This window comes from Chanos chanos, chromosome 9, assembly GCF_902362185.1.
Source record: "Chanos chanos chromosome 9, fChaCha1.1, whole genome shotgun sequence".
Taxonomy (NCBI): Eukaryota; Metazoa; Chordata; class Actinopteri; order Gonorynchiformes; family Chanidae; genus Chanos; species Chanos chanos.
The window spans coordinates 23,102,532-23,246,710 of record NC_044503.1 but is presented as its reverse complement, the minus strand read 5'-3'; the positions used below and the strand labels follow the sequence as shown (position 1 = coordinate 23,246,710).

The 144,179-nt window shown below is 39.8% G+C and overlaps 4 protein-coding genes across 5 annotated transcripts; 3 read left to right on the top strand and 1 right to left on the bottom strand.

Annotated features, from left to right (window-relative positions):
• The first annotated feature begins 400 nt into the window (after positions 1-400).
• LOC115821487 (retinol dehydrogenase 12) lies at positions 401-3,263 on the top strand. The gene is made up of 7 exons (XM_030785309.1): positions 401-467; positions 952-1,125; positions 1,205-1,396; positions 1,585-1,746; positions 2,398-2,517; positions 2,757-2,961; positions 3,158-3,263. The coding sequence occupies exons 1-7, from the start codon at positions 401-403 to the stop codon at positions 3,261-3,263; spliced, it is 1,026 nt and encodes a 341-aa protein (XP_030641169.1).
• Positions 3,264-24,216: 20,953 nt separating this feature from the next.
• Positions 24,217-41,734, top strand: plekho1b (pleckstrin homology domain containing, family O member 1b). Its single transcript, XM_030784995.1, has 6 exons — positions 24,217-24,265; positions 24,978-25,124; positions 37,353-37,493; positions 40,358-40,462; positions 40,695-40,796; positions 41,021-41,734. The coding sequence occupies exons 1-6, from the start codon at positions 24,239-24,241 to the stop codon at positions 41,732-41,734; spliced, it is 1,236 nt and encodes a 411-aa protein (XP_030640855.1). The 5' UTR covers positions 24,217-24,238.
• A 16,122-nt stretch (positions 41,735-57,856) lies between these two features.
• Positions 57,857-98,139, bottom strand: aplp1 (amyloid beta (A4) precursor-like protein 1). Of its 2 annotated transcripts, none has more exons than XM_030783725.1 (17): positions 97,773-98,139; positions 76,317-76,502; positions 75,241-75,370; positions 73,885-73,997; positions 73,396-73,592; positions 72,673-73,019; positions 70,394-70,518; positions 69,693-69,767; positions 64,615-64,773; positions 64,209-64,337; positions 63,501-63,600; positions 63,092-63,265; positions 61,695-61,718; positions 60,776-60,843; positions 59,327-59,392; positions 59,036-59,179; positions 57,857-57,998 (listed from the first exon to the last, which is right to left on the bottom strand). In XM_030783725.1, exons 1-17 carry the CDS (start codon positions 97,836-97,838, stop codon positions 57,897-57,899), a joined length of 2,205 nt encoding a protein of 734 aa, XP_030639585.1. In that variant the 5' UTR covers positions 97,839-98,139; the 3' UTR covers positions 57,857-57,896. The 2 variants fall into 2 exon arrangements, with proteins under 2 accessions (XP_030639585.1, XP_030639586.1); XM_030783726.1 differs by having other exon boundaries at positions 57,857-57,995.
• An 11,675-nt stretch (positions 98,140-109,814) lies between these two features.
• On the top strand, positions 109,815-141,846 carry st14 (ST14 transmembrane serine protease matriptase). The gene is made up of 20 exons (XM_030785308.1): positions 109,815-109,822; positions 111,602-111,623; positions 111,974-112,124; positions 114,122-114,279; positions 115,249-115,319; positions 116,189-116,358; positions 117,179-117,214; positions 118,240-118,468; positions 122,704-122,843; positions 123,805-123,908; positions 124,300-124,409; positions 124,660-124,790; positions 126,025-126,129; positions 126,713-126,820; positions 127,015-127,128; positions 127,886-128,002; positions 128,470-128,650; positions 130,676-130,944; positions 139,822-139,958; positions 141,422-141,846. Exons 1-20 carry the CDS (start codon positions 109,815-109,817, stop codon positions 141,584-141,586), a joined length of 2,526 nt encoding a protein of 841 aa, XP_030641168.1. The 3' UTR covers positions 141,587-141,846.
• Positions 141,847-144,179: the final 2,333 nt, after the last annotated feature.

Genomic DNA, 144,179 nt, shown 5'->3' with positions numbered 1-144,179 from the left:
ATGGCGTGCAGATCTACATAGCCTGCAGGTGCAGTTGTGGGTTGACACAAGCAAGGAGAATGAAGTGCGTTCAGTGCAGGTTTAAGATGGGTTTTTTTTTTTTTTTTTTTAAAGAATTAAGTTTATTTGAGTAAGCGGAGTAAACGAAAAGCGTGCCTGGATTTGACTGTACTCATCGCACCAGACTGTTTTGTCTTATTCTTTTGAAATACAAGTATTATCACCCGACAAGCGATAATCCGATGGTTAAGTTGCTTAACCCTATTCATAGCCTCATTGCCACAGTCTGACAGCGACGTGAGCGGTAAAACCTTGAGCAGTAATCCGACGACCAGAATCAAACCTAAGGAAGGCAGCGACCTGATCTTGAGGTCATCCAGTCCAGCGCCATTGTCCAGAGATGTGGGGAGAAGTTCGATCATCAGCTCTTGCCAATTATGGTGCTATCGCCACGGTGATAGCAATGTGTAAGTAAGGCTCCTTTTCCCTTTGTATTCGCATTGATTTCTGTCGCTTTTGTAGCGTCGTTTTCCGTGCACCCCGCTTTTTTAAGGCTAAGGAAGCCACATAAAACGAGAAAATGTAAAGTTAATTTCGAATGTAAAGTGTGTTATATTGAAGGCTATTGTATTTTTTCATTTAATCAGTTCATATGATAAAACAGATATCTGTTATTGCATACACACATAACGTTTACTGTCTCTTTGTTCGCTATAACACACAACGCGGACGATGTATTACGTGCTTTTCTGATATGCACAAGTGAAACAATTTACCACAATACCCTCCTTCTTAAAAAGAGTTACATTTATTATCATTTACCTCATTAATCATATATAACCAGTTAATCATTCACGTATGTAAATGTTTGTGCATGAATGTGTACTGTTTTACATAAAATATAATACAGAATCTCCTGAGTCATGTACACACACGCACACGTTTGTACAGCCAAGTTGCACCACGTCCCCCGTGTTTGCTCCCTTGCAGGCTGTTTTCTTGCTCGAAAGTGGATAGCCGGTGGCAAATGTTACAGTAAGGTTCGTCTGGATGGAAAGACAGTGGTAATTACTGGTGCTAATACTGGTATTGGAAAAGAGACGGCACGTGACATGGCTCGTAGAGGTATGGTTCCTTGTGTGTGGTATTCATTGGGTGAGCCTCTTGCTGAAACTTTATCGTTGAAGTGTGTGATGTGTTACAGGGGCTCGGGTTGTGATGGCGTGCAGGGACTTGACGCGGGCAGAGACGGCAGCCGAACAGATACGCCGTTCGACCGGAAATGGAAACGTTGTCATTAGGCATCTAAATTTGGCTTCTCTATATTCCGTCCGTGAATTTGCCAAAGAGTTTTTGGCCACAGAGGAGCGACTTGACATCCTTATTAACAATGCAGGTAGGTCGAGGACTGTCACCGACACAAGCGCCGTCGCTCGTTGTAAGAAAAGGAATTTAAATGTGCATTTGGTCGAAGAGAGGATTAAACTTCCTGTGCTTTTTTGTTCTCTGAGTGAGTTTTGTTTCCGAACGAAGCAGTAACGCTATGAGAAGAGAGAGACCCTGAAGAAGTCTTGTCCCCATTAGGTGTCATGATGTGCCCAAAATGGATCACGGAGGATGGTTTGGAAACACAGCTGGCTGTCAATCATTTGGGACACTTTCTTCTGACAAATCTCCTCTTGGGCATTCTCGTGAAATCAGCCCCAAGTCGGGTGGTGAATGTGTCCAGCATTGCCCACGTTGGAGGTAACCCTCTATAAACTACTGATCAGCAGGAGAAAGTCACAAAGCTGTTTTCTGTGTATGTTACAGAAAACATTATGAGTTTTAATTGTGGAGAAACACTCCTCGGATTCATCATTTTATGTTTGTAGGTTCCGTTCAAATCAGACATTAAAACATGACTCTGATTGGATCTGGTGTGAGACCTAATCTTCCGGACTAGTGTAAACACCTAAAAGTCACATTTAAATTGGATTGAGATCATATCCGTAAAACCAGCACCAGAGGTGGACATGGAGACATTGTCTATCTCAGACAAGTGATCAAAACAAGTTCAAGTTCTCCTCCTGCCAAGTATTGCTCTGTGTAGCCGCAGGTAGTCAGCTAATGTTTCACACAGTTTGGGGAACACTCAGCAAAACAAAAATCAATAAAAGTAAACCTCACTGTACATTTGAGTGTCTGTCTCAGTAGCTATTGAAATTTGGCCATTTATAAAGGCAACAGGATGATTGGCCTGTCATAGCTGTTTGGATCCAGATTACAGCGTCTAACTCCTGGTGTAAACGAGGCCTTTTAAACTTTTATTAAAACGTATTTAAGCAACTATCACACAGATACTCTGATATGGTTAAGTGTTTGTTAAATTATACTCTCTCTGCTGGTGTCTTACAGGCAAGATTGATTTTGACGATCTGTTTTTTGATGAAAGACCATACAGCGCACTAGTCAGCTACAGACAGAGCAAGCTGGCCAACGTTCTGTTCTCCAGAGAGCTCGCCAGGAGGATGAAAGGTACCGAGTTCTTTGCTGCTCTTGAAACAACTGATTCAAACTTTCACTTTTCTGTTTTATATCAAAATCTCCTTTGTGTATCAAACTGGAGACCTACTGAGTTTTTTAAAAAAATCTATTAATGGCCGCGTTGTGAGTAATGGACACAATTCACGTTTATTCTGTACAATGTGATATTTTCAATATTGTAAATAGGAAGTCGTGACCAGTGATAAGTGGCTTTAAATTTGATTGTGCAGGTAAAGGAGTCACGTCCTATAGCCTCCACCCGGGGGTCATACGCACGGAGCTCAGTAGACATGTGGAGTCATCATACCCATTTCTTAAAATGTTACTGTCTCTACCCTCCTTTCTGTTAATGAAGACCCCATGGGAGGGGTCTCAGACTACCATCTACTGCGCGGTGACCGAGGGTCTTGAGAGCAAGTCAGGATGCTATTTCAGGTAACACGGCAAGGGCTGTGATCATATGCACAAGACAATGCAGTATGTGTCTGATAAGTTACATTAAGAAATTTATTTTGATATGGTAATATTGTGTTACATCATTAAACTGTGGTGTAATTGTGTGCATATGGTGTGTGTGTGTCTGTATGTGTGTGTCTGTATGTGTGTTTGTCTGTGTGTGTATGTACCACAGTGACTGTGCTGAGAAGCAGGCAGCTCCTGAGGGCAGAGATGATGAGGCAGCCAGGAGGCTGTGGGAGGAGAGTGCTCGTCTAGTTGGGCTCACAGAGAAGAAATGAAGTGTTCTTGGCCTTAGTCTGCTGTTTCTCCTTCTCTCTCTCTCTCTCTCTCTCTCTCGCTCTCTCTCTCTCTCTTCGCTCTGAGCTCTGCAATTCCTTGTGGTCTTGCTTCTCACCCTAACTCTGACTGCGTGTGCCATAACAGACCGGGCGGGAGGGAGAAAGATTCTGCCTCCTGGAGCGTTGTCATGGGAATTGTGATGTCACCCCGACAACTGAGGCTACGTGCAAACGTTCTTGCCCAAACTGAGAAAATGTGTTGTGAAAATTGGGCATAAGTGAAGACTGCTGGAAACTATTAGGATGACACAGAGTTGTCGCTTCCCCTCCACTTGTAAACAAATAAAACGTACTCTGTTCATGATGCAGGGGAGAATTTTCTCATTTTCTCCAAATTAAAATCTTATGTACTTTTGTCATGCTACATTAAACTTTAATCTAAAAGATATTGAGTTCAGACGAATTTTGGGACTTGAGTGTTTAGGGAAAATGTCTAGCCAGACCTGTTAGAGAGCACCATTAACCTTGAAATGTGAAAACTCTTATCGAAACTGTATCAACGGTGGACTTTAATTTAACTAAAAATGTAAAAATAAGTTTGTTTTAATACTGGAAATTTCTGTGCAGATTTTAGTCTGTCAGATGACAGATAAATGTACTTTCAGAGATGCTAAACATATAAACATAACATAAACATAAACACTACTGCTTTTCCTATATTGTGTGAACATTGACTACTTATGTATGTGTATTACAGATACTAAAAACCTGTAAGAAACCGATGTTAAAAAACTGTATTTAGTGAGTGCATGTGCTCTCTTTGACCACTAGAGGACAGACTAGAGAAGTGCAATAGTAAGTATTGCAAAATGCATGCTTGGTCATTTCCTCTAGGGTGTACAGTACTCAAAAGCTGAACAGATATAGAACTAAAGCCTCATGACTGAGTGTGTTCTGTGTGTCCAGTGCATTTGTAGAAATGTACTGTCTGAATATACAGTCAACATATAATATTATTTTAGGAGCTGTACCATTTTGAATGATCAATTCATTGAGGGCTTATTCTATGTCTGTATACTGTACCAACGATTTGTCAGTATCCTTGAGTGTAAGAAGTAGATTATTTTGGCTGATTTACTTTTAAATTTATATTAAGTCGCTATTTTTTGTACAGCATTTTACTTGCCTACAAAGTTATTTTGAGTGAATAGCTATAGTATGCATAAATCCCCAGTGATTGAAAGGTTAAATGTTAAACGTTCCATGAGAACTGTGCTAGCTCCATTTGCATGAAATCTGTCTGTGGGAATTTTTTTTCCCCAGCATTCTTTATTGCAAACGAAAGCTTTTGACCTTTGACTTCCCTCATGCGACAAACCCAGGTGAGCTGTCAAAGGCGCTTAGCGAGCGGATGTTTACCGAGGGGTCATAGGTGGATTTTGAGCATCCCTGTCAGAGATCTATTCATGACACAGTGATTACTGGGTAATGCCCTTCGAATATAGGCTCTGTGTTTAAAAATAGAGGCGACATCGGAAAATATAATCGAGCGAGAGTTCACTTACATAATATCTGTTTCCAAAACACAATCAGATGGCGTTGTCCGCGCATTTGGCTTATGGCTCGAAGTTGTCGAAGCAATGGGATCTGTTTTTGGGTCAGCCAGACAAATACTTTGTATTGTTGAAAAAGGATTGTCTTGCATACGAATAATTAATATACTTTGCTTCGACTTAATTGCCAAACCAGTAGATTATAGGGACATTTATATAAGCCAGTTATGGCTTATGTTTCAGGCTGACAGTTTCGGATAATGAAAAAAAAGCTGTTCATGAATTATAATGTTGCTTCCCAGGAGAAAAAAGAAATTTTGACATGTTTGGCATCTTTTTCAATACAGATTTTTCTCATAAGAGAAACAGTTTATAGAAGGAGAGCGACATTTTAATTACTCAAAATATCTCAATACATAGTACGTAACCTTTTACACACACTAGTTTTATGCCTACCTCTAAATCTTAAACCCATTCAAGACCATTAAGACATTGTTGACTGACACATGGTCCCTATCATGTAACCTTGTTCTCGGACAGCCGCCTCTGTTCAGGACCCTGGACAGCTGCCTGGTTCGTGCCAACTCGTCCAATCAATGAACAGTCTGGTTTGAACGGAGTCCCTAGGTGAGGCTCCACGCCTGTCTGTCTCTGGCTTAATGGAGCGTGGTGGTGAAAGTGCATTGATTCTACGTGTTAGAGAGAGAGAGAGAGAGAGCTAATAGTCAGCCCTTGTCTGTCTTGCACCGTTAGGGAAGTAGGGCATGTTTTTGACTACATAAGTCTGGGTTGCACACTGCAGTACATGTGAGTGTGCGTGTGTTTTTTTAAGGTATATATATATATATATAAATTCACCATTGTGATTGTTCTCAAATGTGTTGAACATTAGTTTACTTTTTTTTTTTTTTTTTTTTTTTAGATATCTGTTCTCTCACGCTATATGAAACAATTTTTGTTTGATTTCATATGGAATTTTATTACCAACTGAAAAGCTGGTAGAGGTTTCTCGATGTTCTCTCAATAGCGGAACAAAAGCTATTAGAAAACCTGCTTTGCTTGTGTTTAACTTGAACAAGTCAGTCATGACATGCTTGTCCACTAATGTGGGATAGCAGAGAATGAAGTGGGCTTAAAGACATTACCCTGGGAGAGTTCCTGTGACCAACTGTTGGCCTTCCTGAAAGTGTTATATACACACACAGACCATTCGCAGGAACGAATAAAATGGACCTAAGCAAGCACACAGCATTTTACAGATCAGTAGCATTTAGATTGTTCAGAACCTGAATCCAAATTCAGTATTAGCTTATTAACTGCTGAGTACAGAAATAGTACTGAATGGGGAGATGAGACAGTAAGGCTTCAGTAAAACTCTACAGAGAAACTGAACGGAGATAGTCTGTTCTGTCTTTAGACTGTGGAATGCGAGATCTGAGACTTACAGGAAATTAACAATCGGTTTTGACGCACTTTCGGCGCTCAGTGGAGGCCAGTGAATCAGTGAAGGCTTTGAATAGGAAATGTCACTGTGGTCGCCCAAGCCCTCGTCTGACGACCCCTGAAGGTCACCGCTGGGTTGGTTCCTCTAACCCATCCCAACCCCCAACAACTCCTCTGCCCCCCCCACCACCCCACCCCTCCCTCCTCTGTTAGCCATTTAGCTGAAGCATTGGAGAAAGTTTGTGGGAAAACAGAGGGCTATAGTAAGGCCTCACAGGGGAGCTGGTTGAAAGCTGAAATGAATACAAGCGTCGTGCTGCCTTGTGCTTTATTTGCATTCAGCTCTGACGTCCCAGGATTCAAGGCTATCAAGAGAGAGGCCCACAGAGGTCAGATTAAATGCTAACCTCTTGAGTTGATTCGGTTTTTAGTGGTAGACCATTAAAGTCACTTTTCATTGCCTCAGCAGAGACTGTGATTGTGCTAAATGGCCAGTTTTTTTTGAGTGGCACTGAATCAGAACTGGAATGCTACTTGCTTAACAATAGTGGTGCATGGAGACTTTCACTGCGGTGGATGACTGTGTGTGTGTTTGTGTGTGTGTGCTGGATCTACACAGACAGGTCTGTGATTTAACAGTCCCTGTGAGGTCATTCCCTGGGCCTACGTAATTTATGAGAGCCCCCCCCCCCCCTCAAAAAAAACACAGGCACACACACCACACGCACACGCGCGCACACACACACACACACACCCAGCCCCCCACCTTCAGGCCATAAGGCTATAGGAGCAATGGGGAGTCAGCACAAAGGGAATGGGTAAAAACAGCCAGGGGGACAAAAAGAAGGAGGAGGAGCTAATTCTCTCTCTCTCAGACACGCTCACACACGCACACATACACACACACACACACACACACACACACACACACACACACACACAAAGGAGCCTTTGGGCAGAAGAGGTACTCTTTTCATTGCGATATGAAAAGTTATGGTGGATCTTACAGCGACAATTACAAATACACAGTTTGTAATTGTAATTATTAAGTCAGATGTAGCTAAAAATTGGAAGATAGCATTTGAGAATGAGTGCATCTGTTAATCTGTTTTACGTTAATTTACAGTGTTCCTTAACAAGCTACAAAAAGTTCCTCTCCTTCAGATTTCACAAATATATCACAGAGAATCACTTTAACTGCATAACAACAAGCAACTGAATCTCTCATCACTAACTGTAACTTAGAGACTGAACCTCTGACTGGAGGATGATACACACAGACCAAAAATATCCGCAATTTAATCTAATCTAAAATTAAATAATCTGACCTAGCAATCAACAAGGAAGAGTTTAACTCTTATCTGAACAAGTAGAAACAGATTATCCCTTGAAACTCGAGAGACTTTCTCTCACGAGTCTCGAGAATATTGGTTAGGTGAGTAATGTCAGTGCTGTCATGATCATATTACTTGATGTGTAATGTGAATGAATCGATCTCTTCTTCTTTAAATCCTCTCGTGTTGTTTTCTTTCTCCTTCTCCACCCTGAACTCCAGGAGTAGACGGCTGTGATTCACCGCCTGCAGCAGTCTGTGAGATGGTGAGTGTGATAGAGAGTCTGAGAGAGAGAGAGAGAGAGCGAGAGAGAGAAAAGTCTAAACTCTGACAGAAAATGAGCTTCCCAGCAGGAGACATGGCTAATCAGTGAAAACACAGAGATTTGTCTACTGAAGGACCTTTGTGTGTGTGTGTGTGTGTGTGTGTGTGTGTGCATGTTTGTTTGTGTGTGTGTGTGTGTGTGTGTGTGTTTTATGTATAGTTCTGCTAAGCTGTATACTCAACTGTATTTCAAACAGTAAAGAGTGTTTTACTAGATATTGCATAGCATGCAGTTGCCTTCATTTTCAAACACTGACTATATATCTAGAAAAAAAGTTGATATTTCAGTACAGCATGTCTCTGAGTTTACGGCATATGTGACATTCCCTAAATACATACATACATTTCCACTGATTACAAAAAAAGAAAGAAGAAAAAAAAAGAAAATCATGAATATAATGAATACAAGTACTTACTAATATTTACTAACATGGGAATGTCTCACTCAGTCATATACTAGTAAATGCCAGTCTCATAGGGCAATAGCTGTGTATCTGACTGTGTGGTCATGTTTCAGCATGGTCCTCTGAGTGTTTTAACAACATAAAGTTTCCCCTGACTCCACCACAACTGTGTCTAACAGTGGCCCAGTTCTGGAGTCCGTGTACGGGGGGGCGGGGGGGGGGGGGGGGGCTGAAAGTGAGCTCTGGGTGCTAAGCTGTGAGAGAGAGAGAGAGAGAGAGAGAGAGAGAGAGAGAGAGAGAAACAGGCTGGTAAAGAAAGAGAAAGAGGAGGCAGATCATGGTTGCTCTGTGATTAAAGCTGATCTCTGATCTCAGCTTATTGTTCAGGTCACCACTGTAATCTCTCTCTCTTCCACACATTACTCCAGTGAATGTGTGTAGAGTGAGAACTACAAAAAGAGCCTTAATAGGAACTGTACTGAGACAGCTGGCACACTTTACAGCGGCTGAGGCTTTTAATTCAGCATTGACACACATAGGGTATATTCATACAAGGTCAACACACATACACACACAAACACACACACACACACACACACACTCATGCATGCAGGCACGCACACACCCACACACGCACATGCACATGCACACATGCACACACAAATGCACACGCAAATACACACACACATATGTACATAAACACACACACTCTCACACTCAAACACATATCCACATGGCCTCAAACAAATACACTCTCTCTCTCTCTCTCTCTCTCTCTCTCTCTCTCTTTCTATCTCTCTCACACACACAATACACAGACGGAAACCACTGTCACTTGGCATTTTGGTCTCTGAATGAACTCATGGCTGTCATGAGTCCTGCGGTGTGACACAGATGGGTGAGCTCGTAGGACAGGCCCTGTGTAAAGACCTGTCCCAGTATGGACTCATCATGTGTATTTATGAGACTGTGCTATTAAAAAAGGTAATGGGGGGGGGGGGGGGGGGGGGATGGCCTCCAGATGGTACGATCCTGAATGGGTTAATGCTCAATGGAAGGGGGATTTCACTGGAGTCCATATGGGTGAAGGCATTACATTAGCTGCTATGTAGCACTGCTACGTTTCTATTGTGATGCATTAGGATTACTGTATAATGTACAGACCTGACCACGCCCACATATCCACAGTCTCGTTTCAGGTCTGGTAAGTATCTTACCCGTAACAAAGGTGAACCTTTTAAAGGGTGTGCTGTTTATGCCGTTCTGAAGACATGCATCAGATCACTCTCAGTAAAACATGCAGTTGTGTCTGCACACAGACACACACACACACACACACACACACACACACGTCCATCCCTGCTCACATAAGCTGAGGTTTATCCTGCTACCCCAGGGCACTCAGTGTCCAGATACAAACTGAAGGTAGACATGACATCAGGCAAGAGGTCTAAACTCTGTTCTCCTGTCCCCTGTATCAAGCGTTTCATTCTTCCTCTCTCTCTCTCTCTCTCTCTCTCTCTCTCTCTCTCTCTCTGTCTCTGTAATGAGGAGGGAACGGAGTGGGAGCAGTCTGTGTAGTTGTATTGATTCTTTACTTGTCTGGACCTGGGCTCTTTGTTCTCTCAGTCCCCACTCACTTCACAAGGCCCACAGGATGCGCAATGAACATCACAGCACTTTCTTTTTCCTTTAATTACTGTCCTGAATTTTCCTGAGACTACTGATGCAGTTCTTCTCAAAGAACTGTCTAGCAGCATTTTTCTGCTGACTTGGTGGCATCATTTTGATGACAGTTCAGATCACAAATATCTTATAAATTTGGATTCATGATTTAGAATCAAAGCCTTGATAGAATATCATTAAGACTTTGGTTTTACACTGGAAACAACAAACATACAAGCATCTTTGGTAAATTATGAGTATGTAAGTAAGTAGAAAGTAAGTAGACATAGCTGTACAAAAAAACAAGGAGAAAAATGTGATTTAATTACATTCATTATTCAGTCATATGAGTGAGTCCATTTACATGCATATGACTGGAACTCCTCCATTATTCAAAAATCTTTCACTCCCCAAGAGTTTAAAAATAATCCCAAATACAACTGATTCAGTTTATGGTTCTGAACGGATGAGATGGAAAGTCACAGGGCAGGAATACATGCCCCTACGGATGTTGTCCTATGTGAGCAGTTTCCACGGGATACAGAGGACAACACATGGCCGAACACACAGCACAGAACGAAACAACTAGTGTGGAATTTTTATTTTCATCAGGTGATGCAGATAATGCATATCCTGTGCTATTTCTATGGAACATAAGTTAATGCAATTTGGCATGATTTTGACTTCTTTTTAACACACCATTTAGATTAGAATGCCATAAATCAGAACTCAGCATCCTCTGGGGGGAGCATCAATGGTTTATTTAAATTAAGACAGGACTAAAAAAAATAGGGAAAAGGATAGAGCCCTGTGCAGTTGTTTTTAATGTTGGGCAAATACCAAAGTCAGGGCGCCATCCACCCCCTACAGATTACAGAAGTAAATTAGATTATGTAACTGCTGTTGTGATATGGTGTCTCAAATAAGTCCACTGAAAGTCACTGCATCGCTCGTGTAGTCTATCTGTTGGGAGCCTTTGTGAAAGTGACATCCACTGAGAGTAAAGCGATGAAAAATGAAAAATTTGAAATTTAAAATACACTCATACAGGGACATTAAGGAGCACTTTGGTCTTCCAATTCAAATTCAGCAGAGTGTCCTTTATTGTACTCCCTTGTTTGTGGCATTACATAAGTTCACTTTGTCATTCTTATCAGTGTAAGAGAGCGAGTGAGAGAGAGAGAGAGAGAAAGAGAGAGAGAGAGAGAGAGAGAGAGAGAGAGAGAGAGAGAGAGAGCGTGCAAGAGACAGCGAGAGAGCGTGCAAGAGAGTTCCATTGATTTAAAAGGGGTTTGATTTTGTTATCTAACCAAATATAGCTGACAGACATCAGCAGCTACGTTTGAACAAACACACTTTCTCCCGATGGAAAAAAAGCACAATCAATCTGTCTGTGAAAGGAGGACGAGTAATCACGCGGACGTACTTGGCTAACTCCGACTGCAGACGACAGAGCAGAGTCCACGTCGCATTCAGCTCTGCTCCTCCGTTCGCCTCTCACAACGCCAAACAACACACTCCTGTTTCAGTTTACAGTGACTTCAGCCATCACCACAAATGACCAAACAGCTGGACATTTATGGAGAAATCATTGATGCTTAGCCTGTGTGACAACACTGGTGGCAGTGAAACCATTTTGCCACTCTTTTTTTTATTATTATTATTATTATTACATTTTCAAAATGTTATTCACTTTGCTCTTTTTGTCGTCCCTTTTTGGTGGCATGTGAAAATATGTTTGTATGTAGAGCCTTCTAACGTTGGTAGTAATTGGTTTGTAATGTGTCCTGATGGAGTGAATTCACTAAAGGGTCAGAGAGAGAGAGAGAGAGAGAGAGAGAGAGAGAGAGAGACAGACAGACAGACAGACAGACAGACAGACAGACAGAAAGAAAGAGAGATAGAAAGAGAGAGAGAGCAAGATAGAGGGAGAGAGAGAGAGAGAGAGAGACAGAGAGAGAGACAGAGAGAGAGATGGAACTGCTCTCTTATCAGAGCCTATCAACAATGAGAGGAGCAATAAGAGATGTTTTAATAATAGATGAATTGTGCACAGATCACAGACACACAGAGATGTTTGTTACCTGCATTACCATGTGATCAATACACTGTATTCAGTATGAGTCAGAGCCAACGGCAAAGTCCTTTTTTTCTCTCCTATCCCCAACCGCCACTCATTTGCTTTCTCTCTCTATCACATAATCAATAATGCTTTTGTGCACTTACATTTAAAAAGAAAAAAGACACCAAACAAAACAGAACACAATCTAACATCAAAAGCTATCTTTATTCTAAATGAAAAAAAGAGAAAAAATTCAACTTTTGATTTGTTTTATACTGACAGGTTGCCATTGCCTGACCTTGAACAGTTCTGAAAGGGGAAACCAGCAGTGGCCACACAGTTAAAGCCCGTTTAAGCTGGAAAGGAGAAGAGTAAGAGGAGAGTAGATCACATCTTGAGTGAGTCTCCGGCGGAACCTCTTATGCAATCCTGTGAAACTTGGCCACTTGGTGACTTCATACATGCGAATGCATTCCTGAGAGTTTTATACAATCTCTCACCCACGGACCTAAAAAAACAAACAAACAAACTAGTGGACCCATGTTGTGGGCTGAATTAGAACAGTGTAAGTCTGCGTTTGCCAGAGGGCGTTTAGGTTTAAGATTAAGGCCATGGAGGCGTCTCTGAGAATGGGGGTCAAAGCAGAGTATGTTGGAATGTACTGGGTGTTCCCATTGATGGTCTTATTTATAATTGATGGGTGTTTAGCTTAGGGTTACGAGGCTAGTGTTACTGACTGGCTGAGAACTGCCAAAATAAAAGAAACACTTTAGTAAATGAGGAAGACAAAGTGCACGGAAGTGAGCATCCATCCTTACTGATGCCATTAACATCCCAGCATGCTCTGGGGATCATATAAAAACACTGTCCTGACAGTGTTGCGCATTATTTTGGACTCTGCGGCTAGACAAGGAGACCTTAATCTTAGCAACTTGTTTGGCAGGAGGCTACAGAGATGAACACTTCTCGGTCGACTTCTTGATGTTAATGAGGATCTGAGAAAAGAACATCATTGTTTAAACTCAGCTTTGGAAAGCACATAGCCCATGACCACGACACGCGTGTGTATTGTATTGAGACACAAAGCAAATCAGAAAAGGAGCTCTGAAACTGTCCAGAACTTTACTACTGTTGAATTGCAGAGTATTAACCACTTATCATACAAAATACAAAATCCATATTTGTGAGTGAAATGTACGCAAAGAACAAAGGCAGAGGTCGACTGAGCATTGATGGAAAAAAAAGTCACACGGACAAATGTGCCTGTTCTCGCGTTCTTCTCAACTAGAGAATGAGTGCAGAAGAGGTACATGACAAAAGAAACTAGTGGATGAGCGCATACGTGACACGTGGCAAAAGGAGCTCAGAGGTCCAGGCGTGCATATGCCACAGTGAGGGGTTCTGGTGGCTTTGCTGTTGTGTGGGCCTCTGGTGCAAATTGTTGCTGTGGTTTAGATTGATTCCGATCGATTCCGGGCTATTGCTTTCGTCATATGGTGAAACATTTTTCTGTCGACATGACAGGACACGCACCGGAACCTAAGTGGTCATGGAATAGTTTGATGATCATGAAAATTATATAAACCGTTGGCCACAGCCATCTCCAGATTTCAGCCCTGTTAAACTCTCATGGGAGATTCCACAGCAGTGCCTGACCCAGCGTTTTCCACCGCTGTCGACCAAACACCAAACTGTGCAGTTTTTCATGGTAGAATACCTAACCCTCCCAGTTGCCAAGTGTGGCCCTAAAAAGACACTTTTGTACGGGTGTTTTCCTCTCTTTTATCAGTTACATGCATGTTTTTATTGATTCACACTATGCATGAACCACCAGTACCAGTGTGGGAATCAAAGTATTGACTCACACTTGGAATTACTGTTACTCTTGCATGACCCCGTAATGTCCAAACGAAACATTATTGACGGAGGGAAAGACTGACTTGGCAAGCCATGCAAATACACGCACTAAATCAAGTCCATGTTTTCAAAGTATAAAATCAGAGTCTGTAGCTTTCACTTTTTGCATGAAAAAGGTCCAGTTTTCACCTGGACTTGGACAGTAAAAGACTACTACACCAACACCACGGGGATGTTTTAAAACTGGGCAGAAGTGACGGCAGACAGAGGACTTAAGATTTTCATTAGCAGATGAATAAAAGAGAGAGACAGACTGATTGGTTTTGTCTGTTTGGATAAACGGTGAGCTGCTGCTTTAATGTCCTTCATTTGCATTGCTAACGACGCTAGTGATCAAGCCTGAGGGACTTTTCACACGTCCCTGTTTGTTTCGCTGTGAACCAGTCTGCTACCGGAGGACAGGAAAAGGTCAGAATTACACCACTGTTCAGTCACATAGCCCTGTGTATTACTGTTAAAGTAACAATTAAGCAAAACAAATCTTTTTGTAAATGGGTGTTTTTAGCCCTATTAAAGGCCAGAACTGGTGAAAAGCAAATAAAAGCATGAGTGTGTAAATCATCAAAGGATGTGTCTTGCAAAAAGCCACAAACTTTTGTCTATCGTCCCTTCTAATATATTAAGAGAAGTGTATCTGTAGGCCAGTATGAAAAATATTGTATTAGATTTTTAAATGAGAAGGTTCTGCAGCTATAACTGCTGAAATTCCATGTTAACTTCAGATGTATTACATGACCACATATGCCAGTTTGAGGTAACATATTCCAATTATATAAGTAACATAATTAGTCAATTAGTTAATTCAGATTCCGTTACCATGAGCTGCTTCCAGATGATTCTGGTACACTCTGACAATTCACTTTCACCTCATAGTGAAGCATTGACTGTTATGTCTAATGTTTAATGGGGTTTTGCTCTAACAGTCACTTTATTGAGCACTTTGGTTATTAACATGCCTTAAAAGTCCTTGTAGCGTTTTGTAAGGTAAAATGTCTGATTATCAGTTATTTTGCTGCTACCATACATTCATTCTGCTTACATATTTGTACAATACACAGAACACATATTTATATTTGTACAATTTGTAGAGCTGATAGAGTTCTCTATCTCTAAGTTAACTGAAGCAATTGTAACGACATGTGTTCTCCTATGGGAGAAGGGTACAGTAATAATGAGTGATTAATTCACAGCAAGAGAAGTTTTAGCATGTCAATCAGTAGTAATTACAAAATGAAAAATGTCTCAGCCACTTTTTTAATATCTCAAGAGGGAAAATCTATGCAGTGTTAAACTCTCTCAGAATTCGCCAGAGTTTTGGTTCCAATGGCAAAGCCTTGGTACTCATTCAGGATACTGAACAACACCTAACACATTCATCAGTGTTAAGCGGGCTTCTGTCTGGAGTGGGAGTGACTTGTTCTCACTAAATGTATACATTCTATATTTCATTTGTGGAATATTGAAGGTTTGCTCACTTTTCTGTTCTTAAGTGCATACAGACTTGCTGGACTTAAACTTGAAGACCATAAAGATACATAAAGATACACAGAGAGTGGCAGAATTGAGTCTGGATCTCATTAAAATGCTCCCAGTGCGCATTTTGACTTTGACCTGAGTTAATTTAACAGTGCGCTGACCACTGCTGAGTCAACACCTCCCCTCCCTTAGTGTTTCCTGCCTGTAATGACTGTCTCCAGAAGCGTGCTGGGATAGAGTTTTAAGACAGGTTTAAGGTTTAGAAGACGCTCATACATCAACCCGCCTTTGCAGAGCGCTTGACATGCGAGTAGATTACGCATTTACATCAACAAGATGTCCCCACTTGAAACAAATTAAAACCCGATTTGGTTGGAGATGTAAACAAACCCAAATTACATTGCACTTGCTGTGTGCGTTCCCATCCCGGCCCAGCAACAGGCCAGCAGACTAACACGTTCAGGAGGATGAGATTTCACTGAATGTTTCATTGGGCAGTGTTCTGTGACAGGGCAACACAGGCCAGGTCTGCTCTGATGTAACACACAGAAGCCTGTGGAACGCCTGGAATTCTGTCACATTACCTATTCCACCTCAGTCTCACACACACACACACACACCCACACACACACACACACACACAGCTTTTTCTTTCATGAATAAGGGATAAAAATAGCATATTTAAAACGTATTAGGTCTATAAATGTCACAGCAAATGAGTTTTTATGTATGTATGTATGTATGTATGTATCTATCTCTGTTAATTTTTTCACTCCTCTATTGTATGAGGACCAATGGAAAGATACATCTCCCTTTTACACTGGAGTATTCCTCTGCAACAGGACTAATGGGATCCATGATCTGAAATACATGCACTACCTCTCCCTGTTGTAATACAAGCTCTTTCTCACTGGTCTCTCAGATACAATATAGCCTTAAGCTTACAGCCGTCATCCACTTTTTATTCAGGAATAAAGAACTACTGCACCTAATACTGTCATAATCCTTAAGTAAGTTTACATAAATGACTATGAAACATGACCCAGTTCAGGTTTCCCACATCATTATTTCTCAGTGAATTCAAGTCATAACTTTCGGAAGTGTGCAGACGCGTATCGGTCTCTCGGTCGAATTTTGGGATCATTTTCATGTCAAGAGGTGCAAATTTGCATGGAAGCATAATAAATGTGAAAAGTTATGTTATTTCTGAGCTGACGTGAGTGGCGCTACAGATGGCATTAATGCTGTTGTACTGCACTGAAGTCACGGCGGAGTTAATTCGGCTGACATACTGATACCAGATTAACCTTCTTTCTCCGTTACAAACCCTCAGCCCCAGACGGTCGAGAACGCATCAGACAAAGCGAGCCAACAGCGCACTGTCATAAACTCTTCACGCATTTTCAATGCTTCGACACATCCCACTTGAAAATAATGCAGTTTGATGAGTTTGTCCGAAAATGTTTATTTGAAAAGTGTTTGTGACACCGCAGAAAGCCGGAGATATAGGCTACATAAATTCAGAGCACCAATGTTCGTCTTTAGAACTACAGCAAATCTTGGCTTCTTTAAAGATTGAAGTGTCAGAGTTTTCAAACTGAGTGCGAGTAGAATGTAGTGACGCTTCGAATATCAGGGTCTTGGCGTGAGGTGTAATAGGTGTATATACAGCGGCAGAAGAGCGCACCCCCCACTCAAACCCCCCCCCCCCCCCCCCACAGTTCTCAGAGGAGGAGGTGAGGAGAGGAGGCAGGAGGACGAAAATAGTTTCAAAAACAGGCAGAGACAGACAAGACAATGACTCATCCACATCTGCACTCCAGCTCAAACACTTCGGTGTACATTCAGTTTCATTCAATTTATCTTCGTTTTTTGAGGCAGTAAATACGCTATGACATAAAACATACAAGTACTTACATAACAAATGTAAACTTTTCAACATTGCTTCATCAGCTGCATATTTTTGTGTCTTGTGTGCTTTTAATTTCCTGTGTTACTAAAAAAATCGGTACCATCCAGATGTCCTGTGTTTGTTCCTTTGACTCTGATTGGCTCCTTTCTTGCTGCCTCCTTCACTCTGCCTTTCAGCTCTCTCTGTGTGTCCTGTCCTCTCCCTTACCATCTAACCATAGCAGCATGTCTGGGGCTTGTGGCATTCTTCTTGGTTCTGTCTTGCAGCTGTGCTGCTCTGTCCTCCTCCATCAGTATAGTAAAGTTCATTATAGTCTTGAGGGAAAGCAATATTTTTGGTCTCTAAAGTGGTACAGCTAGTTTATGATAACTAAGATAGCCAAGTAACTGTTACTCAGTTGTCTTGTCCCATACAATACATCTTTTCCCTCCTTGGACATTTCCTTCTACTTTCCACAAAACTGTAGGTAATGTTTACAGCAAAGAAGTAGCTAACTAGCTGGTTAGCCATTTCTTTGCGAAAGCGTTGTGAGGAAAGTCATACTAGGTCACTATCAAGGAGTCTCACAAAATTAAATAACAAGTTGCTTGTTTTCAAACAAATAGGAGGCATCATGTTGAGATCTGTCAAACTTCGAGTATATGCATAAGAAAAGTTGTCTCGCTTGATAAAAGGGTTGTTTATGGTATCAAATGTCGCGTTTCAGTAATATTTTTGCATTTAATTTATTTCTATGTCTTTATTTTGTGTGAACTGGGCTCTATCTATGGACGAACTCCTTGTGAAAATTTCTGTAAAAATACTGATGTACTGGAAACTTCAATGCTTGCAACACATGAAAAAAAAAATGTAATTTAGAACAATTAACACAACGAGAAATAAAGTAATAATGAAGTAAGTGTAATGACAGAATCATAACATTTGATGGAAAAGGCAAGATACAGTTAGAAAGCAATCAGAACTGTTTTTATTTGGGTCCCTTAATCTGACTCAAATTAAATGGGGCTCTATGGGAACTGTTTCTCTTTTTCTTTTCTTCTTCAGGGGTTTGAGTCACTTCCTGATCAGTGAAAACCTGGCTCCCTTGAAAATGAATGAAGGCAGCACATTAGTGAAAATAACGTAATCATATAGAAGAGAAGATGACAGACTCAAATGAAGAACCACCATCACCAAAAATAAGCAAAGGTCAGCGCCAATGCAAAAGACTTATGTGCCGGCACTGATGAATGTGATGGGCAAGAATGTGTAAGAATCATGTGAAAACTCTGTTCTTGACCTTTTGTGTCTAATTCCGTTCATCTGCAAACCAAAAGCATGTTGTGACAGTCATGTGGTCACACGTGTGATAAATTCAAATGCCGATGTAGCTATATTTGCGAGCATATGATACCACCAGAACGTCCGCTAAACTGGCAAAGAGGAACTTCACTGACGTCATGTCTAAGGTCTTCAGGTTTGTCAACACTTTTAACCTCTTCTTCTTTCCTCAAAAAGGTGCATTTGAAAAAAGCAGTGTTGTGCAAGTTGAACTATTTTTGAACTATACAACAAAAGTGTCATCACTTTGGTCTTGTGAATATTCTGGTATTTTTGGGTAAGCCTAATTTGACAATCTCTGTTTCAGTAAATTGCAACAATATTTTGAGTCTTGGTTCCTCTCAAGGTCGCCTCATTTTTTCCTAGACTAAGGGAGTGTTTCTTTGTCACTGGTGCCTTAGCCTCCCCCTTCACATTGCTCTTCCCCCTCAAAGACGTGGTTATTCTGTAAGAGCTGCGCTGTGATGAAAACGGCTGTTGTGAAAAATTCTGCACAATAAAAACTGACGCGAATTAAATTGAATTATCTGCCGTCACAACTTCCATGTCAGTGTACTGGACATTTCCTTAAAGATACCAGTTTGCATACCTTTGATCGGCCACCATACTGTAGGTCTAGGCTTAAATGAGTAATATAGCCATCAAAACAAACTTTTCCTGGTCTAACAATAGGAACAATTCCATCAGTTACTTTACAGCTCGCTGACTGTGGAGTTACCAGTCACCGGCATAAATCTGGTTATGTGTTGTGAATGTGGAATCAGTGATTTCATAGACTTATTGATGGCTAAGTACCCTGCCTCAGAGTACTAATGTTTATGTGAATTGAGTTACCTGTTGGTCTTATTCACTTAGCAGTTCACTACTTCAAAAAAAAAGTCACCTTGTATTACTCTCAGAGCTAACTGAGTTCGAGTTGACAGTTGGTTTAAAAGCAAAGCAGTAGAATCTATTCATAGGTTTAAAAAGCACATGAACTTAAGTTCCTGGTGAACTCAAAGAGGAGGAATTCTCTTTTCAGCTGTTACCTTTGTTTCTTGAATTTGTATCCTAATCTGGTTTTGTACCTCATTGCATAATGTTACAAACACGTTGCTTTGCGGCCCTTCGAATCAAACTGAGAATGCAAACAAGGAATGTCTGAGACACGACAATCCGATTTCAAATCAGGGACCTCATCCATCCATACATGTCAAACGGTTTTCCGGGGAGGATGTTCCCTGCTTACGACTGTAAGACTATAAGAAGAAGAAGACGATCAAGTATAGAGGTGAAAGGTCTGTGATCTAATCTTATAATCTTTACATATCAGTAGTACTCTGGTTTTCTGCGTAACCATGGCGCTCCAACTCCTTCAAATCCAGCCCGAATCGGTCTGCTCGTGCCTCACTGGCCCACATTGGTTAATAAACCTTGGCCATCTGCCTCCGTGGCTCCAAAAAAAAAAAAACCCGTCCCCAGTCTGGAGCCTAATCTCCTCCTTAATCCACCAAACTGGATCCAGTAGTGGTGTGGTGGGGGCTGGAACTGGTCCCATCATGCAACATCAGTCAGCACTTGAAAGCACCAACAGCGGTAGGAACTTTTCTTAAAGGTCAACTTCAACCAAAAACGTCTCTCACATCTGAGAGAGCACACCAAACAGGGGAAGGTCTTTTTAGTTATGTAAGTTTATGTGTGTGAAAACTATGCATAGTTGTACAGATTGTGTGTGAAAGCTCAAAATACCATTTAGGGGAATCCATTCCTCATATTTGTTCCTGCTGAGAAATCAACATGTGTTTCAATCCTCTTAGCTTTTTTTTCCAGATTTTGAGCAGGATACAGTGAGGACTTGGATTGAAATCATCCTAGTTGTTTTACATAACTATGTCACTTGATATTGCAAACATAATCCAGCGGGGGGCTCTGGGTTAAAAAAAAAACAAAAAAAACAACCATAATCTCACGATGCTCTTGGTTTGCTATTGGCCTCTTGAAATCACTCAGACCTTAAGTTTAATTCCACCTCACAACAACAGCAGGCCAACGATATAATCACAAACATGAGTGAGTGTGAACCTTAAGGGCCGAAACAGAAAAGATAAGAAGCTCATACAGCTGTCTTAACCCCCACCCAACCACACGCACGCACACACACACGCACACACACACACACACACACACAAACAGACACACATGCACGTACACACGAACACACACACACGGCTCCTCCGCTCTTCCGTTCCCTTACATGTTAAATTTTTTGCTCTTTCTGTGTCCCCTGTATTTGATTAAAACTAATGAGCAATCAGCGCTGAGGAGCCAAGTTAATGGGCTGAGGATGGCACGTACTAAGCTGCGTGAGTGCTTACCCTACTGAGCGACTTGACTGCTGATAACACAACGGTCTTGTCTGAAGTGTTGCTCCGGCTCTATTTATAGGTGACGACCTTTTCAGTGACGACAAAAGAGCATGAAGAGAGCAAGCAATTCATGCAACTGAGGTCTGATCTTATCTGCCTCTGAATGGTCTAGAGTGAGTCCCTGTGAGTGAGTGACATTGCTAAGAAGCAAATGAAAGGAGAGAGAGAGATAGAGATAGATAGATAGATAGATAGAGAGAGAGAGAGAGAGAGAGAGAGAGAGAGAGAGGGAGAGAGAGAGAGAAAGAAAGAGAGATGAATTTGATGGGAGTGTTTGGAAAGGTTGTTCTCAAAAAAAGAAAGAAAGAAAGAAAGAAAGAAAGGAAGAAAGAAAGAAAGAAAGAAAGAAAGAAAGAAAGAAAGAAAGAAAAGGCAAAGGAAGTGGAGACATGACACAAGCATTTAATCTCAGCTCTGCTCGTTTCTTTGAGAAACTAAGTTGCTCTCCTTTTGCATCTGGGAGATGGTAGAAAACATCTGTAACTGGTTGTATGGGCAGATGGTTCCAGGAGGTGGTAACATTTCCGCCCTCTTTACTAAGCACATCACATCAGCAGCGTATCTGAGCGCGAGCTTGATTACACAGTCATTAGCATTACAGCGTGTCATTACAATTACCCATTGATTCACTTAAGGTACGAGAGATGGCCTTGTTTTATGAGCAGAACAATTCATTTGTCGAGAATAATTATGAGCACGAATTTCATGGCCTGCAATAACGAGTTATTTGACAGAATACTAATAACCTTTCGTCTGCTCATAATCTTACAAGCACAACTGAGGAGAGGGAGTCTGAATTAGAGACATTCAGTCACTGTAAACGCTTGGGTATTCATAGACTCATATGTTGTCTTAAACTCATTAAGACCATTGAGTCAAAAAAAAGAAAAAAAAAAAGAAACACGGGTGTTGCTTGTTATTCTTGGTAGTGATGGTGAGGAGGTACCTGTAAGGTAAGTTCCCACGCAGGTCTTAAACAACCACTAAGTGGATCTTCAGTCCCTAAGGAAAGTGTTTTCTGGGCCCGTAGTTTTCTCAGTACTGCTCTGGGGCATGTGTGAAATTGACTTCTTTAAGCTGATTTCTGCGTCTGTTGCACAAGAGTCCAGTCTACACTGGGACAGTGTCACGTAGCTGTGGCTACTGGGATAGATTAAGAGGTGTCATGCCACTGTTGCTACTTTCCTGATGATGCACCTTAAGAACTATGGGGCAGCCTGCTTGTCAAAATTAAATGGAAAGAAGATATAAATACGCATCTCAATGCTCTTGTTTTTAAGCTTTTGATAAAGAGCTCTGCTTTCTTTTTCATAGTTTATCATTTTATAGTTTTTTCCTCTTTTTTGTTCTTTCTGTTTATTGTGTGTTTGTGTTTTGTAGTAACACACACACACACACACACACACACACATATATATATGTGTGTGTGTGTGTGTATATATATATATGTATATATTAAGGGTGCAGACCCAATAAATATATTTTATGTTAAAATATATTTATGGTAAAAGATATATTTGTTTATGTAAATATATATTTGCTCTGTTTATAATTTTTGGAGTCTGATTACCAGAGGTTAAGACTTGGTTAAGACCAAGATATGTTTTAAAGTGACAACAGTTTAGTGCAATGCAGTTTAATTCAGGACCAACTATAATCCTCAATTGATAATTCTTTTCTGTGTGTTTTCATTAATGTTTGCTAGTGTATGTATGTATGTATGTATGTATGTATTGTTTGTTTGTTTCCTTCTGTTGTGAGAAAAGCACTGCAAATTGAAAAAACAAAACAAAACAAAAAAACACTTCAAAACTGTAGTTGTAAAAGGAAGCAAAGCATAATATCTATGCTTCAAAGCTTTTGACCACCTGCACCCTGCTGTGTGTTTATCTATTGGCTTACTGTTAGGTTATATTAAAGGCACACGTGGACACACGAGAAAGCGGTATTCTAGACTTCACATTCACACACTGATTCAGAGTTGACCTCTGTGCTCACTTAGAGATTTGCAAATTCAAGAGTTCCACTCATAGTCTCAGCCAATCAGTGTTAGCCTCTTAAGACCCCTCCTCTCCTAGACCTGGCACTAATCTCCCTCAATAACAACCATCAACAAAAGCGAGTAAAATCCTCAGGTTTTACAAGGCTTTCCAATATTTCTCAAGTGCTCGTCGCCCATCTTGTTGCACAGTGTGCACACTCGCCAGAATGCCAAAATATTAGTTTGTGTAATCAAAATTCACTCAAAGTAGTAAGAGGCAGAATTAAAAATGTCTGTTCTTTATTTAAGAAACGGATTTTAAAATGATCTCTCAATCAATGTTACCTAAGAATATGGCTGGCGTCAAGTGTGACTCAGAAACGTTGAAACGTCGCTAGAGTGTTGTTTTAATGAAAGGGCTATTTATAATTCAGTTGCTTATGACGCTGCCCCACGAGACAATTCTTTTTGCAGTAAAGAAAATTAGACTGGAGATGCATTTTAATTCAGGAAACGACAAATTGCAATATTCCTACTCTCTGCGAACATGTAACTAAGTGATAATATTACACAAAAATCTGTGGTTATGGGAGTGCTTTGATTTGTGGGATAACCCCTGTTAATACGATGGCAATTTCAAATGTTGCTTCAAAGTAAATGAAAAAAGGCCTTATTTCATATTCAAATGAGCGTGAGATAATTGTGCCTCTGTTCCTAGCGATCTCAGGATGCTTTGTGGATGCTACGAATGACATCATCCAACGTCGGCGAGTCCATAGGTGGAGCTGTCGGGTGACAAAGCGGGGGCTCACATTTCTAAGTTCTCCAGTTCAATAGAAGTCTTCGGAACGAGGGCATGAAGAGGACGCTCATAGCCGGAGTTGCGATGGCACACTGACTCACTCATGTAACCAGAAATCACCACTTCCGTCCGATCTTACTGTTTCAGCGATAAAAAAGGCGTTTGGATCATGACAGTTTAGGATCTGAAAAGCATTGTGGGCGAAAGAAGCACGAGAGGATACGGTTGGAGGTGGCAACGTATAGAGACAGTGAAACCTACAGTGTAGTTTTCGAGGAGTACATTGTTTCTTGTAAACTGGATTTCTGTATTCGAAAGCAAGAACAACGAAGCAGGTCGAAGTCGGGGTTAAACAAATAGCCCATAATTCCTTCACAATGAAGAAGAACAACTCTGCAAAACGGGTATGTTATCGATTCGGCTATGTTCTATTATTGGTGTGGCGATCCACAAACAAGTATCCGTATGTACTGAAAAGCAACATGTCTCAGACAATGTGTCAGTAACCGCTTTTTCGGTTTTCGTACGCCGTTAGTGCATACCGCTTAGCAGGGTTGCATGTGCTATCACTTGTATCCAACAATATGATTTGTTAACGAAGACGCACCTTGGTTATTGTCGTTCTTTCTTCTCAGCTAGGCTCCTGAATAATTGTATCAGTTAGCTCTTGTCACAGTGAAAGAAAATTTGGCCAACAGCAGATTCTGCTTTTTTACCTCTAAATTGTACCCCGTGCATCCTGGCGTCCAGAAATCATTTAAAATGCTCTTAAAAATCTACAGTGGCGATCAGTAAAGTTTACGTTCGTTTTCACATTTTTCACTTAACATTGTTTCGACAACATACACTTTGGAGTAGCCCCTGCTCTGAGACGTAACAGAAAAGGAAAAAAAAAACCAAAAAAAAAAAAACAAGCGCTGACGAAAAGCGGTGCATAGTGTGCGCCAGGAATGTGACACAATCTACATGACAAAGAAAATGACAGAGCATGAGTAGCTCTCACAGAAGTCTTCCCCCTATCCTTAGTTCTAGTAGTAGTACTCTTTTGAATCTCAATGAGGGCACTGTTGCAATTATATGCCTAACCGCTAACTATTTATCATTCCCAAAATGCAGAGCACGCAGGATGCGAACCAGCACTCCACGCAGCCAGACAAAATTGGCTGGATTCGTAAGTTTTGTGGCAAAGGGATGTTCAGGGAAATCTGGAAGAACAGATTTGTAGTGCTCAAAGGGGACCAACTGTACATCTCCGAAAAAGAGGTGAGTTGAAGGCGACTAGTTTTTTTCTTCCTCTCTTTTGCTGTATCAACATTTTCAATAATCTAACGGTAACAGTAAAGTTGTCTTGAAATAATATGTGGGTGTGCATGTTAAACAGTCACGTAGCACAGAATTTTAGTTCACATGAATTCTGCATAAGGCATGTGGGTTTATCAATTTTATTGACTGGAATACAAACAGAGAGAGAGAGAGAGAGAGAGAGTACAGGGAAAGATTGAGAGTCTGGGAGAGAGTAGACATATATATCTTATCAAAATGAATATTGAAAGGACATTTGAATAAGGACTGCTGACAGTATCTAGAAAGAGGCAGTTATGCCAAGATGATGATTTTTTGCTATCTTATGATGATGGACCCCCTGCACTGTGTCATAGATATGGCATTATAGTCATTTCATATATTATATTTATTACTGAAGTCAATAAACATGAGCTGTAATTAAGTATCAAAACTGAGATTGTGATAAAAACTTTTATGCAGGTCCAAGGGTAGCCTTTCATAATCTATATTTTATAGATTATGTTTATAGAAATAACATTTTAATACATTTTGTGCAGAAAACATACATTAAAATGGTTAATGAAAGCAATATAGTGTTTTTTTTTTTTTTTTGGATACATACACTGTGTCTAGTTAAGCTCACGTCGTCCACTCCGCTGAAGTCTAATGTCCGCTGACATTTTGAAAGTGTTTTATTGAGGGAGAGTCCCTGCTCTCCAGACAACCTCCAAGTTTCAGCCTGATTGACCTTGTAGGGCTAACTCTGGATAGACAGTGATCTGATTAGCTGTGGAGCTGTGTGACTTCACTTTAGAATGCTTACCATCTCCTCTGCATTGCCTGGTATCCCGAAGGGCTTTTTAAAATTTTATTTATTTATTTTTTAACTGGTCTCTCTCAGCACTAGTGCCTTACTCTGCCTACATGACTCGACAGAGGGAGAGCATAATTTATGGATTCTGTCAGGCTACACTGAATTTCTTTTTTCTTTTTTTTTGTGTGTGTGTGTGTGTGTGGGCGTGTGTGTGTCTGCCTGCATTTTTTTTTTATCAGTGTCATGGCAGGTCAGTGTGTGGAGGGAGTTTTTGTTTTTCGTTCACAAGTCTTAGTCATCGGTCAGGTGTCTGAAAACCCCCCAGCCCTGTCCATTTTAAAGCCGTGTTTGAACCAAGTTCATCTAATAGGCTAAAGACAGACAGTACAGACACATGTTTGTATTCAGGTCACTGAGTGACAGGTGTAACAGTGAACTGCATCACCATATCACTTTATGAACCTTATTGTTATAACACATTACATTCTTCAGAAACTCCATTGTATAGTTGTTGTTCCTGTGTAATAGGTTCTATCAGATTATACCAAATTCCTGTGACTGACACATGACTCTATTTAACTAAGTTTAACTCTGGTTAATTTCAGTTAACTACTATATTACTATGTAGCCAACTTGCTAATTTACTAACTACCTACTCAGCCAGCTACCTATTCGAATAACAAGTAAACTGACTAAGTGACTAATGGACTGTACCATCCTGATGAAACTACAATAAGAGGAGGAGCAGACGGTGTATTGTCAAAAGTCAGCCCTGGGCTTGTGACTGACTGTAAATTGTGAAATGAATCTGGAGATTAATGGACACGCATGCATCTTGTCTAGACTGTTGTGACTCTCATCAGCCTTGGGAGTTGCCACGGGGTGAAAGTAAGAGTCCATCCTGTAATTTGTGACTATGTTTCTGTGGAACTCTTTTAATAATCTGCCAGATTAAGATGAAGCTAATACAGAGACTGCTGGTTAAGAAGTAGCCAAACACCTCTCAATCTGTCTATGAAAGTCTCTTAGTAAAAAACGACACGCCATAAAGAAAAAAACAGCACTGCCTAGGATGGCATCCGTCACATTTCCTCATCCTGAGCAACAGCTTTGTGGAGGATACTCTTTACTTCTGCTTTGTGTTTTTGTCTGTAACCCCTTAAAATGCACTCATCAGAAATGAATACCGCAAATGGATCATTACTCAGCAAATACTTTGTTCTATTTTTTAAAACAGAAAGAGGGGATGAGAGTGAATCATTGTCGGTCAGTCAGGAGGCACTTTGAAAATGACACACACACACACACACACACAGAGATGGCATATGGACCTCAGTGTGCAGTTGCACAGAGAACTGACCCTTAGCCAGACTTGAGTTTCTTGCCAGCTGTCCCGGCCCAGTGTTCTCAATCAGTGTTCATCTACTTCAGCAGGTTTAGTGTGTCATCTGTCTGTTTGAATGTTGACAGTGATACATGATAGTTAATGTGTGTTTTTTTTTATCATACAATGTCCCTCTCACATTCATGTTTAGTTGCTTTACTGATAATTTCATCTTCCATTTACAACAAGGTTTTTGGTAGAGATCCTGATAATGTGGTTTTATGGACTTTCAGCATTGTTCTTCAGTTTAGAGATGATGGAAAATGTTGGCTGTGTCCTTACATGTATCTAGACAACAGATATGAGGTTAGAATGAGGATTGTTGACTGATGTCGATGTTGATTGATATAGCCTTTTGTACCATTCCTTTTTGCGGATATACACAATGAAATGAAACTTTGCATTCATAAATGACAAGGCTTAGCCGATCATGACTCAGAGCTCTGGTCGACGGTTAAACGCTGTAGTAAACAAAAGAAAGCTCTCTCTCTCCCTCTTCCTTTCTCTCTCTCTCTCTCTTTCTCTCTGGAGCTCTCTCTGCAGTGTACACTGTGGTGTGGTGTGTGTGTCTTGACAGGAGGGCTCAGGTTTCCGGGTGATCTGAGCAGCTCTCCTCTGCCCGGGGACAGCTGTAGGGAGTGTGTGTGTGTATGTGTGTGTGTGGACCTGTGGGAGAGGTAGCGTTTCACTTTGATGAGTTTTTGCCGCCTGACACCGTCACCCTCCTCTCTCTCTCTCTCACTCCCAATCGCTGTGTCACTCTGAGTGCCTCTTAATGAAACCTGCCCCACACTGCAGGGTCATCAGAATGGGCCAGTTCTCTTTTCACATGGCCCTCATATGTAAAAGAGTGAGATTCACACAAAAAAAGAGAAAAGAAATGGATGAGTCTGTAGCTTGGTTCTTTGTGCACCAGCAGCTGAAGTTTTGATCTCAGGCTGCATGGAGGTTGTCATGAAATGTGGTTCCCATTGCTTTCTTTTTCTTTTTCTTTTTTTGTCATGTGTGTGGGAGGTTTAGTGGTCATCACAGAATGTCACTGGTTCTTCTTTACAAGTATGCGCTCTTCCCACTTTCAGAAATAACACAGCAAGAGAAAATGTTTCAAACACATATTTTAAACAGTTACCGCCACTTTAAGTCTATCACAGCACTGTTTACGTGCCCCTCAAGCACACAGTCAGCCCGGGAGAGCTTGTTTATCAAACTATTGATCACTTCTAAAAGCTTGATTAGCACCCTGCAGGCAGATGAAGTTGCCTGTCTGGACCGAATGTCCCTTCAAAGACTTTGTTTGTCTGTGACAGTGTCAGTTAGTTCTGCTAAGATGTTAATAAAGAACTTACAAAACCCCAAACTCTTTCCAAAGATGGCATTGCTTCATCTTTATTGTTGCTGGGTTTTTTTTTTGTGTTTTTGTAATGGCTCTCTCAAGGCAAAACGAGAGTATGGTGTGAACATCGTTTCTTCAGAAGTTCTGGTTAAACTCTCTCCTAATGTCTGAGCCAGAGACTAAATGAAGAAAACACACAGCTCAGAGCTGAAGTTCAGTCAGTTGTTCGATCTATAACGTTACTATAGTGTTAGTATTGCATTATAATGCACACTCCATTGTAGAGTCCAGTCATGTTGGTCTCAGGAGATGTGGGGAGACAAAAAAGTCTGGATCAAAATTGTTGTATATTCAGAGACACTTTCAAAATCGATTCAGTTTTGTTGAGTAGACGTTGAATGGAGCAAGTCAGTGGTAAGGTTGGCAAAGGGTATGCAATGATTAATCTCAAATGTGACTTTTGAAAATTAAAATATTATACATTATTATATTATCTATTATTTATAATAATAATATATTATTATATTATATCAAAATGTATATTTAACATAACCCTTGCACTGATTTTTTAATTACTTATCTTTTTTTTAACCATCTTTTGATGTCCCTGTAGTATAGCGATGTGATTTTTTATAGCAAGTGATATTTTCAACTGAAACATATCACAGCCTTAAAATTTGACCCTTATTATATCCACCTCAACTGACAAGTTTAGATATGGTCCAATTTTAAACATTGTAATCTTCAGTTAGGCTTATGAGCGAGAAACGTTAGGCATGAGGGTGAAAGACTTGGAGGGCGTTGTTTAGGTTCCTCTTGGCTTTGGGTTCAGTGGCGTGTGCCAAATAGACTCACTTGCCAGGTTAAGACAGAAAAAAAAAGTGTGTCACTGATAACTACCGTAGCCCAAACACTAAGTCTGTGTGTTTGAGGGAACCGTTCTCTGTGTCCAAATAAGGTAAAGCTACCAGCATTGTTAGAAGAAGGTAATTACAAATTGAAAAAAGGAACAGAAAATAAAAGTGCGCTGGCCTATGTTTGACCTCGGTGACCACATTACCACCTTGTTACGGATGACCTTCTATTAATTTGAGAGGGAAAGCGGCCACGGCTACGCTCCAGTTTTCTCTAAAGCGCTAGCAAGCTTAGCAACACGGTCACTTTGGGGTTGTCAGAAATGTGAATTCTGCCTCGACGCAAAAGTATGTTGCTTTGGGCTGAGGTTGGAGTCTGTGCGTAACCACAACAATGTTGTTTGTTGTTATTCACTCACAGTCCAGACTCCGTGACATAAAAGATCGTTATGGAACGCCTGACATCATAAAATTACCACAGTATATTGTCAATTCACCGAATTAAACATGCATACAGGACATAGTGTACACAACAAATATAGGATTTGTCTTTATTTGGGAACTAGATATTCAGTATTTTACAGAATTTTAAATCGAAAGTTGTGAGTGTTTCAGGTATACAGCTGTCTGGGCTGACCCTTGCATGGCCACTTTTCTTTCTCACAACCCCTGACCCAGCTGGTAGAAATGCTGACATTCAAACCCATGACAACAGTGATGTGACACTGTGTAATTTACTGCTGTATCACTGATATGCCCTGGGTGAGAGAAGAGAAGAGAAAGAACGGAGAAGAGAGAGAACCTTAAAGAGGACGAGAGTAGCTGAGCTGTGTTCCAGTGTATTTGAATGGAAAATAGACTGTACACTGTGCATTAAGCCTTTACATTGTCATTTGTCACCTGAGATGTTGAAGACATTAGAATTAGGTCATAGTTAGTTATTCAGGGAAATATAAAGCATAGTTTTCAGTTTTGTTCTATGGAAAGTCCCTCTGAACGTGCACATTTACGTGTTTCAAAGGTGTTCACAAGCGGAGAAAAAAAACCAAACAAACAATTTTGTCTGTCTGTTTTGGCTTGATAATGTGTGCGGTATGGTTTTCTATTTAAACCATAAACCATGACACACAGAGGAAGAGGAAGTCAAATGTCTGTGGTGGATTTTATGCTCCTTCCTTTGGTATCACTTTTTTAAGTATGTTTAATCGAGCTTCTGACACCAGAAGAGTTTCTGAAATGAACTACATGACTTGACAGCTATGTGTTTTAAGGTTTGTGAGCAGAAAGTATATGTTTAGAGAACGGTGATTCAAATGCAACCAGATCAAATTAAGAAAAAAAATCAATCTGTTGAAGAAATTCTTAATTACAATTCATTAGAAGATTTTTTTTCATTGTGTTTTTGTCATTACAAAAGTACAAATTTCACTTTGTTTCACTCTAGCTGCATTCAGTAATCTTATCACTAATCCCATCTACAACATGTTACAGTGTTCTGTGTGTAGCGCCGTTTTGCATCTGGCTTTGGCAGCTAGCGATCAGTGAAAACTGAATACGCATACACCAGGGCATGCTAACTCTGTCAAAACGTAAACCATCGAGGTTTTCCATTTTAAGGCTAATCTTGGCACCTCCTCTGTTTTTATCTGAGAACGAGTATCTGAAAGGAAACAGTTACAAACTTTCTTTGCCTGGTAGACCTGCCATCTGACACTGAAAACCAAGAAATGATTTATAATCAGGATCTGACGCTGATCCTAAAAGAAAGACACGGACAGCATTTCAGATTAGCATTGAATAATTCATATTATAAAACAAGTCAAGGATAATGAATTGTGTATAGGGATATGGGGATCAAATGCCAAATTTCAAATAAGACCTACACCGGAAGGTAGTCCAGTTCCAAATGATATACAGAAACACTCTTGTGATTCCAGATAGGCTTTCACTTGTTAATCATTTTTAATTGGCATCTGTTGATGTTTTTGGTGCTCAGTATTGCATCCTTCACACTACGCTGGAATTCAAAGTCTTAAGTCTTAAATCTTGACGTCAAAGTTTGAAAGACTTGCGTTTTGAATTGCTGTTTTAGCGCTTGTGGTGCATCTTTTGCTTGGTGGCCATTACTTTTACGATGTCTGGAAGCTGTCTTTTGACAATGTGTTTGGGAAATGTTTAAAAACCTTTCTATAACCGTTTTGCTGAGTTGACATGTCGGTGGTTTTTATAACTGCATGAATGTCTCATTGCGGCCAACGTGTCTTTTTGACGGAGCACGCTTCACTTTTCAGTCTTTGTACGTGTTCGTGTTTTCCCTCAAGTGATGTTAGTGACTAATCAAACCTTTACAAAATGCCACACGAATAGCTCCTGTTTGTGGGTGTGTGGTTATTTATTTATCTATTTTTATACAAACATAGCTGGCATGCTGAGGGTGATTTTTCATAGAATATAAAAGAGGAAATATGTTAATTGTGGCTGATGTATTTCACTCCTCTGGCCCCTGTACAATGTGTCTGCTTTGACTCAGTCTCAGGTTGATTTATTGCAGGTTGCTTTGGCCCATTAAAGAGAGCTGAGCGTGTTTGCCTGTCTGGAGGACTCTCGCCCCACTCTCACTGAGCTCAGCCCATAAATAAAAGAGCTGCTGTATGAATACAGTGGTGTGGGTCAGGTGATCCCAAAGTCGTGCCATTCAAACGCTTTAGAAAGCTTAGGAGCATTATCCCAATTTAAAACCAAGCCAGGCAGAATAGCAGAGGTAAAATAACAACAACAATAATAACAACAACAACAACAAAAACAACAGCAATAATACTAATAATAGTAATAATGTTTCTTGTATGGATGCAGAATGAGTAAAGGGACTGAAATGAGAAACAAATTTCTCTCCTCTTTGCATTTTCCTGCATACGCCACTTTATTTGCATAGACTGTTCTGATTAAGGCATTAGAACAACTCAAAAACATCCTTTGTGAAACAAGTTGTCAGAATATTCATGTTCAAGCTGATATTTTATTATAGGAAATGTGTGTATAAACTTTTATTTCAGTTATTCTTAGTAAAGGACACATTTATCATTTAAATATTCCCAAAAGAAAAAAGTCAGGGTAACTGCATATTAAAATCGATCAGAAATATTGATTATGTGTCAGATTTCGATGATTTCTAACATGAGGAAATATTGTGGGGAAGATCGTAACCATAAAATTGAAATTTGTTTCCAGAACCGTTTTTATTACAAAAATGTTGTAAATGTGAAATATGTTTCCAGATTTGACACACTCATGTCCAGTTCAGGGCATAATACATTTTTTTATTTCTGTTTGTTCATCTTTAGTTTGGTTTCAAATCATCACTCCAGGCGAAACCATTCAGTATATACCAGAGGGGAAACTGAGAGAGCTTCAGAAAGGCAAGGGAAAACTTGTCCTAAGCAGTAAGCTGTTAACAACAGTGCACACAACAACAACTCTGTCCCAGGCTGTTGTAGAAATCGGTTACTACTCTCCATTTTTGCATAGATCGTTTGCATATGACAAAGGTGTCCACATCAAGTCCTGGAAGGTCAAAGTCATGTTGCTTTTTGTTTTAAGCTCTTGTTTAGACTTTTACCTGGAAACAGGTGTGTGCATACTCCAGCCAATCAGAGGCCATATGTGGTCAGTTGACAAAAAAGCAGCTGGACTTTGGTCCAACAAGACTGGATTTTGGCCTCTCTGGGCATGTAATATATGCTGAGTTTACAGGAAACACTGTTGTTCTAACACTGAAATTGGATGGTAGAAGACAACTTGTTTCACTCAGTGAGAGGCAAAGTGTAAGTAAAAGACATACACTTTTGTGGATTGAAGTTGGCTCAAAAATAAACATCTCTGTCGGCACAGCAGTTTAATGATTTGATCGTTTTAGCACAGTAGTTTCGTTCCCTTTTTGTTCCACGTTGGTGTTGTCAGTTGGTGTTGTCAGTGAATGTAAATTGAAAAACAGTTCCCAGATAGTTTTACGTGTTTCCACTCTGCGGTTTTCAGTGAATGAAAGATACCGGCGGGGGTCTTTAAAACATTCTGAGTTCTCTGTTGTCATAACTCTCTCAGACTTACAGTTCACTGCGTCAGCAGATTCCTCCAGTGATTTAACTGGCAGAATGGTTCAGTAGCTTATGCTTGCTACTGGTCTAAGTCTTTCACAAAGCCTCATGAACAGAGTTCATGTGTAGTGCTCTTGTCAGCTGCTGTCTGCGCGTTTCCCAGTGATCCACTGTAAGGGCAAGAAAATTAGAATAAGTCCACAAACCGTGAATCGAAGCAACGCTTTTGTCGCTCACTCGTACTCAAATTAAATATCGAAGCTGAGTTTCATGTTTTCAGTGAATTGTATCTTGCAGTTTTATTCGAAATTATTCTAAATTTACATTTCTCTTTGATTTTCTTTTGTTTCTTTTTCTTTCTTTCTTTTTTTTTTCATAGTAAAAAGGTTCCTCCAGTTTTTATTAGATTACTGTGTTGACTTTAATCTTGTTGTTGTTACGTGGTTACATGAGAACTTGCAAGGAAATTGCGCAAGACTTTCACTTTCGCAACACTAATTCCACACTGACTTTGAAACCCAGGGATTTTTTTGGGCGAAATTAATCATGTAATTTAAACAAAATGTAAGAATACAACAGTGAATCAAAGCCTGATATTAGGACGAAGAAATAAACTCATCAATAGATTCTCTGAGTGTAAAGTATAACCTCTTACACACACAGCAAGTGCTGTCAGCCACAAAATGAAAAGTGAAACAAATGTGAATGGAGACCGAATTCCTTTCTAATGGCTTCATTCAGATCCTGCGCTGCTATGAACACCAATGTGGTCCCTCTCATGTCATAGAATATACCAGAGAGAATTCACACATAAGTGTACTTTATATGTAGTCAAATAACTGTTTTAAAGCATTCATGAACATTGACTGACACCTACAAAAAAAAAGCCCAGTACAGAATATTTAAAAAAGCTCATTTGTGTTTTTCCCTATGTAGCATTGTTGCTTTAACATCTCTGAGTGTGAAGAAGAAGTGTTTGTATGTTTCTAAGTAAAGAAGGCAGAAGCTGACAGGAAAGCAGAAGCAAGGAAATAGGCAAAAAAATCTGTTTGGGGAAGTCATATTCTCTGTGAGGAAGTGCTATTTAGTCTCTCATTCCGTATTTATGTGGCGGGTTTCTCTGGTTCCACCGTTTATGGTAAAAAAAATATATTTGTGGAGTGGGTGTCTGAACTTAAGATTTTTGCTGAACAGGCAGAGCAGTTTGCCCTCCTCTGCCACCACCTCCTCCTCCTCCTCCTTCTCCTTCCTCCTCCCTGTTCTTCCATATTCTATGTTCACCTGTTCCTCCTGTCACGAGCGTGGTGAGAAGAAGGGCCGCGCAGGGCTCAGAGAGGGAATTCGGGAACAGGGTGTGAGGGTTGCCGGCTGTCTCCTGGGCTATTTCTGGAGCTTCAGTTTCACCTTTCTTCAATACACCATTGCCATTTTGATCGTTCTTCCTCACATGCATTGATCCTTAAAGGGCCTGTCTTGAATCTTTAATGAGAAAGGCTTGAAAAGCACATTCCTAATTTGCAGCGAGGGCACCAAAGACAAGATACTGACCTGTCTTCCCGGTCAATGTACGGTTCATGTTGCTTTTCATTTGCCTGAGCAGCAACGGATGTTTTTACAGGCCTTTTTACAGGCCATTCAGTGAATGACTGAGATGGAGTTTCAATAGAAGGTTTGTGTTATAGTGGCGTGGTTGAATGCAGTCAAAGGAGAGTTTACTTAATCCTTTGAGACAATGGGATGCAAATCATAGTGTGGAAAAAAGAGCCAGTGGGTCCAGGACAATGGACATACTCCTTTGATCACAGTTATTAAGGCTTTTTAAATTGGGAGATAGAAAAAAAATAAAGATTTCTGAACCTCTATCTGTTAAGTTTCAAAAGACCAGAGATGACAGACAGTTGGCAATGCACATAAAACATTAGCCCTAGCTGGTTACTTAGCTGTTCGACTTATTTGCAATGAACGCAAACACGAATGGCCACCAATTCTGGTTTGCATTTATTTGGTTATGCAAAGGAACACTTGAAATTTATTCCACTTCTTCTTTTGAGTCTGTTCCTCCCAAAGTTTGGTTTGTCTCTGTTTTTCATTTTCATTTTTCAGGCCTTGTCTAAGTTCTCCTTATTTATCATGTTCAGTCTTGTATTGTATGTCAGTGGAGCACAGGACAGCAAAATGAGGATGAAGTTCAAACAGAAAATGATTCCAGAAAAAAACCCCCCACTGAATTCATAATATGACTAATTCATATGCATTTAAAAAGAAACTTGAAACTTCTCGGTAGAAAGTAGTCAGTTCTCTTTTACAAGTCTTCCTTTTTGATACGGATGGGAAGAAAATCTGAAAACTCTTAAGTGAAAGAAGTGTGTTTGTTTCCTTTTGAAAGTAATGTTCTTTTGGTTCTCTTTTGTTTGTACCTAGGATGGTGTTTGAATCTGCTTATTTATTTATATATCTAGCTATTATTTCCATTCCAGAGACAGTTTATTCCAAAGGCATACTTCAGTAGTGTGGACTGAAACTTCACTGATCCATCCATCCATCCATCAATCAGTCAATTAGTCACTCTGTCTGCCTGCCATTCTATCTATCTATCTATCTATCTATCTATCTATCTATCTATCTATCTATCTATCTATCTATCTATCTATCTATCTATCTGTCTATCTATCTATCTTCATTATGTGGTGTAAATAATTGATAGATGCGTTCTGTCCTCTTTGTGCAGTGGTATTGGCTATAGCTAATCGAAGTCTGGAGATGTTTCCAGGAAACGGGATGTCCCTGCTTAAAGCTTAATGATCTATTGTGGCCTCATTAAATATTTATTTCCCTCTCACTGCGCAACGGAAAAGGTCCCTATGAGGTCCTCTTCATATCCCATGCCAAATTTAGACCTTCACATCTTTTGTGTTGCAAGTGCTCAAGTTTCCCTGAAGTATGATGAAGTGGTGGGGTGAAACTCTGATTTAAAGACAAAAACACAAATACTGATTTGTTTGTTGGTTTTACATAGCTTTTTGAACACTAACCATGACTTTTAAGTCAACATGTTTTGACTTAATCAATTTTCCGTATTTTACATGTGGCCAGTCAGACTTTGTGCTGCTCTACTCACACTGAGCCAAGACAATGAACATAGTCGGACATGTCTCAGTGTCTGTCTGTGACGTAAAACAGATGGCTCCAGTGATTCACACTGTTCCAGTCAGGACTGTGAACACATTGTTTCAGTGCTGTCCTCTGCACACACACACACACACACACACACACACACACACACACACACACACACACACACAGAGTTGGAGATGGTATGATTGTCTGCTTGTTGCCATCTCAGTGTGTTTGGAACAGTGGGCACTCTGTTGATACAGTCATGTCCTGCACATACTTCACTTTCCAAGGCCCTCTGTGGCACCCTGAGGCCCTCTCACTGACTCAGCCTGTGACCTTGGCTGCTTGTGGCTAAAGTCTGGAAAGGAGACAAAATTTTTTTTGTGTGTGTGTGGGTGTGTGTTACTGTGTGTGTGTGTTGCTAAGTTGATAGACATTTTATATTTAGTATGTTTTTCTTTTTTTATTAAACAAAAGCTGTGAAAAAATGATGAGCTAAGTTGTACCATGGCACAGCCTGTAAACGAAACCACGGTGTTCAGTCAAACTAATAACTTCATAGTTACAATAATACCAACCAATGTAAAAATGGTCTGTGTTTTTTTTCCCCTCAGGTTAAAGATGAGAAGAAAATCCAGGAGGTGGTGGATCTTACGGATTACGAGAGATCCGAGGAATTGCGGAAGGCCAAGAGCCGGAGCAAGAAGAACCACAGCAAGTTCACGCTGCTTCGCTCTCGACAGCCCGGAAACACGGTGAGAGACAGCAAAGAACCAGAACATGACCACAGAGACATGTTTATGTATAAAGACATCTGACTGGACCTGACCGTGGTTTGGTACATCTAAATAACTGTTTGCATCGTTTTTTTTTTGCAGGGTGTAATTTTAAGCAGTACTGTTACAGTGTAGGCTGGCAGGTTTGGGGTGCTTTATCTCTCCATGCAATGCTCAATATGTGCATATCATTATAACAGCAATATCACTTTCTGTAATTATGTTTAAAATTTATATTAGACTTATTTCTGAGGAGGTGATGTGAGTAAGTGGAGATTGGAACACAGAGAGAGAGAGAGAGGGAGAGGGAGAGGGAGAGAGAAGGAAAGAGAGAAGGTCAGCACTCAGGTAAAACCAGTTAAATAATTTAAGTAATCTTTTCCCGCCACCCAATAATTGCTTATCGTTGAATTTAGCGGAATTGGGTAAATTTCTGTGGGCACTATCGTGTGCATAATGTACAATGTATGGCTGCTCCTTAGTTCTCTGTGAACTGTGTGTTTGTGTTGTTCCGTGTGAGAAATTAGTGACTGCAGTATTTCCATAGTAATTACTCAGCTTTGACATGCCGTGAGCTGATCTCACCACCCTGCTCAGCAGTCTGAGCATATTCAGCAGAACAGGCTTCGATAAAGGGAACATTTTTTTAAATTTCAGGCAGTAATGTCCACATCACAAGACACCTCTGATTTTACTCCGCATGTAGGCCCTACATCCCTCTGGAACCCACCATCGGCTGGGACACTCTTGCCTGTGATTGGTGTAATATATTGTAAATGGTTGAGAAAGTTCCTGACTGTGAGGACAGTGATTCTGTTGGTAATGGACAGAGGGACAGCAGAGTGGTCAGAGCAAATGCTCCTCCTCAGGTGAGCCACTGCTCTGACCTGAGTAAATCTGCTTTGAGTAAGAATGCTTGGGCTAATCGGCTTTCACCGCTGCCTGGCGGACAGGAGAAGCTGTTCCTCTGTTCATGTGACAAAAACATCATCTGAGGAATCGTCCTTACTTGGCGTAGCAGCCAGGATGTCTGACCTTACGTCTCATCAATAGGCCCGTGTCCCGTCGTATTAAGTGATCAGGTAATCTCAGCAAGGTCCAGGAGGATCCAGGCTTTGTAATAAACATGGTCATGGTCCAAGTTACGAGACAACACAGTGCTGTTAGTAAAGAATGAGGTTGACAGGCCTAACTGTTCATATGGATTCTTTCTTTTCTTTCTTTCTTTCTTTCTTTCTTTCTAAATAAAATAAGGACAAAAGAAAAAAAATACAAATATCCTGTATGCAGAAAAATATTTCACTAAAAGAAACTGGGTCAGGATCTGTGTTGCTGTAAATAGAGAAAAACAAGTAGGAGGAGAGGGACCCAGCTGGTGAGACTGTGTAAATTGTTACCAAGTTTTTATTTTTTCTTTAGTCTTGAAAAGTATTAAGTCTGAGTAGTTTACTGAACAGCCTCGAACAGTGCTCGAGCTGCAAATTACACCCAGGGCACTTTGAGACAAACGGAACCAGAACACATCTCTCACCACTAAGACAGCTAGTTATTCCAATATCTCAGTGCCCAACTGATACTCTGTCATACAACTGATGCTACTCTGACAAGCCTACCTGCCCATTACAGAGATAAGAATCTTAGAGTAATCAGCACCGACAGAAGCCCCGTATTAAGTCACAGTCTCTGATGGTTTTGGAGGAAATCAGACACATTTTTTCAAACCTGTTTACATGTGATTTGGAGTGTTTTGGAGTGTTTTGCTGTAAGGATCTTTCTGTAGCAGCTCTGTGGTGTGTACCATACAGTAATGCTATAGAGAACAGATCAGCTTACTGGCCTCTGGTGAGTAGGCAAAGACTGACTCACTCCTCCACGGATCAGTGGTACTTAAGGCATAAGCTTCATTAGAACGTGTTTAAAAATCTCTTACACATGAGGCGTTGAATGGTCTCTCCACGCTCTGAAAACCACGTAAGCTGAAGGAGTATAAGTGCTGTAATATTTGGAATTGTACTCGGGATTCTTACGAGAAGATATTGTTTATGTGTTTCCTGCTTTATTTGTATTCGAACTCTGATGCCCTGATTCTGTTTGCTTTAAAATCTCTCTTCAGAGCTTGTTGTTGTCTTTTGCTCTAAAGTGTGGTTACATGCCCCCCCCCCCCCCCCCCCCCCCCCCCCCCCCCCCCCCCGATGGACGTGGGGAAGCATTTATAGCTTGTGTGTAAGCCTTGATGGCCAGTGTCAGCTTTTTCACTAAAGAAAATGTTGATCTTTGATGAAATCCAGCAAAACCAAATGAATATTTCAGTGAGAGTGTCATCTCTTTCTTTCAAAATGTTCTTTTCAACATTTTTATCAAATGTTTTTTTTTAAAATGCTCTTATGCGTTAGAGTTTGTCATGTTGTTGTCACTGTTACTTAAATTTTAACAATACAGCACTGATGACTATTTGCATCTTAAATATCCCTGAAAAACCATCTAGTTATGTCTTACAAATGCACACTAGCAGGAACAAACATACATTCAAGCAACTTCCTAATAATGGTGTTTTTGTTTCTCTCATTCGCTGGCTACAGATACAGCTACTCATTGGGAATCGGTTTTCTACATTGTAGGAGCTCAAAGATCATAACACATGCTGTCTTGCTAGCTGAGGCCATTTGCCCAGGATTCAGAACTGTATTTGCTCGTCTAGTCTTTGTAGTCCATTTCGACTGAGGTGCTATTTGTTTAGATCCCCCGCTATGTTGTAAAAAGCTTCGTTATTCTTTACGTTAAAGATTTTCCCTGTCTTTTCCGTATGGTCTCACCTGTCTCCTTCTCATGTCCTTATTCTCCAGGTCCCAAATCTGATTTTTCTTGCGGTCAGTCCCGAGGAGAAGGAATCATGGATAAATGCTTTGAACGGAGCCATCACCAGGGCAAAGAACCGTATCCTGGATGAGGTGAGAGAGACACACTCCCTGCCAAATCACTCTTACTCCACTGGGATGCTCCCGGAACCTCCTCACAGGGAGTTATCCTGGGCTCCACTAGGAACCCCCTTACAGGCAGTCAAACTGGTCTCTCTGGGGGCTGTCTGACTGAAAGAGGCCTCTGTAGCTTGTGTAGGTGTCTTGTTTTGTGAGGTGTCCAGTAGTCACCTCTAACAGTCATTCTGTCTCTCTCTCTCTCCAGGTTACAGTAGAGGAAGATAGTTGTTTGGCGCATCCGACGCGTGACCGTGCAAAGATACCCCACACACGTCGCCTGCCCACACGAGGACACCTCATGGCTGTGGTGAGTCTGTTTTCTTTCCTTTCACATATTAGTCGTTAAATTAAACATCTCAAACAGCTGGTCAAAGAGTGATCATCTCATTCTAATGATCTAATATTCATGCAGTCCAACTTCCATGCCAGTTTTAATTTCACACAGTATTGAAAACTGACAGCACTTTCCTGACGATCACAACTGAGATATAATTGACATTATTACTCACATAATTATACTTTAATTTTCAGGCCTCGACATCTACCTCAGATGGAATGCTGACCCTTGACCTCATTCAGGAAGAAGATTCTTCAGTGCCTGATGGACAGGACACCTCGGAAAACCTGAGGGCAGACCTGAACAAATCCGTGTCCCAGCACACCTTAGATTCTCAGTGTTCCAACACCAACACGTCCAAATCCTCTTCGGCGGCCGAGGCCTCCGGGAAGTCCCAGAGCCTTCCTCGAAAGAGCGAGAGCTCCTGGGACTGTCCTAGCAGACAGGCCCACACGCCACAGTCCGGCAAGAAGCTGACGGCGGCGGAGAAGAGCCGCTGCGCCTCGATGGACGAGATTTTGTCGCATTCGGAGATGCGGTCCAAACGTCAGCCGATCCCTCACTGCTTGTCTTCTCCGCCCGTGCAGCCCATCGGTCAACTGCAGGAGCTCATCACCATGAAGCTGGAACGGACACAGGAGCTGCTCACTCAGGTGCAGTCTCAGGGGAAGGAGTCGCCAACGGGGAAGGACTCCAGCTTGGAGGCCCAGCGGGCGGAGGTGGAGAGGATGCTGGGGGAGGCGGTCTCCACCTGGACCCAGGCACGGGACGTTCTTGATGAAGTGAAGGAACTGAGAGCGCTGTGCAGACAGCTGGACTCCGCTACGTCACCCCCAACAGCGACGTCGTCGCAGAGCGGGAAAGCTAAGAGCTCTCAGCAGACCAATCACAGGAAGAGCATGATGTGATAAATGAGACTTCAAAACATGGTTGAACCCTTCCGTGAAAAACAAACAAACAAACAAACAAACAAACAAACAAAAACAGACAAAATATATGTACACCATTCTCATAAGACCATTTTCTTTTTCCCCATGTTTCTCCTCATGTTAATGATGGTGACATAAAATGTTGATTATTTCTTGCTGGATTTCCCAGAATGCTCTCTCTCCTAAACTGAACGTTGCTTCATCAGCTGTGTGATTCTCTTTTTTTTTTAATGAGAGAGATGGATTTGCAAAGTTTATTGGAATCCACTTGGAGTCAGGCGTCAGCCTTTATTGCTGTTTCTTAATTTTTTTTTGTTGGTTTGTCACTGAGAGTAACGGCAGGGCAGAATCAATAGGTCTCTGAGCATTGATGGATACATGGGCTTTTATTTTGCTGTAGCCAGCTTTATTGGCTCTCACACAGTATGAACCAATAGAGCGAGGTGAGGAGTGAGTGTGAGGGTGGCACTTTTTATCTGCATTCATTGGCTTTGAGTGATGATGTCACAGATGAAGAATGACTCAGGCCAGTCACTGGAACTGCTAGGGTCCCTTCGTCCTAATGCTTGAATATTTCATTAACCTCTGGAACTTTCCTCTGCACGTTTCCAGAGCACCTTTTTCAATAAGGCTGGAGAATCAAGGATTTTTTTAACGCAGAAACAGTATCTCTTAACTAATCCAACCATTGCTACGATCACAGTCAGTCTGGACGTTAACACTGGTTTGTTGGAGCACGAATTGGAAAAAAACAAAACAAAACAAACAAACAAGCAAAAAACGGTTGAGTCAACGCAAGCCTTTCATTAATTTTCGTTGGCGGTCTATACCTCCTGTCAGGTATATGAATCTTAAAAAAATATGATTAAATTTGCACGCAGCCAGCGGGTTTGTCACCAATTACAACAGAAGCCATGTTTTTGTCTACCTAACTGAAAAACCTATTAGATTTGGTCTGTAGCAGAATCACATAGAGACGGTGCTACAGCTTACAAGTGAGATTTCCGGAAAGTCTGAAGGACAGAGCTGAGTTGAGCTGAGAAGATGAGTAATACTTACACAGTTGCACTATAGAGAACACTGTAAAAACAATTCACTGACACTGGCATGCTGTCTTTTACATACTTAAGATCCAGGACAGATCATTTTACTGTAGATAGAAAACAAACAAACAAACAAACAACACAGGTTGTGTTGCTCCGAGTCTTTGCACGTAATGACATTTCCCTAATATGGTGGTAGTCCAAAAGAGAGGAAGAAAAAAAAAAGTCAGTAAGTCAATCAAGAAGCTGCCTTCGTGTGTACTCTCTACTTCACAAAGACAACGCTTGTGTCTTGAAAGATACCGAGCCTCCAGTTGCCTACAGAACCATCCAGGATTGATGTAACATTGGGAGAAAAGCTTAAAACCAGGACCTGTCACTGTAGGTGTGTGTTAAGTGCACTGTTCAGTTTTTTTAGAGGTCTAAGAACTATGCAATGTTGCATATATGAACATTTGACAAAAGAATATTAAATGTATTTTACATTGCATTAGGTATGGGTTTTCAGTGGGTCTTGTGTTGACGAATCTAAAATGTTAATCTTGTCAGTATTTTCAAACTTGTTGTTTTACAGTTAGTATGAAATATGTTTGCCCAAATTCAGAGATTATTCTTCGTTATGGTTTTGTCATTCAGCTGAATTACAAAGTGTTAATATGTATTATTTTACTGCATAATGAGCTTTTCTTTTTTTTTTTAGCAATTAAATGCTCTATTTGAGGAGTAATACAGGAAGTCTCTATTTCCTTTGACATTGTATTTTGAAGGTCCACTTATGAACATTTTAGTTTAGTGTAAATGTGGTTACATGGGAAGTTTTGTCTATGAAAGTATTAGAAAAGCACAAATAGCTCTTATGACTTACACCTTGGGACAAATAACAACAGCAAAAAACAACACCTAGAGATATTGAATTAAATATACTCGTTTTACTTGTCTCTACCGTCCATAAAAATAGGATATTCCAGTCACGGAACAGGATGAAGTTGGTTATTTTGTAACATCAGCTCCCTATAAGTGTGTCTGTTCAGCTAGCTCTATAATAATATGTTGTGTGTGTGTGTGTGTGTGTGTGTGTGTGTGTGTGTGTGTGTCTGTGTGTGTGTGAAAGTACCAGAGTACTGTAACATCAATTAGCCAAATGGACAACAGTGCTTGATATTCATTGTCTGCAGTTATTGTGAACCAACATGACCCAAATGACATTTGTCTGAATGACTCTGTTTATGAGGGTGAAGATAACTATCATCTACATAAAACGGTTTCAGTTCCTTTACTGCCAATACAGTCCATTACTACACCACTAAAAAAAAAAAAGATTTCTCGCCAACTGAAAGAAATCAGGGAATGTAGAGTCAGTCCATTCGTGTACGTGAATAGCCCATTAACCAAATAGGGCTCACAGCATGGTTATTCTTGCACATTTTTGTATGGACATTACATGCATAATGGTAAAAATGAAGAGAATTGTATTGTGTCCTCTAAAGAGCTAAGTCATCCTTGTGATTATTAAAACCATAGGCCATACCTGTTATTTGTATAATATTTTCTTTTAATTGTTGGTCTTGGGCTTTATTACATTTAAGAAGTGGTGAACAAAGGAAAGCATCCAAAGCCAAACAGCTTTTCTCAACTCCAGGTCTCAGAAAGTTGTGCGTCGAGATCTTCAAAAGGTTGTAGATCTTTAAGAAGCGGGACTACACAAACCAGATCTGTTGTTCCAGGAGGTTTAACTTGCCTTTTGCCTTTTATTCTTGGAGTTTGTGTATTCTTGCGGTTTGTCCTCAAGGCCATGGCTTGAGGATGCCACTGAGTTAATGAGGATGTGTATTAGAACCGTTGGCTTATGCTTTATAATGTGTAAGCAGGAAGCACTGAACTGAGGCAGAAACAGATCATTCATAGTTAGGACAGAAATGTGTGGTATGGTGCTCATATCTGTGAAGTCTAACACTCTCACATCTCTGGTTTGCTTTAGGCACAACCTTTTGTGTGGTTTTAAAGTCTCTGTCTCTTTTCATATCTCCAATGCTTCATGTTTTCTTTTAACAAAGGAATGAGTACTTTCTACTTCACGTGGATTGCTTCAGATGCGAGAATGAGTTGAAATCAGAGAAATCGTGAAATGACCTGTGAATTATGTTATTGCAGTCAGATATAGTCCATGCTAACAATAATCATATTGGTGCTATGCCAAAGACATCAGTGCATGTCGTTGTAGAGGGAAGAGTCAATGCCTCATTGCCAGTGAAACGCTGAGTAACAGTCCCAGAGTTCATTATTTACACATGCAGAATGTGTCCACATGCACAATAAACTTGAACAAAAGAATTATGTTTTATGCTAAAAAAAAATTGAAAATGATATTCAGTGTCGTCACAAACCTTCCCAGGCACAAAACTTGTGCTCCAGATTTTACCCCACAAGATGTCAGAGTTGTTCACCCTCTTGATAATGCACAAAATATGTGTATTTTTCCAAAAAATAATAAATGAATAACTAAATAAACAAGATTCTGCATAAACATTCTACTTTTTAAAGCTGATTTCAATTTGGTAACTGTATTGTGGCTGACAACGGCCTTTTAGTTCATTGAGCCTTGCATTTGAGATGACACACATGTCAACATATAATGGCAGACAAAGGAAACAAATGGTCGCTCAACTCCATAATGCATATGACAGTTACGAAAATGAAGACTCCATATTCTGCTACTGGTTGAGCAATGCAGAAAAATAAAACCATTGGAATGGCGGTAATCTGCTCTCTAGCGAAAGTGCGTCTTGTCCTCGAGAACAGTGAAAGAGGATGGATTGCAAGGCACGTAGTGAAACCCATGTTTATCTCCACTCAGAGATCTACAGAACTGGCTCCCACACTGACATTAAGTCTTCAAATATAATTATCAGATGCCACTGACATGCCAGAGGTCACTTTGGGAATGTGTTCACATACAATGCTTCTTCTGAGGAACAGTAGAAAAAATCCCTGTCAAGATTTTAACTGAACAGAATGGATCTTATCCAGATGGTCTAGTCCAGATGTAATGACAAAAGTTGTTCTATTTGAGATTTTGTATGGAGGAACAGTGTAAACGCCCTAATAACTTTCATGTCTTAACCGCTCTTGGGGGCGGGGGTGGGTGGGGAGTATGATTCTATTTTGTTACCCTTAAAAAGGAATGGTGTGCTGAAAAGGGGTGTGAAAGTGTATTACTTTTTTGGTTAAGCAAAACCAAATTTTGCACTCAGCAGATTTCAGGATGTGAATAATTGTGGAGAGTGCCATATATAGCTCATTTAATCTTTTATTATTATTATTATTATTATTGTTGTTTCCATAGCAACCAAATATTATTCTAAAGTTACTCTAGAACTTCCCTTTTACCATTTAAGAATGTTCCATAATACATTTTGTGTAAATAATAACCCTCAGACAGGATTGGTGAGTAATGTCAACACAAGAAAACACAGAGAGAGAAATATTCACTAAACAAGCAGTCGAGGCTATCTAAAATGTTTTTCTTTTTTTTTTGTAACTTGAAACGTGAACATTAACCAAGATAAAATGAAGCGTATTGCTTTTACTCTATCTCTGCAGCACTTAGACATTTTAGTTATATTTGAAACATCTACATTTACATTTTTTGTCAAAAACTCATAACATTTACTTGATATAAACAGTTTAAATGATTATATAATACTGTACTGTGTTGTACTTAAAAAAAAAAAAAAACTGCACAGACTTTGACCATGTTAATACCATGTTTCCTGAGATGAAAAGCATGTCACTGAATGAAGACATAAGGCTGTGACAGAGGGGTCTAGCACGACAGAGGAAATGTTGAGAACAAATTTTGCTCTTTCTTCTGATGGAAACCCATCCATAGAAAAACACGACTGTGCCTTGTTATGGGGAAAATGTGTTTGATTAATTCAAAAAAGATTATTCTGTTTTCTTCAAACTGCTCACATGAAAGTTGAGTTACTGTTTTCATTCCCATGACTAAAGACAGACAAACAAATACAAACAGAGACATTGTTTTGCTAAAAGTCAAACTGTGTTGAAATGTGAAACTCAAACCTGTCAGTCATTAATATACTTCTGTTGTGATGTTAACCTCAGCATGGAGAGGGCGGCCTGCTTGCTCTCTCTTTCTCTACTTTCTCTGTGTCACATGTCACATGATCAGGTGGTTTTACAGTGGTGATTTTATAAAGCTGTGTGTGTATGCTTTGTGTCCTTGGTCTCAGACAAGCAGAATTCGTTTTGTCCTAATGCAGAAATAAGGCAAATCCAGGATCTCATTAGTGAGCACTGACGATTTCTGTTTTATCAGAGAACTATCCGAGAATAATCACCCAGCTTTCAACCAGAAATCATTTTTAGAAAATCCTTTACATTATTGCGCAATGCTGAAGACACATCAAACTGTTGTATTTTCTTGTAACCAAAATATTTCTATGCAGAAAAATGCATGGCCTGTGACCAAGCAGCAGTCTTAATCATAGATCATCTATTTTGTTTGCATAAAAATATCTTTGTCGAAAAAACAAAAATAAAAACAAAAACAAAACAAAAAAACCCCAAAACAATAGTAGGTGTGTAGTTGTTTTGGAGAGGACATGACTGGGGGTTTCCATGGTTACAGATTGGTTGGGGATGTTGGGGTGGCAGACATCACGGATTAAGTCTAGGGGTCTTCGGGGGGTGAACTCAACAGCTGTTCAGCTTTGTCCTGTACGCACTGATCCAAAAACCCCTCCTGCCGCGGGGGTTGTGCACAGGGGGCAGGGGCGTTCCCTGTAGGACCAACACAAATGGTCCTGTCAAAATCAGAGTGCATGTATGTGACTTGTCCCCCGGCCTGTATTATGTATATGTTTCTGAATGGGGGATGTGTGTGTATTTGGTTGGGGTGGGGTGGGCAAATGATTCAGAGGAGACTGTTTTTAAACAGCGTGTGTTTCTTTCTGAGCTTTACCTGTGAATGAAACCTAAAAGAGATTTTATTTTAAGTTTATTAAGGGTTTTGAAGCAAGAATTATTATTCCTAATGAGAATCTCCAGTGCTGGTCTTCTTTGGTGAACAGAACTTGTATGAGGTTAAAACGCTCACTCACGTTTTTTTTTTTTCTATGTAAGGTCAGCAGCTTTTGAGACTTGAGAAACAGCTGAACGTCCCAGCGACAGCTCCACATGTAGTGTACCATATACCTGTATTAACTAAACAGGTCACAAGACCAATTGCTATAGGCATATTAATTGCTGTCCTCCCTTTTTCTAATTGGTATGTGTTTATCTCCTATGCCAAGGCTGAATGGGTTGTACCAATATGCCATATTGTTAGGGGTGTTGTTAAATTCAATGTTAAATTCAGTAGGTTCAGAATCCTTTTCTTTGATAAGCCTAGGGTCACCATATAAGGAATGAAGGAGCCACACCTTAAGACAAATGCTGTGATTGGCTGACCGTGAGACAGAGGGACAAAAGAAAGAAGAAAGACAAAGAAAGAGGGAATCAGAGTATTTTATGTAAAAGGGCAGTGAGGTGTGTGTGTGTGTATGTGTGTGTGTGTGTGTGTGTGCTTGTGACACATGATGGCAATGGTAAGATTTTTACTTTTGCCAGAAAAAGCTGAGTTATGTCCTTTATGTGACATATATGTGACTGCAACACAATTTAGAGTCTGTGCTCAGTTTTCACGATTGCTTTTTTTTTTTTTCCATTTCATTTGCGGTAGTCTAGTCTTAAGGTATTAGAGCTGATTCAATGTATTCAAAGTAATTTAACCACAAATATGACCACAGACAGGTCACTGTGTCATTAAATCTCCAGAAAAAGGATCAAATCGTCTACCAGACAGTGACTGCATGTCAGTGCTCAAAACCACATATTATCTCTCTGTTCCAATCAGTTGTCTACTGAAAGTTCTCATTAGGAAAGGAACTCAATGGTCCACAACTGTCTGTTCCTTATATGGCTAGACCTCAAAGAGAAGCCAAGTGAGTTTGTTTGAGAATGCAAACGAAATGAAAACAGGTGTGAGTTCCTTTGGAATTTGGGATTGGACAAGTGCCACGACATGTGGGGGCGAAACACGATAAAACACACACACACACGCACACACACACACATGTTCTCTATGCAAGGAACAACAAGCCCATGCACAGCTGAGCTGAGCACTGACAAAGGAGCAGTGGTGTTGATCAGCGTGTTTCATGTAGCACATACATGGTTGAGTTTTTTCTCCGGTTTCAATCCTAACTCTCTAGAGCTGTAGCATCTTGATCTTTCACGTTTTTGCATACAACACATTCAGTGTTAAGTACCTACCACCAAGTATCCACTACACAAAATGTGAAAACAACAAACATGACCTTTACAGCGTTTTTGGTCTTCATGTGCTAGCACACTGATCTTCCATCCTCCAGCGTTATCCGCTGTGTTTTCATAACACGGTAAAGTCAAGGACAGCGTACATTTCTGCTTTGGACAACCCATTTGTAGAAAGGTTGACGAAGAGTTGAAGAAGCTTCTTTTTTTTATTAGTTTCTTGAGTCATGTTAGAAACTTGCTCCATAATCATCCCCTGTCCAGAATGACAAGTTGCTAAGTTGCATTATCTTGATGATCCTGGATTCCCTTGTCTGGAAGATGTGTTGGACTTTCCATATCACTTTACAGCTGGTTTGGATTTTATCAGCTTTGCCTCTCTTTTACAGATTGTTCAGAGAAGCCTTCCAGGCTCCGTCAGGTCTTCGTAAGCCAGACCTTCTGCAATTTCAACATATTTTTTTTTTCTAGGGTGAGTGCAACTCAAATCTCATCCTATAACCAGGGGTCGTCTTTTGGCCTGGCCTTTATCGTTTGACCTGCCTGATACAGCTAATCCAACACAAAATGTTACATCACAAAACCTCACAGTGTATATTTTGGTGTTCCCACAAACTATTTCGGGACAAGAGGAAAAAAGACAAGCAAATGACATTACAAAATGTCAGAAGCATGTCAAGCGTACATCGCTGTTAGAAGTTGGCGTGCTGAGTTCTTATTTATAATCTACAGTCAAGAGATTTATGGTGTTAAGTGTCAGTGGTTGAGGGAAATGGCTGACAGTCCTACTCAGAAGGCTGCAATGTAATGCTTCACAACCGTTACGTCAGAACTGACTCAGTTTAAAAAAAAAAAAAAAAATCATTTCCCAGAAGCCTCATAAAGATCTCAGTGTGTTTTATCTTAAATAGACCCCCTTCCCCTAACACACAAACACACATACAGACACAAACAGACAGACACACACACACACACACACACACCAAAAAAAAACAAACAACAACGTCAATGGGTATATGAAAACCCCTCTCTCTGCAACAGAAAAAAGGAAATACAGAACGTGCGAAATCAAATACACGAAGTGAAAGCAATATATGGTGTATGTAAAAATATTAAAAAGGACTCCTATTAAGGTCAGTAGAAATCTATTCCGTAAGGACCATAACGAGTTGCTCAAACAGGCAAACTACCACACATCAAGCAATTTGTTGTTTCTCTTAGAAAGCTGAGATGTCTTATTAAAATTGCCCTCTCCTTTAAATTGCCCTCTCTTCTGTTAGTCACAGGCAAGGAACACACAAGTGTCTGATACATGAGACACACATGGTTTGGCAGAGTCTTGGTGAGGGGGTTCTCCCGTTCCATCATATGTGTTGGACGCTCTTAAGCTCTGTGCACAGTGGACCGACCCCTCCAGAGCAGTCAAAGTCATTTGGACAGATGTTACAATTAGACTTGAGAGTGTCCGCAGTTCCTCTGGAATGTACTCCGAAGCAGGAGGAGATGATCACTCAGGGATTTGGAGCTGCGCTGATAGTCTCTGACAGGAAAGGAAAGAGGGATTTCTCTCTGTGTTCACAAGTTGAATCCGGAGATCCGTAGTTATACATCCAACGGAGTGGAATGGCTCCGTGGCTCTAACTTATCTCCGTGACTTAACGGCTCGTATAAATTCTCTTTGCCTCGCTCCAGACACATGAGATCTCAACCGCCGACCTAAAGTAGCCTATCTGTTTAGATTTTCTTAGCAGCAAAACACACTCTGGTAAAGTCATGCTGTTCAGAGGCTGGAACACATGACAGAGCATGTGCAACATGATTCACGCTCAGGTTTTCTCCAAATTGTTTTACATGCTTTGATTTCTAAGTGAATATGTGGAATTTCAAAATACTCGAGTGACAAAATTGAAGTAAATTCTTTGCATTACAAAATGAAAGAAAGCAACTTTTTTGGAGTTTTTATTTCACATACTTGAGTATGTAATCTGACAATGGTAGTGATAAACATCCAGGAGATAAATGCATGTGGATGAAGGTAAAAGCTCTTTATACGGCTTTCATCCTATGGACGAGCGTTGGAACATGGTATACAGCTCCATCTAGTGGTAATCAAAGGCACCGTTCATAACAACATGGGCCGATGCTACTGAAAGAACAGTTTGAAAGGAAACAAGACTGTTATGTAAATCAAAATAACATTGCATAAATAATCTTTTCTATTTAAAGATGCTCTTCAGTAGATTACAGCAGACAAATTCACAAACAAAAAACAGCTTTATCGTCTGGAGATGGCCAAGAAAATAAAAGTGAATGGGAAAACAACTCAAAGGCAAATCTTAACATTGAAAAATTGCTGTAATTTTGGAAATACAGATATAATACAAACACTCACTGAAGCAATATAAAAAATAGCATGTGTTGACAGTTTTAACTAACATATTAAAATTTTAAATAAAAAATAATGAAGTGTTGGGCAATGGGATTATTGCAGGCCATTGGGGCTGGGACAGTATATATATATATATATATATGTGTGTGTGTGTGTGTGTGTGTGTGTGTGTATGAGGTGAACAGAACAAAAACAGGACAGACTTTGGACTTTAGTGCCAGTAGAATATTCTTGAATAAATATATGCAGTCAAATATTGACACACAAACATTTTGACTTCCAAATATTCAAACTAATATGTAATCTTCTGTATGGGGAATACTGTTAGTCTTTCTTACAATTAACTTCCACAGAACTACTATGCACTCCGTACCAATGACCATTTAAAAGATGAGCTTTATTTATAATGTAATGTTTACACACTACTGAATGTTGTGGAATTGTGATAAACATGATATGGAGCAAGGAGAATATGTGGAACAAGCCAAAGAAATTTTCACTGAAATGACCACAAACAAGTCCTGTGTGCCTTTTATTTTCTTCAAGAACTGCAATAGTCTTTGAATAAATGTGACTGAACTAGGATTTAAGAAGTTAACTGGCTTTATATGTTATTTATTTCTATATACCTTTGTATTCTTAGTTATCAGTAGATGATAAAGATGCTTGGAGTTTGTGTGCTGAAATCTGCTTCTCCAAAAAGCTCAAATGCATGATTTTATGACAGACTTAGCCCAGGCCACATTATCAGTGAATGAAGATCAAAGTCAAAATGATTGTGTTAAGCCTCCTATCAAAGTCAACTGACCGTGTTAAGTCTCCTATCAAAGTAAACTGACTGTGTTAAGTCTCCTGTCAAAGTCAAACTGACCATGTTAAGCCTCCTATCAAAGTCAACTGACTGTGTTAAGTCTCCTGTCAAAGTCAAACTGACCATGTTAAGCCTCCTATCAAAGTCAACTGACTGTGTTAAGTCTCCTATCAAAGTCAACTGACCATGTTAAGTCTCCTATCAAAGTCAACTGACCGTGTTAAGTCTCCTATCAAAGTCAACTGACTGTGTTAAGTCTCCTGTCAAAGTCAACTGACTGTATTAAATCTCCTATCAAAGTCAATTGACTGTGTTAAGTCTCCTGTCAGTGTCAAGTGGCTGAACCAAGTATGACAAGTAACCCAGCATCAATATTATAATGGGATTTTTAGAGAGACCTTTTAGTCAGCACCTTCAAACTGCTCAGCATATCCTGTCCTAGGGTGGCAGCATGGTACCGAGGGAAGCTACTTTACAAATGGACATGAATGTGACAGTCTGCATATTTAACTGCTTACACTCTGCCAATAATGAAATCAGTGTGGTCATTCAATCTCTAGATCTCTGATGTCGAGGAGCTGATGTGTTGGTGTGTTCTGCTTTAGACTGACAACAACAACAACAACAACAACAACAACCAACTAAAAAAATAAAATTGCATCATTGCTCTCGCTGTTCTTTTACACTCATATATCTCTGGAAAAAAAAACATCCATTCTCTGATATATAACTATGTAATTTTTTTGTCATAGTGTCGGTTCATTTTGCTGCCATCTGAATGTTCTCATTCTTATAACATTATCGAACTCACAGAGGCAAAACAACGGCAGGGAAATAAAACGCAGACAACAAAGAGGGGGCTGCTGAACATGGCTGCAGATGGACTTTACATGTTTCACATTAACATAATAAAACAGGGACACGGATGCTGGTCTTTCTGTGTTCCCCTCCCCCTCACACAGACACACAGACACACATACACAGACATACAGACACACAGACACACATAGCCCTTCCACTGATATTGCTTCAATGTGTTTGTGCCCCTGGACATCTGTTATTTCAGCAAATTAACAATAAATAAATAAATACATAAATAAATAAGTAAACACACACACACACATAAAATGAGAAAAAGTGTTTGAGCTCTTGGCTGCAATTTTTTTTTTAGCCTAGGTTCTTCAGGTAAATTACAAAGATTCTTCCAGCTCTGTTTATTAGTGTTGAGGCACAAGGCTAAACATTAGGTCTGGCCTTTTTACCACAAATCATCCTGTTACCACATATCAGTCTCTCAATTAATCCATTTTATGGTCTTCTTGGTTGGGATTATATAATTCCTATCACTGGAACCTCATTTCCAAAGTAAACCTCACCCACCATATCTTTTGTACTTCCATGTTTTTGATAGAGCTTGTTGAAAGCTGTAAAACTGAGTTTGTCTCAATGGTCAGTGAAGAACTGAAAAGAATGAGCACATGCTGAATTAAGACATTTTGACACTAAACATTAACAGTTAGGTGACACTCATTGGAAAATGATCATTTAATGTGATATTGAACTTAATCAGTGAATTTGATACACAGCATTTTAGATCACTCCCCTGTGTCACTCAGCTCTTTCACTAAGGGGATTCCCTGTTGCACCCAAATGTGTCAGTGCCCTCAAATTTCGAGGGTGACTCTATTTCATTTTCAAGTGGAGTGGATTTGACAGCATTGTCTACTGCCTTTGCCAAAAGAGAGCATGCTCAGTTTACCAGAACAACACTAGTCACAAAAGAATAATGCAGGTTTACCCAGAGTAGTTGCTAAATGGATCACAAATGTGTGTGTATGTGTGAGTGTGTGTGCGCGTGCATATGTGTGATGACAAACGTTGCAGAGTGAAGAGGTTGAATTTATACTCACTGTGTAGAAATAATTAATTACTGTATCATTTATTGTTTTATTTTGCAAATTCTTACTATTGAATTCTGGAACATTCTGTAGACCTGGAACTTTATAATAATAACCTATATTATTAATATGATGTATGGAGTGTATGTGAGTTTGAATGGTCTCTCATATTATTATCATACGTCATCTCCTTTGGAAAGAGTACACTATGTTTCCTTTAAATTCATTACTGTGGACCAGAGTCTGAGAAACAATGTGTGTGAGTTACTAATGAAAATAAAACGAGCCAGGGAATGGGGGTTAGATGTAACTTTATTTCCATTTTTACAATTCACTCTCCCATTCTTAAAATGATAGGTTGTCACAATCCATTTCATTTTGTTCCATGGACAAATTTGCGCAAATTAGTTGATTTTTTGATTACAAACCAGAACATTTTTGTCTCAAGTGAAATTCAAAACAAAAATTGAAATCTTCTCATGTCCTTCAATCGTGCATTCAACTGTATGACCAATTAAATTACATGTAAATACTTGGATACTAGTTGTGTTTGCTTTAACACAGCAGTCAGTTCATTTCATCCAATGTTCTGGCTCAATGTCAGAAGGCCCGCCTAAACTGTCAGATACAAGTGTATAATCCGATGACATACCGCGTTTCTATGGAGTGAAGTAAGGCCTTCAAATCCATTCGTAACGATTAAAAAACAAACAAACAAAAAAAAAGTAAAGATACAAATACTTCCTAAACACAGCGGTGAAGTGCCGAAATTTTACTATATTGTTTACATTTTAGTTGGACTTGTAAGTTTTTTTCATTGATTCTCAAATGAGAGATAACTGTTGAAATGGAAAGAAAAACAAATATACATGTTCATTCACTACAGAATGCACTGCTAGATGCTGGTAAGAAATGTTTGCCTTTTTGGGGCTATATGAGCAAACGCTTTCCCTGTCTATGGTTTCAATAGGTGATCGACCAAGAAAATCGTGAACTTAACAGCGTTGTATAATCAATACGATGACTGAGTCTACTCTCTGTATAACATAATGCAATCGTAACTCACGACTCGTATGCGAATAAAGCTAGCGCTACGCTGCAACATCCTAAGAGAAAAACAGCACCAGAAAGGTGTCACTGAATGCGAGAAAATTCAGAACCCTAACTCACTCAACTATTCCAGTTATTCAGTAATAAAAGTAAAAAGTTGTGTATTGACTATGAATAAATTATGACTTTCCCAGTGTGTATTCACTGAGTTAATTACAAAAGAGGCTTATTAATCGATCGACGTAGAAAAGGGAAAGAGAAATGACTTTATAAACAAATCTAATATTATTATTATTATTATTTTTCAGTGATAAACTGCTTTTGGGGAAAAAGAAGAGAGAAGCTCAGTTACTTTACTCAGTTTTGTGTGTTGATAAAATGTAGAAAACTCAGCAACTTTGCTTGTCCTGTATTCATATTCCTATGACAAAACGACTAGCTGTGGGCAAGCATTTATTAGTATCGTTTCCGTGATTATTTGCCGTTTTGAAGTACTGGACAGCAACAACAATTATTACCAAAAGACGGCAGACTCGCTATGATCAATAGGTAACAATTTAACTAAAAACATCATTTTCAGTTGAGTTTTCGTTCTTTAAGCTTATTCTCAGAAGTTGACGACATATCAGCAAAACTCGGACTATCCCTTCCTGTTTATTCCAGGCTCCACGTGTTCAAGTTGGTAGCACCGATAGCCTACACTCTAAATATTAAATCCAGATTAACGTCAAAAATGGCGCAGAAGCAACGGACTATTTAATTTCAACTCATGATCTGGCAACACTGTCGCCATGGTAAAAATTTGGCTTAGAGATTCCGCACCAAATCTTTGGAAGCATGCAAAAGATTGGAAATAATGACCGCAATTAGGGCCATGAATACAGGTACCAATAAAGGAAAGATTTAGGGCAGGTTTTGTTACTTTTACATCAAAAATGGAAATAAGGCTTATCTTTTATGGTGACCTACAGTTGTGTTAGCCGGCTCTGAAACGATACCAGAACACAAATGTCAAAACAATGTATTAAGATCAGCTTGTGAGTTTTCACTTTAAACCGACCTTGCTATGAACATTGACAAGCTAACCATTAAGTACGGACTGGAAACCAGTTCAGTGATGGAGCAGATGCACTAACGTTCTTACCGTGCTAGGTCACGGACAGTCACGTTTCGTCATCTGCATTTCCCGTGATAAAACAGCTGGACTCTCCAGCCACATTATGCTAACTTCTATAGCTCAGTTCTGACAGCACACCGGTGGTTTTGGGATGCGTCAGGAAACACCAGTTTTAAAGTAAATCACCTGTAATCCACAGCCTAATTTTCCTTTGGGGGGGGGGGGGTACAGTCAGAGCTATTTGTGTAACTACTGCTTAACTGTTATGAGCTTAACGATCTTGACTACTTTTTAAGAGCAAATGAAATGGACAAAGAAATGGTTTTAATGTCTACCTAAAATACATTCAGTCACTTTGTCATTGTCTTGTGCTGGTTTATACAACAGTCCGTTTTCAATCAGCCATGTTATGAAATGTTTGTCTCTTTATGAGCAGCACAAGCTTGTCTTTTCACAGACAGAGCATTTCCAGACACAGCATCAATACAAATCAAATCAATAATAGGAATGTCATTTAAAAAAAGAGAGTACTTTTAGAAGTATATACATATTCAAATTCGTGTAATTAAGACGTTTCCATTATTATCAAACTTGTAAAACAGGAACAACACAAGTACAGTAGCATCATACACTAATTTCTACATGCTTTTTCTTTAAATAATGGACAGATTACGTAGCTACGTTTTTTTTCCTCTTTTTTTTTCTGGAAGTGATACAAGAGCACGAAAAGCTAACCTTCAGCACTGATTCTGATATCATGATACATTTTGGTATATTCATTTAATTCAGTGGCACGTTTCGTGTGGATAAAAGGATCGGAGTTGAATCAAGTGCCAACGTCTGAACCGGATGATTCTGACCGAATATTTTATGAATGTATGGACCGCTAACCCCCTTTTCCACCTTTTCAGCCCACACGACGAAAAATGATCTTGGAAAATAAATAAATTATAACCTTGTTTAATAATAATAATAATAATACTAATAATAATAATTGTGTATTAAGTGTATTTATGTGGGTAAATGTTATTCTGGGTATGTTGTTTTTTTCTTCTTTGTCCTCACAAAGTTATGCATCAAAATAAAAAATATATTACTTTATCCATATCACAGCTTCACGAATATTAAATACAACAAAGCATAATATACTACACATAATTACATCTGTTTTTCAACACATGATGTAAAAGAGGGCTTAAGCTAATTCAGATTTAAACCAGCAATGCTGGGCCCTAACAAGAGATTGAAAAGGCTTGTGTATTCTCACTTATAAATACAAAAACACAGAAAACTGATGGCTTGTTGCCAGACAGTATCCCTCCTTCTCTCTCATTGGTTCTTCCCCCCCCCCCCCCCCCCCCCAAAACCAACTGTATATGGAAGTGGTAATTATTTTTCGGGGAAAAAAAAAACACCAAAAAAACCCAAAACCTTATTGTGTGTTGTTTGTTCGAGTTGAGAGGGGAAGGCTGTGATCGTGCGAGTGTACTATTTGATTCAGTTCATTTGTTCAAAGAATTTGTAGGTTGGGTTCTCATAGCCGTGGTTTTGCATTTTATTGAGCTGCCTCTCCTCAGGGGTAAGCATGGGGTCGACCTGCTGAGAGAGACAGAGACAGAGAAACAGGCAGACACAGAAAGAGGGTGAGAGAGAGCAAAAGGAAATGCCCATCTGATTATGTTTCGCCTAAGTCTCGAGTTACCAATGACCTTGAACGTTTTCACTTCCCAAGGCAGCCACCTGAGCGTAGATTAGTGAGGTTTGCACTACGCTTCCTCTTTGTATTTTTCCACTCCTAAAATTGCGTGGCATTTCAGATGCAATGCAATGCCTTTGGAGAGGAGTGCTATTCATTCGGTTCTACACACACCCACAGTGATCTGGTTTAAAAACCCGGCAAAAGGAACATATTAACCTGCATTTCTGTGGATTGACAGCCATAGTCTGCAAATGACGCAGAGCTAGGATCTCAGTCGGTAATCCCTGATGTGCAACACACAGCTAGGATCTTGGATGTTAATCCCTTGCTGTACGACACACCTGCCAGTCAGCGCCTGAACCAGGTGAGCCGCTTGAAAATCGTGAGAAATCGATCGTTTCCGACTTCTCGTTTTTCCTCACACTAATAATATACATACCCCACCATAAGGAATATCTAATATCAGCCTGATATCTGAATTCAGCTCATGTGGATGAGCACAGAGAATGTTCACAGCTACTCTGTGTTCTGCTTCAGCTATTGATCCAGCACATAGTCCACACACACACAGTTATTACGGCATTATTGACTAGTTATTAATGTTATTCACATTATTAATGGAGTCTCTAATGCAAAGACAGTTATTACACACTGAGTTACTTGAAATCTGGCCAAACCAGTGTTTCACGTAACAATTGCACCCACTGATGCCTTATGTGTATAGATGTGTGCAATATACTCCCTACAGATTAGACAGTGAATACCATCTCTAGCTTTAACACTCTAAATTATTCAGAGAAAGAGATAAAAACTAAAAAAACATAAATTCTTCAATTCTGATTTTATAACATAACCTTCTAACAGCTAATAAACATCATCCAGTTTATAAGAATACAGTGTACAACCTCTTAACCCCTTATGGTAACAGCACACTTACCTCCACAATCCCATGGCTGATGGTACTGTATGGTTTACGTCTCACCAGCAACAGGCTTATAACCATTACCATGGCAATAGCCACGGCAACCACCAGTAGCCCCACCATAGCCCCACGGTTGAATGTTTCCAGGACATCTGGTTGCTGGAGAGAGACAGAATGAAGGAGAAAATTATGGGAATGTCATAAGATTTCAGGGATTTTTTTTTTCAGTTGGTATTTTCTTGTGTACGGTGTAGTTGTGCTATCCCACTCTGTAATGTCCTGTCACAAATGTGAGTCTTTACGTACCAGCTGATCTCGCTGAATGCCTGGAGACTGGTACACCACCTGTTTATGTCCCACAGAGGTGTTGATCTGAGGGGGCCAAGGAAAGAAATATGTGTGTGGGAGAGAGAGAGAGAGAGAGAGAAAGAGAGAGAGAGAGCGTGACAGTTTCATCATCTTTCTTCACTGAAGCTGAATTCATTGCTTTTTTTCATCTCGGTATGATACTTCACTTGAAATAAAGTTTGTGACCATAGTTGCAGGCATAAATGACACACCAAAATGTTGAGGAAGGTTATTTATCTCTCTATGACAGGTTCGAGCTGGTGTTTGGGTGTGTGCGCGCACCTATAAGGTGAGGGTGGTGATAGGGTGTCCTCAGTTAAACTGTGTGTGTGTGTGTGTGAGGTGGATGTGGCGGGTGGTGGGGTGTCCTCAGTTAAAACTGTGTGTGTGTGTTTGCATATGTGTGTGCATGTGTGTGTGTGTGTGTATGAGATGCAGGTGGTTGTGGGGAGTCCCGAGATGCCCTCATAAATGTGAGGCTCTTATGTAAAGTTTTTTGAGACAAAGGTAACAGAGGATTACTTTCAGCTCTGTGCTAATCTTGGAAGGTGTTGTTTTCTAACAGCTATCCTGTAAATGTCTATACATCACTGTTAGTAAGCTTTAATTTGTTCACTCAACTTGTTCACACTGATTATTTCACACTAATTTTCGACTCTAATTTTTGTCTCCCTTGACACACTCAATAACTTGGCAGATCCAGTGACTGTCGTACCTGCCGTTCGGGCAATCCTATTAACCCCTTCTACAATCTGTTAGATTCCTCTCATGTTTCTTTTGGAGTGGACATATCATTATTCATTTTAAGATGTATTCTATTTTACAGAAACATCTCACAGAAACACTGAATTTCAGTTCAGCAATAAATTACTTCAAAGTATAAGTTCTTTAAAAAGAAAAAACAAGTAGTATTCATTAACTGGTTCATCCTCTGTATGTTTCAGTCCCCATAAAGTCACATTTGGTCACTACACAGACAACCACAGAAAGACACTCAAAAACATGTATGGCAGGACTGTATCGCTCTCATTCATTTTACAGTCAGACACTCCTTTGAGAAAGCTACCCATTGTCTCCAATTGGACATAAAAAAATGTAATAAAATAATAACAGATATCTTAATTGAAAGAGGCTTCCAGACAGTGTAACTGAAAAACCCCATTTTACGGCTATATGTCTTCATTTTCAATAAGACATTTATGCTTATGAAGTTCCCAGAAGTATTATGTTACCAGACAAATCTTTTGTGTGGGATAATAACTTCAGTAAGCTTAAAGGCATTCTGTGATGCCAGAGTTGATATATTTCAATTCAGATCATCTTACAACAGCGCTAGGTATCGTGCCACAACCTACGGCTGAAAGATTCTCCTCTCTCTGAAGAAGAGAAATGATTTGTCCTCCTTACCTTCTCTTCGTAATCGTACGATGGGACGCTCTCGGATATAGCATAGTCATACTCATCCACCACGGACACTGTGTTTCACAGAGACAGGACATTACTCCTCTGGCACATGCTTCAGCAAGCAGCTTAGTTTAAAGATCAATTAGACTGGCCTTGTTATAAGCCATTAAATGTTCAGTGCGCTTTTAGATTTTTTTTAGCACTCTTGTTGTGCAAAGAAAACCCTGTGGTAAGTATTATTTCAGGAAACGTCTGATATCTGCAGTGCACTCAAACAGCTCCATCCAAACCCTTTTGTTATTAAGCCCAAAAAAATTTGTGCTACTAATTTTTTTCGATGAATTTTTGTGTTCTAGTGAGACAATGCTAAACCTTATCGTCATGCGCAAAACATGTCAGGCATGTCAGAGTCAAACATGCTAATTTTATGTGGTCCAGTTATACAATGGGATATAGTACTTTTCTTGGCAGCCTCTCCAAGTTTTGTGTGGCAGTCTATTGCGAACATGGCTTGTTGCCTCAATGCAAGTCTCTGTGTCCTGTTCTATAGCCAAACAGCTGTTTTCACAGTAATATCATCCTAATCAGCAAAAGATTGGGCCTGTAGTGAGCTAATTGGTTTTGGGTGTGGTGAGGGCATGTGTTTGTCTTGGCCAATGAGTATAACCCACGTTTTCCCATTTAAACATTGCAGCCTTAGTCTTTATCCACTTGTCTACATGGAGTGCATCACATCTTACTACTGTATTTAAAACAACATTGAAAAATATCAATTTGGACTACATCACCTGAAGCAATTAAAATTGTAAATAAATGATAATAATTATGTTTATTACAAGTGTGTCTGCAGCAAAACTGGAGCAGTTTGAGCATAATAATCAAGCCAATGAACTGTCATGGCCTCACCTCCCAGAAAACTCACCTTTCTTATTGCTCAGCTGTGGATCTTCACAGAGTCATGAAAAAGAGAAACAGAGAAAACAGTTAGATTTGCCCTTATTTTGGCAATGTTGATGTGTGTGCTGTGCTGTGTGTGTGTGTGTGTGTACGAACAAAGTTCATAAAACAAAGTTCATTTGCCAGCCTTGTCCTAATTCAAGTTCAAGTTTATTTAGAGCCCAATATCACTGTTTACAGTCTCAAAGGGCTTTACAGGCCACAACAGTCAAATCAAAATATGACGGCACCCCCTGACTTAATCCTCATGGCGGGCAAGAAAACCCCCCCCAAAAACCCAAAAGGGTGAACTGTTTTGACAGGTGAAAGGTTTTGGATTTCTTCTACTCTACTTCAGTAATAAATAAATAAATAAATAAATAGGAGAGGATGCTACATTACTCAGTTTAATGCCAGTTAGGCCCAGAGCTGTCAGTGTCACTATTGCAGGGCTTATTAAACAGACTAAAACTCCAAGCGTGACGTGGTAAATATGAAATTATAGGAGGACCAAAAATACACAGGGTTTTGTATCATCAGTGGGATTCTATTGGCACATAGCAGCACTGCTGCCAAATGGCTGCCTTGAAATGCTTCCAGTTCTCTCAGTCTCATTCACTTTTTCAGATTTTCAGGGTTTTTTTTTGTCAGCTTATGTATGCAACTGTGAATCACTGGACTCTTGGCATTTGTCTTTATTAGGCAGATCATTTGTCTTTGGCTCTAAATTTGTTTATGTAAATAGGACTGAGGTATAACCAAACTCAAAACGTCTCATAGCAGCAGTGATGATGTCATCATATTCAACTTTTTGGCCTTTGATTGGTCACAGCCAGTACCTTCAGTTAATGGATTTGATAATTACCTCATTTATTGGCAGCTACATGTTAGATTTATCATGTTAGAGTAATATTCTGATACCTAAACATATCATCTGAGGACCACTTAAAGTCGTAACCCGACTAGCTGTTCGCTAGCTGTCCGTTAGCTGTTAGCTAGCTAGCTATAATAGCCCATGTGAATGCTTGATATTTGAAAACAGGGGTGATACTCACTGACACCTATGTCACAAACACTGAACTTCAGGTTCTGTACTATTGTTCTGTACTGTTGTGGTACAGTGCCTTGTTAGTGTCAGCTCTTAACTATCAACTGCATCACATTATGGCAGCAACTTCAACTTTCTTGTGCTTCACTACAGGAGGATTTATGATGTTTAATATTTCATTCCTAAGACATTTTAGAGTCTGACACAATAATAATTACTGCCCATGAAAAAGGCAGTCTCAGGACATGCTACTGTGGTGAGCAATCACTCTTCATATAGCAGGACGTATTATGCACATTCACAAAGGCAAATCTAGTGTGAGTGATGGGAGGTACCAATTCGGGGTGGATAGGGGCGGTTCTGGAAGACAGCTTCCTCCTCCTCCTCATCCTCCTCATCCTCCTTCTCCTCGCTCTGGGCTGGCAGGAGCTCCTCTGTGGTGCGTGTCTCGGAGAAGGATGTAGTCATGAGCTCGCTGATATCTCCTCTCACACTCCTCACCAGCTCCTCTGCAGAGAAAGGAGGCGAGAAGAGAAGAAGAGGAAAGGGGAGGGGAGGAGAGGAAGTATGTTAGTCTACTGCACTGAATCATCGTGGCATATCTATAAAGCATGTCATTGGCTCACTTGTAAACATGGAATAATTTGGGATACCACCACATCTGGTGGAAAGAGCTAAAATGAGACTGTGGAAAACAGAGGGATAGGGAGAGAGAGGGAGAGAGAGAGAGCGAGAGAGACATACGGATGTCGTTGTGCAGTTCCTCAGCCAGCATGGGCACTTTGTAAAGCAGTGCTAAGCTCTGGTTCATTCTCTCCTCAATGACATGTAGGTGAGTATAAACCTGCAAAAGATAAGATAATTAAATACGACATTATGAAAACCATTGAAGAGCAATTCAGAGAGTATCACTATTAACAGTGGCTAGTTTACTTACAAAAAGTCTGGTTTCCTATAAAGTCTATAATGTGATCTTGGCTTCTAACAATTGCTACTTAGTCAAATATCATATTTAGTGGCCTTACAGTCAGCTATATGTACAGTAACAGCACAACTATTTGTTCGACTATTGTGTAACAATCTACCTTTTGGCCAAAGATTGTAAAGCAGTGTTAAAACATTCTAATATGTTTGGTACACAATAATGAAATGAGCTGATGAATAACTGAATGGATGTGTGACCAGATGAATGACATAATAGATGCATGGATGGAGAAGTGAGTGAATAGGTAAACAGATGGATGGATGTCTAAATGAAGGATAAATGAATCAGAAATAAGATGAACAGATGGCTAAATGGACAGATGAACAATTAGTTGGATGAATGGATGGATGGATAGATAGATGAGATAAATGCTTGGATAAAAGAGTGATGGATGGATCGATGGGGCAGATGGACAGAAAAACAAATGGATGGATGGATAGATGGACAGATGAGTGAATGAATCTTACCTGGAACTTCATTTGCTCTGCTTTGTGCGGGTCTGCAGACTCGATGTGCTGGTAATGACGGAGTGTGTGTTTACGATCTTTCTGTTCCGCTGCCATGTAACGCTTCAAAGCCTGCAACACACGCTCGGGCTGTGTGTGTGTGTGTGTGTGTGTGTCCGTCCAGCCAGGTTTATGTGGGCGTAAGTTCGTGTGAGAGAAAGAACAAAAGTACAGATCGTTTTAACAGAGGTATTGTGGGACTTCTTCCTTGAATCAAACACTATTCATCACCATAAACATCATCCTTAATGCTTAACCCTTGTGTTAATGATAGATACAGTGGATGGATTTGATATCCCTAACAATTCTGCATGAAATAGTACTGCACTCTACTGTAAGTGTGAGACCAGAGCCTGTGGACACTGACCTGCGGTGGGTCGGACTGCAGGGCTGTGAGGTAGCTCTCCAGTGCCAGCCGCCGGTTGTTGTTCAGTGTGGCCACCACGCGAGCCAGGTGAGTTTCCACCAGTCTCTGCCTCTCTCCAGCCACTTGCTCCTCCAGTGTCTGCAGCACGGACTGGAAGTGCTACAAAAGAAAAGGAGAGAGAGGGAGAGAGGGAGAGTGACAGTTTTATCATCTTTCTTCACTAAACTTGAATTCTTTGCTTTGTTCATCTGGGTATGCTACTTCATTGGAAATAAAGTTTGTGATCAGAATATTTCCTGTGGTGGTATAAGTGTTTAAAAGCTATCAGTAATGTGCTGCTCAGACGTTTACTTGTTATCCAATGCCCACAAGAGATAAAACAAACCAAACTTATGCTAGGTCCAACTGGGTGTGACAGACTTTTAAAAAATGTAAAATTGCATATTCTAGGGCTGTTCAAAAATCAACAGATAACTATCAAATATTAAAACATTTGTTTCACCCATATAAAACTTTACATAAGCAATGACATTAAGTGTGGAAACTGTTACATTATTATATATATGTGATTATATTATTAGGAATATCTTATTGAGTGCTCTAATACTGCTCTATGATTTAAGCTCAATCACAGTGGAGTAATAAAGCATAAGAGACTGTCCTAAACAGATAAATGCATCAAACGCTTGATTATATCTGGGAATAAAACTCTCAGTGGTCTGCAGCTAGGCAGCAATCTGGAACAGAGCCACCTGTATCATAACCAAATTTAAATAACGCACTCTGTTATGTTTGTCACTCTATTAAATGAAGGATACGCCAGTGGGAGCATTCTACTGGAGGACTAGGGAAGAACTATGGGATGAGTCAGATGCAAAGACTGGTGCAGAAAGCTGCAGAAAATGAAGGCAATGTGTAATGTGTAATGCAAGATAAGTTTATAGATATTGGTCTTGAGGTAGATGACAGGGGAAATAATCGGAGTGAGAGAGAGAGAGCGGTAGAGAGGATAATCCTGTACCAGAGCCAGGTGTAGCAGCAACTCAGTCAAGAAATAGTTCAGCTGTATTTTAGCTATGTCTGACAGATGAAAAAAAGAGAGGGAGAAAATACACAGGGTGCCAAGGAGAAAGGCAGAGATAGGAATGGAGAGAACAGATTACAGAGGTCAACTTCCTTAGGCCCGACTCAATGGAATGACTCAGTACAAGTATTACAAATCTTTACCCCCAAGACATAATCTTTCAGAGCAAACAAAGCTCCACATCGTGAACCAAGTCAAGAGGTCAGTCAGAACAGATATGGTTGAGATGAAGAACTGGCTGAAATTTACATTCTCAGTGATGTCGTGAAATTGTCTTCTTATCGCACGCAATGGAGTGAGAAGTGCAGCTCCCGCCCACACCGAATAGCTGACTCAAATATGAATGAGATGGACAAATTTCTTCGATTTCTCATTCTCAGTCGTGACTCGAACATAGAAAACCTCTGTAATGACATGCTGGGGTGAGTAAGACAGAGAATTATGGTTCGTTGTAAATATAATGGAAAGTTGCTTTGAAAAGACTAACTGTTCTGTGATGCTGTATTCAAAGTGTGCGTAGGTAGTACTCACTCTAGTAAGAGAGCACTTGAGCTAAATCCTTCTTGAGGAACTTCTATGCCACAGTTAAGAGTACCATCTCGTTTCCTCGCCTGAAGCTCTTTGAATCAATACAACGAAAACAAATCACACAAATGGTGAATTAAGATTTTTGTTCAGGTTGGTGAAAGTGGAGCAGCTTTGGGTTCAACTTTAAAATGTACACTGAGAATAAAACCGCCCGGAGCTGTGAGAATTCAGCACTTGACATAAAGGGTGACATTTACACTGAGGCTGGTAAAAGACCTTCACAACCCTGAAGATCAGAACTCAGAAGTGTCCTTCAACAACCAGGTCTTCTCCTTACACCTCACTTTCGATCTAAAACAAGGCAACTATGACCTTTTAGCAGTGTAAGAAACTGGTAGAGTCCCTGGATGCCACCTGGAGGGTGATAAGAATCCGAAAAAGGAAGCCCTGAAGATAGAAGAACAGAAGCAGGGAAGACCACAACTCTGATTAAAGCTAATGATACAATTCTATATCTCGTAGACGGGCTGTTGATTTGTGGAGGAGAAAAGAAGTGCGTTCAAGTACTCCGGGACGCAGCAAAAAAGAAATAAGCAAACAAACAAACAAACAAACAAAAAAATGAAGGGGGGAGCTGTGCCGACCTGCACAAGTCCTCTGTAAAACTGTTGACGTGCGCATTGTCAATGCGTACCTACTGTACAGATGACTCATCAAGCTAAATAAAAGTGAAGGTGAAGACCTTTGTGGAGTGGAGCTCATGGTGGACATGACCCATGACTTGCTGTAAGCCAGAAAAGAAATGGAAAAATAAATGAAAGAGGAATCGGGTCACTGGCATGGGCCATCATCATCAAGGAACCAGATGAATACTGGACGAACTGTGGCTGGATGGGACAGGCCGACGGGACACGGCTGCCTGAGTGTGAGAGCACACACAGGAACGCAGAACAAAAAATGTGAGAGGACTGTCCCTCTGCATTACAAAGAGAAATGACTGAGTCTTCTTTGATTTCCATGGCACGTAGTGAAGCACAAAACACAGAAGGTGTCAGCTCCATGTGGGATGTCAAAAGATGGGACTGTGTTGAGGCAAAACCCTGGGGCTCCATCAAGGACATTTATGCCATTATATATATATATATATATCTATACACACACACACACACACACACACATATATATAGAGAGTTGATTATTAATGAATTAATGCTAATATATAATATATATTAGTATGACACCATTGTATTGTTGTTTTATTAGCCCTGGCTGCACGGCAACATATTACGAAATATAATAGTATTGTTGGAAGATGGGTGCAAAATAGGACAGGCAGAAGTAAAGCATGTTGTTACTGAAAAAATAAGGCTTTGAGGGGTAATTCTGGACACGAAGCTCTAAATCTTGCATTGAATTTGTAATGACTTAAGGAGCTCATTTCATTTCAGCAGCAGATTCTTTTTTTTTTTTTACTTTTTTTTTTATGGCCAGTAGCTGTGTGTGTGTGTGTGTGTGTGTGTGTGTGTGCAGATGGGCAGATCCAGGCGGACTGGTACAGGATGTTCTGAACTAATTTACAGCCAACTCTTGGCTATATTTATACTAACAGCCTCTACAGTCATGAAGTCAAGCCACAAGTGCAACACCTTTTCTGCCCAACTCTGAGTCATTGTGTCTGTACTGGTCCCCCCCTCCCAAAAAAGAATCAAAACAAAAGAAAAGCAAAAACAAAACAAGCAAACACCCCCCCCCCCCCCCCCCCCCCCTCACCAGAGTTCCCCATTTCACTGAACAGTTCTCTATTCCCATCTCTTTGTAAATGCCTCCTCATTCAGACCTGAAGGCTTCCAGAATTAGAGAATTCCATGGGGTTGTAACACAGGTGTAATAAGTTATAACCAGTCGTAACCTGTTATAGTGTAGTTTTAATGTAGACCTGGGGTTACATAAGGGTGGCACCAGAAAGAATATAAAGGGTATGAGTACTTAAGTTAAAATGTATGGCCAACAGAACAGTCCGCTGTGTGTAAAAGTCCATTAGAGACAGTCAGTTTTACAGTGCCAGGGCACTAAATGGGGACTCTTTTTTCTTATGGTGTGTCTCGCATAGGATACGGATTGCATAAAAAAAGTAAAAGAAAAAAAAATCAACGGGGGTGTAGCGCCATTGTGTATTTGGTTAATCAAGAGCCCTAATAACAAAAACACACAGGGTTATGTTCGTTGACACAGCCTTTCTATGATGTCAAAGCTACAATGAAGCACAGCAACCATGTGCAGGAACCGACACCAAACTTCAGTTAATATGACGTTATTTAATACACCCAGATATTGACGCTTCTGTCTCAAACGTATTACTTGTTCTGTTGAGATGAACTTTTCCAGTTGACCAAGGCTAAGCTTTTAAAAATGTGACTTGCTCAGACAACTACAAATATCAAACGTCACCAAACCCCACCCCAGTGGTCACTATCTGGACCCCGAAACACAATATTTCAGAGAAACACGAGACATTGCTAAAAGCTCCTTATATACCTGCCTGATGGTTAATTTAAGAAGTCTATCTTAGCATGCTAACTGCACCACTAGGCTAAATTGTTCAATGGCTAATTTGCTGAGGTTGTTTGAAATTCTGCATGAATGTGTCTGATTTTAATTGGCTATAATCATGGAAGGTAGTATATTCGATTCTGTTCCCTGTGGTGTTTTTCTCCTTCGTGACTTGAAGATGAAGGGCAAAAATAACACAGTCTATACTTACTAGTCTATACCTACTCATTGCAGATGGCCAACATAGTTATGGTGTAAATGGAAGCTCTGGCCACAGCAATTACTACTGTGACACTAACAACACAGAGATTTCGGTTCGTATTTGAAATTAACATTATTTGCAGGACGTTATTTCGGGTTATTTAGTTTCACATCTTCAACAACGTTTGGGGTAAAAAGAAAAAAAAAAAAAAAGCAGAAAACAAAACCCCCAAAACTCTGAGTAAGCAGGACCTTCCTTCACCCACTGAGATCAAATATAACTCCATATTTTGGGTCTTGTCTGAGAACTGACAGGTCCACATGCACAGCTGCAAACATTTAATATTTCATGCATTTCCTTCAATCTGTAGTTAGACCTCATGCTGTGTCTGCCAGCCCTAGTTTGAGAGGTTTTAGACACAGCAGTGACCAGTCCGAAGTCTAACTACACCAGGGCCCGAGAACTGGTAAAGAATCCACTGGTAGGACTTTCATCTGTACGGTTCAAACATTTGTTGACAGAAACCCACATAAAAACCAAACAGGAGTGATATCACAGCAGCACTCGTAGAACAAATAAGTGGATTAAAAAACAAAACTGAAAAGGACAGAGAAGACTGGTGTTCTATCAGTGACTTGATGCAAGCAGACATTATTGTCTGCTGACGTGTGAGGTGAGGTGTGAGGTCAGATGAGTCTCGTTAATTAGTTTTACCTCATTCAGAGCCTGTCGATCAGCCTTGGGCAGATTCTTAGACTGGTTATCAGCCTCTGCCCACTCTTTCATAATCTGAGAAAAAGACAAAGAAACAACAATAATAATAATAATAATAACAATAATAATAATAATAATAATAATAATAAAGTTAACATAATATGCATGTCGAGTTATATACATATCTATATTACAGCAGATGAAAGTGTACACACACTCCTTAGATATCCAATAGGCAACCAGCTATGAGATTTATAGCAAAGACATTAATTGTAAAACGGGTGAGTTTGTAGTTTGTTGTGGGAGTTTTGGGAACTGGTCAGAATGGTTTTATTTATGTTTAGGGAAAAGCACTGATTGCTGTCTCTTAGATGCCAAACTGCAGACTACTTAAAAATATATATGTATTGGCTAAGAGTCAGGACTGTAATTTAAACAACAATTTCAGGATTAGTCTGAATATAAATTTTGTCAGCAATCCATTTCCTGCTGCAGCTTTCAATTCTGTCCTCTGCATTATCTGTCAGGATGTGCCTAAAATGCATAAACTCACAAAAGTTATTTTTTATACAAACAAAAAAAAAGTTAAGAATTATTCTTAGTTTGGTAATGGATCAACTCATCTGATGTAAAGAGCTGACAACTGGAAACTGACTGAACTGCGATCCAACCAATCATTTCGCTGGGTCTGGCTCCCTTACCTCGTTAATGCGTTTCATTCGCCGCTCCTCCAGGTCCATCTTGGCACGCACGAAGTTGGCGTGTTCGCTGTCGTCACCAGGCATCTCGAAATACACATCCACTCCATCTGTGGGTAGTGTGGGCCCTGCTCCATGCATGGGAGAAAAATCCATTTTGACGTTATCCAGTCACACTTACCATGATTCACTGATAACAATCTGTACCTGCAGAGAATCATATCCAATGTGTGTGTGTGTGTGTGTGTGTGTGTGTGTGTGTGTGTGTGTGTGTGTGTGTGTGTGTGTGTGTGTGAGTCAGCGGAGTTATGCGTGTGTGTCCTAGCTCTTGCCAAGCTATTACAGATAAAAAAAAAAAAAAACCATATTTCTGCCCGTCCATGTGTGGCTCAGAATCTACAACCATTCAGATCAGAGAGATAGTGAATGTTTTAAAATACAGGAGGAACTTAATAGCTTGGCCCATTTTTATTTCGAACAAAACCGAGCAAACCAAAACATCCTGATAATGTTAGCATACTAGCAGCCCTGTTTCTGAGTGAATGAGCATTAGATTGGAATTGGAAGTCATTATGTAGGTATAGGAGTGGTTTTGTTAACCGAAAAAGCAGAAGATGGGGAGGTAGTTGTGAGGGTAGTGTCTAGGAAGAACTGAATTCAAGAGTGTAGCTGTATTTTTTCCACAGTGCCCACAGAAAATCTGCAATACATTTTTGCAACAGCTTCCAGTGTTAAGCAAGGATTTCAAACAACAATAACAACAACAACAACAACAACAACAAAACCTAAAAAGAGGTTTCTGTAAACTAGAACTGCACAGAATGAAACAGAATTATAGCCACCAGAGAGAGATCTTCTAACCCTTTAAGTGACTTTCTCGATGCGTCTTTGGCAGCACTTAAAACCGTGAGCGTCAGGGTAGCTAACCAACTTAATATAGCCGTATGTGTCAATATCAGACTTTTCCATTTCCAAAAACGCTCGAGTTCTGTGGAAAGTATTGATCGATAACAATCTTCAAGTCCTGCCACATAATGACCCAGACTTTATATAGACTTTGACTAAGCTGCTTAAACTCATTTATCATTTTGGCTCTAGACAGTGAGTGTCACTGTGTACTTTGGGATTTTATCACTCTGAAAGGTTGGTGAAAAAAAAGTCCAATTTCAGATGGAAATGTCCCCATTTTGAGGCTGCCAGATCATAAAACATTTGGCGGTACTGTCTGTAAACTGGAAACTCTGTGCTCACATTTTTCTTTTCTCATGTTCATCTGAGTGATAAGAAACTATATTGTGGTCTGCCATGCCCTTTGGTTTTGCTTGGGTATAAAAATTAAGTAACACGCGTGTAAAACTCATTTGTCACCCATCACCATGGGAACAGGGAAAGAACTCAAACAGAAGGGAAGACAAATGAACGTGACCGTTATAAGTCGGAAGACTGTCACACAAAAGCATTAGATACCCTGTTCCACTTTTTGGACGATAATTAAGAGCACCATAGGTGTACCATGGTAAACTCACCTGGTGGAGGAAAAAAGTACCTCTTACACTCATATAGGGTTGTACAAGGTAGTATGAAGTGGATGGTTTCAAACTATATACATAAAACTATACAATACTGTATGCCATCTGGGCAAATTGGGCCAAAACTGAGCTTTTTCATCCTTGTAAACCATGATTGATTGAAGTTGTGACAGGGATGTTTAGAAAAAAAGGGGATCTTGTTATGGGTGAGAGAGATCATAAACTCTGGCAAACTCCAAAATAACTCCAAGATAATTTTGGTAAAACTGTGATGCTTTGGCCAATGCATTTGATTTCGGCCGCCAATGGATTTGATGTCGAGACAGTGACTCTAAGAGTACTGAGCTTCAAAATTTGAGTTTCCCAGCAGCTCTCTTAGACTCTAGGTTTAATGAAATTTGAAGATATTAGAATTAAATCCTAAGTAACCTAGGGATCTAGAAAGTTCCAGTGAAATAAAGCCACAATCACAATTTCAGAAATGTATTAATTTGGTTACGTCCCTAAACATTAAAGTGAATTTTCTCTCTTCTTCTTCTTCTTTTTTTTTTTTTTACACTATTTACACATTTGTATTTCAGATTATCCCATACAAGAATACCTGTATATTATTTGTAAAGCAGATCGGATTTTCTACAGGCACTGTGTTCTGATGTTTGATTAATGATGTGGAATGCAAGGGTGTTTCTAGAGAACTTGTCAAAACCGGTTGGACACGTTCATGTTTTTGAAGTAGCAGGGTCCGAAACTCACAGCTGTCACTGCGGATCTGGGGGTCGGCCGTGGGTCCGTTGTGGCCAGCCTGAGATCCCTTGTCGTATTGGAAGTTATTCAGGTAGTCGGACGCTTGGTAGGGACCTGAGTCAATTGAATACTCGTACTCATCCGGCTCCTTCTCTGCTCCCACTTCTATCTTGTTCTCCTCCTCCACGTCCTCCTCCTCCTCGTCATCCTCTTCGTCCATCTCTTCCTCCACTACGTCATCCTCCTCCTCCTCCTCCTCTTCCTCACCCGCTTCCTCGTCTTCTTCCTCCTCTACATGGGCTGTCTCTTCATCCACGTTGGAGGAAGGGCTCAGAGTGGGAGGTGTAACTTTCATGCTGACGAAGGAAAGGAACAAGCCAATCAAAAAAGAGAGAGGTCCTCGTTTTCAGGAAAGAGAGAGATGCTATTTTGATCTGAAAAATACTTACTACTCAGTTAATGAAAAATACCATCATACTCTTTTACAAAAATCAAAAATCTCTCTGAGTAAATACATTTTCAATCCGCTGCAAGACAAAAGAATGAATTGTGGTACTGTGATGTGTTCAGTTTGCAGTTATGAAGTATATCAGTACCTTCATAGAATGAAATTTCTTTTTTTGTATGGTTGTGTCATGCACCGTGTGGCTGAAAAAGCACATCATTCTTCACTTCAAGGGTAAGATAACAAGGAGGTCAATAACTCCACTAGACACAAGTCACTGCACTCACCTGTTGCCGACTTTATTGTCGACTTGGGTAACAAGAGGTGGAGTGGCTCTCTGGACATCATCGGTGCTCTCTGTTTCACCCCGTTCGCTGGTACCACCCCTCCCAGGGCAACAGACATACTCCACTCCCCGGAAACGGTCACCGCATGGCAACAGCATCCCATAGCTATGCAACTCCAGACCTTCAGTGGCGCAGGACTGGTAAAGCAGGAGAGAGAGAGAGTGAGAGAGAGAGAGAGAGAGAGAGAGGCACACACCACTGTGAGCGATGATGGGGCAAAGTTTTCTTTTCTTCTGATTTTTCTCCTTACACCAATTAAGGTAACAACATTTTTTAACTTCTGACATTTTCACTCAGGCATTCTAAATGGTATACTTTACTCCTCTTTTCATTACACCGGCAATAAAGAGATGCTCATAAACTTTCTGGCAGTAATGTGTTGGCAGTAAAGTGTGCTATAGCAATAATATATTTTCATTTTCTAGCCACCTCTTTAGCGATGTTATGCCAGAAGACGTAACTTTCGCAGGAGTCCATCTGCTCCTGGTGCAAGAAACGACAGCGATCGGGAACCAGCAGAGCCTCACTCACATATTCGCCCACTACAACGAAGGAGGCAAAAAGAGAAGAAAAAGAGCGATAGCATGAAAGAGAAAATGAGACGCCGTTAGTGTAAGTCACCCTGGAGAAGAATATCTACTATAGCAATAATTGTGAATGCTCCATTTGGACTCACGTCTCAAATTACCTAACTGAATTTATATTCATTTTGAAAGGAGCAATTCAGTAGGAAGTTAATCGCTGCCGAGTTGCTGCCCTGCGGTGCTCGAACAAGCGGCGGTAAAGTGGGTAGGCTATAGCGCGGGCGAGGGTTGTCTATGGCATTCCGCACTTAACACTGTACATGCTCCTTTGTCCTTTTCTAACGCATATACGTCACGACATAAAGCGCATCTGCATGTTGGAGCGGTAAGAGAGATGGAACGAACGGCAACGCAGACTGACTCTTGCTATGCCTGTTTAAAGCACTAATATCTTATTACATTAAGCGGTTGGCTGGTAATGGTAACCGGGCTCTCTGTTGCGGCTAGCATAGATGTTTTGTTTTGTTATTCTCGGTGTTGGTTGTTTTTTTAATGAAAAAAAAACCAAAAACTGAACCACTACCAGTTAATTTTCCGTTTTGCAGGAAGGAGTTGTGCGTTTTATTGATGCGCACGAACTAATGGTAGGAAACTTAATCTGTTGAATATGTACGACAGCCAAGCTTATTTGCATTTTAACTGGAGCTCGGTTGTCCCTACCTGCCTCAAGCAAAACTAATTAACGGTTCTTGCGCACATCCTTAACTGCAGCCTGAGAGAACTAGAGCTAAAATGAGGACTGTAAGACGTACTTGGTTGTTGCGTGAATGCAGGGTACCATTTTAGAATTTTTATAGATCTTTTTTGGATCGATAATGTGCCCTCAATAACCACAACTTTTCACAAGCTTTTTTTTGTTTGTTTGTTTTAACTCTAGTTGCTATAGTTTATCGTATTGGGCAATGTCAAGAAATAATAAGATTACTCATTTTATGTCGGTTCTATTCTTCTAGCGGTTAAACCTTCTTTTAAAAAAACAAAACAAAACAAAAAAACAATTAAAATAGATAATATTATGATGACCACCGGGGTTAGAGACGCTCAACAAACCTTTGTAACAATGTTACAACCTTCAATTACAATGGTTTGTTACACTGTATTGACATAGATTAATACACAGATAAAAGGCACTGGGATATGAATTGTTAATGGACAATTCATAGTAAGTAAAGGATCAGGAGGACTTGGTTGAGGGATTTACCGAGGCATCGGTATGGAAGGACAATGAAGGGCCGTGTCTGGCAGTGACCCCAGCCCTTCTTACACCAGGCAGGGATGGTCACCGGACTGGTCGACTCTTCCACGTGAGTGATCTGCAAGGCTGGATACATCTAGATACACACACACATACACATACACATGTACACACACCAGGACAAACAATAACACATAGACACAGATGTGTCAGGAGTGGGAATTAGTCGAGGGGGATGAGTGAAGATGAAAAGACAAGTGAACAGAGAGGAGAGATACATCAAGGATAGACAGAGGAAAGGGGAGGAATTACAAGAGCACACTGAGATGTCATAGGGTAACACAAGAGAGGAAAATTAAACAAGACATTCAAATCCTGAGGAAAAAAAAAAAAGAACCTGACATCACTTTGCGGTGGGAATATAAAAGTTTAGGTTAAATTATGTTAAGGTAAATGTCACCTTAATACTTGAGTTGAGTTCAGAAGTGAATGAACTTCCTCAAAACACATTATGTTGACAATAAATAAATAAAATAAATAAATAGAATTTTAAGCTTGTGCAATTTATGAGCTCTGACACTGGCTATCTTAACATTTAAAAAAAATCATGAGAATTTTAATTCATTAAGTCATTTTCTCTTTTCTTATAATGAGAGCTTATGTATGCTGCTTCCGTAAGTATGAAGACATACTTCACAAATCGTCAGTCACCCCTACAGGGAGAAATGAAAAAAAGCAACGATGCGACAAACATTAAGACCCTGAAAATATTTCAGTGTTTCAACAGATATCTGTCTGAGAACTCAGAGAACTGCTGTTGATTGATGACGGTGAACATCACTTTCACTTGCGCAGTTGGTGCACTGCTCCTCAAAGTAATAATCACAGATTAGAAATCGATCCCCATGCTAATCACGCTCCTACTCAAACGCACTTATGCGTGAAGTTAAAAGGGATTAGTTAATAAATATTTTAAGTATATTATGTTTAAACTGTTTGTCTTTTGCTAAATCCGTTCTGATCCCTTCATCAGTAAACCAGTATAGAATAGAGTAGAACTACAATAAAGCGCTGGTTGGTACCTCTTGGCAGTAAGACAGGATCTGCTTGGGGTCGGTAAAACAGCCCTGTTGACCCAGAGCGTCCGGTTCCCACTGACCAGTCTCCATGTTCATGTGCAGGAGCGGACGCCCACAGAACATGGCGATCAGAGGCTCGGCGACCAGTGGACCTTTGGCTGACCCTCTCACCTCTGTCACGGCCATAGCCTACACAGGACGAGACAGACAGATGGAGAGTGAGGTGAATACTAGTTACTAGACTTATGTTTTTTTTATTATTATTATTATTATTACTTCCCATCACTGTACATCTCATTGAGTAATCATTGATGACATGTCTTACATGTTTAGTCACTGCGAAATAATCAAATGTTTTATATGGTTATACCAGCATATTTTTTGATATGACATTAAGAACCTACAAGGAACAATTACTGGCTTGAAACAGTGAGATGCTCAAAATGAAATTTAAAAGATTGTTATTGGTTCTTATTCCTGGGCATTGTTAAATACCTGACTCTGATGGGTCAATGAGAGGCCACTGTTTTTGTACAATTTCTCATGATTAATGACTCTTGATTTTTAATCATTGAAACATTCATTTAAAAATTTTGTGATCTTAGCAAGAATGAATCAATTGAACAATCACTGACAAACCTTGTGATCTGGCATGCATGGTTTTTGTCATGTTGCTATGTAGTCAGGTTGCTATGTGGTTGTTATGTTAAATTAGTGAAACTATAAAACTACATTCTTTAACAAAAGAAATTAAATGCTGTTTTGTGGAAATTCATTAATCTGATTTGATTTTTGTGATGTATTTGGGGAAATAGGGATGAAGTACATTGCGTGAGTCATCGTTTGTAAAAGAAATCCCCACAGGGTGGTAAAGAACTTTCTGGAATTCCCAGATGAAGAATCTTTTAATAAGGTCCTCTGTGACTGTGCATAACAAACTGCTGGTGCCAAGACGAGGGTGAGGAGTAGACACGACAAAGATCGTTCACAGCTACGGATGAGTAATATTATCATCCCATAGTTTAGATTTTACCTTTACCTTTAATTTTTTTTTTTCAAAATTTATCTTAATATATGCACACATCTCTGTCAACAGTAGTACCTGGGAGTGGCTTTTTTCAGCTTTTTTTCATCCACCTACAATATTTAAGAGCAAGCCATGAACAGCTTTTACATTTTTTTTTTCAGATTGAAAATATTACTTCCTTCCTAGCTGGCTTTTTTCATGGCTCACCGAATTCAACAGATTTATCACTGTTGCAGCAAAGGCATTGACATCCATCTGAAAGACTCTAATCTTGGAAGAAATTTAAGAGAACAAACTCACCAACATCTACATGGTAAAATCTAGTTCTTAGTTAACATGAAAACATTACATAGTTTTTATAACATATATATAGTTATTATAACATAACTGAAATTGCATAAACCCAAAACGAATCTAGTTCCTAACCTTTGCGCTTTGTTTTATTATTTTGTTTTGCTGCATTTTAGATAAGCTCACCCCGAGATTTAACAATGTATAGTAATATAGTCACTTGGTCGCCATTAACACTCTTTCAAATGTACATGCTGTCTGACAGAAAATCCACATTAATTTGACGCTCAGTCTAAACTGTTCTCCATCTGGACCTCATCGATGTCATTTAGAAACTAGTATTCCTCCTTCAGTTTCTACCCTAAACACTTCAATGATTAACTCTTCACCAACTATCCTCTGAAAACAGTTTTCACCCCTGACAGAGTGACCATCTAGATGTCAGTCAGTCTGACTGTAAGACCTGAGACTGTGTTTACTGAAGCTCCACACACACACACACACACACACACACACACACACGGAGGCCTCCTGATCCTCCATCTTCATTCTTCTGAGGCTTTAGACACAGTGAACTGTCTCATGATGATTGCAGTTCTGGCCTTTTTCACATGTTTTCAGTATCACTGCATCACACTGCATATGCACTATCTACCACTGGTATCACCAGCACTTCTCTCCGTTTTTCTCAGCTTTTCCAGGTCACTCTTACTCCTGTTAGTCTTACCTCTTCAAATACCTAATAGCATTAAGGTTATATGATACAGTCGAGGCTTGTGTTGTTGTTGTTGTTGTTGTTGTTGTTTGTATTGAAGCTGAAGACATGAGATTCTTCAGCTGCTGGCTAAGTAAGGACAAGGACAATAAGGACAATATTTAAAACTAGAAAAAGTCGCTTAACCTAACACTTAGCCTTGTCTGTGTTATTCTTTTCATAAAATAACTTGTCTAATATGTCAATACCGGCCCAAATACTGGGAAGTTAATACAATATGACTGCAAGACTAAAGATGATATTAAGTGAGGTAAAGACATTAATCCGTTTTACACTTAAATTTACCAGTTTTTGTCAGCTGTTGATGAGTTAGTAACTGAACTGACAATATTAGCGAGACACCTAGCCTTAGTATAGCGTAACTCAGCATAATCTCCAGTGACAGGTGATGGACAACGCAAACAAAGAACATTCAGATAAGTAATTAAAGCTGAGATGGCTAAGAGGGGGAAAAAAGGCTAGGAATAAAACAAGATTAACATGGGGCTGATTAAAGAGAGGCCCTGCTTCCGATAAGAGCTGTTTGAAGTCCTAATTAAAATTTACAAGAGAAGTAGATATTTGTTGCACGGTTGTAAACATACATAAAAAAATGAAATGGGGAAAGTCGAGAACGAAAAATGTATTTGCGTTAAGCTGACATTATGGGATCAAAGGCCATTATACGCAACTTGGATTAATATGACTAGAAGAAATCTCATTATGTGGAACCCTCATCAAATCCAATAAAATTTGGGGTGCAGTACATGTAGTTATGTGTGTGTTTGTGTGTCTATGTGTGTGTGTGTGTGTGTGTGTGTGTGTGTGTGTGTGTGTGTGTGTGTGTGTGTGAAAGAGAGGAGAGAGCGAAATGGCTCAGCATTAGAGGCCCTCCGGTCCTAGTGAGAATGCCCATGTTAAGACAAACGAGGGGTTTATTTTAGACTCCAAATTTAATTTGAATTCTATTTCTAACCCTTTGATACAACACAGCCTTCTTTCTCTTAAGGAAAAAATTAAGACCTCTCTTACCAATGAAACTGACAGAAAACTTTCATTTTAAGTTGCCATGTCAAACCAAACTCACTTTTTCGGCTTACCTAAGATCACCGCTGGTAAACAAAACAAATAAGAGAGAACATTATGAGTTGGTTCTCGCTGCACTTGTCTGGCTCCCTGTGTCTTTTAGCATCGATTTTAAAATCCTTTTACTTGTTTACAAATGTCTGAGTCGTTTAGCATCTGAACTGTTTACTGAATGCCTCTCAAAGTATTCTCCATAGCTAATCCTCACACTGTCCACTTTCGCTTTACTGAAAGTAGAAAACAAACAACATTAAAAACTGGCGAAGTGTTCTGTTTTTTTTTCTCTCTCTTTTTTTGTGGCTTGGCTTTATGCTCCAAGAGTGTGAAACACATTTGTAAGCTCCGTGAAGAATTTTAAGAGGCGTGCCAAGATTAACTTTTTGAGATTGTGCTTTTAGATTAAATTAGCCCTTTTCTGCTTTTCGATACATCTAATTACCAGTTCACCGGCTCCTGTCTGACAGAATCAAATCATTTTCAGCTCAGGTGAATCAGGAAATGAAGTGGAATTAAACTCATTAATTGAAGGAAATTGTTGCAGTAAATGAGTTGACTATAGTGGCTATATAGCTTGGGTTCATTTCTCAGATTATTCGATGGACATTAACTGGACTGACCCCCCCTTTTTTTTTCATTTGAAAGTCTGACTATGTCTTTAACATACATTCTTCATGAATTCATTTAACATGTTTGAGAAGATGCTAAAGCATTTTTCGTTAAACTCAGCATGTAGCTGACCTGCACTCTTCTGTTTATTGTGCTTGAAAAGGGTTAGGACGGGGGTGACTGGTTGTTGGAGCAAGGTGATAGCTCATTTGTGAGGTAACATACTCATTTGACCCATTAACCCGATCCGATTGCTATGACAAATGGCTTAATGGACGTGTCTCTTTTGTTGTAAGACAATGCCACATGAGAGAATTCTGGATATCTGAGACAATAATGTATTCGTTTTTTTTTGTTTTTTTTTGTGACAAGTCTTCAACCAGTGTGCTTTAGTGTTATGCAGTCTCTATATAGAAAACGTATCGCTGCGTGAAAACCCAAGTCGGACCAAACTGTTCAAATCACTTGCCTTTCTTTTCTTTCTTTTTTTTTAATCAATTAAAATTCATAGTGGTATTTTTCTCGCAAATATTCTGTCACAGCAAAAGCTACCCCCTCTTGCGATATAAAATGGACAATGGCAGATTTTGAAGTGAGTAAATACATAACAGCACGTATAGACACAGACTCTTTAGATTGAATGACAAGTGTCACCATTGGAGCTGACTCATCTTTACATGACAATGTGCACTGTCATTCTGTCAAATCAATGGATTACACAGGACTCTCAGACCATTTGTTCTGCTTGTCTCTCCGAGGCTGACTGACTCATATTAGACTCGACAAAACACGATACAATGAAATTGTCGCCCACATTCATTTTCGTTGTGTTTTTCCACATTAAAACACATTTTGTTGTGTCTGGATTGCACGTAGCATGATTTTCTTATCTGGTTAAGTTTTGGGCACATTCCCTCCCCGCCCCCAACATATGCACCACCCCACCCCCCCCCCCATCCCCCGTCCATAGCACAGGATGACCTCATCCCTTAGGAGGAAGCCTTTCTTTAGATTTGCGCCGGGATCTGCGGCAGGATGAAGACGGGACTGGATGGAAGGAAAGGATTTTACTTCATCATCTGTCACCTTATACACGCAGCTTCTCCTTTTAATCAATCACTCTATCCGTGGAGCTTCCCGGTCCCCTTTTACATTACACATATTCTCATGCTGGCCATGGGCCCTTCACTTCAGTGATCTCACACACCTATGATCTCACAGCGTCACGTTCCTCACACACGTTTACATGTCACGCTTTATTTATGTTTATCTATTTTTTTTTTTTTTTTTCATTTTTGCTGTATTGATTTTTAATAAAAGGTAGAATTCACTCGTCAGTGAAATGTATAATAATATCTAAACAAGACAACAGCTGAATGGGCATGCTTATTTCTGAAAGATAATGCCACTTATGGATTGATGATACAATAATGTATCGGTTTTATTTTATGCACACTCTCTTACTCTCTTTCTCTCTCTCTCTCTCACACACACACGCACACACACACACACATGTACCAAGCTTCAATAATGATCCATGTTTTCACTAATATGATTCTGTGCTGTGGCCAGGTAGTTCCATCTGACTATTTACAACAGCGTGTTAATTATTTGACCCGATGAGTCTATGCACCGTCTGTACTGAGCTTTGAATATTTAATCTTAATAGGCGAAAACTGCACACAGAATGCAATTTTTTCTCATTATTCAGAACAGAGTATGCTAAATATGGATTATAACTTGATTAATCAGAGCCTGTTCACCAAGGTTATATCATTTGATTATACTAACAGTGGTATGCTGCATTTGGCTTCTTTTACCAGTTTATTTAGAACTCAAAGAACTGGGTAACAACTGCTTTGTTTAGGCAGGGAAGACAGAATAGAGTTGAAACATCCAGACATAAATTCACTGTGAAAGCCCATGGAGTATATGAGTTCTCACAAACACAAACACACACACACACACACACACACACACACACACACATAGAGAGTATAAAATACAGCATATTCCTGTCTCTCTCTCTGCAGCACAGATGGCTTCAGATATCTGGTAAATGCCCTGCTCTGCTACTCCTCCCTCTTTTCCTTCTCTCTCTCTCTCTCTCTCTCTCTCTCTTTTTCTCTCTCTCTGCTGATCTCAGCCCCCTGGTGCCTGCAGGCCCCACCCTCTCACTCCTACCAGGCCTTAGTCAGGGCTCGCACTGCCTGCAACATTTTTGGCGCATTCATCACGGTGAACAGAATGATAAATTATTCAGCGCTCGGCTTCATTTGCCTGGCAGACCTTGATTACGAGTACAGAGCTTGAGCGAATGAATGACTGAGGGGCAAACTCGGAGGTTCAGCAGAAGCCAGTCACACTGATTTGGTCTGCGTATCCTCCGTTTTCCCATGTACCTTTCACTAATCACGAAAACCCCCACTGCTAATTATGCAAAATTGCAATTAACACATCAGAAAATGACCACACTTTGAAGCCAGTATTAAGTCGTGCTTGTGCTGAATTTAACGAGAGTCAGAGATGTGGGCTGTGGCTGTCTGTTGTTTGAAGAATTTTAAAAAAGTATTTAATTCACGGAACACGCACTTTGAAATTTGTAAGTGGAAGAACCTGACATTCTCTTGGTGAAACTAATGCCGACATGCCGGTGTTCATATAGACACGGTTGTAACCGCTCAAGAACTTTCCTGATTAGGCTTCGAATACATCAGCGTCGCTTTGAACCTCTCTATTCCTCAAATCAAATCCTGTGGCCAGACATTAATGATTGGCGCTTTGTCTCCCCTGCATTGCCAGCTAGCACTCTGTCCTGCTAATCTAAATACATCTTGCTTTAACCTCATGGCCAACATATTTCCAGTCTCAGAGTACGATGTTTAAATTGCGTGAAACAAATGTGGAAAGTTTCACAGGATCACCAACTTTATGTCAATAAGTAAACCCACTTTTTACCTTGTCTTTATACACAGCTCCCCAGTGGCTAATAGCTGGTTACTGAGGCAATTGGCACCAGTGCAGCTGAGGATTTTGAATGTTGAACTCTAAACCCAAAGGAGCTCATGACTGATTCCTTATTCACTATTCCTCTGGTCATATAAGCTAAAGATGGTCCAACAACAATTATTTAGCTACTAAGACTGCTAGAAATAGATTAGCCAGGTTGCCAGGTCACTTGTTAAAATTGTGTTAGCTTCTAGATGACAGACTGCAGGAGCAAGTAAATGGGGTTTATGACACAAACACAAATCTGATCACCAGAAATGAGAACAATCAGACATGAGCAGTAGAGAACAGAAGTCTGCTGTTAATGTCGGCTTGTTAAGGATGAAAATGTGAGATCTAATACCTCTTCATATTTAAGATCTCCTGACGAAGTTTCCCTGACGACTAACTCATTTCTAATTTAATCGGAGACTTCATTTCAAGTCAAAATCACAGCGTGTGCTTGAATAGGCAAATCCCTTCAAATGAACAGAGGAAGAAATCCCTCCAACAGACACAAGCATTCACTCAAGCTTTCTGCAACTATCATACAAAATGGACTGGAAGTTTGCCAAGGTAATGAGGACTGACACAGTGGCTGAAACTTTGATTATGTCATGTATAATTCATATTGTGAAGGAGATATCTGTGGAGGAGAAAGCCAAAAGGCGCTCTCTCAGAAATACCCGTGTTAAATGATTCAGTGAAGTGGCACATCTTCGACACACCTCAGAACATTAGCTCAGATCTTATCCAGAGCAATGATTTCCCCATACATCTTGTTGAATCAACCAGACAGTTCGAGAATATCTCATTTATTAACTTTTTGTTTACTGCGAATGGCTACAGACAAATAAGATTACAGACAAACGAATAAGCAAAGATGTTGAAAAGCAACGCAGTGCGATAGCCGACAATGGTCTAAGAAAAGCAATATTTTACCATCCGAAATGTCTGCAAAGTTCAGTGAGAGGATGGATGAGTCACTAAATTGATGTGCTGTAACTAAATGAGAGGGGAGTCTTTGAGCATTTTGTAAACTGCGACAGAACATTGGCACAGAACACACCAGGGACCAAGGGAGATATTTTTGACAGCCAATTTTCATCATTTCGGTTGCTGGCCTCAGAATTCTCATTGTGTATGTTCCTCTAGGCCTATCTTTTGAGAAGGTGTTGCTCTTTCAAATTTCACTAGTGCTGACATAATTAATACCTAAAATGTGTAGATGTGAAAATTCACATATGTGGATTTGGACAACAAAAGGTGGTTCAAAGAACATCGTAGCCTTTGATTTATAGTATTTCTTTTTTTCTTTTTTCTTTTTTTTTGCAGTGGGAGAGCAGATTTTTCAAGTGACAGTCTGTGGTCTTTTTAAGCAGCTCTAGGTTTGGCTGCATGTCAGCTTCTGACTCAACTTGCTAAGAGCTGAAATAACTTCATGTTTTCAGGAGCGTCCCCATGGTGTTTACTGTGAGTGGAGATAAATCTATCTTACAATTTAAGGAGTCTCCCTTAGTTACACGATACAAACCTGTGGTTATATCATAGAGACTTGATAGAATGCTGCAGCTTGGTTAGAATCAGAGCTCCAAAGGCAGTGTATCTGTTCGGGGAGTGTATCTGACAGTCTCGCTGGTTTAACATTTGCCAGTGACAGTGTTGTTAGCTGGGTAATGTTTGGCTATGATGAAACTGTTAGCTTGATAATTGTAGTAGTACCTGCTGGAACTGCTACAGTTGTTGAGTCCTCTTATCTCGCACACACAACAAAATGTATTCGCTGATTCACCTGGTGCATTAAACATACATGTAGTCGTGTAGATTAGACTCCTGCTCTGTCAGCTTTATTTAACTAATATCACGCTACCCAACTCTACACTTAGGTATGCTTGAATGTGTAAATTACAGCTGCTGTGGTGATTTCTATAGATCCATTAAGTCAGGTGCAGTAATGTGCATATGTATCATAGCATATTTGCAATACATTAGTAACCTAGTGAGAAACGTTCTGTTTCTATAGCTGTCGTTAGTTGCTATGGTAACCATCTCAAACTGGCAGGTGAATTGCTATGAAGCTAAGTTTTAGCCGCTGCTTCAGTCCTTTGTTCCCTCACATTGGGTGAAGTTGTGTGGTTTATGAACGATTCGTTGTTTTTGACTGAATCTTTTAAGTGAACCAAATGATCCCGTTCAGTTCTGTGCACTGACTCCCTTCCGTTGGTTCATTAAATTCTCTCTCGTTTGTTATTGGCAGAGCCGTGACTGCTATGGTGGCTTTTTTTCTTCCCTTTAGAGGAGTGACTCTAACATGAGCCAGTGGCCTTGTAGGGGTGGGATTCGAAACGATGGCATCTTGTTTGCGAACAATAAGACTCACTCTCTGAGCAAAACAAGGGCATCTTGTTTGTGAATGAAAGGATCCAATTCACTAATCCACTCACTTTCTGAACGACAGGGGGTGGGGGGTGGGGTGGGGTGGAAGAGGTACAAGAGGGGGGGACGGAAGTAGTCCAGTCATGCACTCCACTGCGATATATATGACTTGCAATATTCACTGATGTTTAAACGCAGTGACACACAAAAAATAACGTAAAGAAAACAATGTCTAATTACAAAAGGCAATTGATCATTGGAAATGCGGTGCTATTGGTTGCACAGTGTAACATTGTGACATGAGCTACTGTAGTATTTTTCACTGTCAAATAGCAATTATTTTGTAAAGAATGTAATGGACATGTAGTTTATCTATAGTCTGCTTCTATCAGGTTAGAATTGTTGTTATCCTTGTTTTACTATAGTAATGTAAGAAATAAATAGACCTAATAGTTGAAAAACTGGAGGGAAAAAATGTCTCTTTGAGTTGTCATTTGTAGTCATGAGAATGCATTTTTGAGCACACTGGAAGTGTTACTAAACAAATGAACGAATCAGTAAATGAATCTCCACGGTTAAATCTTTTAGTTCAATTGATGCAAAAAATCTGAATCACGTCAAAGAGTTAAGATCGCCGCCTTTAACACAGGACAGCGTCTTCTGCAGTTCTGCTACCTGGATTGCCTACAGTGTGTATACAACAGTGAATGGAGCAAATCCAGTGCCTAATGAAGCCATGCAAACCTTACCTAACTATTTACGCTATAGGGAAATCCTTTAGCTATGCACTCTTTCATCCATATGATGAAAATGCCAAAAAGAAAAAAAATCCCTACGGACTGAATCCTCAATATATGCATTACATTTTTTTCACAAGATAAAGAGGAGTTTGTGGAAAGGGTAAAGTTTGCCTCAATATCGTATCATAATTATGGTCTTAAAGGAGCACACGCAGGCACACACACACATTAACGCATTAACACAGTGATATGTATTGATATGGAGATGAGCAGAGGGGGTTGAAATTTGAGCAATGCTAAGACAAAGGAAGGTAGGGTGGAGATGGTTGAAATTTGAGCAGTGCGTTTTAGCATTTTAGTGCATCCCAGGAGAGAACTCGCTACCTATTATAATATACTAATATCTCTCTCTCCCTTATAATATAATAATATAATAATATCTCTCTCTCCCATTCTCTCTCTCTCTCTCTCTTTATTTCTTTGTGTATTGTTGAGCATTGCCAAAATGACCAACAGCGAACTCCTCTTTTGAGTAAGAAATTCAATTAATTATACATGCACAATGTAATGTACTGCACATATAATCACATAACGACCAGAAAAATGAAAGTTAAAAGCTAGCTATCTAACTGCAGATTAAGCACGGCTTTTATTTTATGTTGACATTTTCTCTAAGGTAGACACGTGCATTTTATCCACGGTAAGAAATGATCTTGAACTCGTGATATTACAAGTCATATGCAGCACTGCGCAGTTTTTCATAATTGTTGTTCTCTCCCTCTATCTCTCTCTCTCTCCCTCTATGTTTCCCTTTCAAAATACAGACACTGCTGTTCACATAATACGAACCCGATGAAACCTAACCTGTATGGCCTCAGTGAAAAGTCTTAACTGATGTTCTGTACTCTAATATTGTTGTTTATAAGCCTGTCATCAGTCATATCCTGAACTTTTACTGGTCATTGGGATTATGTAGCCAATAAAACAGAATTTTATTTTGTGTAACGTCCTACGAATTTGATAGTAAGAACTACAAACACAGAATCTACAATATCCCGTGATGAACACAGATTAAAAAAAACCCCAGGAAAATGCTCTTTTCAGAAAATAGCTTCCAGAAAAGAAATATTTTTCTTTTGCCTTGGCTCCTTGGGAAGCTTGTTAGAAAAAAGCTCCTCTCACAGGAAAATCAACCAGAAAAGCACTTAGAGTTTGCCTCTAGAATTTTGGGGAGGAGGGATGGGACTGACTGTGCATGCATTTTTAACCAATACAGCAATTTCAAACATACTTCCAATTTAACTAAGAAATGACATTGCTTAGGAATGGCTTTATATTTTGGGAAAAAAAATATTGATTGGACAGGAAAGCTTAATGATGAAATACTCTTGTTAAAAGACTTAAAACATATGTACAGTCTGAATATGAGAAGTCATTTTGACTCAAAACATTCCACAAGGTCTAAAACCTGGGCTTTCATCAAAGGTTATGGGTCTCCCAGCAAGACAGGGACACTTAACATATATCAAACATAATTTTGAACAGGAGGAAAGGGGAGCCAAGCAAAGACAGCAGTTATACTTAAGTACTTCATACTCAAGCATAATTTGTGAAGGTGTAGTTAGAAAATATAACTTTAAACCAGATTTTCTGTTAATGTTAATTAAAGCAGTGAATAAATTTGGAGGGGACTGTGCAGTACCAGTTTTTCTGGACTGAATACCACAGGATTATTCAGCTCAGCACATTTTATTTAATTATTCGTTTGTTTGTTTTTTTCTAGTCTCTCTAAGTGCATCATACTCTGCATGAGTTTCCTGAACTTCTGCTGTCCTTTCCAATATCCTTGGGTATGTTTTCAACACCTACTGAGTCTGCTAAAATTCTGAGGCTTTGCAAGTGCTGTGACCTACAAAAAAAAAAAAAAAGGGCGAAAAAGCCCCTGTGTAATGAAAGCACTAAACTTCCACTTACTGTCCCAACATCCTAGTACAAAGCTCAGTACCCAAAGTATCACACCACCATCTAAGCTTACCTTGAACCAAAGTGTAACACATATGTAAAAGGTACAACAGCATGAGGTATAAAATGCCAAACTTAGCTTAGATGGCCAGTGGAAGCAGATAACGAAAGTTAAAGTGCTGCCTACTCTTCTCTATCACCCTCTTACCACCCTTGTGCTCTTGTATGCCTGTACCGCATACTTGCCTTTGTTCACGCAGGGATATCATATGCATCAAATTTAATTAATGTCCCAAAGAACCCTGGCGTACTCCATGACACATCCTGACATTTTTTAAGAATCTGCTTCCTCTCTCTTGTCACCTCTGCTGCTTCTCTCTCTCTCTCTCTCTCTCTATCACGTATCATGCACTTATGCGCCACTCGTTCTCATCCCCTGTTCCACCCCCCACCTCCCCCTCCCCACACCCCACACCCCACACTCCCCTTCCTCCCTCTTAGCAGCATCACTTGGAGACTCGCCAAATGAACCTCCCAACAGAGCCTGCTACTTTCACTGTTACCATAGCAACTGTTTCCCTCCAGGATTTCAATGTCTCCTGCTCTCTCTCTCTCCCTCTCTCTCTCTCTCTGTGTTTCTGTCATCAGTAATTGAGGCTCTGTGTGTGCATCTCCAAGTTGCTTTTGCTTCAGTAGCCCACAGGCATGTCCTCTTCAGCGATAAATAGCATGCATAATCATTGATAATGCTACGTAATTGCACATAAAAGGTGACAAGAGGAGGTACAAAGGATTGCGATGAGTGCAGTCATTAATTATGAGGGGCTTTGCATGAACGTTAAACCACATAACCTTCATAACCATACAAGCCTTGCTTTTCAAACACTGCTAACACAAAGCCAATAGATTTGTGCTTTTATTTAAGAATTTAAAAAAAAAAAAAAAAAAAAATTAGGGTTCAGTTAAGGCTTATTTGAAGAAATGATTTAATTGGTGAATGGATCCTGCAACATATTTGTGAACTGGTGACCAAAAGGAGATAGATATTCAAAGAAAAGATGGGCCAAGCTACAGTCATGTGAAGGCATGTGAAGACGGTGTGGTGGGTTGCTTTGGTGCCTGAGGTGGTTGAGCTCTTGAACATGCGCACGTCATCACAAAATCAGGTGACTGGCAGAGTAGTCTCAAATGGAATGTTCAGCCCAGAAACCTTGGCCTCCAACAGGGTCTTCTTCCAAACGTAAAGCAAAATTAGAGCTGTGAGCAGCAATAAGAGAAGAGTGGATCAGCTCATCACATCAGTGCCGTAATTACAGAGCATGACGAAGTAAACTTGACTTATTCTGTGAGCCAAGTGACTAAGGTCTTTAGATGTGAGCTAAGAGCATTGTGCAGCTTTGGATCGAGTGGAAAATACGTCTTGAAAAGAACAGCTTCAGTTTTCTATCTTAATGATCTTAATGATGTCTCAGTATTATTGTGTAAACATCAGTGTTTCCCTGAATTTTTTTTAATTTTATTTTTTCACTTGTAATTGTTTGGTTGAAGTGGTGTTGAAGGTCAGATAACGTGTGTTCAAATATATAGTGCTCTCCAGAATTCTTGGCATCCTTATTTGATATGAGTGAAAAAGGCTGATGAAAATAAAGAAAATATATATAAATATATAAATTCCATCTGCGCCCATTACCACAAGAAAAAAGTCACAGGTGGTCACAGCGTTATTCCAAAAAGCATCTGTGTCACAATTATTGGCACCTCCTTGTTTAGCATTTTGTGCAACCCCGTTTTTCCAACAGAACAACACTGAGTCCTCTCTTGTAATGTTTTATAAGACTTAAGAACACAGAAGAAGGTATTTTCGGCCATTCCTCAATGCAGAATCCCTCCAGATCTTGCAGAGTCCTGGGTCTTCGCTTGTGCACTCTCCTCTTGAGCCAAACCCACAGGTTTTCAATTGGATTTAGGTCAGGGAACTGGGATGGCCATGGCAGAAGCTTGATTTTGTGTTAATTTAAGCAGTTTTTAGTGGATTTTGATGTGTGCTTTGGATCACTGTCCTGTTGGAAGATGAAACCACAACCAAGTTTTAGCTTCTTGGCAGTGGCAGCCAGATTTTGATTTAAAATCACCTGGTACTTCCATGTATGTGAACAATACTGCCAGGACCTTTGGAGGAGAAGCAGCCCCACAGCATCACAGATCCTCCACCACATTTAACGCTTGGTATAAGCTGCTTTTCTCTGTAGTCATCTTTATTTCTACGCCAATCCCACCTTGAGGGTTTGGAGTCAAAGAGCTCAGTTTTTGTTTCATCTTCCCACAGTACCCTGTCTCAGGTAGTGTTCCAGTGGCATTTGGCAAACTCCAAGCCCTTTTTCTTGTGTTGAAAAGATAGGAAAGGCCTCTTTCTGGCATAGCTTCCAAACAGTTTGTTGGCATGGAGATGACATCTTATGGTGGATTTGGAGACATGGTGACCCTAAGATGCTACCAAACTGTGAAATTCTGAAACTGTGGTCTTTTTTGAGATTTTTATTTACTTCTCTGACCATCCTCCTCACTCTGGCTGCTGACAAAATAGCCTTGCATCCTCTTCCAGGCTGGTTCATGATAGTTTTGGATTTCTTAAACTTCTTAATGATTGCCCTAATTGTTGATATGGGCATTTTAAGTTGAGCAGCTATTTTCTTGTATCCATACCCTGATTTGAGCTTGTCAACACACATTTGCCTTATTGCAATCCAATGCTCTTGAATCTTTCCCGTGGTGATGGATGACTAAGGGATTTGGGCCCTGTGTCATCTCATTTTCATACCTGATTGAAACAGGAAATCATTGATGACTGCTTAAAATTTCCTAAACACTCAGGCCAACTTAAAATGAGTTAAATATACATGGAATCATACCTTATTGACATTTCCTTAATTCAAATTCTTGGGGTTTCAATAATTCTGACAAATGTGATTTTGTTTTGTGCATTTATTTTTCACGAATGATTACTTTATTCTCAGACCAAACTTGCCTCAAATAAAGGTAAGATTTTTTTTCTATTTTCAATATAATATTAAGATGATAACTGATAAAGTGAATTTTTATAAGCCTTTTCAGTCGTCTTTAGCAAGGGTGCCAATAATTCTGGAGGGCACTGTAGATATCTGAAAAAGAAAAAATCTCAGAGATTTCAGAGCCTGAAATCTCCGGCTTTCTCTGGACTGTGACTGGAAAGTGGGTGAATTCAAACTGTTGCCCACATCGACACATCGGCAGAGTTTTCCGCAAGCTAGACGCTAGCCAGTGGGTAATGTTATGCATTAACACATAGATGCAGAGAAAACAGTCTACATCACACAGCTGAGGCCAAGATATGATACACACAGAGCATAAAAGCATATAAAGGATTGAAGGAGGAAGGAGGAAGGGTTGTTGGGGGTGGATGAAAGAGCCGAGGGTGGATACTGGATACGGAGGAGATTGGAAGTTTGGGGGGGTGGTGGGTGTATCTGAATTGATGCAGAAAGGTTGGTAGACATTGGCTATAGAGATACAAGAGAAGAGTACATTAGGACAGTACCCAAGCTGATCCAAGAAGCAAAAAACCCAACCCCTCTTCCAAGGCCTTTAATAATTAATCAGCTCCAGTGCAGTGCGAGGCTCTCCTCCACTTCTGTTGAGGGCTTCATTTGTAATGGTGTGGGGGGGGGGGGGGGGGGGGGGGACTGCGCTAATCTGTGTAAAATGCACACTAATAGCAGCAGGATTTGCTCTGTAGATTTTCCTATTAATTCATCTGCAGGCAGCTGGTAGTTATCACATTTCTCACCCCCACGTCCCTTTTTTTTTATCCCAAATTTGGGGTTTTTAAAGAGATCCAAGTGCGCCCTCTCACAGCTGTTAACTCATTCGACGTGCACTCGAACATGTCAAGCCGATTAAGAATGCAAGTGGTGTTGTCGTGGCGACAGAAACTCCACCCTGCAAATACACCGGAGCCTGACTGACTATCACTACTGATTGACCGGGTGTGTGAACTTGGCTGAGACACCAATCCAAGGGAGCAGGGTCAGCTGTGTTCCCTAGGATTTTTAACCACAGGTCATAGCAGGGTTTCAAACCGTGAACCCTGGACATAGCACAAATCTCTGCTCACTTGAGGGGTGCGCCACAAAATGAGTTCTGTGTTACAGGATACAGTTTTAAGTTCAATTAACAACCACCAGCTGCCATATGCCGATAAAATTTGGTTGTGGAAAATAATTCTGTCAATTTACTTTTGGCGAGAGACCAAAAATGAGCGTTTTGGTAATGAGCTTCATTAAAAGAAGATAGATAGTTTCAGCCCTATTTCTGAATGTCTGACTGAACAGCAGTTCTAGTTCTGTGTTTATTCAAGATATACCAAACTTAACTCTTCTCAGATTACTGCAGATAATACCACTGGGTCAATATTTGAAGAAAAAACAAACAAACAAAAAACAACCACCCACAAACAAAGCATCTGCTGCAATAATAATAACGTGGTAATACTAGTCTTTTTTGAATATTGTGTCTGATGGGGATTTTTGAGGCAAGGGAAATGATGTCCTTGACTGAGCCTAAATTACAAAGTTGAATAGTCATATTCTCAATGATGTTTTACGTGTGTAGTTTACTGTGTAAAATAACTCTGGATAGTTTGCCATGTTATGTTAACTTTGCAACTGTGTTGTTTTGATCCAACTGCAACCTCGTTATAAAAAAGCTCTCAGTTTTCTGCCTCATAATGTTCTAGCCATTGCAAAACGGTTTTAGGTTTGCTGTTGTCTACAGTAAAGTTCCTGTGTTGAAGTGACTTCCAAAGCTATGTGTGAATTTTCACATCTCCCTTTCTTTATTGAATTGGTCTTTAAGTAACTAAATGATTTTCTTGCCTCAGATCACCTTTCAAAAAGAGCCGTATTTCATAAAACTTACATAAAACTATAGATAGATGTTCATGAACTTTCTACAGCTTAACCCAAATAAGAAAGAAATTAATGTTCTTTCTTTCAAAGAGGGGAAAAAACCTCTAATGAACAGACAAACTATTCATATTTCAGCCAAAGGCAGTTTTAGGTTCTGACTGTTGCCTTGGGCTTAATCATTGAAAGTCTTTGGGTTGGGAGCCTGTAAAGCTTGTGATGATGTCCATTGTAAAAAAAAAAAGCGTTATCCAAACACAGCTGAACTGAACTGAACTCAAGCTCACATCTAAAATGCCACCAAACATGTCTCGTATTTCCTTGTTTACCTTGAAACCTTGATTAAATACCTCCTATCCCTAGCCAGGTAGAGGCAGAAAGATGAAGGCATGTTTTTTATTACCAGGTGTATTGATTATTGCAATACTCCTTCCTCTGGCCTTGCTCTAAAAAATCGATTGGTCAGCTGTAACTTGTTCATAACATCTCAGGTCAGGTCCTAGCTAAAGCCAAACAGGGGATTAGATTGCAGCACTGTTTGGCTTCATGCCACAGAATTAATTTTTTCCCCTTGTTTTTAATGTACTCAAAGGACTAGCACCTGCACCTGCATATCTATGAGGGTTTTTTTAATCATTTGCTGGCCTCTCAATCCTGCTATTATCTGCAAATGCTGACAGGATGAGGTTGAAGCTGGAGGTCAAGAGGCATCTTGATGCATGGTAACTGGCAGTTTCAGGTTTCAAGGTGATGGCATTTCATCGAAGCAGGCAAATCCAGTCAAATGTTCAATCCCATAAAAAAAAACAGGACTGAAAGGCTGGTAGGTGAATTACTAACTTGCAGGCATAGCTATGCCTTCATTGATTGTTGTGAAGTTGCTATGAAGGCCTATAGAATCTTATAAAAACTTGTAAGACTTACAAAGGACTACAAAGTGCTCATGACAAACTCCTTGAACTCACCACGTGATTTTTAAAAATATGATAGAACATAATGTTCAAATAATCATTTCAGTGACGGCAAATGCCTACAGCTGACTCATATTGTCATGAATATTTGACGCGGAACAAGCCTCCGCTCTGCCGCTTTCTCCACTACCGCTGCTGCTGCCTTGAGAGTTTAGCGCTCATACCACTACAAAAGAACTCCGTACATCAACGTCTGGGCCGAAGAATCGTCAGATTTTTACAATCTATTTTAAATTCTCCGGCGCTCGTCCTCGTTTGAAATTACGCTGAAGCGGCAGGGAAAACCACCGCTAACGCTCTGTCCCAAATCTACATCTTCATTATACGCGATCTAAAAGCCTTTTGGGTCAGCCGTGACATCTGTACAAGGATACAGAGCGGCGGCCGCTGACACTGCTGAGGAGGTTTCTGTTTTGACAGCCGAGTCTCTGTGTGACATTTTGGCAGCTGTTTGCGCTGTTGTCACAGGAAAGAAGAAATATTACGGACGCATGACCTCTTCGTCCTGCTTGGTCACGTACCGTTTTCTCCCTCGACAGATTATGACATTAATCAGTTTGAGATTATTCAATTACTTTATTTTCATAAACCCAATAAATAACTTTGATTTAGTTAGATAATTGTCCTGTCAAAATAAGAGGCAAACATGTGATCATGGTATCAAATGATATTGATAAATTACCATGTTTAGGAGAAGATAAAAGATAAGCGAGGTCCTGTAGCTATACACTGAACACAACCAACACATTATCCGTCTTCCCCTAAATATCCAGAGATAGAACATGTTCAGTCACTCTCCACATAACCTTGCCAGTTTTTATGTTACAGACTGCATGCTTTTGGAAATTTAATGCTATTGATCATGCCAAAGGCCTGAACAGTGCATTTGGTATGTGACCACTTTTTGTGATTTTATTTTAAGTTTTGTCGTTGTGCAACTGCAAATGTACTTTGATCATATCCAAAGTGTCTCTGTCATGGTGATAATATGTTGACTTACAAGATGTGTGTTGTCTTAATATGAAAATATGACTGCTGCAAAAATCATTTACCGATATACTATGTGTATTTTTGTATTTTTTTGTCTTAAACAGTGGATCCAAGCAATTGTTGTTTAACCAGGAAAAAAACCTTGAACTTTTCCTGCTTAAGCATTTCATTTAATACAAAACTATTATACAGTAATGACATAATATGTTTAATATTTTATAAACATTGAATGTCACCTGTTCTCTATTTATACACGTGTCCTCACATGATTACATTTGGCCTGATGCGGGCTAGATTTCAGTGGACCTATTGACAAGTCTGTCTGGTCCCACATCAATACACAACTCTGTTGCCTGTTTACCATTTATGAACAATCACAGCATTGACAGTGTAATAAACAACAGAATGTTGACCTTTTCAATCTTTAGCCATAATAACATCTACTGCCTTATTTTTCCATTCTAAGAAACTCTCTTGTATGAAATGATATCAGCATTATAAACAGCAGCTGTCATTTGTCATTTGTCAAGTTCAAGGTCTGCGTAACACTTAAGAGTTGACGTGCGTGTTCAAAAATGGGGGGACCTATATAACTGTATCACCGACTTTAGAGGGTTCAATTCTCTAGAGCTCTAATTATTTATGAATCATAAGAGACATAATGTTATTATATACGATCAACTATGAAACCAAAGGTGAGCACCAACAGCTGCATCATTCCTTCAACACTTCATTGCTTCATTCATTCGTTCATTCATTGCATGGGCACCGATTGCTGGTTTAGGGAGAAAACATGAAAACAATTTCTCCCTGATTTAGATATTAATCTGATGGCAGTGATACTCTACTGCAGACTTTTATATGCACTTGAGACTATGTCCATCTGTCTTCAGATATAGAAAAACAGTAAGTGTTGGGAATAGGATATTAATGCCGAATACACAGAAAATACACAGAAAATATGCTCAGCTATCACATCATGATGGGGTGCTGTTGTGACCTTATTGTAGCGAGGCAGAGAGGTGAATACCTGTTTAAAAAGCTACAGTCGATCAACAAGAGCTCCGGAATGGAACTCAGTGTTCCAAAAATGTAGCCAGAGACTCACATAGAATGGACACTTTTAGAATGGATGCATTTAGAACAGACGCTTTTAGAAAGGACGCAATAAATGAACAATCATAGGGGGAAAAAAGCCTCTGAATTTGTCCCGTGGTCTCATCAGCACAATGACTCATGATGAGCCAAACCGAATTACAGCGAATGAGGAGTTGATCAGTCTGTTCTGCAGGGTTTTTTTTTTTTTGGCTCCAATACTGAAAACCAGAGGGGGGCAACTGTATTGCTGCCAAGGTGCCATGCAAAGTGACTTCATGACCTTGTGAAGTAAACTCCGCCTTGCACAGGGCAATGTAAAATCTGCAATGCTGAAATCTGATCCCTGTAAACAAGCTCTTAAGGTCAACCATGATCTGACCAGGACTGATAACCTGGAATATCATACCCCTTCAGACAATACATAACTGTGAATGTACAACAATGGCTGGCATATGGTGGTGGATATTTTGCCTCACATGAGTTCACAATAAGACGACATTTCCCTAGTATGTTAAATCAATTGTACATCCGAGATCCATGTGACTTAGATCTAGTCTGAGTTCACAGAGCTGGCTAATTAGGCTTCATTAACAAACTCGTCGTTTGAGCATTTTTCTCAGCACCACCAGAATGCACTGCCATGAGTATTTGCCAGAAAAAAAAGTTTATGATTAGTGGAATCAGTTTTTGTACGTAATTATTTAAACGACGACAGTCCCAGGGTTTTCCATGTGCGATAAGCGCAAGTGAGAAATGATTCATCATTTGATCATTAAGAGTGTGTGTAATACGTCTGGAAAAGAATTGACAGTTGTATTAGTAATTAGTCCCTTGCCTGAAATGTATTTGGCTAATTAAAATGGGAAGTAGCGATGACGGATCACATTTTATTAAAAATATTAACATAACTTAAGTCAATGAGAAAAATAATAACATTAATTCACCTTCAGTAGATTAAGACAGATGACATTGATTTTGAATTCTTACAAGAGATCAGCGGTTGTTTTCACTTATGAACCGTGCTTTGGGCAACCTTCAGTTATTACACCGAATGATGCAAATTCCAGTTAATGAATAATGCAATGGGTACCGTGTCCCCATCAACTAATTTAAATTTTGTTTGGGTACGTTGTTTTAATTATTGCTGCATCATATTAAGGAATGATGTTGGGATGTCTTGGATGCGCACCATTTTTCACATGAGAAACATGCTCCACCCGCAGAAACAAACACGCACAGTTAAATTATCTTGCCATCCATCCTGGCAGAGTATCAGATGATGTACACTGTCTCATTCTCCTGACTCCTGTCTCTTGAAGCAAGCCCTTATAAACAACAAACACAATCTCACCACTCCGCTTTGCATTTTTTAGGTGGTAATAGTGTTAAGCGATAACACGAGCAAAATCATCTTCTGGACATATGCGCTCGCGATGCATACATTCAGAAAATACAGAAGGCGCCGGCGTAAAAAACAACAGCAACTACAAAAAAAAACAAAAAAAAACAACCTTGCTCATTTGTAACCATTTTCATATAAGACTATACACTACTAAGATACATGGATTAGTGTATTTGAAAATAAAAATAATTAACAATGTCTCAATTTAGAAAATACCATTTCGCTTACCTTGACATTTCTCCAGCAGCCGTAGGACAATAGAATCATTAATATTAATGACGTATTATGTCTCATTCTGTTCTTTCTCCGGTTTGTGTCTTTATTCGAAATGTTTATTCCTAGAATCTAACTGGCATCCAAATTACTATTTTTGCATCCGATTCTGTGTTGTTTGCTCGCGTTATTGCAGCTTCCTTCCGATGCTTGCCTCTGATTCTGTCTCCGGTTTCTGCTTCCGCAGTTGTCCTGCAACTCAATCGCAGCCTGTTCAATTCAGTCGCTGCGGATCAGCTGTGAGCAACCAAGCCCATGTAGCCTACGTAACGGTCAGACGATGGGTTTTTCCAAACTGAGGTGCGTAGAACCCTTTAACACGGTGGAGTAGGGAGCCGCTCACTGGAACTGGTAGGAACTGAATTCAGGAAAAAATGTTTTCTCAAACTCAACCTTGTGCGAGGAGCCGTTCTTCTCCTATGGAATCGCGGACCAGGAAGCGACACAAAGAAGATCGGCCTTAAATCCCACTGATTCATTCTGGGTGGCTGTATTAAATGATTGATAATTCACTTTTGTGCTCTGAGTGAATTCTGTCACATCTATAGAGTGTTTTTATTCTGCAGTGTTACAGTTTTTTTTTTAAAAAAAATTATTTTTCTAATATGTTTGCGTAGGCTCCAAAATTAATCTTTTTTTTTTCATGCTTGAAAAGGTGTGACTTTGAAGACTATTTACCTTTCATTTAGCGCAAGAGCCCAACCCACTGAGTGCCAGTTGTAATCAAAACAGTCATAAGACTACCACAAAGGAGCGTTTGATAAATTGGTATAAAATCCAACATTTCTCAACATTTTTGTACTCTCGACATCACTGGCTCAGCTCTTTGATGCCCAGTAGTCATATGACTTGATGTTTTCTTTTGTTGCTTAGCAAAGTTTTATTCTGCTCAGCTCTGTTCACATCCGAGTTTGTACATATCTCTCTTACTTATACACATGCACACACATTCATACTCTCACAGACCAACACGTTTTCTCTCTCTCTCTCTCTCTCTCTCTCTCTCTCCATGTCTCTGTCTCTCAGTGTCTGTCCCTCTTGCCCCTTGTCTACTGTAGGCCTATGAATAGATCTTAGAAATCTGGGGTATATGCTTTACATCTATAGATGGATCAACACGAGTTCTTCAGTCTGCTCTCTAGTAAAACTTCAGAATTAGAAATGAATTTAAACTTCTGTCTGTGAACAAGCAGTTCTTGTGGTGCCATTCTGCCTGGAGGACTGTGGTACCACATGCTTCTCTTTTTGCATATTCTTTGCATGTAAATTTTTTGTGCTTAGGAATGTTAATATAGACGGACAAAACTCCTAACAGTCGACAATAAAAAGTGGTTCAAATACAAACAATAATAAAAACTTGTCTCCTGTCTGAATTGCTTCTGTGTTACTGGGCTACCGTCACAGCTAGGTTTCCTCTATCTATCTATCTATCTATCTATCTATCTATCTATCTATCTATCTATCTATCTATCTATCTATCTATCTATCTATCTATCTATCTGTCTGTCTGTCTGTCTGAATGTATGTATGTGCACACACACACACACAAACACACACACACACACACACACACACACACATATATAATGCCTAAAGATTTTAATCTGGTCTTTGTAAAATAAAGCGCTTATCAAAGACGGAATCTATTTTGTGTGATATTTTTCAATGTTCATGCACTCCAGCGGAGAGAAGTCGTCAAACTCACGATCAATGAAAACTGTAGGGCATGAAGTGTCACTTTGGACCAGTCCGAACAATATTTCAACGTAATGGAATTCAGTTTCTGTCTGCAGTACAACAAATGTTAAAATAATGAGAGGAGATTCAGACATTACAGGTATTGTACATGTCTGAAACATTATGATGAAACGATGATTAAACGATTAATCATTTTACAGCTCTGATAAATCGATGCTAGTTTTCTGGGGGCATAAGGAGCTCTCTTAACTCTCTTAATACTCGTGAGGCTGAATGACATTTGTTACCATACAGACATTTAAAATGTAAGCCTTCAGAAATGTTAAAAATGATTCACTTAAAAATGATGTGAATATCTTTATGGTTAGGCTATAAATGATCACTGAAAATGGAAGTTTGAGTTATGTATGAGGGGTTGACTGGAGGGTTAAAGCCTCATCAGCGACATCTAGTGGTTTCTTGCCACAATTTCAAATTTATTAAACAGAAAAAAATAGTGAGACCAGCAAACGTGAGAGGGAGCAAAAGAAAAAGTGAGCTGGGTGGGATGTAATATTAAACTGGCTGTTTACAAGAATCCAACTAAAAAAAAATCAATGTGTTTTGTGAGTATTAAACCAATGACCCAAAAAATGTGTGATAATTAAAATAACAATTTGTCCAATATCAGGGGTGTAATTAGCATAAACTTGCAACAAAACCCACACAAGATTTCTACACTGCCGCCAATATGCACTGCACAGAAGGAGGGCTGACTCTGGTCTGCACTTGCATTCTCAGGTGCCCAAACAAAGGTCAATTCTGAAGTGCCTTATAAATTACCTCAGTTCTAGGAACAGCATTGTGTTTATTTGTGTATATAAAATTCAAGGGTAAACCATGAAATATGGATTTTCACCTCACTAAGGGTAACTTAAGTTCACTAAGAAGAAAGTGGGTTTAATGACGGTTGAGCATACAAGCGCAGAGGAAATTAGGTAAAGCTGTTAGTGCACAAGATTTCACATTCACAGCACAGCACAGCACATAAAATATTTTTGCCTTTAATGACGAGGCTTATGACCATAACGCAGGTTTTTTCCAAACGTTTCAAGTAGCTGAGCTACATTGTAATGGACGGAATCGTGTCCTGAGTGACTCGGATTCACAGACAGGCGTAATTACATCTAAGACATTTTGGTACAGAAGTTAAATGACATACAGGAATGTCCATGCAGAAAGTAAGTTGAACTTGACTTTTTCATACATTGATACCATCCCTGTGATGATTTGCATGTTCTATTACAGTGTTCTTTGCTCCAACAGTGTCAAAGTGATTTTGTCGACTACCTCGACCCCTCACTTAAAATCTTGAATCTTGTCCAGAACAGTGTGACTCTCAGTTGTATGATGTCACAAGCTGTGTTGCTGGATTCCTATTCATAAAGAAAAAATTTCTGTTTCATCTAGTCACACTGAGGTGAAAACTTAGTTTCCTGAGGAAGCCCGTATCACATGACAGTTTAATGAGTAATGCTTCATTTTTGTTGAAAACTAACCCGATAGAACCCCACCCACATCCTGGCTTTTCCCAGCTCTGTAGGGAAAAGGCCATTCCATGATTGGAGGATGATCTGATATAACAGAATATCAGATAGCACAGAACTAAACTGGTCTATGACAGAATAAAATGACTCTCACTGCACTGCTCTGTGGCTGCTTCAAGCAAACAGAAGCAAGGTTACTACAGACAGTGGGTGACAGAGATTGACCCCCCCCCCCCCCCCCCCCATAGGTTTATCATGTTACTCAGTACAGCACATGCAACAATGTCAGGATACTCTTAGACCCTTAAGACAATGAAATGTGGGTTTTAAAAAAATGTTTCTTGTTCTCAAGGATCGGGATAAAGGCTTGACGTCTCTAAAACGTGACACTGTCTTAACTGACAACACTAGTGAGAGGACCCATCAAAATTCCCTAAATATTGAATAAACTACAAGTGCTTGTCAAGCCTTTGCTAGTAAGATCAACAACTGCTGTCCCTCTACATGTTGTTAAACTTAATGCCACAATATGCAGACCTGAAAATCAGCTTGGAGTTAGCTGAGAAATAAGACCAGAGCACGGCTTTAACCCTTGCACGACCAGAAGTTATCTCACCCCGAAAAAGCCATATGCCACCGCCGCGGAAGATGTCAAACCGCTGGATTTTTTTTTAAATAGAGGTTCTTTGCTGTGTTTAGGCTGTTGGAAAATGCCATGTATGTGACCTATGTGCATTTTTATGCAGCTGTCAAAAAATGTTGTACAAGTAGTTGGCGACCTCGCTTCAGTGTCATAGCCTACCTAAATGAAATACTCCCTTGTCATCACGGAACTGGCCTCACCTGTTTGTTTCGCCTGAGCGTGTGTAAACTTGCGTGAGGGCGGGATGATTTGTGAATCTCTAGGTGAGACTGATACTACTACATGGTTAAACGCTATCGTTGAACAAATCCAAAGCGCCTCCGTACGTTATTACTACAAATCAAGGGAATCCGTGAGGAGCGTTTTGCTTACGGAAACAACTGTCTTCGAGTTGTAGTGAGGAAGGCAACAGTCACGCAAAACTAAAGTTGACACTCATTTCAAGTCATTTTGCGGCTTTGCCCTCAAGAAGATGAGTTCTGCACTATATGCGCAGGTATTTGCCCTTCTAATCTATTTTTAAACGACAAACGATGTCTTCATTGCTGCTTGTTGTAAAGCTTCTGTCAGATATTTTGTAAATGTCCATTTCTTTCACGAGAAGTCCACACCTTCTTGCTGAGTTCGCTTGGGAATTTCGTAGGGATCATGCTTTCACAGAAGTTTTAACTAGTACTTACAAGGTTATTTCTCCGTCGTTTTAACAGTCGGCACATATTTTTTGTTACAAGTGAGTGTTTTATGTGTGTGCAGTTATTTGTACTCTAACCACTACCAATGAACCCTGTTGTCATAGTTTAATACAACACGACGACGTCATGAAACTTCCTGATTCACGTTAAACAGACTTTTATTGTTTTACAGTAGTCAGTCACTAAACTAAGATAGTAACTGATATGAATTTTGAAGGCCTCTGAATTCATTGTGCCCACAATCTTAGGCTACACAAAGGAGCAGTGTGAAGGAAGTGACTTTAATATCATTCATTTTCTTCCGAAAGGTTAATTGTCGTAAAATTATATCATTATACTGGAAAAGATTTTGATTTATGCTAAAGCCAGGTTTAGTCTATATTTAAAACATGTTCGTTCTTAACGTGAGTGAGCATTCTGCAGAGGCGGCATCTGCGGGAAGTTTGATTTTAGGGCTGTCACAAACTGACAGCTTAAAAAGACGTTAAGTTATTTGAGTTTTGTTGTTGTATAAAGCGACACCAAGTGGTTTCTGTCGAAGCTATGGCATTCCACCATTTTACGAGCCACGGCAATCACACGACGCAATCAGAACTGTTTCACCGCGTCAGTATTTTGGCCGCAGGTGATATTAGCTTACTTTTGACTGGGGTTGTGACAACGGAAGAAAGTCACTTTTTGTTTTTGGGTACAACGTAATATATAAACTGATAACTTGAAAAAACACCGTGGAAACACTTTGACTGAATCCCTTGTTTCTAATGAAAGAAAGAGTTTGCAGTATGTCAGTATAAGTTATATTGATAATATTCACATCATTCAAGTGAAGTTAAATCCTGCGCCCTGGTGAGGGCGGTGTCGTAATTTACATGTTTACACTGAATACAGATAATGACACAGCTAAAATACAATGTTACACGGTCTAAAGCAGGTTGTCTCTTGGTGTACAGACTCAGAACGTTCCAGAAACGATAAGACTGAATGTGTCAGGGTAACTTCAGCCATTCAGCCATACAATAATTGCATTACTGAATTGGTAATATTTTTACATATTAATACATGAAAATATTTAACATATTAACATTATTAAGAATTGCAAACACTTATCTACATTTTTTCATAATTTTTCATCGTTAATGAATTCTTCATGATAATATATTTAGATATTTGAGCATGCCTTGTTGAATTAGGAATGAGCATGAACAAACAGGGTTACACAAATACTTTTGTGGGGGGTGAGGGGTATCCATTAAGAATTCTATAACAAAACTTGAAGTGGTGTCCCAAATACATTTGTCCCAAGATATCTTTGGTCTGACGTGAAAGCCCGTGACTGTTTTAATACTTACTCATGTGCTTTTCACACAAGGAACTGTCAATACTTAACTAATCATTTGGCTCAGTGACATTTTCAGTTGGAAGGTGAAACCCATCTGTGTACATAGTATTTTATGTCTGTGGTTTTTTTTTTAAGTCCTAAGGTGAAAAGGTCACAGGACACAGATACAATTATAAAACTGCTAAAATTTTGCCTGTTGCTCTCTACATTTCGGTGGTATTTTTAAATAGAGGAACATGGACATCCTCATGGTGTACCCTGGCTATCAAAATCTAAGGCTGGCTGCCCAAATGTTTATTTGTTTATTTATTCCTTTTTTGACTGCTTGAAATAAATGGAACGTATCAGTAAAGAACATGTTCATTTCCTATTCATTAACGTTTCCTGTTTCTGAACGAGTTATCTCAGACAACATTTGGAGGAGTGCTTATGGTGACACAGGAGACAAGTTAAATGGTCTTTTCCTTTATGCAAAGTTAGTCTCTGGATTGATAGAGAAATGTCTGAGAAGTTTTTACATTTATTATTATTATTAATATTATTATTATTTTGATAGGGGGTGAAGGGTGCTATTAAAATCAAGTGTACTTCATAAATTTGTGTTAATGGTGGTCCAAAATAATGTGAATTTGCATATTTTAGGGCCAAATAATACAAGTTTTCTTACAGGAGGCCACCTTTTGCTCCCTGTGGCCAACAGAGTGAGAGAGAGGCAGAAAGACAAAGAGACAGAGAGAAGGATCCCACTTGCCACAAGGTTACATGCTGTTAATTGGTCACTTATACAACTGCATAGAGAGTCTACGCTACGCTGATGATTCTGCCTAGCAGGCGGTGTGAAACACATGCAATGGTTGGATTAACACAGATCAGAGTAGACATGTTTTAACCCTCACACTCCCAAGCTGATGGCTCTGCCGTGTCTTTGTCAGAGATGTCCAGACATAGATAGCTGGTCGACACTTCAGTGAAGAAGAATGAATAACACTACTGAAAAGGCCTTATGCAGAGGTTACTTATATGGATCCTCAATTCACATACTGGGGAAGTTAATGGCCAGACCGTTGAGACAGTTAATTTTTAAATGACAGAGTGGCCACTGAAACAGTCTCAGATGTAATGTAATACAAGCGTGTATGCAGAGTCGTGTGGTGAGGCAAGAGACTGTAGAATTTACACATATATTAATTTTCCTGTGTTTGGAGTAGAGTAGGCGGAATGGTGTTTATTAAGTGAAAGAAAGTTAATAGGCAGACATGAGCAGGTGGTAAAAAAAAAAAAAAGCATTTTTAAAGCACAACTGGGAGGGACAAAATCTTGACAAGTTAAAATAGAAACTGTTTTCCAAGTGTACTGGAGGCCCCTAGAGAACTGATTTAAATGTTACCTTGGGAAAAGGGAGATTTTTAAGAGAAATTTATGAAGTGAGGTAACTTTAGCATTTTTAGATTTTGAGGAACAAAGACAGGCTTATTTTTCTGTCCTTGTATGCCATTTTAAAAAGGTGATGTGCTTAGGGAAGAGTTTTGTATTAACTCTTTGTTTTAAGAGTTTCGTTTTGTGAGGGTCACTGAGTCATTTGTGTGGCCTAGCGCTCAGGGGACCTTCCAGCTCAGGGCTGTTTTGTTTACATTTCGGAGTGGAATATAACTGGAAGCTAATGCATGCCCCTAGATACATCATAGGGACAGCTTTACTTAGATCCAATAGTTAAACCTCAAAGCCTTCAGGCCTGTGTTACTAGCCTTGTCCATATGAACCTGCCACATTTGATTCTGTTTCTCACTTTAAATCTCTCTGAGTTTGGCTGAAGAAATTTTACGAGATAAATCAAAGAGAATAACTGAACAGAGCCGCACAACGGTGTCTGATAACTCCACACCCCAAAAAAGACAACAGTCCAATTAAATTGATAAAGGTTAGTGGAAGAAATAGGCGAGAGGTCAGGTGTGGGTGCAGAAGAAAAGTCTGAAGAGGCCAAGGCCAACGGAAACGCACTTTGGATTACTCAACTGTTTTCCTCAGCTCTGGCCCCTATTTTGCCCATTGCCATGGTACTCTGTGTGGTATGCTTTGTTAACACACATTTTCTGTTAATTATGTGCGCAATGTAATGTATTTAGACTGATTCAGAATAAATATTGGTTTGTGTCTACACGCTTATCAGGAATTTTTTTAACATGTTAATGTACGACCGAATCATATTTGATCCATCATTATGTCACAAAGTTCACACTATGTTTTGTTGTGTTAGTTTTAAGTCTCAGCACACACTCACTCCCGTTCAGTCCAGAACATAATTAAAGAATGTTTCCTCCAGATGTAGACAGACACAAGTAATACCTCATCAGGGAGTGAGTCAGCGTGTGTGTGTGTGTGTTTGTGTGTGTGTGCGTGCGTGTGTGTGTGTGTGTGTGTGAGAGAGAGAGAGATGACACAAAAGCTGATCTGATGAAACAAATTTAGCGTAGGTTTCGATACACCTACTCAACGCAGGGTTTGACATGTTCTTTGGGCTGTGATTGCTTAGTCTTCTATATGCTTATGTTGCTGTCCTTTGTTGGAAACAGTGAAATGACATGGGACTGAGGAACTATCTAGTGGTGAGATCACTGGCTAGTCCTGCCATTGGTGGTTGAAAGAAGAGGTGACACAGATGGTATATGGTATGATTGTAGTGGCAAGGGCTTGCTTAAGTCTCTGGCCTATATTCTCCCACTGTTTGTAGCACATGAATGCTCATTAGTATCCTGAAAGCGGTGCACTGGACACTCCTCCACAGAACACGTTAATGAAACAAGGAAAAGTTGATTATCCTTTTCTTTAATGTTTGAAAAGTGCAGTTAAATTATGACATCAACATAACATTTCAGCAAATTTGTTAGAAAGCATATTTTTACTCATGAAATTGCTTGGAATCTCCAGAGGGGTCGAAAAACAATTTGGATAATGTGGAACATTATTGTAGTTGCTGGACTCTTGCTTGTTGGAGTGAGTATGTGCTAGCTTCAGCTATTTTGACTGAGATAGGTGTTGCGCTAAGGGGAGACACAGGATTACAATTAAGGGTGCATTATAGATTAGGATTGAAAAAGGGAAAGGAGGAGTATTTAAGAATGTGGCATATGGTTTACACGATTAAAGGGAAACGAAGACTGTGTGACAGGAGCCGAACAGTGTCCAGTCAGAGGCAGGGTTATTGCTAAAGCAGACAAGGGTTAGGAGAGCTGGACCGAGAGAAGGATGAAAAGAGAGCGAAGCAAGTCTTAGTAGAGGAAATAAAGCTAGATCCTCTGGTTTCTCGGCCCCTCCCCAGTTTGGAAAAGCACATCAATTATAATCCTGTGGGACTCCCACTGGTTGGACTGTCAGCCCAGTCAGGGTGGTGACGTAATGCGTTACAGAGGAGAGCACAGTAATGGTAGACTCAGTGACACAGGTGCCTGACTGTTCCACTGAATTTCCACTGAACGGTCAGAGGGAGAAAAGCTGAGGGAATGCTGTGTATCCTGGGATGCCTGGTACTGGTCAAACAAGTGTGACGGGCTTGGACTTCTAACTGTGAGTCCCCCTAACATAGGATATAGCTCTGTGACGTAAGGAAAATACATTTAAGATTGTCCAGGACTGAGAACTGGTATGCCCTTCTTGAATACGTGTGAGGTCCAACATTTTATATGCAGTTTGTAATGGACTTAAGCAACTGTGCTTGCTGCAGACATGCCCAGTCTGGGACATGGAGCAATTTGTGATCTGTCAACAGTAGTTGGTTTAAAAGCCAACTGTGATATCAGAGATTAATGTTAGCCTCTACACACTGGCATGAGGATGGAACAAAAAACAAAAACAACAACAACAACAATAAAAAAAAAAAAACTGCAGCTGTTGCTGTTATCTGGAGGTACAAATACTAAAACCAAGATCAAACGTGTATTGTTTTGTGGGGAAGTTATAATGGCTTGCATTCAAAGAGACTTTGCATGCAAACCATAACTGGTATGAGTTAGTGTTCTTTTCTGTACAGTGTGTGTGTGTGTGTGTGTGTTCTTGCACGCTTATGCAGCAGGTTTAACCTGCTTTTTACACTCAGCCTGCCCTATTTGCCTTTTTTTTTTTAACCTTCTTACCTGTGAAAAACATATGTACTATAGTATGACTCTTAGGATTGCATGAATAATATCATTGAACTGAAATGGAACATACTCTCACTAAAGCATGAGTATCCTCTGTTCAGAGAGTGCTTTGACATCAGGGAATATAAGCATTTTTTTGTCCTGTGTTATTGTGTCAGTGTGAGGCGTCTTCAGCTGTTCTGTCATGCCAAGACTTGCTAAACAAACCAAGCCTGTTCTCGGAGGTGACTTTCACAGAACTGACTTTTGTCAACAGCTCTGCCATTTTTGTCAGTTTCTCTCTCTCTCTCTCCTTTTTTTTTTAAATCATCTGTCATTTTCTAATTTTGATAATGATTTTATGTATGTACTGCCCTGTGATGAACTGGTGACCTGTCCAGGCTGTTTCCCCACCTTTTGCCCAGTGAGTGCTGGGATAGGGTCCAGCATCCCCTGTAACCCTAAGCAGGATAGGCAGCTTTAAAAATGAATGTATGGATGAATGAATTTTATGTATATACGCGTTATTTCTAGTAAAATAGCACTAGTTGAATAACAGCACTACTGTTCAGATTCTCGCAGTAATCGCACTCACAAGTATTCTTTGTCACTAACTAGATAGCACTTAAAGGGTAAAGTAAATGTGGTATTGCTGTATAGTTTTTTTTTTTCTTTTTTGCCACATTGGAAGATGAACTCAAGGGGTAAGCAAAAACAAAAAAGTCATGTCCAACATCACCTTTGTTTCTTTTAGGTTGTGTTTCCTTGGTCCTTGTTTCATTAAATTAAAAGTAACAAATAAGGGCTTCATTTACTCAGGTCAGATTTATGCAGAAGTGACCCTGCTTTCGCAAACATGCAAATCCGTCCTGTGTTCCGAGTCCATAATTATCATTTTCATTTGTTCTTATACAAATGGTCACTAGAGGGCAGGACTACACCTCCTAATACTAGAGGCTGGATATGTTTTTAAATAGAATTTTCTTAAGTTTATGGTTGAACACATTTATGTCTCCATCACATCTGATCTGAATAAAAAACCAGAAAATATCAAGAGCCCTTTTATGACTGCATAAGTGAGACAGACCTAAGGATATTAAAATTCTCTCTCTCTCTCTTTTTCTGTAAATGATGTTGCAGCAAGTATTTGACAGTGGTAGATAATCAGAATTCTTGAATAGAATGGATTTATAAAAGTGTAATTTATCCACAAGGAATTTAGTCAGAGCTTGCAGTATAAGTTGTTTTTGGTGTATATCCATGTGTAAGAGTTAACATACAAACACCTTGGAGAGCTGTCAAAGCCTAATGTGTTCTTTTAGCTCTCTCTGACAAGAATCTCTTGGATCTCTCACAGTTTGCCTTCAAGGCAGAAAAGGGAAACTAAGGATTTTTTTCCCCCTCTTATATCTAGGAAGTCCTTTGCACTTGATCATTTTATTGGTTTTAGCAAATTCACGCTCCTCAGCAAATTCCCTTTCTTCAAAGGCTACTTAAACAAAATGAGAATGAAGCTCATACTGACTCAAGGACTTTTTGAGCTGAGAGTCACAGATGGTTTTTTTTTTTTTTTTTTATCTTCCTTTCTTTCTTTCTTTTTTTTTTTATTAATGGTGCTGTTCTGATGAGAAGATAAGAAACACGGGCACTGTTCGGGGTTTATTTCTACATGCATAAATGAAATTAGAGCCCAAGAGATTGTCTTTAACTTGTTCAGGTATGCAGACGACATGATGTCGTAAGAGTTCTTAAAAGATCAGATCAGAACTGAAGCATGTAGTTTTGAATGTGTTACCTGCCTATAAAACAAATTAATTGTTTTTTAAAAATGCAACCAAGGGTGTGGTCTGTTTTTATTCAGAGAGCTGTAAGGGTTGGGTATCAGTGGAGAGGGTGTTTGTACTTTTGATTGACGGCGTACTGATATTTAGCGTTGCTGTTTGCTATCATGGTGAAGTGCGAAAGCAAACTTACCAGAACAATAACCATGACAAGGTAAGGGCACACCAGTTAAATCAGTGTTAAACTCTAAATTCTTATGCTTCTACCTCCTCAATTAGCAGTTCTCCTCTCAGAAAAGGTGCATGACCACCCCCTTGAATTAAGTCTTAACAAAGCAATAGAATAAGTTTATGTACCCTTTTTCGGTAGTTCAGTTGCACTCTGTGACTCACATATAAACTACTAGATTTGATAATGGAGGACAGAATAAACTGTGAAGAATCTGTGTGTATATATTAGTGTGTGTGTGTGTTTATCAGTGTTGGGGATAGTTACTCAAAAAAGGTAATTAGTTACAAGTACCAATTACTTCTTTAAATTGTGATGGGAAATTGTAATACTTTACTTGTTACTACTATTGAGAAGTAATTACACTACTCATTCCTTTACTTTTGAGTTACTCTCTAAAACTACAAATTCCCCAGTTTACCACATAAAAATACAAGCACAAACACCATAATCCTTTCATTACTTTATTTTCAATGCAACAGTCTAGTGCAAAGTATGAACACAGTTAAAGGCCTAACTTATCAGCCTTTAATTAGAAAACAGTGTGGCCAATACTGTAGGCATAGCCTACACAGTAAAAATGATACACCAGATACAGTGGTTAACTACCGGTAGTTTCTGAGGTAGCTAGTAATAGGTTCTGGTATCATCATCAGCTAACAGCTGCGTTATCTGTGTTTTGTGAATCAAAGTAACATTAAAGGTCTCCATATTGTTGTCCTGGTTGGCTACACCGGATTTTCAGGTTTTCTCAAATGTAGCAGACCTTGCTAGCTAGCTAACTAACCAGTTGTCGGGCTTGTCCCATTTAACAGGAGCTACTGTCAAGGATCCAATCTCTCCTTAGTGACAGTGGGTCATATTATAGATACACAATTAAGAGGTGTGTGTCAGTTCATAGCTGCTTCTATAATCATGTAGTTTAACATCACTGGAACACTGTATTGACTAATTAGCACTTAGGACAGGAACTATCGGTTTTATAAGTTAAATATTCACAACGAAAAACATTTGCTGTGTCCGAAACCGCTCACTGCTCTCTATATAGGGCACTATATAGTGAGTCTGCCATTTTGTAGCGCTGTCCAAATGTGTGGTGAGGATTGTTATACCCTGTATAGTGCACTGAAAGTATCCCACAACGCATCGTGAAAAGTAGGGTACAACCGATGTACCCTGCATTGATGGACTAAGACCATCATGCATTGCAGCCTTTCTTGTGAAAGCAGGAAAATCTTTACAGACCAATGATATGCAGATGTTCTGGCATTTGTTTATGCGACAGAGATAAAACATTATGAATATCCGGTGCATAATTATGTAGCAGTTTAACATCCAAATAGTGTCCGAAATGTATCAACAGCTGTCTGCCCGTATCACCTAGTGAGTGTTCTATGTACCAAACACTTTGTAGTGAGTAGGGAGTAGTGAGTAGGGAATGATTTCGGACACAGTGATTGTTTTTAAAAGGCTCGTGTAATGCAGGAAAGGACATTTTAATAATCCAGTAACTGTAATGTGATTACTGAAATTTGAACTGCAATGCTTTGCTTTACTTCGTTACAGAGGAAAGTAATATAATTACAGTAACACGTTACTTTGTAACTCATTACCCCCCACACTGGTGTGTGTGTTTATGTATGTGTATATATGTAATACATACATGCACATATTTGTAATGCATGTGGTATTGCCCTATAAGAACACTACATTCATAAGTAAAAAGGTCTGTGTTGTTCCTGTGTATGTATGTCCCATGTTTAGGAGTATAGGCAGTTTGACACTGGTCTGAATCTGAACCTTTCAAAAAGGCTAAAAACTCTGAGCTTCCACGGAAGCTGTGTGAAAGCAATCGCAATATATCAAAGGCTTTTTACACATCTATCACGAGGCGATGCCTCTAAGCCAGCAGCAAAAATCTTTAACATTCTCTAAAAGGTTGAGATTCTCTAATTAATCAGTGAATTGATGTTTTTTCGAGGTCAGGGGGGCGGGTAGGTGGGAGGGTGGTGATAAAAAGGGGAAACGGTTAGCATCAATCTCTTACCTCTTCCACCGGTTACAAACTATGTTAAAAAAGATTTTCTGACACACTTTTCTGTTGCTGTGCTCTCTCTCTTTTTCTCTCTCTAACAGGGCAGAAATGGTACACATGAGCAGGTCACCTTCCTGACAAACACAGAGAAGAAGGCCGCCAGACGAAAGACTGGACTGATAGTGGCCGTGGTTCTCGTCGCTTTGCTGGTGCTCGCTGCTGTTGCTGCTGTCCTAATATGGCTGTTTGTTGGTAAGCATAGGAGAAATTTCGGTTGTCCACAGTGGGTTTCCATGTACCACCACATGTATGGTTTAGCCTTAGAGCTCTAAGTTGTGCAGTGAAGCAATTCTCAGTACAATTCTCAGTCACAGAAGGTCACACTCTCTGCTGGTGTTTTGTCATGCTTTTCTGTTTTATGTAACTAGTTGTTGAAACTTTATCATTAAGCTGGTTTAAAAAAGAGGACCCCTATCATTATTGCAGTTTTTTTTGTTTGTTTGTTCTGTTTTGTTTTTCTGACTTTGTTCTGTTACGGGGGTGTTTGGCACCCTATGCAGCTTATTTTCTTTAATGAAAAAATGGCACAGTGCTTGAGAAGCGTGCCAACATTCCAGACAGTTGAGGATTCTGTATGTTTACAAAAGGGTTTTATTTAATTAACGTTTCTTTCATATATAGCCTCGTTGATGCATGTTGGGCATTCATCTGAACGTTCATAAATTCATTAAAACGCTCCCTGGGATCATTAAAGGCATGTTTTGGAGTAAATTCACTCCTACTACAGAGTATGTATATTGGCAGTATTCATAAAGCAAGGAGAAATAATATTCCTTTTTAAGATTTGTTCTGTGGTAGTGTGTAGTTTGACATATTGCAAGAAACATCTTTTTTTTGTCTATTGCCATGGACTACCATTGAACTGAAACACGGCACAGCTGAATAACGCTGTTTCTTTCCTGCTATCGCTATGCCAATTCCTGAGTACTTAAGACTTTTCAGGTGGTGTCCTAAACTTTGGTTAAGTTATAAGTATTTTTAAGATGTAGGGATATTTATAAATGGCCCCTAATCCTGAGGTTTTTTTTTAAAGTAGGAGGGAACTTATGTTGCTTGCAGAAAGCATTTAGGAAGAATTTCCTGCTCTGAGATGGTTTATGGACAGTAGCACAGATATAAATTTCAGCCGAAGCACATTTTGGGTAAAGGCCTTTGTGCCCTGTGTGGTACTTGCCTTGACGAGCTCCGCATGCCCCTTGTGATCGCAAGCAATGTGACTTCAAGCATGAGTGCTAACACACACACAAACACACATATAAGACAGGACTGAAAATGTTTCATATATGAGGAGGGTTTTTTTTTTTCATTTTTTGTGGAGGCCTGAGTAGAACCACCTTAAGTTTGGTGTTGTGTGCACACAAGACTAGCTTTCAGTTTCCTCGGTCTGCTTATTTCCATTTAACGCTATATGGGGACTGCTCCACACGGATTCCCTACATGTTGCTACTAACCAGGCGCTTGCTCCCGGTGCTGGATTCGTCCCAGGCCTGGCTTCTGTCACAGGATTTTGAGCTTGCCTCACCCTCATCCCTTGTCTCCTGTGGCTGCAGCTGTCTCTGTTCTTCCTGACCCTGCCATTCTTCTGTGCTTTTGCCATTGTCTTCAACTGTTGCCTGCTTCATTGTTCTCTATAGGGTTAGCATTGCATCCTGCAAGTCTGTGAAAGCAGATTTATTTTGACCACAAGCACCAGTGGTTGGTTTGACTTTGAAAGTAGGGCATGTATGTAGAAACAAACATCACATGTTATAGGTGGCAGTGGATTTTTGATGGTATCCGGTCCTGTGGCCTTTGATATAATGGGCCTTTTTTAAATCCAGACTGCATCTGCTGAGAAGCTGAAGGTTGGTTACAAGTTGATCTTCCAGTAAGATCATGATTTGCATGTCTAGATCTAAATTCATTATGAACTGGCAAATTGCCCTCGAAAATCAAGACCTATGCAGTTACCAGCCAAGGCTGAAGACTTGAGACCCATACTGCTTCCTCCAATCCTTGGCAATTTCCATTGTTGCCTTGGAGAGAAAAAACAAAAAAACAGTGCATAAGATAACTGGACCCGTGTTAGCTATGTTTAATATTAGACCTGTTCCGACTGATGTCAGCTCAGGCCTGTTCTGGATGGTTAAAAGACAAACAAACATGTGAACCAGATTCCTGATGCTAAATGGCACACTTTTTCTTCACAGTAAACCCAAATGGGGGTGGAGCGCTGGGCCAGAAGAGAAGTCCAGCAGTCCAGGTATACAGTGGCCATATAAAACTGGATGGCTTGACTTACGACGACAAGCTGGAGAATACCGACAGCGAGCAGTTCCATGCACTGGCTGACGACCTGGAGGAGATTGTGAGTGGCCGTCCACTTAATTAAATCCAAGAGGGAGATATAGCAATCTTTTTCATTTATATTAGTAATAAACAATATAAGTGTGTGCCACTTTGGGCATCTCGAATAGTTGAATGTACGATAATAGTCTAAGTGAGCTTTTGGTTTCCATGGCGTTTTTCATGTTTGAGGCTGAGAACAGAACACCGCTGAACTGCCGATCAGCGTTTACTGCTATTTGCGCCTGATGGAAGCTTTACGTATTGAATCTTTGCCTGAGGTTTCATTTCCTCCAAGAGCGAGGATAAATGCTTTAATTTGAACCTTTTTTTTTATTGGTTCCAGTTTAGATTTAGCAGAATGTTGTGGTGTTTCTCAGACGTTTTGTACTTTTGTCAACTATTTTGTCCCTTGCCAACAACATGAAGTGTTAAGTGTGCAGGTCCTAAAAATGGACAGAACATAGCGCAGTCTATTTTAGGACCAGTTTGATTAGAATGTTAACTTAGTCCACATTTAAGGTTCTACTGAAGACTTTTTCTCCACAACATCTCCATGATCATGAAGAACTGGCATGCTCAGTAATGTTGTCATCCAGAAGCCATATGATGATCCATGAGTAATTCATTTTCTTTTGTCGAGCCTTTCTTCTGTCTTTTTTTTTCTTTTAAGCTTTCTGTGCAGTGTCATCTCTTAGTTGCTTAACATATAATGGAAATGATACCATAGAATGGAAGCGATAATTCTAGAGGAGAACGGCAGCTTAGACAGTTTTATGTTGGTTTCAGTTTTAAAGCAAACTTCTTTTTATGGCCCAGGAGAGCATTCTCAGTTATTGGATGTTGGTTTTGGGTAAACTTAGATTTCATATGCTGAACTTTTTGTGTGAGGTTTTTTTTTTGTGTGTATGTTAGGAGAGTCTGTGCAGACTTCCTCAGTTCTGTTCTCCACTGAACTGGGCATATGTTCATTGGTTCTTTATTTCTCCAGCTGGAACAGACCTACAAGGAGGATCCTTTGCTTGCCAAGTACTACAGCAAATCAGTGATCTCCGCTTTCAGGTAACACTGCAGAGGGAGAACCAGCTGTATACATGAGTAGCGTCACACCTAAAAAGTAAAGCTTATCCCCTTTTTTTTTTTTTAATTTCGAACGTTTTGTATTTTGTTTTCTGAAGCATATGTTGGTTAATGGCTGTTGTCAGGTAATTTCAGAAACAACATAAAAGCACCATCTGGACGCACAAACACTGCATATTTCCCCCCTCGGTTTCATTTTAGCACAAATCCCTTACACAGAAATGCAAGGACAACAGCTGACCAAAATCGGCAAAAGGAATTCAATAATCTTCACAATATGATTTTCAATTTAAATTGCACAAAAGAACAATTTTTTCCGGCATAAAAATAAGTACCTCTCTCTCTTAGATTTTTATTGCCCCTCCTTTTTTCTGCCATAATCAGAATGTATTGAAGAATTGTCATTGTGAATGAAAATTTCTATGTTGACAGAGGGCAAAGCCAATACTCCTGGTTAATAAATGAATAGTAGGAATATAGAACAGTAAAAGCAAGATGATGCCTGTTTCCCCTATGCATTGTCTCATTTTTCTGAAACTTACTGTAACCTCTGTTTGAGATTAGTGTCAAACTAAGGGATTGTTAAGTCTGGCTGCATTGTTAGGCCAAAATGGTCTACTAAACTCAAAGCTCATGGAGAGGTCTGACTCGCAAAAGGGCTTCCACATTTCTGTTATTGATGATGATCCCTCCTTTTCTTTTCATTACATTTTCTTTGATGCTATTGAGGCATAGATAAACTGGCCAGTCCATTTGAAATCAAGGTTTTCAGCATTCCACTTTAGAACACTTGATTTTGTCAGCATGTTCTGATTTAGAACACTTGAATTTGTCTTTATGAATCTCTTCAGTGAGGGAGTCCTGGCTTACCACTGGACACAGCTTGACATCCCAGCCTCTGATCTGGAGTTTCTGCCAGAGTTGACGGAGGAGAGGGTGATTGAAGTGCTCCGCAGCGGAATCCGTCAGCAGGGCAGGCGGAGCAAGCAGTCTTTGGCCATTACTGATGTTACAGCGTCCAGTAAGAACTAGATCACAGGCCTTCTCGCCAAATTTGCCAAAAGGGAACATACACTGACTGGACATGTCATGTTGGATTTTAGACAAATGTACAAGTCCTTAGATCAAAAGATAATTTTGAAGCGTTGTAACACAAAATGAAGAAAGTATGCCAATTAATTTCCTGTGTTTTTAATGTTCTAACACAGACTTTTAAAACACCATATGGGGCAGCTAAACTCCTCTGTAGAAGCTGGTAATTTCACAATACCATTTGCTATGTACTTAAGAACTATTTGGATTAATGTACAGCTTTGCAGGAGTCTAAAGAAGTCAATAAAATGTCTATAATCAGTAAATTATCGCTTAAATGCAGATTAGGAAATGATCTATTTGAAATTAAGTACCTTTCCCAAATTTGAAGGATCAAGAGCATGTAAAAATGAACAAACATACTTACTAGAGATTTGGTATCCAGAATCCTCAGTTTTGGTGCATGGTAGAAGTTTTTTTTTTTTTTACAGCACTGTAGGTAGCTCCCTTTACATTCAGATTAAAATAATGCTTTGCCTTGGCCTAGTTCTGTGCTCCAACTTGTCCAAGTTTGTTTTTTATCTAAACTGTGTATCTGGGGGGTAAAAAAGTGCTGTGTGTCTGCATTTTACCTTTGAAAATTTGATACAAAAGTGGGGAGATGACTTGCTATATCCCGAGGCTTGCAAGAAAGTCCCTGCTATGTACAGTTTCTGAAAGTCCACTTGTTCTGACCTCTGTTTTCCTTCAGTTTATTTTTTCCCCTTAAAAAGCTGAATCTCCCTCTCTCTATCTGTCTCTCTCCCCAGTCACAGACCCCCGTATGGCCAGGAATCCCAGAGCCCGTGAGTTAAGCTCTTTTCTCATTTCATTTACGATTAAGTCTTCAATTTTCCACCTAGACGACAACCTGCGCTATCTGGTCACTCATTGGAGAAATGAGTTGCTCCTATCCATCCCCGGCCTGCCCTGCACACTTGACTAAGCCACTGGTTGAGTTGCCACACTACTGGTCTGCTCTTGACCTGACAAATTCATCCCCCAATCAGGAGTAACCGATAAGGGTTACAGCATAGAACCTTAGCAAGCTGTTTGTTGATCATATGGATCAATACATTTGTTGTGAATAAACAATCAACTTTTTTGATCTGTTTATGGCTAAACGTAAAATGTAAGTATGATGTTAGCTAACGTGGTGAGAATATGCAGGTAGATCCAATTGGACGGTAAATGGTTAAAACGAACCTTATGAAGTCTTATGAAATCAAATATTTATAAGAATATTTAGCACGCAAATGTTTCCTTTACTGTTTTTCAGACAATCGATTTTATCAGTGTACAGTTGGATTTGAGCGTAAAAGCCATCCATACGGAATGCCGTTTAGCTTTTCTCCTATTGGACACTTTTAGTTTTTGCCTCCAGTCATCTGGCTAATTGAGCCGGCTTGCTTTCAGAAATAAACCTCTTGCTGAGGAATAGCCATGAAAATCCCTGCAGGTGTCAGATCCCATGGCTTTTAAGGATTTTTAAATATTTGAACAATGTGTGATTCAACAAACAAGACTAGTTGGCTCTTCAAAGCAATCAAGCCTCAGAGGACAAATGTATCTTTAATGTCATTTGTAACAGCACTGAAGGCGAGAATACTAAGCCTACATGTAAAGTACCGAGGTGTGCTCCAGGTATGGTCTTAAGGCTTGCTTATGTATCAGTATCACAAAGAAGCCCCTCTAAGTCAGTGCCCAGGCTATTACAGTCAGTGTCTGTGCAGTATCGACATGCAAGCTGCCTCAGGTTAGAGTAGAAGCCTGTGAAATGTACAGTGTCAAAGGATATGCATGCAGGCTAATTGTCCTCTCATTTCTGTAGAGGAGTGCTTTTACCGTCTTGAGGCAGACAACACGGTCCAAACATTTGAGTCTCCAGGATTCCCCGTCAAGTATCCCGCCCATGCCCGCTGTCAGTGGCAAATTCGTGCCAACAAAGACAACGCCATCTATGTGAAATTCCCTTTGTTCCATATCGAGGATGACTGCTCCAACGACTTTGTGGCCATTTACGACTCCCTGAGTCCTGATGAGTCTCAGACTATCACTGAGTAAGTTACAGAAAGAATGAAGTATTAATACTGCTACTATATATTTATTATTGAATATGCATATTCAAACATATTTGCATATGGAATCTTAATATCTTTTGTTGAATATGCATATGCAAATACATTTGCATAACAGTAGGTTGTGTACACAGGCAGGCTTGTCCTTTATACATAATGGGAATCGTATTGAAAGTTTGTGTACAGAAGACATATGACTGTTTGATGAGGCTCATAAAATTTATCGATTGGTTTCGTGGTCTACATTGATCCACTCTCATACTGCTTGTGCTGTCACGGCACACATTAAATCATAACATGGTTTAGTTATGTCCTTATCCCTTGACTTTTTTCCCAGTTTGTCACTGTCTGGTCGGTTTGTCTGATCTGGTGGAGTAATGAAAGGGTTGGCTAGTCAGTGCAGATGAGCACACACACTGAAAATATCAGACAGTGCAGAAGAGTTTGCTTAACTTCTGTTTGAGCAACGCTAATTCTTTAGTCTGCTACACGGTTTCAGAGTTATTTTGGTTTGCTCCAATTTATCCAGTATCTGAATTCCAGACTATGAAGTGGATAACAGAAGCACTAATGTGCTTCAAAGTTTTATGTAGACAGGATTTCATAGTGAATCACACATGGGTTGTAAGTCCTAGCTTTAGTAATCCTAGCACCCCCAAGAATTTTCATGGCACTGTGGTTACACCCCCAAGAAATTTGACTATAATTAATCAAATGTAACAGTATGGCATTTCAGTGTTTGTTTGTGATTTCGGTACGTATCTGCCTTATTTGATATTTTCAAAATTTAAAGACAAAATTTTCAAAAATTTTCAAAATTTTAAATTGTTTATCAGTTAATAGCATCCATTAGTTAGCGTTGTTCAGGTTGGCAGAGTCCTCCTCTAGTGTATATCAGGTTGCTAACGTTTGGGTAGAAGTGCTGCCTGTAGAGTTAGTTAGCATTGGTAGTAAGACTGTACGCTGTGTGGTTTCCGTCTCCTTTCACGATGTGCACGTTTGTGGTTTTCTTTTGCCGTGTTTATGTGCTCCATATACCATAGCATCCTCGTTAAACATTGTGGCTCCATGAAAGCGCCAGTAAGACGACATACCTGGGGCTAGTAGTGCTCCCAGCATGTGTGCCATGTTACATCAATTGCTGAACAGTCATCCGTGATTGTATCTATGGTTGCTTTCCCTGAATTGCTGGCTTTCCCTCTTAGCAGTCAAAGTCAGATTGTTTCTCTCTCCCCCCTCCCCCCTTTTTTTATTATGTTGAATAAAAAGAGTAAAATAGAACACATTGAGGTCTCTTGATGCTGAGGAAGACTAAATGCCAAACAAAAGCTACTTCTGTGGAACGACCTTTGTTTTAGAATCCTGTGGCTTGTGAACGTTTGGTTATATTTGTGTGCTTTGGGTTCAGTTTAATTTATTGTTGATTAATTTCTGTTCTCATTAATTTTGGGGCAACAATGTCTTTTACTTACCGGTGTAAATTAGGCATCAGTCTCATTACTCACATTAAACTGGAAATTAAACCAGTAATTTAAATTACAAATGATTCAATTGAATTAAAAAAAAGTTTAAAAGTATTTAACACATGAAAAGAGTTACTTTGATGATTTGTTACTCTGGAAGTGTGGAGTTGATCAGATAGATATTATATTGAATGATAACTAACTGATATTTAGGCAGTGAACTGGGTAAAAGGGAATAAAACATTTGTTAACAAACATAATAATAAAACTCAGTTTGACAAGACAATAAAAAAAGTCAATAAGGCAGGACGAGGGGGAAAGAGATGACTGAAAGGGAGAGTGATGGCCACAGACAAAGGGTGTTCATGAACTGAGGTGATGGCTCAGTGTCAATTTTTCTGTCACCCCTCCCAGCTTTACCCTGAGTTTGCGTGTGCGTTTGTGTGTGTGTGTGTGTGTGTGTGTGTGCGTGCGTTTGTGTGTGTGGGAGAGGGGGGTGGGGTGGGGTGTCTGTGTATTACCACATGCTTTAGGTAGAAGTGTGGAGGAGTGGAGCAACCAACAGTGGAAAGATATTGTCTAACACAGAAGGGACCAAAATGGCATAGAGACGAAATCTCTGAACTAGCATTAACTACCTACACACTTCTACACCAATGACACATCCGTGAATTATGATCACAAGCATTTACCATTTCTCTGACTGAGGGTGAAAAATTTGTCAGTAGATTGGCTTAACAGAGCGAACGTATAGCCATGTGATGTGACATGGTGCGTCTTGTTGTGGTGTGGATAGTTACTGGCACACATAACAGGTTGAGGTCAAATTGGAAAGGTGAACAGGAGATGAGAGTGGAAACGAGTTGATGTCTTAGAATGCCATTCTGAGGCAAACAACGGATAATACTTGGCTAAGCATTTTCAGTAAGGTGTATGTGACATCCAGTTAACATGACCAACATTAACAGGTCTCAGACTAAGCTATGTGGTGCTCAGATGATATAGCCTAACTTTGGGTTGGAATCTCAAGGTGTAAATTGTGCATTGTCTTGTACTGTCTGGTTTGCTCTCTCTTGAGCTGTTGTATTTTCGTGTGTGTGTGTGTGTGTGACATGGTTTCTCACTATCTCTGAGGGAAAAATGGACCTGTTTACGTTCGGCAAAGGATTTGTGTCACTGCCTTCTGGTTTTGCTCCAGGAATGTTTGCTCAGTAACACTATCAATTCAGAGGTTTTCAGTTGCGGCGTAGGAATCTTCATCCGTCAAATTACCTGGGCATTCAGCTTCAGTCAGAAACATACTCTGAAGGTCAAAACCTGGATAACTCATATTAACAACGCTGAGCAAATCACACGTGGATGACGACGGCAGACGTTCCCCGGTCTGATTTAAACGCGTCCATCCCCAGCGTAGTACAGTTTTAATCAGAGACAACAAGGCGGTGGCTTTCACTGAAGCGTCATGTTGCCAAAGATGTACTTTTCTTGCTTCTCCAGACACCAAGGTCGAGAATCCAACAGTGGTGACAACAGAGTTGATGAATTTCACGTGACTAGTCACAGAAACACACAGACAGTAGACACACACTCACAGAACAACAGAAATTCGTTGCTGTCCGCACCTGTTTTGAAACATTGCTGTGCTTTTGTGTGGACCGTCACTGCCATACTAAACTGTCGATGTTCGTCTTGTTCTACGAGTGCTTTACGTTACGTTCTTCTTTGGTCACCTTCTCAGACAGTACCATGAGTGACAGGGGTACTGAACACTTCCCACCTTCCTGATATGTATTGCCCTCTGTTTGGAATGTTTCCTTGATTTCTAACAATTTAAAAAATAAGGAAATATTGTAAGCTCCGTACACTGTGACTGTATTGCTCGTCAATGACATTCAAGAACTGGAGAAGGGGAAAAAAAATTGATTTGATACAGTGCCATTTTGATTACTTCAAGAATGTGTAGCTTCTAAAATGGCAATGACAAGTGTTGAAATAAGATATCTGATTTTACCATATAGTATAGTATATTTTTCATCTATTTCCTAATTACAACACTGAATGATTGATCTCTGTCGTGTCTCAAATTCTCCGTTGGATGATTAGTTAAGGGGCTGTTTTAAAGATTATGTTGGATGGATAACTGATGTTATGACCTGCTGGTGGTGGTGGTTATGTGATATCAGCTGGCCACAGTTCAACTGTGATTAAGTTTTCATTATTTACTCAACCGGAAAAACCCCCCACAAAACCAAACAATTTGTGGGTGTTGTACATCCTCAGAGTGTCATTATTCTTGTTCAGGAAAATGTTAATGTCCTTCCGTCTGTCAGTCATATTTCCAGAGGTTTGGCTTGTGTATGTGTGTGTGTGTGTTTTTTTTTTTTGAAGCACCTAGTAAAATCGCTGTTCCTGCTGTTGGCTTTGCTTACGTAGTTTTTTACTTTCATATACAAATTCACATTGTCTGACAACAAACTTGATGTATACTTGCCGGTGGTCAGTCAATAACCAGATGGCTTAATTTCAACGTCGTGACTATGAATGTGCACTCTCCAAACTCCGCTGTACGGTGGCCCGTTCGTATCTGTCTTGCTAACATTTGCTCTTAATATGTTGATTTTTGCTAAGCCAAGAGCTGGTTCCCCATGAAAGCTCTCTTGTAGTATATCCTTAACACTCTGTAACTATACCAAGATTTTAAGCTTGAGTCAGAAAGAAAAAGTGTTAATTTGCTCTCTTCCCCCACACACACAGGCAGTGTGGCCAGCGGCCACCCACAAACCCACTGGAGGTGGTCTCATCCAGCAACATCATGCTTATCAATCTGATTACGGACAGCGAAATCCAGCGGCCCGGCTTTAAAGGAGAGTACACGGCCATTCCTATCACCACAGGTACTATCTGCGCCCCACTGCTGTGCCCATTCATCCGAAATTCATCTCTTCTTCTCCTCTTCACTCGCAGGTCATGACCTGAATGAGTATGTGAGATTCTTAAGACTAGAACTGAGCTGCACCCATCTAAATCACCATTATAGGCTTGACCAAATGGCACGATGGTGTTTTCGGTACTGTGTAATGCATTTATCATGTCCTCATAATGCCTGTGTGTGTGTGTTTTAAGTGGGTACGACCTTTTGCAATAGTTTTGAATAATGTGCATTTTTAACACTTGTGAACCATGGCATTGACTTAGACAATCTCATTTTATAAGGCGTTGATCATTTAAATCAAGCACCGAGGGTTTTATTTGCTTTGCCCTTCTAAAATATTCAACTAAGACACTTTGGCATATATTTACATATCATTTCAGGTTTATAGAATAATGAATGTCGTGATTAGGGATGTCTGGCTAACTGGCTAACTTGTCAAAGGCAGATCTGAGTCCCAGAGCTTATCAGAAATCTTTCCCTTCTGCAGTACAGAGACTGTGTAGCACAAATGGTTCTTCAGGCAATAGTTAATTTTTCAGTGTCTGAATTGTAAACCACTTAACTGCAAGGACATTGGCCACAAAGTTTAAAAATAAAAGAAAGGACAGCAAAGTTAAAACTAAGGAGTTATATATCGTTTCTGAGTGCAGTCTGTCCAGTGATTCCCATCCTGCTTCTGCAGAATGGTCTGGGGTAAAGTTCCCCTAATATAACTTATGTTATACCGAATGTATACATTCAAATATATATATATATATACAGTATATATAAAACTGAGCCAGCAACCTAATTAGCTCTATAGTACACTATAGTACAACACCTCAACCATGTAAGTAAGAGAATATTCGACCCAGTCTCTCTGAGTTAACCTGTGTGTGTGTGTGCGTGTGTGTGTGTTTGTTTGTTTAAATCGATTTGCCCAGCTAAGACCTGTGGAGGAGATCTCACTCAGTTAGAGGGAAACTTCAGTTCTCCTCATTTTCCCAGCTTCTACCCTCCTGCACTGGACTGCACCTGGACCATCAAGGTAAACCAAGTCTTTTTACGTTACAACTGAATCTACAGAAATGTGAAGTAAACTTTAGAACACAGCTGTTTTCTAAGATGTTTTTTTGGGGGGGGGTTGGGGTTGAGGGGGGGGGGGTTGTTATAATTGGTTATCTGGTTACCAAGTGTCAAATAACAAGCTCAGTAGCCAGGTAAATATCTACATGTCAGTGTTGCAACATTATCATCAGTGTAACTGCAGAGCAAGTGAACATGCAGTGTATAATGTTCTTTATCATCGAAAAAGAAAAGAAAACAAATTCAGGTAGTATTTAAGGTAAAGTGAAATATCAAAGATGCCTGCGGACATTTTTTTTTTTTTTACACCATCATATTTTGCATCCCATAATTCACCCCTTAGTGTCCCACAGGTGCCCGAGGGCAAGAAGGTGCGCTTGAAGTTCATGATGTTCCGTATGAAGGAACCCGGCGTGGACGTCCGCGTGTGTCACAAGGACCACGTAGAGGTGATGGGCACCAAGTAAGACTCTGTTCCATTTTATTTATCTTACCCATTATAGTTTCCTCTCAGCAGATCTCCGCAAATTAGACCATTATGTATTTAAGTGGCCTAAAACTTGTTATGAGCTTGCTTTCTGTAAAAAAAAAAAAAAATTGCTCACATGCAACATTTGGTGTGTGTATTTCAAAACCACCATAAAACAGGCCATGTTCTGTGCTAGCGTTCCCTCATTCAGTCTAATGTTGTCATGGATCTGTGTTTGGTCCAGGTATTGTGGAGAGAGATCCATGTTGGCTCTCACCAGTGAAACCAACACAATGACAGTGAAGTTCCACTCGGATGAATCCTACACAGACAAAGGATTCATGGCTCTGTACAATGCGTTTGATCCAAGAAATCGTGAGTAGCTTTCACCTTTCACTTTATTTCACTTTGATGAACTTTGAACTTCATCATTTTGTTTGATGTGAGTGGATTTTTCTAGTGGCCATGTCGCCTGGAGTAGATGCAATGCCTTCAGAAAGAATTCTCCCCTCTTGAAAACCCATAAAGTTTCTTCTGTTACGGCCATAACCTAATGCGCTGAAGTAATGTTTCCCCTTTGATTTTACACCTGTGGTCAGTAAGTTAAATGTGTAAAAAGTGTCTTAATTGGGTAGCAAAACTTCTTTAAGCTATTCGAGCTTCTGGAACAGGACCTTGGATAGCCATTGCAGCTTTGAGTCTTCATTTGACCTTGGAGAATTTTACCTGTTCATTGTTGCAGGTTTTCCTAAGCTCTGTTTGGTTGGATGGATTGCTTCAGTGCTGCTGCATATAGTTGGCTGAAAACAGTAACCCAAGCTAAAGCTTAAATTATTTGTTATGTCCACCGACGGATTAAGTTAGTGATGTGCACCGCCATTGTGCCTCTCTAAATGAGGAGTAGACTGACTTAAAGTAAATTGTTGCAGGTTATTTGCATATTTCCAAATGCAAACTCAAAGCTCATTGACATGTTGCCTGGGGCTGTGTGAGGTGCTGTCTCTTAGCACTGGTTCTGCCAGACTTGGCCATGTCTGGATCGCTGAGCTAAAGTCACTCAAGCGTACACTCAATTATATCCTAATATCCCCCGTTGATTTTATTTTATTTATTTTTTTGCATTCCCAACAGCAGAAATGGTTATTTGTCTCCCAATGCCGCAGTGCTGTTGTTCTTGTGAAAACTCACAGTTACACAGTGTATTGTCCAGTATGCACTCATTGTTACAAACATGCAGGATTTTATCAGCATTCAGTGAATAATTTTTCTTAATGAATTCATTGCTTTGCTAAATACAGCATATGCGTAACATAGATTCTAATAAGCTTGTGTAAGGAATTGTTGTGTAAGATTTTATATTTGGTCTAAACCTGTCATTGCAACATACGTTTCACTATGTGATTTAATCACTAATAGATTATCCACTGTTAATTGTTAACCGACATTATCAATTAATCCTAGTTGTATATAACCTACATGTCATCTATTTCTCACTTTTCCTTTCTTTTCCCAACCCTTCTTCCTCTCTCTCTCTCTTTCACTCTCCCTTTCTCTTTCTCACTCACGTACACACATACACACACACACACACACACACACACACACACAGCTTGTCCTGGTCAGTTTGCCTGTGCGACTGGGATGTGTATTTCTAAGGACCTGCAGTGTGACGGCTGGAATGACTGCGGGGACATGAGTGATGAGTCTTCCTGCAGTAAGTGAGCCCCGTGCTCCCACAATGCACCTCTCTTTCCCTCCAAAGCACAAAGCCCAAGCCTCTGTACCTCTGCCCCTTTTCCAAAATAGGACACAGATTCCCATTGACTCCAGTCAAGTGGCAAGCGCATTGTGGATAACAGGAACCCTATATCACAGGGCTCTAGGGTTTTTGACGTCTAAATAAATTGAAAGTGCTGTGACTGAGATTGAAGATGCAGCTGCCAAATACCTTGATTTTCACAAATTGTCATACTGTGAACTTATTACTGTGTTTACACAAATCAGTATTCAATTATTAGGGAACTCGCTTTCATTAGGGGACTAGCTTTCACTGTTACTAAAATCGAAGCCAGATTAAAAAAGTGGGGTTGCATGCAATGCCTAAATTTATGTTTTCAAAGCAAAAAGAAAAGAAATAAAAACAGAAACAGTTAAAAAAAAAAAAAGGTTGGTTTGGTATATATTGGTGAGTGTATTAGCTGTTCTTACATCTGCATCTCCTTGCACTTTGTCTTCATGTAGTGCTTAATGAACTTGTTTGTTTATCACTTTGTTTTGTTTTTTTTTTCTCCTTGCAGAGTGTGCCTCTGATCAGTTTACCTGTGCTAACGGCATGTGTAAACCCAGATACTGGGTGTGTGATCGTGTCAATGACTGTGGAGACAACAGTGATGAACTGCAATGCAGTGAGTTTTGTCTTCTCTGAGAATTAATATGAAGGACGGAATTTATACCAGTCATAAATGACCCCGTTGCTTGATTTGTAGAAATTCAAGCCAACAGAAAAAAACTTGAAGGACTTTCTGGTATCCTTAGCACAGGATTGTGGAAGCAAGTATGAGCGCGCTCTCTCTCTCTCTTTCTCTCTCTCTCTCTTTAGGCTGTGAGGCAAACGAGGTGAAGTGTGGAGACGGGGCCTGTATTCCACAGGAAGGCTTGTGTGACGGACGGAAAGACTGCGCTGATGGCAGTGATGAAAGCTCCTGCGACGTTTGTAAGGGCAAACCTGAGGCTTCGTTGTAATATTGCCAAGATCAACACTGGAATATTTCCAGCATTCCGATGCTGCCACAAAATCTAGACATCGAGTGTTTTCTCAGTTAATACTGCTGGCAAGAACAAAATCATTAGCTTAGATCTTGGAGATGTATGTGTATATGTTTGACTGTGTGTGTGTCTGTGTATATACATATGTACATACATATATACACATACATATATCTATCTCTATCTATCTATCTATCTATCTATATATATATATATATAGATAGATAGATAGATAGATAGATAGATAGATAGATAGATACATACATACATACACATATATATAGTGCGTATAAAACTTTTCAGTGAAATGCCAATAGTACTGCAGTTTTTAAATCAATTTTGGTGTATATTAATATGAACTGTGGTAATTTGTAATGACACACAATGACGCATGCGAACACACAGAGAAGCACATAATTATGACAGGGATATAATGACAGTGTTAATCACAGCATATTTTCCATTGAGTGGATTCTTTCATGACTTATGTAGGTAAGTGGAGTATGTGATTCCCGTGTATGTGTGAGTACCTGATTCTTGTCTATGACTTGCTCTCAGAGAGGTGTTTTTGCTCTTTGGTGTGGATATCAGAGCTGCCTCAGTGGCTTTGATCTCTGATCTCTACGTCCCTGTTCTGTGAGCGTGCAATGAACAACCTGTCTAAAACGCTGACCTTTTTATAACCACCGTGACTGTCTCCACAGCGACCATGTGCACACCGTTCACCTTCAAGTGTACGGATGGGACTTGCATGAGCAAAGTAAACGCAGAGTGCGACCGAGAAAAGGATTGTGCTGATGGATCTGACGAGGAGGGTTGCGGTTAGTTACACATTTGTCGTTCTGAGGTTGCATTAATCGCCATTTTTTTGTGTCTTATCACATTAAAGACGACATTACTTTCATGTTTTCCCAAATGTCACGTTTAAAACACGAAGTCATTGCATGTTCCTTGCTCTCTGGGACTCAGCTTTGAGTTTGCTGGGATTGTTAGGTTACTTTTTCGTTTCCTTAGCAACACGTCTCAGGGCTCGTAATTTGCAGAGGTGCAATATGCTGTATGCTGAGCAGATTTCTCTCGTATCTCATCATCCAAGAAGTTATTTAAATAAATTCATGTATCAATGGTAAAATCAGTCATAACTGATGACACCATACGTCGCCAATGCCCAGTGAGATTAATTGGCCCCTCTACAATCACCAGAAGGCTCATTCACATGCTATACCAATAATTCTCATTCACACGCCTTAAGACCAATAATTCTGTTTCCCAACTCCTTGCTTTCCAGACTGCGGCGTTCGGCCGTATAAACACAATCGAATCGTGGGTGGCCAAGACGCGGACGTAGGGGAGTGGCCGTGGCAGGTCAGCCTACACTTCAGGACAAGCGGACATGTCTGTGGAGCCTCCATCATCTCCCCAAAGTGGCTGCTGTCTGCCGCCCACTGCTTCATAAGCAGCGATCCCGCGTGAGTGTCTTTCTCTGTATGTTGTCTCTCACTGCTCGTCTCTCTCCAGCGCTGTTTATTGATAAGTACCTACCTATTAGTCTGTCTGTCAGACTTCATTCAAAGTCTCCAAAACGGTCGCTTTTAACCGTCAGTCTGTGTAGTCACATTTCATAACACTAGCAGGGACATGAACGTGCCTGCAGTTTGCAGTTTGAACACGGCTGATCTGGGGCAACCTGACTCTATGTGTTGGAGTAAATTAATCAGTTGAGCCTACAAAGAAAATCTCTTTTTTTTTTTTTTTTGTTAGCCGCTGTCATACAACATCTTCTACTGCCTTATCTGTAGTTTAAGATTGAGGTTGAAGATTGCTTAGAGCCCAGATACTCTTTTACTGGAAGACTAATGTGTGTGCAGAGCTGGTAAACAGTTATCTTCAGTCACTCGTATCTGTTACTCCTTCAAAAGCTGCTTCTGCTGTGTGTTGACATAGAAGGTGAAAGGTGAATGTAGCATTGCTCATCCTCAGTGCAGCTGTAGAATGTACAGCTCTGTCTGTTATTCATTATTAAGCTGGCTAGGCATCTCTGTGTCCTACACTGGCTGCATACGACGGCTGAGGGCATCATGCTCTCCTTTACTGAGTGTTTATCTATTCATTCACCACGAATTTTATCTATCCATCAGAATTCATACCCGCTACGAGCATCATGTTTTCATATTTTTAAACCCCAGCTCATTTCTTTTTAATAGCTCATTGATTGTCAAGTTCTCTTATTTCCATCCATGCATCCATGCATCCATCCATCCGTCCAGTTAAGCAATTGAGCTCTTCTATGTTCAGTGTAGTTTTATTACTTGTAATAACCAACTTACCCCATCTATGCATATACGTCCCTATTCCAGTTTTGCATTTGAAACAAAATGTGAACTTCAGCTCAAAATCTGAGTCCTTCTGAGTAATAATTCAAGTGTTCTTCAAGACAATCCACTCCAACATAATGTCATCTCCATGCTTTTTTTAAAAAAAAAAAAGCGGTATGAAGAAGAAAAGTAATTGCGATCAGTTTCAATATAGCCTGAGGGTACGCGCTGGAGTGTTTTGGGCTTTAGCTTGAAAGCCGTGGGAGGGAGTGTATTCGGAAAATCACGCAGAAGAATAATCAGAGGAGGACAGTGAAGAAATGATGCAAAGAAAACTAAATTGACTTTAATAATAGGTTGCTATGAAACCAAGAACACTGAAGTTCAGATAAAACGATTGGGGGGAGAAAAAAAAATCCCAAAAAGATTTCTATAGCCATATGTGTGTGGGCACATCCTTCTGTATTTGTTTACTCTTTTCAATACAATCGTGGTTACCATGTAGGGCGGTCAAATACACAGATGTAGGAAAAGCCATTGAAGGGAGTCCATTTGGACTTCACTTGGCAAATCTCACACTCACACCAAAATCAGTCTAGGCACCCTGCTTCATTTTCAAATACAAAGCTACTCCATCATCCTTGCTTTTCTGTTCCATCCATCCATCCATCCATAAATACATACATCCACTCTATGATGCTTTTTAAAATTTTCTGCTGTGTCTGTTTTGTGAAACTCACTGTCTAGGGACAGATTGTAACATATTTGTGAGCACTTTAATATGTATATTTCCAGAACAATGACAGATCTAAGAGATTTTATAAGAGTTTACTGCCTAACTACAGTTGTATCAGTTGCAGAAATGTATACAAGGTATTGCTGTCAAGTGTGATATTTAGTGTATGTGGCAAATCTCAGCAGTTCTTTATGTTGAATTATTACAGTTGTGCATGCAGCATAGTTTTAAAAAAAGAAAGAAAAACCTCTCTCTAGTTGACTTGGAAATAAGAAATATGTTTCTGCCCTTTTGAAGTACCCGCTTCATTCGTAATAAAGAATAAAGGATAGTCGTTCTTTTTTGTGGTGAATAATCGCATATGTATCAGAATTCCTTAGTTGTTGATATGCATTGCGAATAAAAAGGAGTCGGCTAACAGCATCCCTCGTTCCCACTCCCAGTTACAAGGTGGAGTCCAACTGGCAGACGTACAGCGGAATGCAGGACCAGTTCAAGCAGGAGAACGTTCAAAGGCGCGCGGTCAAGAAAATCATTGCCCACCCGAATTACAACCAGATGACCTTTGACTATGACATCGCCTTGCTTGAGCTGAGTGAACCGCTGCAGTTCAACAACCTGGCGAGTCCCGTGTGTTTGCCGGCGAGCTCGCACGTCTTCCCCGCCGGAATGCCCTGCTGGGTCACGGGGTGGGGCACGCTCCGAGAAGGAGGTAGGCGTTGCTTTCTTCATCTCATTCCAGTTCAGATAACTTAACCTCACAACGAAAGACACGCTCTGTGTTTATTCGCTCTGATGGTAAACAAGTATCGTGTTTAAAAAAAAACAAAAAAAACAAAAACAGACGCTCAGTAATGTTGTAGGAGAAATGGTTTAATTTATGCTTCATAAATGCTTAGTTAAACAGATGAATTCAGCCATTACCTTGGTATCATATTGGTATTATATTAGTAATTATGTTATTAGTTTATGTACAGAAACTCATACTGTCTTATGTTAATAGTCTGGTTCCAACAAGACCTGGGCAGGGGAGTCATTTTTAAGATATAAAAATGTATTTTAAGGTTTGGAAAAATTGGAAATAACTGATGAACACAATGTTATGGAAGCACGCGGTTAAGCATGTGATCCTGAACTAACAGAATAATATGTGCTGTGTGTCTGTGATAGCCTACGTTGTGGTTTTGGGGCCACTGTGCTTTGTTTTCATGCTCTGTCTGCAACCCAAAACACAGCACTCAGGCGTACAAATGACCATTGGCAGAGTTCACACAGAGTGGCTAAAACTGTGAGCTCACAACTTTGTGGAAACTGCTTGAAAAATTTGTTCCCCTGTAAGACTGGATTTGGGTGGAAATATTTTACTAACTAGTTATTGACATTTAACAAGAAAAGTCACCTTCCTAATTTGTATAGTGCCTTTCATGTGATTTATCAGCAAGGTGAGGAAGGTTGCCAACATTATGCTGACCTTTTTTCAATGTGCAGCATCTGGGTTTCGAACAAACCTGAGAGTCATTTTTTGGTTTATGTTGGTTGGTTTTTGGTTTATACATTTTTCTATACATTTATTGAGGAATAATATTACTGTTAAAAAATTGAATTAAATAGTATTGCTACTATTATAATATTAATGTATTATTATTATGATATTTTATAATATTCATAATATTACTGTCTAAAATTACTAAATATTATTACATGTGTATGTGTTGAGATGAGCTATAATTATGATAGGTGTGTTAGTGGATAGTTAAAATATATTTCTGCTGTTGATTTGTTTTTTCCTTCTTCGTAATATATTTCTTAAGCCACAAATAGTGTTTTTTAATATGATATCAGTCATATATGAAATTACAGAAGCTTGCATGCTTCACATTTCTCCACTACATATCCTTAATGTGAGTGGGAGACTCGGTGTGTGTATAGACCTGTCAAACGCTAACCAACAGCAGGACTTTTAATCCAAAAACATTGGCTCGACACTAGAACATTCTTAGAACACTTGTATATTCTTAGAATGCTCATAACATTTTTGCACACGGCATGAAGTAAACAGTACTTTTGTCTAAAGCTTTTCTGTTTAAACAGAAAAAGGTCGGGAAGGAATTTAAATAGACAACCACAACATTTCTTTTTTTGCTCCTGTACTCTGCAGCAAACAGAACAGATGCTTTTTGTACAGTAGGTGGTCTGCATAGGGGGCCGCACCAGTGAAATTTAAAGCCTCTGTGTCAAACACTACACTGAAAGCACAGGGTACTGATTTTAATGTAGTTAAAAGTGCAGTCTAGTGGTGGCACCAGACACGTGGTTTCCCCTAAACCAGTTCTGATACTGAACAAGTATGAAACCCCGACATTAATAATTTTAAACTCGGTACAAATCCCTCTAGAAAGGGAACGCTGCTCCACGTTGTTGCAGAGTGCTAATATCTCTCACAGCGGAGGTCGTCTCCCGTCCTGAAGAGACTGTTGAGAGAGAATATTCTTTGAACTAAACATGTTTGGTGGAAACCTGAAGAAGGGGGGGAAAAAACCCTCTTGTTGTATCAGACACAGTACAGAATGATTCGGTGAAGAAAATCCGAGCAGCCGTGCAGTTCCAGAGTCACTTGTTCGGCAGGCCAAAGCAGTCAGGGGCATGTCCAATTTTTGGAGGATGAAAAGAAGAGTGTGGAACCTGAGAGTGAATGGCAAAGTAAAAAGATTAGTCCCTGAAATGGAAAATGTGAAATGGAAGAAGGAGATGGTGTGCTGGGCTTTGAAATTTATGCAAAGAGAAGCCAGTGTGATGGTTGAAAGAGTTGAAAAGAAACACAACTTCATGCTGAATGAACTTTTTTTCTCTCTCTCTCTCTCTCTCTCTCCCCCAAAGAGTTAACATTTAACTTTCAGTAGTCTTTATTTTGAAAAAAAAGTGTAGATATTTCCCCCCCAATGTAGGAATAACATTTTTCCTTTTTTTTCTGTATCTCTGCATGGTAAAGGAGCTATTGTTTCTGCTTTGAAAATGTCCTGGAACATAATGGCCAGAAAAGTGAGAGAGAATGATGGAACAGTTACATCATGCAGGCATTACCGTGATTTGTGCATTGTTAGAACTGTCACCTGGATCTTGGAATAAAATATTTGTCCCCCTTCTTACTACCTCAAAGATAATTTGCTTAGATTTTTTTTTTAACTAGCATTATAAACCAGTGCAAGATTCTTGTCATTATTACAGCGATGAAGGGCTGCTAAAGAAGTAGAAAGCCCTATCATTGAGTGTTTTCACATAAGAACATTTACTATGTATGACTTTGTTTGAGCAGAGCAAACCATACAGCCTGACACAACAAGCAAAATTAGGAACATTGTGAAAAGCCAAAAATGTTCTCATATATTTTACAAAAGCTTGAATAATTTGTAAATCTACAGACAATGTGTGAATTATTCAGACACGCTCTTTTCGGGGGTGTGTCGTTTCCGATGATTCTCTACCTGAGTACATGATATTTAACGAGAGAGTGCCAGTTTTTTGTGGGTCATGTCGTACTTTGGCTCTAAATTTGATATTTTTAAAATTTGTAAAATACACTTCATTCACCAAAATATGGTCAGTGCTGATAGATAGAGGTTACGTTTGCAACACAAGTACACGTACATGCTCTCCTGGGAGACGTGTCATTATTATTGTTGGTGTTGTTATTATTGTTATTGTATGTTCATCATTACTCTTGCTTGCGTTGGTTGTTGTTCTTCTGGGTCTTGGAGTTTCGACCAGCCTTGGAGATCCAGGATCTTGGGAAGGATCTATTCACTTCCGAGCCATGTTGCTTTGACGAGAGCGGCTGCCTTTAGTGATGATGGTGATGATGGTGATGATGATGATGATCATTATGATTGTTATTTTGACATGGTCGCAGTGCAGCATGCAGCTTTACAGAGGTGTCCTTAGTGAGCAGGCTTGAAGCAAGACAGGCAAAGATAAAGTACCTTTGGCAAAGTGGTTCTCAGGTCTGTTCAGATATTATATATCAGACCTGTCCCTCCTGAGGTTCTGCAGTCAGCCCGGACCAAGGAGTGTGGAATGACCTGGGCTGGGCCTCATACCGAACAACCCGCACATGTCTGGAGCCCTGAACAGGCCCTGCTAAGAGAGGGATGGGAAGAGAGGAAAGGAGAGTGAGTTTAGTATCTGTGTAACAAAGGCAAGTATCTAGATTGAATCAGGGGCCTAAGGCGATGAAGACAGGCCTAGATATGACAGTATAACTAAGAAGAAGAGACAGAGGGCAAAATCGGCATTATGGCCTCACCGCACGTCACCACCTCAGCAGCATTAAACCCCCCTGACAAGACTGATCGCATGTGACTGCGGGATGGTTGAACTGACAGTTCAGTTCAGCAGACGTCTCTGTGTTAACAGTCCTGAATAGCTCCCATCCTTTGACAGGCTGCTTCACTGTAGGGGCAAAAAAAAAAGTGTTTATGTATGTAAATGTGTTCACTCATAAGCTCAGACGAACAAATGTATTTTTAATCTGGACATAAAGATGGCTATTCCAATACCAAGGAGCTCTTTAGCTTTGTCCTCATATGCCACATCGATTTGATATTAATTTGATAATGAGTACAGAATCCTGCTATGAAAATGACAAGTAATTAGTGGTGTTTATTACATTGGATAATATCTTCATTTAAACCAACACGATTCTGCTGAAACACAACCTCTTTGACCAGTGCTGAAGGTTCTTATAATTACACTGAATATAAAGACACATTTATTTACAATTGTCTCCCACATTGAGAAGAGTATAACTAACCTCACTTGCAACCAAGGCAATTTGCTACTGTGTATTGGATTCTTGCTTAAATGAAAGGGGGGAAAAAAGGTTGTGCACAGCAAACACAGAAAGAAAGAGAAAGAGAGAGAGAGAGAGAGATAGAGAGGGAGAGAAGGGAGGGAGGTGAGGGGTGTAGAGGAGAGAGAACAGGAGTATTTTAACTACACAGTTTCTTGACAGTGGTTTCAGCTCCCCACCCTCTTGGGAGAAGCATCTTTTAAACTGCCCGTGTTGTCTGGGAATGCCTGCCACTGCAGGCTGTAAGTGGATTCAGTTTTGGGTCGTTATGGTTTCCCAAAGCTTGTTTGTGTTCTCTTTTAATGTTCAAAACAGCCGCACCCTAGTTCGACAGAAGGTTGCTGTCCCTGGTGCTGAACCAGTTGGTGAAATACAGCAACATACAGCACCACCGTGTCTACCACCACCATGCTGGTTTAGGGACTTGAACAACGTCCAGAGAAAACGCCCACTGTTGTAGACCAATCATAAACTTAGAGAAGCATTGACTGTTTTCTAAGCATGCTAAAGAGCAACTGTCTTCATAAAAGCAATGTTCCTTAAACGTTTTTAAAATGAGAATCGACTAGAGTCATTAATAATACCAAGGATGTCAGCTACTGTGCTTAATTGAACAGAGAAACCATTGAGATTCCAGTGTTCAATCTGTTAGCTTAATTCCTACCAGCTTTAGGACAATGTATCAAGACTTCTACTTTCCAGAGCACAGCAGGAGGGGGCTGTGTGTTATCCAGTCCCGAACGTCCTGTAAACGTTAGCCTGTTCTGGGAATTAGAGTTGAATCATGTGGTTCAGTTGATATGTTGCACTTCGGCCAGGAGTCTGCACGCCAGTGGAATCTGACACCGTTCTTACTCCCTTACCCACTTTCCCCTCATAGGGAACATAAGCCATGAAAAACATTTCTCTTTATCATATCCTATCTTGTTCAGTCCTCTCTAGTCCACTCCACTCTGTTCTGGTATTCTTATCCTCCCTCTCTATTTTTTGGTTACCAAGTATGTCTTGGACAGCCTCTTTTTCTTTTGAAGCAAGAAGTATATAGAGTGGGGTGTTGCTGCACTGACCCCAGAACTGTCTCGGATCGTGGTCCAGTCCTCGAGAGAGGTAACCAGGAGAAGGAAGGATGTTTCATGCATAGGAATCTTAATGTTCGACAAACTGCAGTATGAGGAATAAAGAGTAACATTCCTAGAGGTACTATACAAAACTATAGAATCTAGTGAAGCAAATGGGGGAAAAAAAGGGGAGAAAAAAAAAGAGAGAAAGCAAAAAAAAAAAAAAAAAAATCAGACCAAGAACATAAACAATCAAGAAGTGACAGTACTTTTAAAGTCCTCGATCAGCACAGAAGAATGTCGAATGAGTTTTTTGACATAGCAGCAACGCAGAGGGGGTTCTACAGTTCTCAGACCAAAGATATTAAGAGATTTTGAACAGAGCTAGTCATTTTCCTGCATTCCCACTGCGTAAAGCTTCGACAAGTCATGTAGTTACCCAGATTATCCACCCTTCCTCTCAAAATATCCCATCTGACCCTGAGGATGGAACAGACGCATTCGCGTTTTCTTACTTTAGTTTTTTTTTCCCCTTTTCTTTCTTTTTTGTAGGGACTTATATAACTCCTGAGACTGTGAACTCACAAAATTAGAGGCTTTATTTTTATATTCTGGATTTTCTAAAGGTTTATACAGTGGAGGTCAAAATAATGACAGACCCGGACCAATAAAAAGAAGAGAAACTCAAAATTTTAAAGAATTAAAGAGAGAGAAATTACGAGGAGACACTGGAAAACTGAAATGCCTCATCCCTGTTCGACATTGGTTATTCAGTTATTATTTTAAAAAGACAGATCCTCTTAAGACTTGGTAGTCATTTCTGATAGCAAGCTTTAGGAAACGTACATTATTTTGACCTGTAAGCTTCTTTTACACAAACTTTTGAGTGCAATTATGGCCAAAATAATTCAGGTATTTGTCTTAAAATCAATCAAACCAGTCCAGATAAGACTCGTAACGGGTAGACAGGAAATCGGTGACCTCAGACAAGACCTTGGATATAGTGTGAGAAATACAGGGGGAAAGATTTGATGTAGTGGATCAGTTGTACCTCCATTACACACTCAATCATGTGGAATTTCACTCCGACTTTATTCACTATGTCAAAGTGCTGTTGGCTGAGACAAAATCTAGAATAAGAATGAATAGATATGCCTCAGAATTATAATCTAGTGTGACAGTAGGGGCCAGATAGGGCTACTCTGTTTAGTGTCTAGAGTGGTATACTCTGTATTTTAGATTAGGGGAATACTCCCTGAAGGTTTGGGGGGTGGGCTTCCCCCCCTTAATATCCTATTGTTAACAGCAGTGAAAAGGATGACAAGTTTATGGATTAAGCCACCTAAGTTATAATTGTGTGTTTTATTTTGGCAGGGGGTAAGGGTAGAGGGTAGCAGTTTACAAGATGCATTTGAAGAAATAAAATCTTTTCGATATAGTAATTAGCCTTCTGCCTTATTTTATTCTGGATTACCAACACGATAATGCACTGATGGATGTCTGTCTGTCTGTCTGTATACTTTCACAATGTATGTTCACATACTACACCATAAAAATGGAAGCTGCATACTGTCATGATGCATGTGAAGTCAATAAATCAATAAAATACAATAACATATGTTCCAAAAATCTTGTCAGCCATACCACAGAGAGTTTCCGTAACGCACTCCTCCGCTTCCCTATGGGATAGAGTAGTGTGGACAGATTCAGTGTCCCATGTAACCTTATCAATGACTCTCATGTCTACTGGGTTTTCTTTTAAGTTTTAGCCCTGTGGTCTGTGTTGGTTTCACTCACAAAGTGAAGAATGTGCTGGAAATGATGGTTTAAATGTGAAAGATCTAAGAGATACCTTTACAAACTGCGAAACTATCTCTATATTTTATTAATCTCAGACGCAGCAGGGGAGTCAAGGGGACTGGTTGTATGTACTTATGGGTCTTAGGAAGTATGTGTATTACAGGAATGTGTGGGCTCTGATGGCTGATGAAACTAGAGTACCATGTTTTTTTAGTCTCCCTGCTCTAATAACTCACAGTAATTAAAAAGCCTCTGTCTTTTTGAAGATGTGGAATGAGGTTATTGTTGTTTGTAGAGCTGATCATCTGATGGTTGTCTCAGTAAGTCTGTTCTATATGAGTCTTGTTCCTGTGTAAGGAGCTCCCACCTTTCTCTTGCACCATGTTTTATAACTACTGATTGATTGAACTGTGTCACAGACAGTTCCTCTTCATGCAGTAAATTGTCTCCAGTCCTGGCTTTGCTGTTTTTCCCCCATGAGCCGCAAACATCTCCATTCACCAACTTGATATACGCGTCAATTGCAGAATACGTCTGGCCAGGCAGTGTGTAGCTGGAAGGTGGGTCAAACACACTTCAAGTCATCTTGACACAGTGACAGAAGAAATATTTCAGTCGCATGGTCTGCAAAAGACTTATATGAGTGTTTAAGGCATCGCATGCACCGCTGAGTCCCTTAGATGAGAGAGAAACCTGTGTCTGAGTAAGGAACTTACTGGTTAGATACACTACTGGTTATTGCTGTTGGGGAGGGGTGGGGGCAGGGGCATGGCTGTGGAATGCGTTCCCGTGGGTGTTTGTCTGTCTTCGGTCCTGCTAGATATACCTGATACCTGCTGTGAAGGTATATCATGCCGTCACGATGTCTCGTTTGATGAGACGATGCATTTGCGAAGGAAAGGTCAACACGTCAAATTTTTCAGCTTGCATTTTGATTACACGCTCATTATGCAACATCGCATTTAAACACGAATTACTCATGCACTTACAGACTTAACGAGTACGGTTTCTCTCACATGCATCAGTGCATTACAAATGAGTGTTTTACAATCTACTAACTAAACTATTCGAAACATGATTCTGGAAGGAAATACCATTTATCGTCAGTATTCTACCAGATGGCTCTTACCATATCCCTCAAAAAACTGAACCCTTTTTCCTTTGAAATTCCAACAAACGTGAAACTATCCTTAAGTAAGAGGCTCAAAATTACTCAGTTAACAAGCTACACCTAGACTGCATTTGTTATCGCGTAAGACTTACAGACTCTTAATTGGAATGTTTACACTGGCTTGTCCTGATAAATGGAAATAAACGGTGTAGCCACATTTCGCCAAGAACAGAAATGTGTTCAGTAATTAAGAAAAATGTACCATGAAAAGAGAAAACTCCCTAGGAATCTGTAAGTTCATAAAATGGTCATTATCACCTGCTCCTCTTCAGTAGAAACTTTTGTGCTGACTGACAAGACCTGAAGTATGTATATACAAGTAAGAACGGTTATTCTGTTTTATCTAGTCCAGCTATTCTGTCTTCTATGCTGTCTAATTAGTCTAATTTCAAGGAAAGAACAATGTTAATTAAAGACATAATGTAACAGCAAGTACAGCAACATTGACATTGAAAGTAACAGTTCCACCCCCTTGACCATTCTGTGGATGGGGGTGTTGAGGGGAGAGGGGGTTGCTTTTTGCATTGCATTTATTAGAACCACCAGCTGCAGAATTAGAAAAATGAGAATGTGAAGCCAGAGCAGCTGTAGCCAGTTACCAGTTCCACGACATCGTACGCTGAATCCCTCTAAGGCTGCTGTCATGAGAAATCAAATACAGCTGTAGGACTAAAAAACCCTGTACGGTTTTTCTTTTTTGACTTCATGTTGCAGGCCGGCTTGCACAGGTTCTGCAGAAGGCCCAGGTGAAGATCATTAACGACACGGTGTGTAATGTGGTGACGGAGGGACAGGTGACGTCTCGCATGCTCTGCAGTGGTTTCCTGGCTGGAGGAGTGGACGCGTGTCAGGTGAGCCCATCTTGACCATAGAGTTTAAAATTAGTTAGAGGGTGCACTTGCCTTAAGAACATCTATTGTATAGACTATTTAAGGCAGAGTAGTTCTGTTATGGTTTCCCCTGTAGATTGATATTGGTTTGAAGAAGGTTGTCCTCACTGCTTACTTTTTTAAAAAATACTCCAGCATAGGAGATGGTAATACATCATTAAATCTGGATTTAAGAAAACCAAGCAAGGAGAAACTAATATTTGCACTAATCTTTGAAAAACATCAAGTCATTTTACCTGGAGTTCACATTCTTCCAGAATATTCTGTTTCTCCAGAGAGTGACCAGATCAAGATAAACTCATCTTTGATTGATGACATCGCTTGCGTGTTCTGAAATGTTCCTGACTAAACAGGATTTGTTGGAGCAATTTTTGAGCCTGTATACTGTATTGTGACAGAGACAGTGAGTCACACGTGGATCAACTGATCATAGGGTTAATTTGATACCTCAATGTTAATGCAAATATATAAAACAGTCAGCCCTCAAAGAAAGTCAACATTTAAAAAGTTTAGTTGAAGTCAAACCCAAATGTAAAAAAAAAAAAAAAAAAAAAAAAATATATATATATATATATATATATATATATATATATATATATATATATATATATATATATATATATATATATATATGTGTGTGTGTGTGTGTGTGTGTGCGTGTATATATATGTATATATATATTAGTAAATATGAGATTTTGTGTTGTTAAAATGTTTGAAGAGTAAATTGTGGAGTATTATTTGTTTGGGTTATTCAGGTAGTGTTAAGGATACTGTTCTTGATAAAATCTAGTGGAGTGCATTGATTTTCCTTAACCAGTTCCCATGACAAAACTCTACTGTTTCCTCCTTTGTGTGTGTTTGTTTATTAGTAGACTTGCATTTTCAGAGATTAATTATTGTACCCTGTTCTGTGATGTAGAAATGTGCTTGCATGCATAATTTCTTACACTCCTACACACCTCTCTCTCTCTCTCTCTCTCTCTCTCTGGCTCTACTTTGCCTCTATATATTATATCAGTATTCCCATCTAATTTCCTTTACAGCCATAACTGTTTTGCCAACTGTTTGCAGTTTGAAAAAATTGGGTTGAATACAATGACTCAGAAGTGATAGCCATGAATTGACATTGGATCATACAGAGACTAGATAAATTAGAAAAATGAATACCAGAATGATGAGCAGTTTAGTAAAATGTCTGCCCCATTTCTCCTCTCTCCCCCATTCCATCTCTCTCTCCCCAAGCCCGTCTCCTCCACATTTAGCTCCTAATCTGCTTGTTCATTCATGATCTATCTGTCTATCTGACTACCTGTCTGTCTATCTATGTGTCTGTCTATCAACCATCCTACCTTTGCCTCCTTCTTCTTTCACTCTCTGTCTCTTGCTTTTGTTAACTCCCTCTCTCTCTTTGTCCCACTGCAGGGAGATTCAGGCGGTCCCCTGGTATGCCAGTCAGAGGCTAATAAATGGTTCCAGGCGGGCATTGTGAGCTGGGGCGAGGGTTGTGCCCGTAGGAATAAGCCTGGTGTATATACCCGCGTCACCAAGATGCGTGAGTGGATTGACAATCAGATGAAAGATGTATAGTGACTGGTGTGTGACGACGCTGCACTGAAAATCACCTTAAATGTCCTCAGGAAGAACTAATGTCAGCAAGGATTTTGTATCTTTTTGTTACTGACTGTTTTAAAGCACCAATGTTGCCAAATGTCGATCCTGTACAGTGTAGCGTACAACTTTCCATAAACCTTCTCTGCAGCTGGTATATTTTTCTGTCCATGGATTCTCAGGAAACTGTGCCAGAGGGAGTGGCGAATGAGATTGATTAGGGGAGATAAGGGTATGCGTGAGTGTGTGTTGGGGGGTGGGGGGAGGGGGGGTTAGCCATTTCATCACAAAGGTTTTGAAAACATCAGTCCGTCAGCTGCCGTTGGTCACCAGAGTGACCCAGAAGGAAGTGATCGGCATCAAAGCAATCTTAATACGTTTAGAAATCTCCCATTTTACCATGAAAAGTCCCTCTGGTCTTGTCTTTAACTCACCAAGAAGGGGAACGGAACTGATAACAGATGATAGGATTCCTGTGATGTGCCTTGGAGTCAGACCTGTGACAGAAATAAATGAATTAATAAATTAATTAATGAATATAAAAATGATAAATTCAGCTCGTTGAGAAAGATTAAGCCCATAAAGCCACAAATATATATGTATAGTTTATGAAACCCTCATTAACTGCTGTATATAATGCGAAGGACAGAATGAATTCTGACATTCATTGTCAATGGTGATTACATTACATAAAGGGGAAAAAAAGAACTTTCACCATTAGGTCCCTTAGTGTGGCACAAAATATTAATTCTTCATGAATCAAAACACAGAGATGCCTCATTAAGTCTGTATTAAAATACAAATGATGGAAGTAGGTCATGGTATCTTTATTCTCTATTGTACATTTTGATTATTACAGTATGGTGTTGGATAAGTTCATGTAATCAAATGTACAAATCTTATTTTTTTTTTTTTTTAAATTGTGTCCTGAGGGAATGGTTTTTATAAATATAAATAAATATGTTTTAAAAGCTTGTTTATTTGTCACAGATTTTATTCCATGAACTTGGGACACTGCTTTGGTTTTTGCTATTTTATAATGTTTTTATGTCAAACGCTGCCCCCAGAGTTTAAAATGTATCATACACAATAAAATTGTTTGCCTGTACTTGACTTCTGATTGGTTCTTACTGTTGTTTAATGAGACTACATTAGACTTAGTTGTGTTGTGTGTTTTTTCCTTTTTAAATAAACTGTTAACATGTTATTTTTTACATAGTTTACTCGCACTAAAGTATAATTAACGTGAGATTCTGCCTGTGGTGTGTGCAGTTCCCAAGTTTGCCCACTAGATGTATTATGTTCTCAATTCTAATCATGTGTCCTTGCATAGCTAAGCGAAGCTCGGACGTACACATAAGAATTTCAAAAGATTTACAAAGGGGAATGAAGCTTTACAAAGGTGAAAACTTTGCTATTGACACCCCTCCCTCCCCAGCACACACACGCACACACACAAACACACAAACACAAAGTTATCTTTTTTTTTTTTTTTTTTTTTTTTTAAATCTACTAATGTTGATTTTGCTCTCTACGGATGTAGCTGATTATGGGGTTAGGTGCTATACCCAACTGTGGCTCTTATATATTCTCCTATGCAGGGAGAGAATGTTGTAATGTTTAAGTGTTTGGGGAGGTTGAAGAATATATATTTTTAGGGATGCTGATTTACCCACAGAACATAATATAAACCATTTACTGGTCTTCACACCATTAAGAGGATGAATCAAGTAGATATAAGGAATGCATACCAGTCATTATAGCTTCTGTGCTCTCAATATGATATTGTCTGTTGTCCTGGCAAGAGAAATGTGCCTGACTCTCTTGGGTTCTGCCGTGCTGTCCAGGTGCTGATAACGCGATGGAGCCATAGGTCATCGCTGAAATCTCTCCCCTTCTCCCTGTGCTGTCGCTCAAAGCTAATTTCAAAGCTGAAAGTGAATCATGCCCTAAAATGCCACAGCTGTGGAAAAAAAAAACCCCTCATAGCAGCTGGCACACATCCAAGAGAGAAGTTCTAAGAAGACCTTGTATCCTGCTCTGTGATCTGAAATGAGCTTGCGGGTTGAGGATCCTCTCGTTAGCAGCCAATCACAGATGGTGGTACCCCGTCTTACTGTGTACATGAGTCTTTCCTTTGCTGTGTAAAGACCACCAGGGTGTGGTGAAGGAACTGATGGCCTTGTGTGGAGAACCGAAACGAGATCTGAAATCTCATGTGACCGTGGCCAAGAAAATGAGAAAGTGGTCGGCAGTCAACTTACTCCCATGTGATCTGTGTAGTTTACCAAATGACAATTTCAGCATGTGGCTATAGACATAGTAGGAGCCATGAAGACCCTATGGCTGTTGCTCTCCCATTTGTGTGTTGTTTTTGCAAACGGCCAGTAATGACATTCACTTCTATCCTCCAAAAAGTATCCGTTTTTTTGGAATTGGGATTACAGTTGGAACAGTTGTTGGCATGTTGGTACAGTTTTCATTCACTGCATTCTCTTGATTGCTGAACTACAGGTGAGTCAAAAAACTTTGTTTCACTGTGTGCTATCCCTAGGCAATAGAAACCATGGAA

Excerpts from the sequence above, each read along its gene's own strand:
- LOC115821487 (XM_030785309.1), top strand. The coding sequence starts at position 401 with ATGTGGGGAGAAGTTCGATCATCAGCTCTTGCCAATTATGGTGCTATC. Across the intron at positions 468-951 it reads CGCCACGGTGATAGCAATGT|CCAAGTTGCACCACGTCCCC; the intron begins GTAAGTAAGGCT and ends ACGTTTGTACAG. Across the intron at positions 2,962-3,157 it reads AAGTCAGGATGCTATTTCAG|TGACTGTGCTGAGAAGCAGG; the intron begins GTAACACGGCAA and ends TATGTACCACAG.
- plekho1b (XM_030784995.1), top strand. The coding sequence starts at position 24,239 with ATGAAGAAGAACAACTCTGCAAAACGG. Across the intron at positions 24,266-24,977 it reads AGAACAACTCTGCAAAACGG|AGCACGCAGGATGCGAACCA; the intron begins GTATGTTATCGA and ends CCCAAAATGCAG. Across the intron at positions 40,463-40,694 it reads AGAACCGTATCCTGGATGAG|GTTACAGTAGAGGAAGATAG; the intron begins GTGAGAGAGACA and ends CTCTCTCTCCAG.
- aplp1 (XM_030783725.1), bottom strand. The coding sequence starts at position 97,838 with ATGAGACATAATACGTCATTAATATTAATGATTCTATTGTCCTACGGC. Across the intron at positions 63,266-63,500 it reads GGAACTGCACAACGACATCC|AGGAGCTGGTGAGGAGTGTG; the intron begins GTATGTCTCTCT and ends CTTTCTCTGCAG. Across the intron at positions 61,719-63,091 it reads CCCCTATCCACCCCGAATTG|ATCCACAGCTGAGCAATAAG; the intron begins GTACCTCCCATC and ends GACTCTGTGAAG.
- st14 (XM_030785308.1), top strand. Across the intron at positions 116,359-117,178 it reads TACTGATGTTACAGCGTCCA|TCACAGACCCCCGTATGGCC; the intron begins GTAAGAACTAGA and ends CTCTCTCCCCAG. Across the intron at positions 127,129-127,885 it reads TGAAAGCTCCTGCGACGTTT|CGACCATGTGCACACCGTTC; the intron begins GTAAGGGCAAAC and ends CTGTCTCCACAG.